Below are 105990 nucleotides of genomic sequence, written 5' to 3' on the forward strand. Positions count from 1 at the left end.
CCTTTAGGCTCTCAGGCCCCACAAGTGAGCGTGGGAGCCCCCAGCCCAGAGCTGCTGAGGTGTTCTAAAGGGCTCTCAGGGCACACAGGAGTGGGGCGAGGAATTGGGGAGCACCTGGGGCTGGTCCTGGAGCAGGTGTCAGGCTCTGAATGCTGGGGATGGGCCACTAGGCTGCTGTGCCCAGCATGGCCGCAGCAGGGTAGGAGTGGGCTGGGAGATCTGAGGCCATTCAAAGGCTGAGCCAGAGCAAGAAACGGGGACCTTGTCCTTGTCCTCTTCACCTGGGAGTGGCCTGGGAGCATCCCAGACTTGCCACAGCCCTCTGCGTGCCCTCGTGTTCCCTTGAGAATCCATTTGCGCGCTTGATCTCCGCAGCAGAGGCAGCCTCCCACCACGTGGCAATGCACAGCTTGGGAACAGCTTCCTGTAGTTTTAAACCAGGTCCATCCCTGCAGTGTTCCTTGAAGCTCTGCTCTAGGAAGTGAAAATATTCCTTCCTTTTTTCCCCTCTTACTGACCCCTCTCCAGCTCCCTTCCTCGTGGCCCTGCCAGGCTGCAGTGTGCACGGAGTCTGTCCCCATGCGGACTGCTCTGTCTCCCTGCTCTGCTGCTCCTTTGCCAGCCGCCCTGCCCGTGCTTGTGCATCCCTGTGCTCCCAGTGATGCGTCCTAGAGCCCTTTTCCCTTGGTTAGCGATGCAGACGGGCAGGCGAAGCACCCGCAAGCACTCCAGCATCCCTTTCCTGAGGGATAGAGCTCGTTTCGAGCTGCATACACACAGGGTTACTTTTACATCGCCTTGAATTTAATTATATTGAATTGCGTTTGATGCCTGGCTGCTCAGACGCTTGACATCGTGCAATCAACCCCTTCCCAGCTTTTCACAGTCACCTTTGGATTTGACCATTGAAACACACTACAGCATCAGCAAGATCTCCTTGCTTTTATGTGTGCGTTGACTAGCACAGGTCTGGCACGAATCCTGGCCGTTTATTCCGACCCCTCTCTCCTAACTTTTAAGCAGTTAGTTTACAAGCAAAACCTCACCTATAATCCACCTTCGCATCCTCAAGAGCTTTTGTGGAGAGATTTTTGTTAAAGTTTTGCAAAAAACGTCATTTGTATATCATCTAATTCACCGTTATTTACATCTTCCATGTAATTCTAGCAAGGCTTCCCTCCTCAAACCCACACTGGACATTGCCTCAGCATTGCGTGTTTATCCACACACTTTCTAATGCCATTTTTCTTTCCATCTTTCAGCAAATTTGCCTGGTACCCAAGCCAGCATTAAGATCCCAGAGTTTCCTGTGGATCCCGTGTGGAGCCCTTCCTAAAAATTAGCCTGGCGTTTGCCACCTCCCTCTCTGGTGCTGGGGATGTTGGGAACATGCTGCCTCCCTCCCACTGCGGGTGCGGGCTCTGCCCTGGGCATGCACCAGCCCAGTGGGTTTCCAGCAGAATTCCAGTTTCTGATGGGTTTGACAAAATACACTGGTCTTAATTTTTGCATGGTATGCAAATTACGTTCAGAATGTATTTTCACCTGTGTGAACGTGGTTTTTAACCTGATGGGGGTCTTACTGTTTTCCCTGTTTGAAAAAAGAAAATGCCAGTTTTGGAAGAATTTTTGGTTTATTTCACTTTATTCGTTTTAATTCTACTATTTGTTTGTATTTTGGCTAGCTTGTGTTGCTGTTAAAGCATCCTCCTGCAGGTTCAGCGTGGTATTGCATTAGGATCTCCCTTGCTAGGAGCCACACATCCATGCTGGCTACGCCGTATCTCCCTGTTGTTTGCAAACATTTTCCTCTGTATTTGATTTTCACTTTGTCCAACTAGTTTCTTTATTTTGTGTCGTCCCTTCTGGCAAGGATCAGTAAGCCTGCAGGGGTTTTTCACCCTTGACTACACCAGTTTACAGCTCAGGGGATGCCTCTTCTCGTGGTTCTCCAACTGGGGGCTCCAGATGCAGCCATTTCGGGTGCTTTGCTGTGGCACTTCCCAGCTTCAGCTCTCCCCAGGTGGCGGTTTCTTGCTCTCACAGCCTCGTAGCCCCCCTTAGCATTTGGGGGTATTGTCCCCATCCTCTCCGGGTGGTTTATAGGCAAGCCGCAGTGCCCTCCTCTGTTCATCCTCCATGTTTCGTGGTCCACTCCCTGCGGATTCATGCGGATTCACTTGCACGTAACCCGTTTCACTGGCTGGAGCCGATGCCCCCCCTCGCCCTGATCACACACCAGCCCTCCACCACCTTCTTCTGACCCTGGGCTGTCCCCATCCCTGCGCTGTGGGGTTCCCCATGCCTTATCCTCATCTAACCCATGCTGCACTCCCCTCCCTGCCGGCACCGCAGCCATCGCAGAGCACTTCATCTTGTCCTGGCAGCCTGCTTTTTTAATGTCCCTTTTTTTCTGACGTTTCTCAGTCAGGAACTCAGGGACAGAGTTGAGAATTTACCCCTGGATGATTCCCCACCCCGCTGCCCACTCATCGCACTGTCTGTCCTCCATTTAAAACCCCGCCTATGATGGTTTTCATTTTAAGGGCTGGCACCCCGGCTCAGTTTTAGTTTAGCCAGAGCTTATCTTTCCTGGACATTCTTCCTCAATCACATAAATTTCTTTAATTGTTTTCTAAGCCAAAATCCAAGGCACATATCCAGCTACCTGCCCACCCTCGCTGAGCTGGCAGCACTGCCTGCCCTGGATCCAGCATCCTCTAAAGCGGTGTTTTATAGGAATTTTTAATTGTCCCTTGGTCTTGGAAGAGGGAAATGTCTACGCTTTTGGGACAAGACCCGTCTCCCTCTGGTCTTTGTGTGTTGAGGATGGTCTGTGCTGCTGTGCAGGCAGCTGGGGTGGCAGCAGAAAGATCCCTGTCTCCTCCCTTCAGGCATCTCCTTGGTGTCTGCTCAGTTATGTCTGCCTTATCTCACCCCTGGCTTCCCAGCACGGCTGCCAGCAGCCCAAGCGCGTGACTTATCGGATTTACGTGCTGGCAGAGATCTACAAGCTTTGACAGAGCGCCCAAAGCTGCCAGTTCTTCAATCGCTCTTAATGAAATGAAGCTATTCCTTTGTGTTTACACACCTCGGATCCTGAAGTGAAGTGATGCCGCTTGCGCGGTGCTGCCACGGTCCCGGGAGAGGCCTTGGGAGCCTTTTGGCTCCAAACTGCTCATTCCAATCCAGCAGCCGTAAGAGGTGCTGGCGCAGGAGGGTGTGGGAAGTGGCCCTGGGGACACCGGCCAGCCTCTCTGGGGTGAGGGGACAACTAGCTTGCCCTTGGGCTGAGCCTGCCCACGCCTGTCCCGGGCTGTGCTGACTGCCCAGCTCCACTCGCCACCTCTCCGAGCACAGCGGAATGCTTAACCAGACACGGAGGAGCAGCAGCTGTTTCCAGCCATGTCTCCCCCATGCCAGTGGTGCACCGGGGTCTATCAAGGGCACTGAGCTCTGTAACCCCCAGCGGGGATGCAGGGGCAGAGCAAGAACACCCCAGGGACACTTTGCAGGAGGTTGATGTGGCCAGAGATTGCACCAGCTCCCAGCAGAGCACTGCCAGGGAAATCACACTTCCAGGAGGGCAGGTGCGGGGAAGAGCAGCAGGGGATCCTGAAAAGCTTCCTCCCGTGCCAATCTGCCCAGCCCACGGAAATCTTCCTGTGGCTGAGCATTGCAAGGGGAGCGCATCCATCTTCCCCGCACATCTCCCCAGTGCTTCCAGAGCGGAGGGACGCACTGGGAGACCCCAACCTGAGAGCCAAGGCTGGGGGGCTGCAAGCTGGCATGCCTTGGGGGGCAAGGGAAGTGTGAGAGGACCCCGGGTTAATCTGGTCCTTGCCCAAAGAAGCACCTGCGCCTGGGTAAAGCAGCATGGTCACTTCATTCCCCCTGGGATGTGGGGGGAAATCTCTCCTCCCCAGGCCCCTGTGGTGGTCTCGCAGCAGGCTGAGAAGTCGAACCTCTTCACCACCACACCGGCGCTGCAGGTGCCTGGGAGGATGAGCTGCAGCAGCCCTCAGAGTCTTGCTTGGGAAGTGATAAGCACATCTTTCCATAGAATACAACCAGAAGGGAATCCTCCATCCCTTCTGCTTTTATGCAGCCGGTGTTCCCAGGAGAAATGGTTGTTCCCAATCCACCCGGCTGTGCGGAGCAGATCCCGGTGTCCATGGCCAGAGAGGATTCGAGCATTTATGTGCACACACACACACACACGCACACTCCCCTTCTACAGCAGCAGACCCTTGATGATGGGGCGGGAGGTGGTGTGGCTGTGCATGCTCCTGGCACTGGGAGACAGGCAGGAGTGGGGCTCGTCTTCTGCAAGTCTGGGGGGGCAGAAGGTGCTGGATCTGGACCCCACTTTCCTGGGAACCATCATTCCTGCGTTTCCCTCCTGGGCGGTGGTGCTTGAGGGTGAAAAATGCCAGTCCTGGGATTGCACCATCCAGCACTGCAGCAGAGTTAAGGAGCGGTAAGAAACTAGGACAAGATGGGAAAAGCTCTCAGCAGAAATCAGTGTGTTTGTCCCCGGCCCAGCAGCTCACAGGATGCGGTGTCCAGGGAAGCCCTCACTGCGTGTCCCCGAGCCACCAGCTGTCCTGGAGGAAGGTGCCACTGGGCATTACGGAGTGTCTACCCCGCTCACGCTCCCTCCTGCCCTCGCAGGGAGCAGCAGGAGCAGGAGACTGAGAGGGAGGGAAAGAAGCAACACAGAGGTGGTGGCACAAAGACAGCAGTGGTGAACATCCGCCAAAGTCCTTGCCCGGGTACTGCCCTGGGGTGGCAGGGTGGTGGGGAAAGCAGAGGAACCAAAAGGGAAATCGTTTAGCAATGTTCCTCTTCCCAACATCTGCGTTTCCCTGCTGGCTGCAGGAGGGCAGATGAGGAGCCATCGCGCCCTGTGCCGGGTGCGGGCCATGTGTCTAAGCTGGCATGGCTGCGCTGGGGACATCCTGGCACGTCCCCGCCATGGCCCCTCTGCCAACCCATCCTGCATTTCAGATCTTGTTCAGGTGGCGAAGGGGAGGCATTGCCTCCATGGGCAGATGAGGTCGTTTCCTGGTACCAGCCAGCACCTTTCAAACAGGTTTAACCCTGAAATTGGGAATAGGGTGGGCAGGGTCAGGGTTTCTGAACCAGGTGGATGGTCTGAAACAGGGTGATGGGTGTCCCTGCTGCTGGTGATGGGGTGGCCCCAGTGGCTGCCTGCTGGGAAGATGGGGGGTGACAACAGCCAGCATGGGAAGGTGGTGGAGAACAGCTTGAGCCAGCGGCCTCGGGGACACGCAGGCAGCAGGAGCAGGGTTGGCAGGCTTGGCCTGCAGCACAGGGGCTGATTCCTCCTTTCAGACGCTGATGGGAGTGATGGGAGGTCTCCCCCATCACTACCCCAAGCAAGCGCTCCCTCGCTGCCTGATACAGCCCTGCCCTTTCCTGACAGCACCCTGTGGGCTTCTCCTGTGTCCCTGCTCCATCTGGCAGCGTGCCTCCAGCACGCTCATGTGCTGGGGCGCGAGCTGCGTCACCTCGATGCTACTGTGCCTCATTTGAACACCTCCTGCCTCCTGTTCTAGGAGCCATGATGAGCCTGTAAATACTTTCTTTGGCAAGACTTTTGTTTTGATCTAATCACTCAGCTTCCTTCAAAGGCTGGCACGGAGAGGAACTGCGTGAGGCAACAGGGCAGGTCACGGGTAGAGCCAAGGTGGCTGCAATTGGGGAGGATCAAACCCAGGCTCCAGCAGGGGTGTGGACGGGCTTGGCCCGGGCTGAGATGAGGCTCTGGCGTGTCACCCCAGGCACCAACTGTCCCAGATCCTCCCCAGGACCATAGTCGCCTGTGATTCTACCGCTGGCTGCAGGCACCATCCGATGGGTCCCTACGCTGCGGTGAGCGCTGGGCGCAGACCCAGGGCGAGACCTTCCTCCTGCTGTTCCCCCTGGGACTGCAGCAGGATGCTGTGCAGCAGGGTGACAAGTGACGGGGGAAGGCAAACGGAGAGACGACGGGCCCTGAGCGGGACCACGCTCGGTGGGAAGGCACACGCCATCCCCACGCCCAGCCAACCTGCATTATTCACATTTCAAAGGGCACGTGCAGCTCTGCTGAGGGATGGCAACTCGCTGAGCCGGCCCCTGAGCCCTGTAATGAGCTTTGCTGGATGCTGCTAAGTAGACGAGTGCGAGCTGGAGAGCTTTGCTGTGGTCTGGTGGCTGCTCGGTTGTCCCCAGCAGATGGGCTTCTGCTCCGCTGGTGTCTGTTGACACAGAACACAGGGACATGGCTCCTGGCTGTGGCTCTGCAGACAGGTGATGGCTCTGTGCATCGCCCAGCGCAGCGGAGTGGGAGATGGGACCCAAGCACAGGCCAGACAGTGGGGACACTTCTTCTGCGGCCATCCCAGACAGCGCAGCACAGCACCCTCTGAGGAGAGCATGGCCAGCAGGGAGAGACCCGGCAGAGACTCCATTATAGGGCCAGACCTGCAGGTTGTAACTCGCCCCAGGTGCCCCAGAAAGCCAAACCTTGTCTTTTGCCAGCCATGAGAGGCTGCCAAAGCTGCTGAGGTGGTGTGCAGGGTCTCCCCTTCCAGCTTGATGTGTCCCGGCAGAGCAATCACGGGGTGTCACTCTGCATTCGTACACAGCTATCTTTAAAGCTGATATTGCTGCTTCCCTCTCTCCCTTACTGAGACAGCTTCACCCTTGCCCCCGTTCTTAGTTTATTTTTGCCTTTCCCAGGGGCCAGTAGGGCCTGGTGGATGGCTACCAAACCCCAAGATTAAAAGATGGCAGGAGAACACCATCTCCAAAGCAGTCGTGCTCGAAGTGCTCACTGCAGCGTTCATCTAAACAGAGACCCCAGAAAAATTGCTTCTCTCCGTCACATGGGGAAAGGCAGCAGCTGGAGGCTTCCCCGCTCCCCTGCCTGCCATGGCCCGGAGGGGACGAGGGTCACCATGACACCCCAAATGCCCCCAGGCGCTTCAGAGCACCAGCTGCCCCAGGGGGACCCCACGCCCTTTGCTCATGCTGCGTCAAGCCGTGGCTGTCCCTGTCCCCATCGCCTCTCCCTCCCGTCCTCTTCCTCCTCCCTCTCCCGTAACATGCCCATGACAAACTTTCCCCCCCTTCGGTGTTCCCGGCATCAGCAGCCACATTTGCTCCTCCAGCCCCTTCTCCTGCCAACTTGGCAGCCCGCAGCGGGAGTGGGCAGGGCTGGCAGGGGACAGGCCGGGCTGCCGGCCGCTGGCCCCCGCAGGCCCCCTCCTCTGCCGGTACCTTCATCCTTATCTGGAAGGTGCCACTTGGCAGCTGGAGTGGCCCTGGAGCGCTGCTTTCCCACGAAGCCTGCCCAGCTGGAGAGGGCTGGAGCTGGCGCGTGCTTCCAAAAACTGGGGCGGGGCAGGGCACGGCGCGGAGTGCTGCCATCTAGGATCGGGATGGACAGACGGACACCTGGGCACGGACCCTGCACCAGGATGCAAGTTCAGCCCAAATGGCCTGTGCAGCCCAGCCACACACGGCCGCTGCTCACACCGGGTAGAGCGTGTGAGCCCTGTGTGATGTACACACACAGCCCCGCGCACACACACAGGGCCCTGCACACGCATAGGCCCCTCCCGCACACACACTCCGGTGTTCCCTGCAGATGGCAATGTCCCTGCGGGCACACCGGCAGCTCCACAATGGGACGCGCACTCATGTGCAGCGCCCCGAACACGTGTGTGCGCACGCAAACACACGTGCTCCAGCATGTCTGTGCACGCATACAGTGCCCAGTGCACACTCACACCTGTGCGCGTGTGCGACGCCCAGTGCACACACACCCACACCTGTGCACATCTGCGATGCCCAGTGCACCCCCCTGTCTGTGCAGATCTACACACATCTGCCACGCCCCGTGAACACACACACCGCTGTGTGGTGCTCTGCACGCATGCCCGGATGCAGAATGCCCCCTGCGCACGCACACTCACACTCACTCTCACATTCATTCACACTCACACTCACTCACCCTCACTCATTCTCACCCTCACTCTCACTCACACAAACACACTCACACTCACTCTCACACAAACACACTCTCACACTCACACTCTCACACTCACCCTCACACTCACTCACATTCACTCACTCTCGCACTCACTCATTCACTCACACAAACACACACTCTCACAGTCACTCTCACACTCCCACACTCCCACCCGCGATGACGCACCCCCCGCCCTCCCGCGCGCCCTGGCCCCTCCCGCCGGTGCGGCGCGTGCGCGGGGCGGGGCCGGTCCCGCTGTCGGGGCGGGCGGGGCCGCGGGACGGAGCTGCAGCCGCAGCCGGAGCCGCCCGGCTCGGTGAGTGCCCGGTGGGGGGTGGGGGGGTGAGGAGGTGCCGGCGGGCCGGGGGTCGCCGGCGCGGGGGCAGCGGCCTTTCGGCGGGGCCGGCCCCGCCTGGGGGCTGCGGCAGCCGCCGGGGACCTTCGCCCGGCTCCGCCCGCCGGGGCAGCGCCGCGGGCGCCTCCACGCTCCGGCGCGGGCCCGCTGGATGCCCCCCGCGGGGTGCCGGGGCCAGCTCGGCCCGGCGCGGGCGGCCCCGGGCGCGGCCGGGGCGGATCGCGTCCCCCCGCCTCCCCGGGAGCGGCGGGGCCGGGGGAGGCGGCGGTGTGCCCCGCTGTCCCGCAGGCGCGGCCGGGGATGCGCGGCCGGGCCCGCGCCGCCCCGGCAGCCGGGGGAAGGGAAGGGCCGTGGCTGTGCTGGTGACCTGCCGTCCCCGCCGGCCGGGGGATCCCGTCACCCCGCGGCAGGCGCACTGGCGCGGGGGGGCTCCAGCGGCCCAGCCGGCTGCACCCCGGGGCTGCCGAGCGGCGCCGCCGGCACGGGGGGGGTTCGGCAGAGGATGAGCGAGCCGCAGCCCGGGTCTCTGGCTCCAGGCGTGGGAAACCACCATTCCTGCATCTGCTTGCCCGCGGCAAGCAGGGCCCGAGCGCAGGTAGCCCCCGAGGGAAGGGAGCCCACCCGGGTGCTGTGTGCCCTGGGCTCACTGCGTGTCCTGCCCGTCCCTGGCTGAGGCAGGGGGTGAACCCCCGCATCGGGCTCCAGGCCGTGTTCCTCTGACGAATCCACATGGACACTGATTTTGCCGAGGGTTTGGCTCTTTACGGGCAATTGCAAACTCTCTGGACAAGCCAGTGATGGTATTTTTTCAAGCAAAAGGTACGACCAGCTCTAATGCAGCAGCTTCTTCCCTCCTCTTGCGGCTGCTCGAGCCTGGGGGCTTGTTGGGGACACGATTCAGTCACCCAGTAGCCTGCCAGGCTCCCCGGGCCACCAGCCCCCCTCCTTGCTTCGCTCTTGGCCAGTGGCCAGGCACCAAACCGACCCCCTGGTTCTGCAGATGGGACCCAGCCCTGGCGCTGTTCGTGTTTACTTCCATGTTTTGAGGGCTGAAGTTCCTGTCTGGGGAAAAAAAATACAGATCGGTGGAGCGCTGTCCCCTGTGTGCTCGGAGCACCCCGCCAGGCTTGCAGCCTCCTGGAAAGTTTTATTGCTCTGTTTGCACAACCTCTCCCACTGCAGTAGGCGAGGGTTTTATGGTCTGGCCATGTTGTGACTCTTGGCATTTCCGTGAACAGCGGGAGGGGGAAGAAGAAGAAGCAGTGGCAAGGGCTGCACACCTCCAGTCACCCCGGCTGGTCTGGTGGCTGCCGGCCCCATTTGTTTTTTGCTGGCCCTGGCTGCAGGAGACGGGACTTCCCGGATGTGCGGGCGTCGGAAATTGCTCGTCTTTCCTGAAAACGCTGGCTGAAAAAAAAAAAAAAATCCTTCCCCCTGCCACGGCTTCTTGTGCTTTTAATTTGCAGCACGGGCACTGCAAGGAGCAGGGAGGCGTTTCCTGCTCTGGCAGCAGAGTGTGAAGCACCCGGGTACCCACAGCCCTCACCAGGTATATGGTGCCACCACCCCAGGCATCGCATGGTCCCTGGCACGCCATGGAGATGGAGGTGCTTGGCAGGGTTTGCAGCTCATCTTTTAGGGATAATGCGGTGCCTCTGCAAGTCGGTGGGGAGAAACGCTGATTTTATTAAAAAAAAAAAAAAAGGCAACGTCTGCCATTTCCAGGCCTCGTTTCTATGGGAACGGGACATCAGAAGAGCAGAAATGCAGTGAGTGCTCTAAAATAACTGCCAGCTCCTTTGCTTGCCTCACCCAGCCCCTTCTGCTGAGACGGTGTCCGGGGATGGCCGGCTCCTGGACACGAGGCAGTGTGGGAACGGGTCAGGAGGTAGGATGCTGTGGCCTTCATCCCTGCCAATCTTCAGCCTGTCTTCACCTAAATCCACTGGCAGGAGAGCTCTGGTCCACATCGGTGGCTGGTGTGGCCACCACGTTACCTGGCACGGCTCCATGCCACGCTTAGCAGCGTGGTGCCGGCCAGGTGGTGAGGACCTGTCTGGCTTCCATCCATCTGGGTGGTGGGTTGTGGGAAGGTCTCCTTCCTCGCTGACCTCCCCGGGGATGGCCCAGGCGAATCCACGCTCATGTATTTAGGAGACTCTTCCTCCCGCCGCGGTCAGGTGCGGAGAGCAGGGTATTTCCAGCGAGGGGGAGAGGAACTAGGTTGTTCTCCCAGAAGCCGGTGGTGGTCGTCTCCTCACTTCCCCCACATCTTTGTCTGTGCCTCTTGCTGGGAAGGTCAGTTTTCTCTCGTAGCGCGTGGTGCCGAGGCCGGGCAGGAGAGCATCTCCCGAGGGGACAACCTGACCTGCCACCACACCAGTAGGTGAGTGTGTCACAGGGTGTCCCCATGCAAGGTACGTGCCGTGCCTCCTAGGTCGGCTTGGGCCAGTTGTGCTCAGCCCTCCCTTCCTGCTAAAGATGGTCCCAGACCAGGACAGGGTCCCTGCCTAAGCTGCCTGTAGTCATGGACACCTCGGGGCTGGGCCAGGCAGCACCTTCCAAAAGATGTTTTCACTTTTGGGTTCAGACAAAATAATTACTGTGGTTGCCCTGAGCCTGGGAAAGCATTTTTGCTTTTAAATCTGGTAAGAGCAGCCCTGTTGTGACTGAGCTTCTTCCTTCTCTCCTCCAGTCAGTGAAAGGTCCAGTACGGGTTTTCTCGGGACCCTAAAAAGCTTGGAAAAAAAAATTTATTGGCAATAATGAAGTTTTCCGCTTTTGTGTAGTGTTTGTGTTACCCAAGAGCTGCTTGACATTTTCGAAGCGGCGTACCGGCCCCAACGGCAGCCCTCAGACCTGCGTGGGCGGTCGGCGGGGGCCAGCTCGCCTTTGAGGGTGCGGTGGGGCGAGCGGCCAGGAGAGACGTTGGAGCAGGAGGTGGCATCTCCACGAGGGCAGCAGCCTTCTTCAGCCCAACCCGACGTGTTTGTCTCCTCTAAAACCACCCCAAAAGTTTGATTCCCTTGAATTGCTCTGGATTCCCTACAAGCCAGCACAGGAGGGAGGTTTCTGCTCTTGGGGGGCTTGTTTGGAGGCCTGTCGCTGTGCGGTACGTGCACGCGTGGGGCTGGGGGACCTACTGTAGGGGTCCTATAGCAGACGGGTGGCATTTCTGCCGGGGCACGTGTGGACAGGAAGTTGGCTGGAGACGTGGCGCTTTGTGAGAGCTTGAAGGTATTTGAGCTGGAATCCGGCAGCGGCTGCCTTTGCAAAGTCCCCTTTGCTGTCCCTTCCCTGCTTGCTGCCTGGGGGGTGTCTGAGGGGCTTTTCAGGGCTGCAGGAGTGGACCTCTCCTGCTATTTTTCAGCTCAGAGAGGGATTCTTGAGCACACGTCTCTTGCTGTTGTGAGAATCTGACTTCTGTGCATGGAGTGGCGAAAAGGTGGGGTTTTTTTTGCTCTGAGAACGTGGCTGGGTTTGGGGTCGGGGATGGGGAGGTGTGTGTCAGGCCAGGAGGGTGCTCGCGGGTGGCTCAGGGAGGTGGTTGCGGAGGGCAGGCTGGGTGGCTGGATGCTTGGTGTTTTGTCCGCAAACCTATGTGGGTTTTACCATGCTCTTGCTGCAGCCCGGTTGCTCCCAGCTGTTGCAGCTCTCTTGCGATGTGCTTTCACCAGCCACCGGCCCGGGAGTGAGGGTTGGGCAGGTTGGGTCGCCAGCTTCCCCCCTCCCCTCGCTGCGGCACCCTGGAGCTCCCTGCCAAACCTGGTGGGTGCTGCGTGGCTCCGAGGAGATGACGCTGTCCTCATTGGGGCTGGAAAACACGCTCTTGAGCATCTCCCGGGGTGTTGCTGGTGGGTAATGTGTCCATTCTTGCCTGCACAGCGGCTTTCGGTGCTGCCAGGGTCTGGAGCACTGTTTCCAGGGGATGAACCCGGATGCTGTGACCCAGGTTGGCCCCGGCGCTGCGGGAAGAGGGGGTTTGCCGTGCCCGGAGGCTGGGGGGGATACTCCCGGGCTGGGGGCTGCCCTGCCTCCGGCGGCGTGGGCAGGTGGCTCTTCCTGTGCCAGGGCCGCCCCGTCTCGGTGACTCGCTGCGAGCGCGTCCCTGGTGGGACAGCAATGCTTCGTCAGGAAATGCCGCTGCAAACAGGGACAAAAACAACTCGGAGGGATGGCAGATGCTCCCTAAAAGAGGGGGAGGACGCGAGTGTATCGTCCTCGAGTGTGTCGTCCTTAAGTGCTGACCTTCCCTTCTGCTTCCCTGCCCTTTTCTCATCCTCGCCTCTCCAAGGAGAATTTCTGCTGGGAAAGCACCATTAGCGTAGCAAAACCAACCCTTCGTGTTGCAGGGGACGGAGGCACAGCTTGAAATCTTCACCAGTCCCAAAACAATGGGCTGCAAGGAGTTTGGCGGCCCTCTTTGGGCCGGTGTTGGCAGTTCTGTTGCCCAGTGCTCCCACTGCTGAAGGAGACCTGTCCCTGCCTGCTGCTGGTGCAGGACCCCTGATGCTTGCAGGCTGGGTGTCTTCCCTCTCTTCCAGCTCGGATTGTGCCGGTGAACAGGTCACTCCAGAAACCACGAGCTCTGGCTCTTACGGGTCAATGATGACCCTCGGAGAGGGAGCAGGACAGTTATTTTACCCCATTTGGGGCCGAGCCGGCTGTTGTGACGTCAGGCTGGAAACAGGGAGCTGCCCTGGAGTGGCTGAAGGGTGGGATGGGGTTGCCACCCTCCTGCCACCCAGGTCTGTGAGTGCCCGGTGTTCACAGCTCTCTCCTCTCTTCCAGGGTCCTGCGGAGCAGCGGTGGCAGCGGTGGTCCCCTTCTGATGGGAGGATGGTTGTTCTCAGGCAGTTTGGGCTGCTGCTCTGGAAGAACTACATCCTGCAGGTAGGCTGGCACCGCGCTCGCGGGGGCTGCTAAATGCAGGCACGTCGGAGCTTGCCCGGGGTCTTGATCCTCCAGCAAACCTTTGTGGGCTCAGGGCATCTCCTGGAGGAAAACTGGTTTATTTGTGTGCGTGGTGTCGTCCTGCTTTTGTGCTGGGGAGACACAGGCAAGGCTGTGTGCTCGGTTGCCTCTGTCCCCTCAAGTGCGCGCTGTGCCGTTCCCCTCCAGCAATCCAGCTGTGAGTTCGGCTCCCCCTTCTTGCCGGGGCAGGATAAACCCACGCACCCACCCTCCTGCGCGATGGTGGGTTTCTTGGCCTGTCCTGTGCAAACCCTTTACCAGCCTCCTCTGGAGGTGCCAATGGCTGCACACCATCTCTAAACCCACCAGGGCCCAGATATTTTTTTTTTTTTCCTCCATTACTTTCTACAGCCCTCAGAAGCAGCTTTTGGGGGTCTAAAAAGAATTAAACCGCCATTGTCCTGGCATCCGCTCCCAGTCCGACTCTCTGCGTGGCAGCTGGCTAATGGCGGGGGATTTTGGGGCCTCCTGGCCCCGCTGAGGGCACCGTCTCGCCGGCTGCTTCTCAGCAGCGTGCGGATGCTGCGGCTCTGCTGGGACCTGGGGCCGGCCCTGGCAGAGGAATTGCGGAAGAGGAGGGAGCAGAGATCGCCGCAGCCTGGCTTTACACTTGTGGTTACCCTTCTGGAGATCAGCACGACGTCGCTTTAAAAATAAACAAAAGGAAAAGGGAAGGGCTGGCTGGGCTGCCTGCGAGCGGTGGGGAGCCGGGACCAGTGGGGAGCCGGGACAGACAGCTGACAGCTGGACTGATTTGCAGCCAGGAGGGTGCTCCGTGGGTGTGTGTGATGGCCAGCACTGTGAGCCCCCCTGTACGCCCCAACCACCTGCAGGACAGTCCCCCATCCCCTCTGCAGGGGAAAAGCATCTCCTTCTGGGTGTCCTCTGGGGCAAGGAGACCTCTCACCGTGGTTTTCTGAGGCCACAGGCTGACTCAGAATACAACATGGAGTGTTTCCTTCCCTCCTCTAAGTCTCCGCCAAAACCCATGCTCCTGATGAAGGCGCAGAGCTCCCAAGCTGCCGTGACCCTGGTGTGAAGATGGATGCTGGGACACGTGGCTTGCCCAAAGCTGGGGCAGCCCTGGCCAGGCGGAGGTGGTGATTATGGCTGAGTGTCCCCATCACCTCTGGAATACAGCAGCTTAAATGACTCCTGCCGCACTCCTGGTGAATGTGTATTAGCCTGTGAGCTCAGGGAGCCAGGCAACCATTCTGGAGACAGCCCACGAGACTGAGAGGGGGTTAATACAATAGTAAATCAGCAGGAGGCAGCTGGTCCGCCAGAGCTGCATTATAAAACTATCAGACATCTGCAGCGTTCGCTTTTATGAGCACGGCCTTTGCGAGGGCTCCTTTTTTCCCTGCCGGCGCTGGCTGCAGCTGGGGCTCGTCCCTGCGGTGGTTAGAGTGGGCAGCTCCTCCCAGGGGGAGCCCGGAGAGGGGTTTGCAGCTTTGGCAGCAGGTGCTGAGAGCTGGGGTGATGGGAGGGGGGGCTGCTGCATGGCCATATCCGCCTGTGCCCCAAAACCCCCCTGTCCATACAGATGGTCTGAGAACCAATTCACCCCAGGTCAGGTGTCCCCCTTCCCAGGAGGGCTGGGCTGTGCTCGGGGCTCCTGCCCCGCTGTGGACTCTGCCCACCTTAGTGTGCCTCACTTACTGCTATTTTTTTCCCCCCTGTTTAAGAAATAAAGCCATTTTCCGCTTTGCAGAGGGACGGGAGGTATAACTGCGTGGTCAGCACAGCTCAATGCTTGGTGTTTGGGGAGCCAAAGGAGGTTTTGGGGCGGCTGGGACCTGCCTGTGGCGCGTGGTGGGTGCAGGCAGGAGAGGAGCCCTGCCGTGGGCTGAGCCGTGCCCTGCCTGCGGTGTCCTCACCCCGTACGGCTGCCCGGCCTCTGCAGGCCTGTTTGTTACAGCACCGCAGCCCATCGCGGTGATCCAGGCTGCGGCATCGCTGTGCTGGCGGCCATGGGGCCGGGCGGGGACGGTTTAACATCCCCAAGTGCGCAGGGCTGTCGCGGATGGGCTGCATCGTCGGGTGAAAACAGATTGCTGAGACAGCAGAGTTGTGAGAATAAACCTCTTGGTGCTCCCCGTGGGCATTGAGTTGTTCTTCCTTCCAGCCTGGCAGGGGGAAGGGTGGCAAAACACCCCCATCATAGGCAGAGCCCGAGGAAGAGGTTAATGTGGCTGCTTCTGCTCCGGGCATCTGCTCTGAGTGAGCAGAGGTGCATCCCTGTGCCCAGAGCTGCACCCTGCCGCTGGGGACATCTCGTTAGCTGTCCCTGCAGTGATGGAGGTTTGGCTTGCAGCTGGGCTGGGCTTGGGCGAAGGTGTTTGGGTTTGCAGGAGGAAATAAGGCAGCTGGGTCCAGATTTCACCTCTCCTGCCTCGACCTGCCTGGGTGCTGCCACTAAGCCGTGCCCTCTTGCCCGCCGTGGGCCCTGGGGTGCCCGGCCGAGCTGCGGCTGCTGCCTCCCTCTCCATCGGGGTGATGCGGCTGCAGCGGGAGCAGCCCAGCACTCGCTGCTCCCCTCCTTGGAAGCAAGCACCACCCTTGCAGGGATTTTTATGAGCATAAACCCATCAGTCAGCAGCACATCCCGGCTCCTGCCATAAACCAGTGTGGGGGTGTTGCGCTGCAGGGACGTGGGCGCTGATCGGGACCACCGCTCCCCCTGCCCCTCTGGTCAGAGGTGACCCCAGTTCCCTTGGGACGAGCAGAGTTTAAATGCCAATTAACTGGAGTTGGATGCTAATTAATTGGGGTTGGTGGCGGGTGTTAGTAGCTAGTGGGGATCTGGCAGGAGAGAGGGATTTGGCAGCCCTGGGGAAAGCCACTGGAGGGTCGTGCTCCAGCTTGGCTGCCCAAGTGCGTTTGCTGGACTCGAGTTCGTTGTTTGGTTGCTTGAACCTCAATTAAAAATAATTGAGCCACCAAGACAGGCCTTGGGTTGGAGGCTGAGCTTGTGGCTATGTTCTCCGTGCTGTACGAGGCCACCGATGCCTGTAGCCAGGGACTTGCCTGGTCCCATCCCAGCACCTGCGTCCCCCTGCCTGCAGACACTGAGATCCAGGAGAAAAAACTTTGCTGGCTGCAAGAGCTTTGCTGTGCTTTACCTCCCCGTGCTCGCTCATCCCAGCCTTTCATGTTGTTACAGTATTTTTAGCTCCCAGCCCCATGAAGCGTTGGGCAAGGCTGCTCTGCTTGGGCGAGAGCCGTTTCCTTCACTGTCCCAGGAGCTGTGTGGCTGCGGGTGCTGGCAGGAGCGGCCTGGGCAAGCACTGGCCATACATTGGCTCCCCAATGCTGGGGGAAAGGTCAAACGCTCAGCTCGGCTCCTTCAAACCCAGCAGCGTGGTGGGGAAGCTCCACGGGAGGGTGGTTGGAGACAGAGCAGCGTTCAGGGAAGGGGACACCTTGGCTGGAAAGCCCTCATGGATGCAGGAGCCGGCATGGCATTGTTCCTGGGCTCCGGAAAATCCCGGGTTGTGCCCTTGGGAAACGCAAGAACACTTCTGCTACATGGCTTTTGCATGCACTGAGCCCCGTTACTCTCTTTGATCTGCCTTCTCTGTTTACGTCGTCTTTTTTGTATAGAATCATAGAATCGCCTGGGTTGGAAGGGACCTTTCAGATCATCTAGTCCAACCATCAGCCTAATGCTGACAAAAACCATCATTAAACCATATCTTTTATTTTTCCTGCAGAAACGGCAGATCTTGGTGACAGTCATCGAAATCTGCCTGCCGCTGCTCTTCGCTGCCATCCTCATAGCCTTGCGGCACCGTGTCCACTCCATCAGCCACCCCAATGCCACCGTCTACCCGCCCGAGTCCGTGGATGACCTGCCCGGCTTCTTCTACCGCCGGCACCCCGGCAACCCCTGGGAGCTGGCTTATGTTCCCTCCAACAGCAGCGCCATCCGCAGCATTGCCGAGGCGGTGGAGAGAGCTTTGCCCATCAACATCAGAGGTGAGCTGCATCTTCCACCCCAAAAATTGCTGCAGATGTTCACTCTGATGAATCCCGATGCCCTTTTCCTGGGATGCGTAATTTTTTTTAGAACTTCACGGCAATGGTTTTATTTTTGTTTCACTAAAACGACAGGATTTCGTGCTGATTTTTGGTCGCATTTTTGTGCAGTTTCCATCTAGAAAAACACTGCCCAAAAATAGTTAAAGAAAGCGGCTGTCACTTCCCCAAGAAAAAGTATTTTTGGAGATCTTGTTGCCCAGAAAAATGTAGCGCTTCATGTTCCAAACTGAAGAGAACGTTAGGATTTTCTCTGAAAGAGGAGCTGGCTCCGGCTCTTGAGGAGGAGGAGGAATCGTCTGCGTGCCCCGGGCTGGGTGCAGCAGCCTCCTAGATAGAATTGTAGAATGGCCTCGATTGGGAGGGACCTTTCAGATCATCGAGTCCAACCGTTGACCCAACACTGACAAAAACTATCACTAAATCCCCGTGGTGTTTCCTGGCTCTGGCTGGAGCCTGTCCCTCATCTCCTGGACTGAGGTGGTGTTCTGGGCGGTGGCCGAGTGCTGCCGCGTTGCCGTGCTCCATGCCTGATCCCCGTCTCTCCCCTGCCGCAGCCCAGGGCTTTGCCTCGGAGCGGGACTTCGAGGAGTACATCAAGTCAGACAACCGCTCAGGCAGCGTGCTGGCCGCTGTCGTCTTCAACCACCACTTCCCGCACAGCACGGCCCCGCTGCCCCTGCAGGTGAGGGGGGAGACGGATGGGGAGGTGGGGGGTGCCGGGGTCCCCTTCCCCGCTGCCACCCACCATGGCGCCATCTCGATGTGCTCCTTCCAGGTGGACTATGAGCTGCGCTTCAAGTACAGCCCGAGGAACGCACCGCGGAGCGAGCAGATGGGTCTGAACCCCAACCTGGACCGGGACTGGCACACCAGCTACCTCTTCCCCCTCTTCCAGCTGCCCGGGCCCCGGGAGGCCAAGTTTGCCGATGGGGGGACACCGGGTGAGGGCCACCTCTCCTCCGCCACGTGCTATTGCACAGCCAAAGAGACGGTGTGATTTTCTGGACAGCAGCTCGTCTCATTACAGAGGTTCACTGAGGCTCTGAGCTTTCAAATAGTTTAATTTAACAAAAAAAAATAATTAATTTTTAAAATGAATTAATTTTATTTAAATATTTTAAGTATTTATTATATTTATTATCTATAATATTTATTCAAATTTTATCCTGTGGCTCCTTGGGCACAGCTGGCCTTGAGTAGCTCTACTGAGCAGGGTTGGAAAAGAATAAATTTCACTTACTTGAATTTTTTTTTTTAGAAGTTAAATTAAATTTTTTTTCCCCCTTTTGTATTTTTAATGGAACATTGATTTCAGGGCCCAAACAGCTCGGTGTTTATCATGCTGCTTAAATACTTTAAATAGAGCTATTCTGTGGGTTTTAAAGCAAGCCAAACCCCTGACCAAGCAGGAGGCAGCGGGGACGTCGCTGGAGCTGGCACTGCCTGGGGACTTGGCGTTTTGGGAGCTTCTTCTGCGGCTGCAGAAGGGCTGGTTCCCTCACTTGGTTTTCTCCTTCCATCCTCCAATAGCCGTGTCAAGGAGAAGATTGAGGCCAGGAAAGTGGGTGAACAGGTTTTGCTCAGGCAGCGTAAATAAACCCGAGCCCGGCAGGACGATATCTCCTGGTTCCAATGTCCCGCAGGACGGGGTGACCAGGGGCCTGGGTCAGCTCCCTGCCTACAGTGTTTGCTTAGTAAATTAGTTAATGTAAAACATTGTTGATGATCTCATATTCTTACCTTTTCCTTTTCTGCCTAGGTCATTTTAAACAACTTAACTTTCAAAATGCTCATCTGGGGCTTTGGGAGCAGAATTCGAGTTTCCGTTCAAGGAACACGTGGCAGAAATCCCACGTGAAAATAAACCAGTTGAAAATTAAAAATATTTCACTGTTTTCGAATGCACAAAAATTTAAGCCCATAGTGAATAACAGGATATATTCTCCCTCACCAAAACCTGCATAGTAGCCTGCATTCTCTTGGTTTACAGGAAAAAAAAAAAGGGACAAAATAACAGCTCAGTGATGGTGGTGGTGGTTGAGGATGGTGGAGAATCCCCACCCTCACAAAGACATCCGTGCCCGCAGGAAGGCGACTGCAGTTTAAATTGAGTTTTCCTGCCAGCTGCTTTTGAATGATGATCATGAGAGATTTAAATTGCTGTGACAGAAATCCTTCCCAAGCCCCTCTGTGTCTGCAGGAGTGTGGTTATTTGGTGATGTTTATTTTGCTTTTCATATGAGGTCTTTTTTTCCGCCCCTGTTCTTCCCAAGCTGTCCCTCACGCAAAGGCTGTTTCCCTCCTTCTGCCAACGCTTCCTTCCAAAATGCGGACCTGTCTCTATTCCCCCCATATCGTTTTTACCGTGCAGGCTACATCCGAGAAGGTTTCCTGGCGGTGCAGCATGCGGTGGACAGAGCCATCATGCAGTACCACGCCAATGCCAGCTCCACCAGCCTGCTGGAGAACATCACGGTGGTGGTGCAGCGCTTCCCCTACCCGGCCTACGTCAATGACCTCTTCCTCATCGCCATCCAGAACCAGCTGCCCCTGCTGCTCATGCTCAGCTTCACCTACACCTCACTCAACATCGTCCGCGCCGTCGTCCACGAGAAGGAGAAGAAGCTGAAGGTGACATTGAGCGGTGGGACATCTGGGTGCTCCCCTCCCTTTGCAGTGTTTCCCAACTGATGCTGCCTTTAAATGAGGAACAAAATCCCCGTCAGGTTTAGAGCCAACGAGCAGGAGGTGGGGATGGCAGCGGATTAGCAAGCCCTAGGGAGGAATGTCGCTAATCCAGCCGCCGGGACATGGCGCAGCTCTCCTTGCCATGCGGCCAGGGTTGCTGGACTGAAGGGATGATACTTCTTTTGGGCTTGGAAGGTGGCTTGGGGAGAGGGCAACACTTGGTGGACTCCAGAGTTCCACAGATTCAGGAGCTCAGTGCATGGGAAGCAAGATCTTTGTCTTTTGAATGTAGAAACCCGTGTGTCTGTGTTGTGTTGTGTGGGCGGTTGGAGCTCAGCTGATGCGGTGGTTGCGACAGCGGGGCTGAGTGTGCAGGGCTTGGCTTCTCCTGGGCCTTGGGTTGTCCTGCCCTCTGCCCCACCGCCAGCTGACCCTGGTGGCCCTGCTGGCCTCAGCTGCTGTGGTTTTGGGTTCAGCTCAGCTTTTTGGGGAGGTGTTCTCCTGCAGCGGTGGCAGCCCCTGTGCAGGGAACTGGGGGATGCCATGCGATGCTGAAGGCTGCGCAGGACCACTTTGGTGGTGCCTGGGGCTGCCACCTCCCTGGCTAGTGCTGCAGGACAAAGCCACCACCACCCCCCTGACCAGGGCCTCCACCTCGCCCTGGGAAGTGTGCAGCCCTGGGTGACAGCATGACCTCCCCACAGGAATACATGCACATGATGGGCCTCAGCAACTGGTTGCACTGGAGTGCCTGGTTCCTCATGTTCTTCCTCTTCCTCCTGGTGTCCGTGTTTTTCGTCACTGTGCTCTTCTGCGTCCAGGTGAGTGTCTTTCCCCAGGCCACCCTTCTGCAGGCCAGAAGCTCTGTGCACAGGGATGACAAGGCTCCTCTGCAGTGGGTTGGAGTGTCCTGGTGTCTCAGGACTCCTCCACCTGTGTAACAGAGGCTAGAGTTGGCCTTTTCCAGAGCTGGGTGGGCAGCACTGCCCCACACAGCTGCCTTTCGTGGCAGGGGTGACGTCCCCAGGAGGGAGCTGGGGGGTGGGAGGGACACGAGCTCACCTCTCTGCTTGTATCCACACCATGAGAAGCAGGAGGTGGCTGCCTGGATGCTGAGCAAGGTGTCCCCTGCCTCTTAAACCCCATGTCACACAAGAACCACCTGTATTTCCTTCTGGAGTGGTCTAGGGGGGTCTGGGCCTTCTCACGCATCTCTCAGTTTGTCTTTAACCCATGAAGAACATCAGGGCTCAGCTGCCCACACATGCCTGCAGCCATGGCCAGCTTCAGCAGTCCTGGGCGTAACCAGATTTTCTTGGTAGGTGAGTGAGCAGGGAGCGGTGCTCACCAACAGCGACCCCACGCTGGTGTTCACCTTCCTCGCCATCTTCGTCATCTCCTCTATCTCCTTCAACTTCATGGTGAGCACCTTCTTCTCAAGAGGTGAGTCCCTCCCCAGCTGCATCCTTGCGTTGCTGACCTACAGGGCTGGGAGGGGCAAATCTGTAAAATCTTTGGTTAATTTTGGCTGGGAGGCAGCTCTGGAGGTCATCGGTCCATCCTGCTCAAAGCAGGGCCAGCTCCAGAGTTACATGGGGTTCCACAGGACTCTGTGTTGGAGAACTTGCTTCGACATGCAGGAGTCGGGGGGCTTGCTTTACTTTTTTTGGCTGGATTTTCCCCACGCTGCGTGGGAAGGGATGTGCGTACTGTCCCATCCCAAACCAGACAAGCTCATGTGCTAGAACATCATCTGGCCATCTTGGCCCCAGGGTGCTCTGGTCTGGGACGGACAGGGTGCTTCTGCAGCTGCCCACCGCTGGGTCAGGGTCTGGCGCTGCTCCTGCCTTGCCATGGGACATGGGCACGTCCTCATCCTGTCCCCCCGTAACCACACTTGGTGCAAAAGGCTTGGATCTTCCCGGATGGAAAGCTGGTGAAAAATGTTCAGTGGCATCATCATATTATTGTCATTTTCTCTCCTGTTTTTCTCTGTGCTGGCAGCAAATGTCGCGGCTGCCGCTGGCGGCTTCCTCTACTTTTTCTCCTACATCCCTTACTTCTTCATCTCGCCCCGCTACGACCTGATGTCCCACAGCCAGAAGCTGGCATCCTGCCTCATCTCCAACGTGGCCATGGCCATGGGAGCACAGCTTATAGGCATGTTCGAAGGAAAAGGTGAGCAAGCGCCTCCTTTCTTTGTGGGGGGTTGGGACTAGCTTGTGCGCGGGGTGAAGAGTGGAAAGAAGTCAGGGAGAAGCGCTTTTCTGCTCCTAACGAGAGCAGGAGGGCCGATTGCTGGTTGCTCCCGCAGGTCTTATCAGCACGAGGGCTCTGCTCCTCTGAACCTGTGCCCCTGGCAGCCTGGGCTGTGCGAAATACCATCATCGCTTTAATTACAAAGCAAATCCTGTTCTAAGGGATGGGAATCCATTGCATTTCCTTCTTCCCAATATACCTTTCATTTCTATGCAAAGAAGAATTTGCTGTTGGTTGCAGCAGAGGCCATGCTTTTGCAAAGTGATGGCACTTAAAAAGGCTGTGGTGACCAAGGGGCAATAGCTGGAGAAGAGATTGCTTCTTCCCTGGGCAGCTGCAGAGAACGGGATGGGAGAAGCGTGACGGGGTGGGGAGCCTCCAGCTCTCAGTGCACTCTGCTGCGTCTTTTCCCTCCATCTCTAGAAGGGATTGTAGAGCACGTGCTCCTCGTTACCGAGCAGTGAATTAGGACAGGGAATGCTGTCTGACAGTCTTGGAGAGCACTTTGTCCTTCTGGGGATGCAGAGGTAGGCACTGTGCGTTGCAGGGACCGGCATTCAGTGGAGGGACCTCATGAAGCCCGTCAGCGTGGATGACAACTTTACCTTAGCCCAAGTGCTGGGGATGCTGCTGCTGGACTCGGCGCTCTATGGTGTGGTAGCCTGGTACGTGGAGGCCGTCTTTCCAGGGGAGTACGGCGTGCCGCAGCCCTGGTACTTCTTCTTGACGGTGAGCACTGCTTACGAACCCCTTCCAGCGAACTCCATCGCTCGGGGATGGTCCGTGCTTCTGTGCTGTGCTGTGATCTAGACTAACATACAAGGGCAGCACCATCTGCCCTGTGAAGTCAAGGGGTCTGCAGCATGTCCTCAGTAAAGGCTGATGCAGCTGTATTTTTTTTACTAAATACGAAGGCAGTCTTTGCTTTAAATTGTTGTCCCGACACTTCTTGGCGTGCAGGGTATTGTTAAATGTCACTGTGCCCAAGTGAAGGCGTTGGAGAGGAGCCCCAGGTGCGAGCAACCAGATCCAGTAATTTGAAACTCCCCGAGCGCTGTGATCCAGGCGGACCGGGATGGCCTGCAGACCAGGATGGCCTGCGTCCTGCTGCCAGCTCCCACATGCCGATGCCAGGGAACGGGTGACGACTGTCACCCCGTCAGCTGAGCTGCCCTCGCTCTGCCAAGTCAAATGCTTGGCATCGTCCTCAGCGGCTGTGGCTGCAGCAGTTACTGCAGCTCAGCTGGCTGCTGGGCTTTCTTCAAGCCACAGCGACGCAATCAGTTTGGATCCTGTGGCTGTATCCCTTATTATTTGACAGGGAGGTTTTTCCTCCTCCCCTCTAAATTCCTTATCCCAGCGAGGTTTCACCCCAGCATCCCAATCCCCCTTGCAGCTTGACCCAGGAGATCCAGCTGTCTGCCAAAAGCCACAGTGGGATGCTGGTTTTGGGTCCAGGAGTTGTTGAATTGCTATTTCCACAGGGATTTAAGGTCCTCAACACTTACTTTCATTCCTAGAGAGCCAGGTCCAAAAACACAAAAAGGCTGTAATTGCAACAGCCGGACCCCAGGCTTTTTGTATTTGGTGTAATTCAAGGTTCTAGAGGGGGTGATCATCCATGGGCTCTTCTGGGCAGGGTGCTTCTGCCTGAGCAGTTTTGCTTCTCATGGAAGTACTGACCTTTCCCATGGGAACAAAGACAGGGAAAAGCTGCCAGTGTAATCCTGGGCAATCCTGCTGTCGGGGAGAAGCAGGGGGAAGGCAGCAGGGCAGGAGAAGCAGTTTCATCCTCTGACCCTCCAGCTGAAGATGTGCTGGTTGGCAGTTCCCAGGCCGGGAAGAGTGGTCTTGGAGATCCCCGTGAGGCATCTGCGTGGGAGGAGGAGGGTGGATGTGGCTGGGGAGAAGGGATTGTCTCTGTCTGTGCCTGAGTTTCTCTCTGCCACCTTCCATCAGCCCTCGTACTGGTGTGGGTGCCCCAGGACTGTTGTGGGAAAAGAGAAGGAGGAGGAGGAGGACCCCGAGAAAGCCCTGAAGAGCCAGTACATTGAGGAGGAACCCGCCGACCTCGTGTCAGGAATCAAAATAAAGCACCTTTCCAAGGTACCGACTGCCCGGCGCAGCACAAACACATCATAATGTTGTTTTTGTAAAAAATGCCGCCTGCGGGCAACTTCCTTATCATTTCTCTGCCCTCCTCACCCAGGGCTGTGTTGCTCTGGCAGCCCCAGAGCCGGCTGCGTTTTATTGTGGGTTGAAGCGTTAGGTACTTGCAGGTGCAGTGACATCTGTATTTAAGCTGAGTTAGACCTGTTGTCTCATGCCAACACCACGTGAGCATCATGGGCTTTGAGCAGAGAAGGCAGACCTGAGAGCACTAGCCTCAAGTGCAGCACCTACTCACTCATGTGATCTCCGCAGGTCTTCAAAGTGGGAAACAAGATGAAAGAGGCAGTCAAGGACTTAACAGTGAACATGTATGAAGGGCAGATCACCGTCCTGTTGGGACACAATGGTGCTGGGAAGACCACCACCCTGTCTATGCTCACAGGTAGGAGCCGTGTCCTGCTGTGGGGCTGGCATGGGGCAGGGCTGCTGGTTTGACTTGCAAAGGGGAGTTGAACTCCATCTCTGAGGTTGGGGAGGGGTTTTTGACCTTCCCCAAGGCACCTTCGGTTCTCTGAGCTGTTGGTCAGGGGTGCTGGGCTACTGAGGGGTACGTCGCTGCCTGGGGAGGTGGAGGCAAGGTGGAGGTCCCTGCTCAGCCCTCCATGAGAGTGGGATCAGCTGGTGGGGAAGATGACAGCCAGTGTTAGTGTTGGAGAGCCCTGAGAAGAGACAGGACCCGCTGTAGGATGGGTCTCTGCAGGCTTTGTCATGATAAAGCAGGGAGGGCCTGGGCCAAGAACTGGTTGTCTTCATTCCCGAGCTGCCGAGCTCCAGGCAGTCTATTTTGGCGTGGTGAACACGGTGACTTTCAATGGTCCTTTCTTCCCTGATCCCTGTCGCTCTGTGCTGCTCCTGCCAGCCCAGGGCTTTCAGGACCTTCCCTGGAGGTCTGCCCTGGCCCGGCCCTCTGCCAGGCTTGCCTGCCCACTCCGCTCCTTGCCTGCCTGCTCTGGGGCACTGCCAGCTCCGCCATCCGGCATCCCGCCTGTGGATGCTGTGCAGCCCACCCCGCGGGCGGGAGGAGAAAGCTGCCATGCCCCAGCTTCGTCAAGAGACCAGCTTGCTCCGACTTCTGGCAGAAAGCTGGGGTGGGGGGGATGCTGGGCAGGACCTTTCTGCTGGCTCTTTGCTGCCCCGGGGTTGTCCTCAGCCCTGAGCTGAGGTCGCCACGTCTCACTCCTCCCAGGTCTGCACTCCCCGACGAGCGGGCAGGCCTACATCAACGGCTACGAGATCTCCCAGGACATGGTCCTGATCCGCCGCAGCCTGGGCCTGTGTCCCCAGCACGATGTCCTCTTCGACAACATGACGGTGGAGGAGCACCTCCACTTCTATGCAGGGGTGAGCACTGCGCTTTGGGGGGAGCACTGCTGGGCCCCCAGCAGCCAGCCCGGGGGGAGGCACCCTGCAGCATCATGTGGCTTCCTGAGGCTGGCAAAGTGTGGTGAAATCCACCAAGCGGGTCCAGAGGAGGCCACAAAAATGATCAGAGGGTGGAACCCCTCTACTATGAGAGGCAGAGAGAGTTAGGGTTGTTCAGCCTGGAGACAAGAAGGCTCCGGGGGAGACCTTATTGTGGCCTTTCAATACTTAAGCGGGGCTTATAAGAAAGATGGCTCTACTCTTTAGTAGGACCCGTAGTGATAGAACAAGTGGTAATGGCTTTAAACTAAAAGGTGGGAGATTCAGACTAGATATAAGGAAGAAATTGTTTATACTGGGGGTGGTGAGACACTGGCCCAGGTTGCCCAGAGAGGTGGCAGATGCCCCATCCCTGGAAACATTCCAGGTCAGGTTGGACGTGGCTCTGAGCAACCTGATCTGGTTGAAGATGTCCCTGCTCATGGCACGGGGTTGGACTAGATGGCTTTTGAAGGTCCCTTCCAACCCAAACCGTTCTATGATAAGCAGAACAGCTCTTGCCTCCTCTTTCCACCTTATCCGCAGGCAGGAGCTCCTTGCTTGGCTGGTGGAGGAGTGGAGGGTGGCAGGCAGCGTGGCTCTGTGGAGACCCCCACGTTGGCTGTGCCAGCTCCTTCAGGGTCAGACAGGAGTCCATCTTTGTGCCTCCCCATTTTCCTGCCTGGGTGTGGAGGAGGCAGCGTGGTGGGGTTTAGTGGCCAGTGGCTGATGAGGTGGGAAGGGTCATTGCCAGAGACACCTACACCTGCAGCCAGGCTTAACCCTCCCTTCACCCTGTCTGGCAGCTGAAGGGGTACTCATCCTCCAAGTGCCCTGAGGAGATCAACCACATCCTGAGGATCCTCAACCTGGAGGACAAGTGCCACTCTCTGACCAAGGCGCTCTCCGGTGGCATGAAGCGCAAGCTCTCCATTGGCATTGCCCTCATTGGGGACTCCAAGGCAAGTGTCTGCGGTGGGGCTCACCTTGAACCTTTCTCCTTGGGGCCAACGTAGGTCCTTCTGGTGGCTCTGAGGCTGTCCCTCACTTGTGGTGAGCCAGTGGGAGATGCACAGACACTGAGGAGGGGACAGGAGCACCCCCACAAAGGGGGACAACTCTGAGGACAAGGCCCTGAGGCTGCAGTGCAGCTCTGCTGCCTGGTAGCTGCTCCCCCAGGCAAGATCATCGCACGCATGTTGGCAGGTCAAGGATCTTTCTGGGCCCAGGGGTTGCCCACTCCTGTGCTGCTGTGCCTCTCCCAGCCCCTTTTTGACCCACACCCATCTCCTGCATGCAGGTGGTGATGCTGGATGAGCCGACGTCGGGAATGGACCCAGCCTCACGCAGGGCCACATGGGACCTCCTGCAGCAGCAGAGGAGCAACCGCACCATCCTGCTGACCACACACTTCATGGATGAGGCTGACCTGCTGGGGGACCGCATAGCTATCATGGCCAAAGGCGAGCTGCAGTGCTGCGGCTCCTCGCTCTTCCTCAAGCGTAAATATGGTAAGGCAGGTGCAGGCAGGCTGTGCTCAATGTCGTCTTCTCAGCAGGGAGGAGCAGGAGGGGGATATAGGGCAGGGAGGGAGCACTGCTCCTTGTCTGGTGGCTTCTTGCTCCCTGTCCTACTCTTCTGCCTCTTCTGAGGGCCATCCCCACACTTGCTCCTGCATCCTGTCCACAGCCCAGGCAAAGCCATCAATGCTCTGCGGTGCCTTACCATCCCTCTGTGGTCCGGCACCCCAGGGTCAGGCTGGGCTGCGATTTACCCTCCTCTCCCCTCCTATCCCAGGGGCAGGATATCACATGGTGATGGTGAAGGAGCCCTACTGTAACCTGGGGGAGATCTCCCGCCTCATCTGTCAGTACGTGCCCAACGCCACCATGGAGAGCAATGCTGGGGCAGAGCTGTCCTTCATCCTGCCCAAGGAAAGCACGCACAGGTAACGGCATCCTCCCCTGCTTTCCCTCCCTGGGTGGGTGCCCCCTTCTGCAGACACTGTTGTCACCGGTTTGCTGGAAGGGGTCTCTGCATCTTCTGGGAAGGTGCAGGACGCACAAGCCCTTAGCTGCATTGCCGGTCTTGGAAAATTGGGTTCAGTTCCTCCTTTCACCACCATCCTCCCCTTTGTCTGCTGGCACATTGCTGTCGTGTCCCCGTGCCCACCATGTCACTGCCCATGCAGCAGCTGCATGGGACAGCACTGGTTGCTGAGCTGGTGACGGCTGCGGTGTGGAGAGTGGCACAAACGGGGCAGGTTGGTTTGGCGTTGAAATGAAACGTATGCATAGCTGAGGCAAGAGAGCTGGCCTGTGGCAGGAAAGAGCAGAAGATGGAGCCCAAGGGCTGCTCTCTAGGGAAGAGAAGGGTGCTGTGGACAGCCCTGGAGCTGGCTGCAGGACTCAAACCAGCTGCAGGACTGAGGGGGGACACTTATAAATACTGAAAGGGTGGGTGTCAGGAGGATGGGGCCAGGCTCTTTTCAGTGGTGCCCAGCAACAGGACAAGGGGTAATGGGCACAAACTTGAGCATAGGAAGTTCCACCTAACCATGAGGAGGAACTTCTTTGCTGTGAGGGTGGCAGAGCCCTGGTACAGGCTGCCCAGAGAGGTGGTGGAGTCTCCGTCTCTGGAGACATTCCAAACCCACCTGGACGCGTTCCTGTGCCACCTGCTCTGGGTGACCCTGCTCTGGCAGGGGGTTGGACTGGGTGATCTCCAGAGGTCCCTTCCAACCCTATGGTTCTATGATTCTATGACTGATGCCCAGAGGGTCTCTCACGAGCAACAGTGTCAAATGTTGCCTCGCTCCTCCATTCAGGTTTGAGGCCCTGTTCACGGAGCTGGAGCAGAGGCGGGAAGAGCTGGGCATCGCCAGCTACGGCGCCTCGGTCACCACCATGGAGGAAGTCTTCCTGAGGTAGGCAGGAGGGAGGCTGGCCCTGCTGGGGTGTCATCTGCTGATGACCAGTCCCCATGGGCTTGAATGACAGAGGTGTCCTACACAGCTCTCCGGGGCACATGTTGTGTTTTGTCACCTGCGTTTGGCTTCCCTGGCTTGGAACAGCTTGATCCTGCCTGGGTCTGCATTTCACCACCTGCTTTCGCTCCTGGCGCAGGGTTGGGAAGCTAGTGGACTCCAGCATGGATATCCAGGCCATCCAGCTGCCTGCTCTCCAGTACCAGCACGAGAGACGCTCCAATGACTGGGCCATGGATGACTCCAGCAGCCTGAGTGGCGTGACAGATATGACGGATGACAGCGGAGCGCTCATTACGGAAGACTGCTCCAGCATCAAGCTCAACACTGGGGTGAGTGCTGGAGCTGTCAGTGCAGTGGGAATGGGGAGAGGACATGTGAAGGGAGTTTTTGGAGCAAGGTTTATGAGGTGGAGCCTCCCCCACAGCTGGTCTTATTTCATGCGGTTTGGAAGATCAGCATCTTTAGGGCAAATTATTTTTAGGGTTGTTGGAGTTGGTCACTGCCATCCTCTTCATGTTACTCTTAAGGTCTACAGAGATGCTCTTGAAGGTGTCCTGGGTGATCTAAAGTGGTTTTCACCTGCTGTTGCTACATCACTTGAGATTTACAAAAGGGAGATGAGAAAAAACATCTTCCTTCCCTCGCTAGGCTTGTGTTTCTGATCCCTGGCAGCCCTTTGTGGCTGCTGTCTCTGCACCTGTGATAAATTTCCCTGCGCTTCTCAAGGGCATGTCTCAAAGGCGGAAGGGGAGAAAGATGTTCATGGGTTTAAAAAGCAAAGATGATGGTTACAGGGGCCAGGCTGGGAGCTCCCAGGTCTCAGCCTGGTCGCTTTGGCAGGCGGCCGTGTTGCAGTAATCCTGTTTGTGAACGTCAAATGCGGAGAGGTGGAGGAAGGTAAAGGTCGTGGCTGAAGCTGCTTTTAACACCTTAGATCCCAAAGTGACTGCGTCCTATCAGGAAGCCATGGAGTTTGATGGGCTGACCTGCTGTGCTGGAGTCAAGCAGCTGCCCTGCTAATCCCTTTACAGGCTTGTCTGGAGAACAGGCTCCGCTGTCGGCTTGTAGGCAGGACGGGGAGGTGGTTTTGGGGTCGTTCTCCCCATCAGCTGCGTGGGGCAACGTGGCTGGTGGGGCTGTCCACAGCTGGCACTGACCCGTCTTCTCCCCTCCCAGTTCTACCTGTGCTGCCAGCAGTTCTATGCCATGTTCATGAAGCGAGCCATGTACAGCTGGCGCAACTGGAAGATGGTGGCAGCGCAGTTCCTCGTGCCTCTGATCTTCACTGCCTTTGCCCTCATCGTGGCCAAGACCTTCCCAGGACCCAGGGACTCCTCCCTGCTGAGGCTGACGCTGGAGCCCTACGGCCAGACCATTGTGCCTTTCTCTGTCTCAGCCGCCTCGGGTCTGTCGCAGAGGCTGGCAGAGCAGTATGTGGAGCTGCTGGATGTCCAGCGCCAGTCACCGCTGGAGGTGCTGGGTGAGGGTTCATGGAGCACTGGTGGAGCAGGCGATGCCTGGCGGGGTGTGCAGGAGCCACGGGCTTCTCCTGCCAGGGCCCTTGGTGTGGGTGGCTCAGGTCCCAGCTGCAGCGTATCTGACATATCCCCTTGTGTCCTCTCCTGCACGGGAGAGTCCCGCAGTTGTCAGGACCCCTCCTCACCCGAGCAGAGCTGTGTTCTCCATAACCCTGGATTTGTGGTCATCATCGGGGCCAGGGTGGGCCACCAGGGCTGGGGCTGCTTGGGTTCTTTTCCAGTTGGCCCCAGTTCACTCTCATGTGATGGAGCCTGCTCCTAACAGCTGTGGTGTTTGGCAGGTGGCCTGGAGGAGTACCTCATCTCAAGAGCCTCTGAGGAGGGGGGGGCCTTCAACGAGCACTACATCACAGCCGCCTCCTTCGAAGGAGCCGGGAACCGCATGGTTGTCACCGCGCTCTTTAACAACCAGGCGTATCACTCCCCCGCCACAGCCCTCATGCTGGCCGACAACGCCGTCTTCAGGGTACTGGTGGGCCCCAACGCCTCCATCACCGTCACCAACTACCCTCAGCCCCGCAACATCACCGAGAAGGCCAAAGACCAGCTCATGGAGTATGTCTAATGGCGCGGCGCTTGCTTTCCTGCTAGGGCTTGTGACTTCTGTAGGTGCAGATTGGCTTGGTTGTACCAGCATCAGTGGAGGAGTCAGGCTGGAGCTTCTGAGGCCCAAATGTAGCTGTGATTGTACTCAGGAGGTCAGGAGAGCAAAGCTGTGTAGACCATTTACCTGCCTGAGCCTAGCAGCCACATCGCCTCATGTGGATATCTCAGTGGTTGGGTGTCCCCCTCTAGATACTGGTTGGGGTTGGTTTTCCCTGGGAGCTCAGAGCAGAGTGTGTATGACTGTACACTTCACAAAATCCTGCATCCAGGGTCTCTGAACCTCACCTGTACCGGAGAGGACACCTGTGGGACCTCGCAAAGGCAGGGTGGAGTTTTGTGGTGGGCTAGGAGGGCTGTGTGTGGGAGATGCTCATCTTACTGAGATGTGCTTTTATTGTGGGGTGTTCCCTCTGTGTGCCGGCTTGCTGCGTGAGCGTAGCCTCCACAAGAAGCACCGTGTGGGGATGCTGTCCCCACATAGCCTCAGTGCTCTTCTGTTGAGTTGCGCCTGTCCTAACCTGCCCCGCTGCTCTCCCCGCAGAGGCCAGACTGGGTTCGCCATTGCCATCAACTTGCTGTATGGCATGGCCTCGCTCGCCAGCACCTTCGCTCTCCTGCTGGTCAGCGAGCGGGCCATCAAAGCCAAGCACGTCCAGTTCGTCAGTGGCGTCTACGTGGTCAACTTCTGGCTTTCTGCCCTGCTCTGGGACATCATCAACTTTCTCATCCCTTGTGCACTGATGCTGGTGAGTCACCCCTGACACCCTCCTGTCCTCCTCCCCTTGGGTGGGAGCTCTGGGTGCTGCACCTCTGGGAGAGCTAAGATGTGTTGGGGTGCAGGGAAAAGGATGAGGCCACTTGGCTCTGGCACTGTCTCAGTTAATAGAAAGAACCATCAGGAAAGCTGTCCCTTGGTCCTGGGAGCTGGGCCATGGCAAACCAGCTGGGTCAGTTGGTTGCAGCCTCTGGCACCTGAATACTTGGGTGTGGGCACTAAAAAAATCTCAAATACATGGGAGCATGGAGAGGAATTCCCCAAATCTGCCCTTCTGCATCCCAGTCTGCAGAAAGAGAGCTTCCCTTGGGGACAGGCAGGGGCTGCTGGTAGGACCCATCAGTGAGGGGTTATCTTGGTCCGTGCACTGCTGCTATTACCTTGCTGCCTGGGCAGTTGAGGCAAGGTGGCATCACTTGCGATCAAGACAAATGTGCATTCTTCTCAACAAACGTGCATTTTTCTGGCATTGCTGTGCCCCAGGTGATATTCCAAGCCTTTGATGTGCAAGCCTTCACCCAAGACAGCCACCTCGTTGATGTGATGCTGATCTTCCTCCTTTATGGCTGGGCCATTATTCCCCTCATGTACCTCCTCAGCTTCTTCTTCTCGGTGGCCGCCACAGCCTACACCCGTCTCACCATCTTCAACATCCTCTCGGGCACAGCCACCTTCCTTGCGGTCACCATCATGAGCATTCCAGGTGGGTCGCTGCTCTCTGTGCCTGCCCAGCGCTGCAGCCTGCTGTCACCAAGAAGATCCAGCCCCCACGGGGATTGTTTCACCCCAGGGCTGTCCCCACGCTAGCAAAAAAACCCAATGACAGTCCATTCTTGCCCATTAAACATGTCAACTTTTGTTGGTTTTCCTTCCAAAACCTTGTGGGTCTTTCTCTAAAACCAGCTAACTCCACCCTGTTGATCTTCCTGTGCTCCTCTTTCAGAGCTGGGCTTGGTGGACCTCTCCAAAACCCTGGATAAAGTCTTTCTCGTCTTACCCAATTACTGCTTGGGCCAATGCATCAGTGACTTCTACCAGAACTACGAGTTCATTCAGTTTTGTACCTCCTCTGTCGAAGCCATTTTCATCTGCAAGGCGTTCAGTGAGTCTCTCTGTTGGTCCTCACCTGCCCATCCAGGCCATCCCACCATAGCCGCACTGGCAGGGGGGGTCCCTGTGGGATGGATGCTGGAGCTGGGCAGTATCATAGGGCCTCTAACCCAGCCTGGGCAGTAGCTCCAGGTACTGTTTCAAAGCAAAAACTGGGCAGCATTTGACACTCATAGGTTGATCCAGTTAAGGAATCTTTTCCTTACTAATGATTTGGAGGAAAACGTGGGCTAGGGAAAGTTTCATAGACAAGTAAAGAAATCCCAGTCCCAAGAGTGACTTGATCTCCGCTGTGTGCCTCCACTGGGCATCTTCTGCCAGATCCCCTTTGGACCTGAATCCTCTTGTGGAAGCGTTGGATAGAGCTGTGGGCAGGGAGCCCAGCATGGGCTGGGGTGGAGATGAGCCTGGCAAAGCTTTGGGCTCGCAGTTTTCTCTGTAGCTTATCTTCTCCTCTCCAGAGCGTGGATTGATCCAAGTCTGACTTTGTTCCATCCTTGCTTAGATATCAGTTATCAGATGAACTACTTTTCCTGGGAGACGCCTGGGATCGGACGATACCTGACCTCCTTGAGCATCCAGGGTTTCTCCTTCCTCTTCCTCCTTTTCCTCATTGAGACAAACCTTCTCTGGAGACTGAGAACTTTGGTCTGTGGCATCTGCAGGCGGCGGAAATGGGTAAGCCAAAGTGTGTGGGAGGGAAAAGTAAGGTGCCCTCCAGACTAAGCCCCGGAGTCCCTGCGAGCTGGAGACAGGTCCTCTTCATCTAAACCATCTTCCCAGGGAGCACCCCTGGAGCAGGTTGCTCAGAGGGGCAGATCCTGTTGAGTGTGGGTTGGCAAAGGGAGTGAGGTATCCACAGAGGTGGCTGATTGAAGGGATGGATCCTGGCCAGATTGGGGGTGCCGGAGGAACCCATTTGTCCCACAGCAGCCAGGTGGCAAAGGGTGGTTTTTTTCTGCCCTGTGTTTAGGTGGCACTGCTGAACAGGGTGTCTGCGCTGCCAGAGGACCGGGACGTGGCAGATGAAAGGAAGAAGGTTTTGGAGTCGCCACCAGAACTGCTGTCGTCTCTCAGCAGCCCTCTGGTCATCAAGGAGCTCACCAAGGTGAGGAGAGCATGGTCCCCACGGGGCTGGTAAAGCCACGACTTGCCTTGCTGTGCCCTCAGGCGCTTGGCACATGTGGTGACTGGCATGGCCTCTACGTTGGTCCCCACCAGGTCTACGACAGCCGGGAATCCCTGCTGGCGGTGGACAGGATCTCCTTGGCAGTCAGCAAAGGGGAATGCTTTGGCCTTCTTGGCTTCAATGGAGCAGGCAAAACCACGACCTTTAAGATGCTGACTGGTGATGAGAGCATCACGTCGGGGGACGCCTTTGTGGATGGTCACAGCATTCTGGCCAACATCAAGAAGGTACCGAGGGCTGCAGGGGTGGAGGGCGGTGTTACAAACAGTCCTGTGTCTGGCTAGGCTGGCCCACCTTGCAAGTGCCTCTGAGGAGGACATGGTTGCAGTTGCCAGTGGTGGAGGTAATACCCAGGGATGTGTGTCCTTTTCCGGCCCAGCTCTCCATTATCTGGCCACCTGGAAGCAGTTCCCTTTCCACTGGGACAACAGAGATAAAACAAATGGAAGCCATACCTTGTGAGGGTGGCAAACCCTTCATTAAAGGGCTTAGCTCCATAGTTGGAAACGTGAGAAATGTGAGTTAGTGATCACAGTCTGATGACGATCTAAAACAAGTGGGTCAGACCTTTCCAGACCCCTGCTAGAAATCTCCGTGCTGGAAATTGCCCGCTCCCTTTGGAAAAGCAAGAGATGAGCAGGGGTCGGGCTTTTGGTTCAAGCCCTGGGTACTTCTACCAGTGTGTCAACACCCAACAATGTCAGGCAAGGAGAACGTGAGGAGGGTCTGCCCTGAAACTGTGGTCCTGCTTGCTTCTTCCCATGGGACTCTGGCTTCTGTTGGGCTCTTGCCCCCAGAGGAGGCCAGGATATGGAGAGGGTCCAGACCCTCCAGTGCTTTCCTTCTCCTGAGAGCCTGGGCCACCTGAAATGGCCCTTCACAATGAGGAACCAGCTTGAGAAATGCAACATGAGACCACACAGTTGCCATCCCAAGGAGCGCTGTCTGTGTCCATCCCCAACAGACCGGTGGCTCCAGCGATGGGGGAATTTCCCTCCTGTTTCACCTGCGGTTTCGGAGCTGCAGCTCAGTCCCCATCACTTTGAGCAAAAACCTTGCAGAGGTGCAGCAAAGCACCTCCTGGCTTGGACACTTCCTTGCAGAGACCTGCCTGTGAGCTAATCCCTGCTGGGTTCCTCTTGCCCCAAGGTCCAGCAGCGGATCGGGTACTGCCCGCAGTTCGATGCCCTCCTGGACCACATGACAGGCCGTGAGACCCTGAGCATGTACGCCCGGCTGCGGGGCATCCCCGAGCGCTACATTGGCAGCTGCGTGGAGAACATGCTGAGAGGGCTTCTCCTGGAGCCCCATGCTGACAAGCTCGTGAGGACCTACAGGTGAGAGGAGACGTGGAGACGCCCCTCTGCCCCTCATCTTGTGGAGCTCTTCCTGTGCTCATGTCGGGTCTCTGTCCCCATTCCCATCGCCTTCCGCAGTGGCGGTAACAAGCGGAAGCTGAGCGCTGGCATTGCCCTTATTGGTGGTCCCCCTGTGATCTTCCTGGATGAGCCCTCCACTGGCATGGACCCTGTGGCCCGGCGTTTGCTCTGGGATGCAGTGACACGGACACGGGAGTGCGGCAAATCCATCATCTTCACATCCCACAGGTGACACTTCTCTGGGCAGGGATTGGGATTGGGGAGCAGCCAGAAGGGTGGTGGGTCCCAAGGGATGGGGACCCATCCTCCAGAGCCCGGTGGGTGAGCACTGCCTACAGCTTTCCCCTCCTCCAAAAACCCAGGGAGGAGGGAATTCACCTCCATCCCCTTCACAGAAGCTTCTGCCGCTCTGTCTCAGTGCTCCTGCCCTGCTGAACAAGTCTTCTGTCCTGCAGCATGGAGGAGTGCGAGGCCCTGTGCACGCGGCTGGCCATCATGGTGAACGGGCAGTTCAAATGCCTGGGCAGCCCCCAGCACCTGAAAAGCAAGTTTGGCAGCGGCTACACCTTGCTGGCCAAAACGCGGAGTGAGGAGGAGGGCGAGCTGCAGGCCTTCAAGGCCTTCGTGGAGAAGACTTTCCCAGGTACAGTGAGCTGCTGGAGAGGTTGGCCCCTCCAGGGGGGAGGGCAGGGCGCTGGTCGTGGGCTTCAGGGAGTTGCCTAACTCAGAGCCTCTCCTTGCTCGTCTCTCCCAGGCAGCGTCCTGAAACACGAGCACCAGGGCATGGTACATTATCACTTGACCAACAAGAACCTCAGCTGGGCACAGGTAAGGGGGTGCTGGAGCACGTCCCATCCCTTCGCAGGAGGGGGCTGGAGGGGCAGCCCTATTCCTGCCCCGTCGTGTGCTCTTGATGCTTTGCTTTCGCGCTCGGCTCATCTTGCTTTTCTTCCAGAGACTCTCTCTGTCCAAAATCCAGGTGATTTATAAAAAACAAGCTAATTAAAAAGTGGTTTTCTCCCTGGCCCAAGCAGGTCACCCGCATGTATGGCCAGTGCATGCTGAACCAGGACCCCTCCATCCCACCGGGGCCACGGGCATTGGTGTTACTGACCCATGGGACCTATTGGATCCCAGCCCAGGGAGAGATATATTAAAAAACCCTAAATATATATGTATATATTTATAGTTTTTAATATATATAGTTTTTTATATATGGTATATAACCATCTGTATATAGTGTACGTATATTTTTATATATTGTATACAACTATATATAGTTTTGATATATATCTGTATACTATATACTCTCTATATAGCATATCTAGTTTTTTATATATCTGTATATTATACTATATACTGTGTATATAGTGCATACTATATATAGTTTTATATATATGTGTGTGTTCTGTATACTCTATATAGAGTATATATAGTAGAGTATATAGAGTATACAGTATATAGTATAGTGTATATATATCATATATGCTGTATAGAGAGTACAGAGCATACAGCTATATATAAAAACTATATATAGTTACATCCTATGTATAAAAAGCTATCTGTATACTATATGCAGATAGTATATATATAGTATGTATACTATATCCTGTGTATGTATATACTGTGTACTATATACTGTGTATATAGTGTATACTATATATAGCTTTATAGGTATATGTGTGTTCTGTATACCCTATATAGAGTATACAGTATATGGTGTATATATGTACTCTATATGTTATATAGAGAGTACGTAGTATACAGATATATATAAAAACTGTATATAGTTACTATATATAAAAAAACTATTTGTATACTATATACAGATAGTTTTATATACAGTATGTATACTATATAGGTTTTTAATATATATATTGCATATATAACGTATAATACATTGAGCAGAAACCTTGGGCCCAGGGCTATACAAAAAAAAAAAAAAAAATATATATGTATCATATATACTTTAAAAAAGATATATATAAAACATACATTTCTAAATGGGGTCAGGTACTTTTGCTAAATAATCCAGCTCCTGGCATCCCCCCGCCCTCCTGCCAGGGAAGGCGTCGCTGCCCCGGGGTCTCCCTAGCGGGAGACTGTCCCTCTGGTCTCCGCGTGGCAGCCGAGGTCCCCGCAGTCACGGCCGCGCCCTCCCTTGTAGGTCTTCGGGGCCTTGGAGAAAGCCAAAGAGAAGTTACGCCTGGAGGACTACTCGGTGAGCCAGATCTCCCTGGAGCAGGTCTTCATGAGCTTCACTCGCTTCCAGCACTACACAGAGGAGAGAGGGAAGTGAGCAGAAGCCCCCAGGGGTGCCCTTTCTCACGGACTGGCCCTGCTGCCTATACATAGTATATATAGAGACAGTAATTTATATATCGGCGTGTCTTAAATAATGTATAAATGTAAGAAACTTTTCACTGGGAAGGGAGCGGGGGCAATGGCGGCGTACCTCCTGCCGCTGGGATCACAAATGGTGCGTGTGTGTTGCCTGCCACCGTGCCGTGTGCGCGCGTGCGTGTGTGTGTGGGCATGTCACGCTGCCACTCGCCAGCCTTCATTCCCAGCCACACAGCAAAAAAACCCCACAAGCCCAAAAAAGCAGGGGAAGCCTGGATGGGTGGGGATTGGGATCCCCAAACCGCACCGTGTGTCCCTCTTCCCTGCCCGATGCTTGCACCCATGGGGACGCTGCTCCGTGGGCTTTGCCCGCGTGTTGCCGCATATTGTGAGGTGGTTTGCTCGTCGTTTAACAGGAGGCTGTAACGTAGCTTAGATCCAGACCCTTCTGGCTGGTGGGGACAAGGCCAGCATCCTGTCCCAAGGCTCCATCACTTTTAACCTCTTGGGACAAGGCCGTCCCCTCCTCCCCGTGGGTGGAGGCATGGCTGTCCCGAGGAACTGGCACGGAGGATGTGTTCCTGGAGAAATGCCCGCAGCCCAGGCACGTGGTGGGTCCGGTGGCAGAGCCAGCGCTGGGGCTGACAGCAGCGGGGCTGAGCGTCGACACAGGCTGCCTGGGGACGCTGCTGGTCTCACTACCGCCTGTCACAGGGTTTAACTGGCTGCGCGACCAGGTCTGAAGGCCAGCGATGCTGTCGCTGCGCCCATGTCCTGCTGTGCTCTCCCTCACACCCCTCTGTCCCGCGTCCCCCTCTTCTTCCCTGTCCCCGCCCACCCTCGCCTGGGGACACCGCTGGGCATGGTGCAATAGGCACCAGCACTGCCCAGCCCTGCCTGCGCCGAGCCGGAGGCAGCAACCGGGATTTCTTTTTTGGCGTTTCCCTGTAGTCAGGTTGCTTTTTTTCTTTTTGTTTGTTTGTTTGTTTTAAATCCGTGTTGATTCTTGTCTGTCCTTAACTAGTCCCTGTGTCACCCGGCAGCAGTCCCCTTTGGGCCGGCTGCTCCGTGATCAATGCAGAGCTATTTGCACTATAGTAAGACACACAATTGCACATAACTAAATGAATTAATATTTATGGCGAGGGGTGCTGATTCCCTTCTTGTGATTGCATTGTCAGGGGTTGGGTTATATTTTTGGGTTGGGTTTTTGTTTCATTCCTGTGACTGACTCATTCTTTCCTGTTCCATTTTTTTTCCCTTTGCCTAATGTTGTTGTTCAAAACGATGGTGCATCATGTTACTAAGAATTTCCCTGGATCTTACCCAACGTGTGTTTTTTATTAGTAAGTAGCCAGCAGGTGAATGGCATTCCTGGGACACGTGGGAGGCACTGGCATAGAGGGCTTGCTCCCTGGGAGCATCCCTGGCGGCGGCAGAGCCAGGTGCTGCCGGGGGCACCGGGCGGTGGGAAAACCCCAGCACCAGCCCCATTCCTCCCAGCGGTGCCTGTGCATGGAAAGCGGGGGGGATGCTTTTGGTTGGGAGGGTGCCTGGGGCCACCCAGAAATTGCTGGGACTCCCAGTAACTGGGTTGTTTTGGTTTTTTTTGGAAGGGGCGATACGGCAGGATGCAGCAGCACCTCTGGGGCTTCACCCGGGGTGGGCAGCAGAGGGAAAGGGGGAAATTGCATGAGGGTGAGATGTCAAAATGCGATGGGCTGGCAGCACCCTGAGCGCAGCAGCACACCTGGGAAACACCACCCCCCCCCCTTCCAGCACACATCCCAGTGGGATACTGGTGACACCCCCGGCAAGGCTTGGGACGGGCGGCACAGAGGCAGCGTGGCCCCTGCCATGACAGAGGAGTCAAGGGCAAGGATGGCATCTCCTGGTGCCAGCCCCCCCCACTGCTGGGGTCATCTTGGCCTAAATGAAGAAAGTCTTAACAAAGCAGCATTTCGCAGTCACACGATGCTGTAACAACCCTCTGGCCACAGCAGGAGCTGCCAGCTGTGCACAGTGCTGCTCACTGGGGGTCACAGCTGCAGCCCCAGGGCATGAGCAGGGCTGCTCATGGGACAGACACTGCAGCTCAGGGACAGCCCAGCTCAGTGCTGGCCCTGCTCTGCCCCCACTTCCCCCAGGTCATGGTGGCCATGTGTGGTGGGAGAAGCATCCCAGGCCCCAGGTGGCCGCTGCTCCCCTCTGGCTGCAGTGGGGCTGTTATTCCCATCATAGGAATAATAAAGATTTTATTTTTTTTTCCCCAGTGGGTGTTTTCTGGCCTCCTTTGGAGTCTGAGAGCAGCTCCAGCCCCTCCAGCACACTTGGGCTGTGCCGGGCTCCTGCTCCCTGCCTTGTGGGCAGGACACAGCAGGAAAAGAGGGGGTGTCCTCCAAAACCTGACCTGGAAGGGCTCAGTCCAGCCTGGAAAAGCCCCTGGGCTGAAGGATTTTTGAGCATCGGCTGCCTTTGGGAGCAGAACTGGGGATGTCCCCACCCTTCCACCACAGGAAGCCACAACCCCCTTTCTCTTAGCCCCACTGCACCCTAACAGCCACAGGCAAGGGAGGAGACCTTAAGCTTGGGGCTTAAAAGGCTTTTGTCACCACAATGTCAAGGGCCTCCATGGCAGGGAGGGCTGGCCCTGGCACCTTCATTCCTGCAGCTTTACCCACCAACGTATTACAGCTTTGCTCTGAGCCACAGCCAGGGTGCTCAGCCCCCTGCGCCCATCACCTGCAGATGCCCACATGTGTCCCCCCACCAATCCCAAACGTAACCCCCCCCCCCACCCCCACCCAAGGCAGCAGCCACCGCCCCTGGCTGAGCCCAGGGAGATGAGGCAGCACTGGGGCAGGGATGCAGCTCCAAGGAAGACAGGGAGATGCTCCAAGCCCTCTGCCCCCAGAGCAGCAGGGTACCCACTGGGGCAAGACTCAGCCACAAACAACTTCCCCCTCTGCTCCACGCCAGCCCAGGGCACAATGCTGCATCCCAGCTGCTTCACCATCTCCTGCCAACACATCCTCCCCATCCCACAACCGCCGCTCCACTGGCAGTTTCAGTGCTTTATTGCCTGGCGGTCCTGCTACAGCACCCCACTCTCCTCCCTGTGGGGCTGGATCCGCTCCCTCGGCCCCAGCATGGCACTGCAGTGTCCCTGGGAGCTGGTGGCTGCAGGAGCTGCAGCGGTCCGAGAACTGGCACTTAAGGAATCCTGGCTGGGGCCGCAGGCTGCTCCTCCACGCCGGGCGCAGGGAGGGGGCATGCGGCTGGGCATGGCTGTGGTCCGGTCCCACTGGGCTGGCAGCATGGGTCACTTGGGTTCGGCCATCTTTTAAAAATGTGGTTCTAAAACACCACCAATTCTGGGTTCTGACCAGCTGCTCTCAGCTTTGTTTCATTTTTTAAAAAAAAAAAAAAAAACACAAAAAAAAACCCAAAAAAACCCACCCCAAACCTTTCTTCCCTTTTATGAGCAGTTTTCGATTTTGGCCAGAAATTGCTGTGCCCACCACTCCTCCAGGTCGATGGGAACAAAGTCTGCAAGAGAGGGGAGAGCGTAGCAGAGCAGCTGGAGCAGGGCTCCGTGTGCTTTCCCTGAGCCACACCATTTGCCACTGGGGGGGGGGGGGGAAAGGGGAAAAAAAAAGACACCCCAAAATTTCCCCCACCCCTGTGCCGTGCCCCCAGAAGGCCAGGCTGAGTTTACAGGGACCTTCTCTTCTTGGGGCAGGAGCCCCCACGCTGTGCTCACAGCCCTTTCTCCAGCTGCCATCAGAGAAGCTCATCATCCCTGTCTCCGCTGCACTCTGACTTGGTCCTGCATGGCCCCAGGAGAGGCAGATCCCCATGGCAGGACCTAGGGGGCTCCTCTCCCAACCCACCCTGGTGGCTGAAGAAGGCATGATTTCCAGAAGTCACCAACCAGGTGTCCTGCTTGCTTGGGCTCCTCTGATGGGGCATGGTGGGACACCCCCACCACAGTGCTGGGAGCCAGCTGCCCCCCCAGCACCCCCCAAGTGGCCTCAGCCCCAGCAGGACAGTCCCAACCCAGCCCCTCTGTCACACCCAGCACTGGGATCATCCTCCTCCTCCCATCACAGCCGTGCTCAGGGGCCCGGCTGAGCCCACACCAGCTCATTGCACCCATGAGCCCAACGCACCCCTGAGTGCCCCGACTGCTTCCCACTTACTTTTCAGTCCGGGGTTGGGGGTCTTCTCTACATACTGCACGGGGCCGCAGACGCTCTCCCCGCTCCGGCTGCTGTCCAGCTGCTGCTCTACCTGCTGCCAGGCTGAGGGGGGACGGCAGGAGGGGACACGACAGGCAGTTTTGGGATGGGGATTGCCCAGCCCAGGAGAGGAGCAGCAGGTGGTGCAAGGGAGGGCAGGTACCCAGGCTGGGGACCCCAGCCCTGCCACCAAGACCCCCAGCACCATGCAGCTGCCTCAGGAGGGATCCCACATGCTCCAGCCCACACACCCCCCACCCCCAGGATGGGACAGTGAGGGGGTGCCTGTCCCCAGGGACCCTCCACCCTCACCTTCATAGACAAAGCGGACGTTCTCCTCGTGGGCCAGCGTGTAGCACTCCTCGGGGGCCGAGACCTGCTGTGGCAGCACCTGCGGCCTCTTCCCGTTCACTCTGTTGAAGACCAGTTTCTGGGCTGGGCTGTGGGGGGAAGCCAGGGGGAGGTGAAGTGGGGGTGGGTAGCTCTTCCCCCCACGGTTTGGAGCAAGGAGAGGTGCTGCCCTGGATTGTCCCACAGCATCCACACTCAGACACAGCATGCAACCCTGTCCCCAAGGGAGGGGACCCAAAGGGACCCAGCCCCCTGGGAGGGGGGTTCCTGCACAAAGAGGGGTGCAAGCGAGGGAAGCTCCCCAGGGAAAAGCAGGCACTGTCCGTCTCCCACCCATCCTCCAGTCCCAGCACCAAGCGCAGTCCCTAAAATAAAAATTTCTCTCAGCAAAATTGCTGAAATATCAGGAAAATGGAAGTGAAATCCAGTTAGGTGCCATTGTGCCGTTCTCCACAAACCAAACACGCTGGTTCGCTGCAGCAGCCCCAGCGCGTCCCCAAGGTGCCCCAGGACTGGGACCAAACCCTCTGCCAGCTGGGAGCAGGTCAGGCTTCCTCGGAGCTGGGATCCCCTCCCGAGAGCAGGACCCTGAAACCAGCCCGAGCCTGGAACCACCAACACCCGGCAGATCAAAAAAGAAAGGTTTGGGATGCGACTTGTGGGCACATCCAGTGCAAAACTTCAATATTTTGGCTTTTCTGCCCAGTTTGGGGCAGGACGCGGTTGCAACGGCCACGTTTCTCACCGGACAAAGTCTAAGGGGCCTTGGGAGCACAGACGGGTTATGGTGTACAGGGCAGGCGGGAGGGAGAACAGGCAGCCCCTGCCATGACGTCCCTGCCGGGAGGGCAGAGTGATGTCCCCCAGCCCCCCAGGACCCGGGGGCGGGGGGGGGGGAGCACCCCTGCAGGCAGGGCAGCTGGCAGGAGCCCCACCAGCCTGCCTGAAGGAGGGTCAGTGCGGTAGAAGCCCCAGTAGTTAATTAGTGAAAGGTGCCAGGAAGGAGGGGAGGGCTTTTTCTCATCCGTTCCTTGAGGCTGGAGGAATCGGGCAGAGCGGGGGGGGGGGGGGGGGCGGAGGGCACAGCTTGTCGCCAGCTCTCCAGCTGACAGCACCTGCGGAGCAGCAGCCATGACCCCTCCAGCTGCTTAAATCCCCCCCCAACAGTTATTTCTGCTAGAAGTTGAGAGTTTTTCACCCCAAAGCTATGCCCCCCCCCCCTCCCTTTAGGGACACGGGACATCCTCCAACCCCCCCCGCCGTGAGCCACCACGGTCTGCAGGAACCCCGGTCTGCAGACGGGATCTGCGCCCCGCCGGGGACCAGCCGGTTCCACACCGGTCCGGCGCGGAGCAGCCAGCGGGGTTTGTGCAACCGATGCCTCCCCCCGGGGCTGACGGGGGGGGGGGGGCGTTGCACAACCCCAGCCCAGCCCGGCCCCGGCTCTGCACCGCTCCGGCACCCCCGCACCGGCAGCATCTGCGGGCAGCAGCCCCCGGGCACCGGGACACCCCCCCTTGTCCGTCTCCCCGGGCCGGCAGCGCACCGGGACACCCCCCTGCCCGACCCCCCACACCCCGGGACATTCCCCCCTCCACCGCCCGCCCCCCCGGGGCCCGCAGCCCGCCACTGCTTGCACTTTGCCCGCTCCACCGGCCGCAACTCCCGTTCCCCCGAGCTCTTCGGAAGCAGCCTCATCCCGAACATCCCCGGGGGCGGGGGGACACGCACACACGACCAACTCCGGTGTCATCGTCCCGTGTCCCCCGTGTCGTCCCCGCCCCCCCGCGAGGGGCGGCCCACGCCGCTCGGTGCAGGCTCGGTGAGATGCGGGCGGGGACCGGCAGCGCTGCAACCCCCCGCACGCCCGGCCATGCGGGCACCGAGCGGTGTACCCCCCCGCCTCCCCCTCCGGTGCCACCCTCCCGCGGCCCCTCCCTCCCGGTCGGCGCGGCCCGGCCGCCCCGGTAACCTTTCCCCAAGGTCACGGCGGCGGCGCGGGGCTCACCTGGCGGGGGGCCAGGCGCCGGGCTGCAGCCGGCCCCGCAGCTCGCCCAGTTTGCTGCTCTCCACCGCCTGCTGCGTGGGACCTGCGGGCGGCGGCGGGAGACAGGGTGGAGGGGTGGGTCAGAACCGGGCGGGACGGGGGCCCACGCACACCCCTTGCCCCGGCCCCCCCCCCCTCCTCCCCAACCCCGGTACCTGTGCGGCGCTGCGTGGCCAGCTTGCTGGGGCCGCGCGTCAGCGTGTACATCCTGCGGCACCGGCCCCGCCGCCCCCGCCCCAGTGCAGCACGCGCCCCGCGCCGGGCCTTTAACGGGCCGGGCCGGGCCGGGCACAGCGACACGCCCCCCCCGCACTTAAAGGGACCGCACGGGGCAGCGAGGGGGGGACCAGGGGAAGGGTGGGAAGGGGGACACGCTCAGGGTGCATCGGGGCAGACGTGGGAGGTGGGGGAGGGGGACACATGCGGGGTACGTAAGGGACGCACGTGGGATGTGGGGACACACAGGGGACACGCACGGGAGACATAGTGGGAACACGTGGGTCATGGGGACACACATGGGACACAGGCGGGACACATTGGTGGCACAGAGGACACGCACGGGACAGATAGAGGGGACACGCACGGGAGACATAGTGGGAACACGTGGGTCATGGGGACACACATGGGACACATGCGGGACACATTGGTGGCACAGAGGACACGCACGGGACAGATAGAGGGGACACGTGGGACATGGGGGCACACATGGGACACGCACAGGAGGCACACGTGGGAGGTGGGGACACACAGGGGACACGTGGGGCACATAGGTGGCACATATGGAAGGTGTGTGGGGGACACGTGGGACACGCAGTGGACACACAGGGGGAACACATGGGGACACACAGGGGGCACATGTGGGAGGTGGGGGGGCACACATGGGACACACGCAGGACATATAAGGGGCATACATAGGACGTGGGGACGCACAGGGGACACGTGGGGTACGTAAGGGGCACACATGGGATGTGGGGACACGCGCAGGACAGAGGGGCACATGTAGGAGGCAGGGGGGACACAGGAAACGCACATGGGACACAGGAGGGCACACTTGGGACATAGGGACGCACAGGGGACATGCATGGGATACATAGAGGGTAGAAGTAGGACATGTGGGAGACGGGACATGCACGGGACACAGGGTGCACACAAGGGACATGGGGACACACAGGGGTCAAGTAGGAGAGAGGGCACAGGGGACATGGGACACAAGATGGCACAGGCACGCAGGGGACACAGAAATCACAGAGGGGATGTTCAGGAGACATGTGACACTGGAGCCATGGAACACACAGGGGACGCACAGGAGTCATTCCTGGGACAGGTAGGACCCATGCAGGGGACAGCAAGGGGGTCCAGAGGCAGGGCCTAAGGTGCCACTACCATGGGGACAGCGGTGTGACAAGTCCAGTGAGCCCTGAGCCATGCACCCCGTAACTGCCTGGGAGCTGTGGGCCACCGAGTGGCGCATCCCGGCCATCGCGGTGACCTTTGGAGCAGGGAAGGTGCACTGAGGTGTCCCCATGTGCAGCGCCGGGACAGGACCCAGAGCCAGTCCTGGCCACCTGTGGCTGGGTGGCACCTAGGGCTTTGAGGACAGGCTGTGTGATAAACCCACCGGGAGTTTCAGGGCTGCTCCAGCCTTGCTCTTGGGGCACCAAAGCCACCCCATGTGGGTGACCTTGGCCTTTACGCCCCAACAGTGGCGTGGCCATGGTACGGGAGGGTTCCCAGCCCCCCAGGAGAGCATCCCGCAGAGCAGGGCCTGATCCTGCGGGGTGCCAGGCACCCGTGGGTGGCTTGTGGGGGGCTTCCAGCTGCTGTCAGCCGTCATCTGACTTCCCCCAATCCTACAGGGCCCTCGTCACCACGCTTAAATACAACTGTGACACGGGGGGATGCCACCACTGACTCGTCACCTGCCCTGTCACCTGGGGGGGAGTGTTGTGCCTCAGTTTCCCCACTGGAGAGTGCCATGCGCCCCCGTTTTCCTGGGGTGTCCCCGCGGGGCATTAACCTGGTGCTGCCGGGGGCGGTGGGGATGGGGTAGGGAAGGCCCATGGGTAGGGCGCGCGGCAGCACCCACTGCCCCACGCCACCCTGGCTGCCGTCACCTGTGGAGACATTGAATATCAGTGGGGCAACAAACTTCAGCGAGGCGCCGCTGGTGTAGTGGTATCATGCAAGATTCCCATTCTTGCGACCCGGGTTCGATTCCCGGGCGGCGCAAAAATCTTTTACTGTGTGTTTTTTTTTTTTCCTTTTCCCCGTGACCCCCGTGGGAGGTGCCACCTGCGGCGCGTGGGGGCGGGTCCCCGTGGGGACGGCTGGGACTTGTAGTCCCGCCGCCCGTTCCCCCGCCATGCAGGCACCGGCGGCGGCGGAGCGCAACAAGGGCCCCATCCTGGCGGTGCTGCGGGAGTACGCGGGGCCCGGTGCGGTGCGGGTGCTGGAGGTGGGGGCGGGCGCGGGGCTGCACGCCGCTCACTTCGCCCGGGCGCTGCCCCAGACCCGCTGGCAGCCCTCCGACATCGACCCCCAGGCGCTGCGCAGGTGAGCGGGGAGCGCGGTGGGGGGGGTGTCCTTGGGGGGGCACAGCCTGCAGCCCCCACGGACCCACGGCACGGGCTCCCACCCCGGTTCTTATTCTTAACCAGGAAAGACCCAATATTCAACAGATGGCCGAGGCGCCCTAGCTGGATTCTTTTTTTTTTTTTTTTGCAGGAAAACCCCAATATCGATCTCTCAGGCAGCCCAGGCTCCCCAGCCGGTGCTGTGTTTTATTCCAGGGAAAAATCCAATATCGAACTCTCAGGCAGCCCGGGCTCCCAACCTCCATGCTTATTTTTAACCAGGGAATACCCACTATCCAACTCTCAGATGGCCCCAGCACCCCAGCTGGATTCTTTGTTTTTTTTTTCCAGGAAAACCCCAATATCAATCTCTCGGATGGCCCAGGCTCCACACCTCGGTGCTTTTATTTTTATTCTAGAAAAGACTCAATATTCAACTCTCAGATGACCCCAGGCTCCCCAAGTCGATGCTTTATTTTTTTTTTTTTTCCCCCAGGAAAGCCCCAGTATCCAACTCCCAAACAGCCCTGGCTCCCCAGCTCACAACTTTATTTTTTTCCCAGAAAAGCCCCAATATTCATCTCTCCACCAGCCCACCCCGCTACGGAGCGATTCCTGCCCGCAAAGCGCCCAACCATGCCCGGTGATCGCCCTCCCCTTATCCACCGCGATGCTCCGCGGTGATGCCGGGCCTGACACCACCCACCCCACTGGGACACCCCGGTGGCTCCCCCACACGCGGTGGCTGGCTGGCACCCTGCTCCTGCCGTCACGCCGTGTTTATTTGCCCTGCGCCAGCGTGCGTGCGTCCGGCCGCAGCCAAAAGCCCATCCAGGCATTGCAGCACCGGGCTGAGAGGGCTCGGTTTCCATTCAGGAAACAAAAATAAACCCTGGCTCTGCAGCATGGGGAGGAAGTCCCCCCCCCCGCCCGAAAAAAAAAAAAAAGCCAGTGGGGAGGAGCCGAAATGGGCGTCTGTCAAGGGTGTGGGGGGGTGCAGCTGGTGTTCTTCCCACCCGTCACCTCTCCAGCAGCAGCACCCGGCCCTGGTTAAAAATAATCCTCAGGCTGGGAAACTGCAGTTCCCTGCTCCGATGTGTCCAGAACTGAGCCCTGGCTGGCGAATGTGCCGGAAAGGGTATAAAGTGCCACAAAATCACAGGGGAGCGGTGCAGCGGTACCGGCAGTGTGCAGGCAGCCCGGGGGCGTGGGTGCAGGCAGCACGCAGGCAGCATACAGGCAGCCTGGGCACATGGGTGCAGGCAGAGCTGCAGGCAGCCCGGGGGTAAGTGCAGGCAGGGTGCAGGCAGCGCGCAGGCAGCCTGAGCACGTGGGTGCAGGCAGCTGGGAGGGCAGTGTGCTCTGGCGGCTCTGCTGAGAGGCAACGGGGAATTGGGTTTTTTGAGGCACTGGGGTCTCTCAATCCAGCTGCAGGGGGTTGCCCGGCTGCCCCCAGCACCCCCGTCACCCTGTTGCAAAGCTCGGCGATACCAGACCCCTTGCCCTGTGCTGAGCCCCCCCTACCGGCTGTGTGTTGCAAGCACAACCTTATATTAGACATCAGAGACTCCACCTGGGATTTGCTGCTGGCAGCCAGGATGGGCAGGTTTCAGGTCTGCCTGCAGCGAGTGCTGGGGGGGAAAACAATGCCCCAGCTGGGGACGACGTGGGGTTTGGTGCCCACAGCATTGCTGCCTATGCGGAGGCCATGCAGGTACCCAACATGCTGCCCCCGGTCCTGCTGGACGTCTCGCAGGGCTGGGAGACGTGGGGGGACACCCAGCCTGCCACCCTCGACCTCCTCGTCAGCATCAACATGATGCACATCGCGGAGCTGCGGTGCACCGAGGTGAGTGGGGACAGGGCTGGAGCCACGCCAGCCCCCTGCCACGTCCCTGCTCCCTGGCCTGGGGGTCCCAGGGCTGCGGAGGGGGCTGCCGGGGGGGAGTCGGTGTCCCCAGCCCTCTGACCTGCCCCCCACCTCTCTTTTTCCCCAGGGGCTGTTCAAGGGTGCTGGGGTGCTGCTGAAGCCCGGAGGAGTGCTCTTCACCTACGGGGTGGGTGCTGCTTGGCATCCTGCCAGGTCGGGGGTGTCCCTGGGTATGCTGGGGGGGGCAGAGGGGAGGGCAGCTCCAGGCACGGCTTGGCGGGGGGGGGGATTGGAAAAGGTGGGGGGGCTCAGGTTTGGGGATCTCAGCGTTTCAGGGAACACACTGAGACCTCATGGGGTGGCTTTGGCTGTTCACTCCCAAGACGGGAGGGGCCTGCGGTGGGTGACAGGACCGGTGGTCCCTCTCAGGGCCTTGCCCCTTCTCGCTCGGCTTCTGTGCTTGGTGGGGGCAGCAGCCTGTGGGCTGGGAAGGGGGTGGGGTGGGTGTGTGTGTTTGGGGGACACACACGATGGCTGGTGCCCGCAGCTCCATCTTCCTGTCCCCGCAGCCCTATGCCGTGGATGGCCAGATCAGCCCCCAGAGCAACGTGGACTTTGACCACAGCCTGAGGCAGAGGTAGGAGGGGGAGGCCGGGGGCCCAGGGCTGCTGGTGGCCTGGTGCCACAGCCACCGGGAGCTCCCTCCCAGCATCATCCTTCAAGACGAGACCTAAAGTGGCTCCTGGGAGGAGCCTCCCCCCGACCTGGGGGCACCCCCAGGAGGTGGGGACACTTCGGGGAGCAGGAGGGCAAGATGTCTGTCCCTCTGACCTTCGCCTTCCTCCCCACAGAAATCCTGCCTGGGGCCTTCGGGACACAGCGCTGCTGCGGCAGCTGGCCGAGGCCAACGGGCTGCACCTGGAGAGGATGGTGGGTGCTGGGAGTCTGGCAGGGAGGACGACGACGACAGTCCCCACACCGGTGGGGACCCCCCTTGACCCCTCTCTCTGTGCTTCCAGGTGGACATGCCAGCCAACAACAAGAGTCTCATCTTCCGCAAGCAGTAACCTGCCCCGACGGCACCTCCCGGCATGGCCACCCCCCACCCCTTGAGGGGGGCTGGGCTTGGCGAGGGGGGGGGGGGCGTCTCCCCCAGCCCCTTCGGGGCTCCCTTTGCGATGGGGTGCCCCAGCCTGGCCCAGAGGAGCCACCACAGCTACCACAGGCTGGGGGGATGGGGCACAGCACCCCTGGGCATGGGGGACATTCCTTGCTTAGTCCCTGTTTCCCCGGAGGATGCTGTGCCAAAGGTGGGGGGGACCCATTCCCCTTTTTCACCCCCAGGACTGTGCTGCTGCCCCCAATAAACTCCGGGGCCTTCCCCCCCGCCCAAGCAGCTCCCTGATGCTTTCAGCACTGACACTGGGGGGGGAGGGGGGGGGCGGGGTATTCCCTTTTGACCCCTGCAGCATCAGTGGGGAGTCAGATTGCGCACCAGGAGCACCCAGGGGTGGGAAGGTTTTTAGGGGGGGGGGGGGGGGAGGGTGTGTCCTGGCAGAGCTCCCACCCCTCTGCAACCCAACCCAGTCCTTTATTGCTGCTGACCAGGCTGGGGGCTCGTTCTCGGGGGGGGGGGGGGGGGCGGGGCATGTGGCAGATAAATTACAGGGGAGGTGGGAGCTGGGCTGGGGCTCGGTGTGGGGCTGGGGGGGGAACTACCTGACGGTGGTAACCGCTAGATACAAGCACTGGTGCGGGGGCTGCCCATCGTGGGTTTGTGCCCCCCCGCCCCATCGGCACGTCCCGGCTCTTCCCCTAGTCCTGGAAGCGGTTCAGGAGGTCACAGGTTTTCTTCTCCATCAGCTCGTAGATCTTCTTCACCCGCTTGTCGTTGGCTGCCCGCACATAGCTGCTGGGGTCCAGCGTGGCCATGCCATCGTGCACCTCGCCCATGATGATGAGCGGCCCGTCCTCCGCCGTCATGTTGGGGCAGGGGCAGCTCCAGTCCATGTCGGTCAAGGTCACCTCCAGGTACTTGATGTTGAAGAACTTGAGGCCCATCTTCTCGTCCTTGAGGACATCCTCGAGGGCGAAGCGGGCAATGCCGGAGTCCTGGTCCTCCACGATCTCCATCAGCCGGCCCACGATGGCGAAGTCGCTGCGGCAGAGGCTCAGCACCATCTTGCTCTTCAAGCGGCAAGCCTTGCACTGCAGGCTCTTGGGGAAGGGGCAGACGTCCTCGCAGGTCTCCTTGCTCTCAAAGTTGTTGGTGTTGCCCTCGCAGCCGCCGTAGACGAAGGAGTGGCACTGCTTCAGGAGGTGGTTGTAGGCCCAGCGGGGCTCCCAGTTCTGGCAGGGACCCTGCACCATGGGCAGCAGGCAGGTGGGGCGGGAGCTGCCCAGGCAGGCAGCCCGGCACTCCTCGTAGGTCTCGAAATGGTTCCTGTTGGCCCCGCAGCCCCCGTAGTGGAACGTGAGGCAGGAGCCCTGCTTGGCGTCGAAGTGCCAGCGCACCTCCAGCGCCTCGCACCGCCGCCGGTCTGGCTCTTTCAGGCACTCGGTGCTGGGGAAGGGCTGGGGGCTGCCAGCCCGCGGGGTCCCCCCAGGCTCCTGCCTCACCACCGACAGCGGGAAGTCGGCACGGAGCAGCCCGGCGGCGTTCCTGGCCGTACAGGTGTAGATGCCGGCGTCCTCGTGGCGGGCATTGTAGATGACCAGCTGGCCGATGTTGGTGACAACCACGTTGCCGTACATCTGGTCTGGCCGCATGATGAAGTTCTCCTCCCGCTCGCTCTGCTTCTCCCAGGTGATGTCCGGCCGCGGGCGCCCGCTGACGTCGCAGCGGAAGCTGACGGTGCCGCCAGCGCGCACAGACTGGTGGAAGGGGTTGCTGTAGAGCGCGGGGGGCACTGGCACCTCGGGGCCGGCCCCTGGCGTGGGGTGTGCCGTTGTCTCCTGTGGCATGGGGCTGGTGTCGGGCCAGGTGAAGATGTGCTTGCAGGGGACGGTGGTGAGGCGGGTGCCACGCAGGCAGGCCTCGGCGTCCATGTAGCACTTGTTGTAGTAGGTGAGGCCGTCAGAGGCGCAAGTGAAGTTGGGCTCCTTCTCGCAGCGGTCCTTGCACTTGCAGACTGGCTGCCCGTCCCAGATGTCGCAGTCGGAGCCCTGCTGCGCGCACACGAAGCTCTCGCAGGAGGCGGCCGGCGCCAGCGCCAGGAGACTGCCATCGGCGAAGCGGGCGGCCACGCAGCTCCGCAGCCCGCACACGTTGGTGCAGCACTTCTCGAAGCCTTCACAGTCCTGGCCATGGTGGGGAGTGGGGAGAGGGAATTGCGGGGGGGATGACGTGGGGATCAGCGCCGTGCCGTGGGTGCTGTTCCCACCCCGCCCTGTGATTTCGGGTGGGCAGGTACACCCCCAGCATCGCTGGGCTCCAGGTAAGAGCCAGACCACCCCAGAACGGCCCCAGCCCCGCCTCAACACCCCCAGCAGCGTTAGGGGCGCGCTGCAGTGATGATGGCCCCTTCTAGCCTGGCAGACGGCTTCTCACCCTCTCAGCTTTTGCTGGCTGAGGGGTGGCAGAACTCATTACACAGATGAACTGCAAAGGAGTCAGTCCCCCTGGGCCCGAGCAGCCCTAACCAGGTAGAGGTGGCCGTGCCCCTCCTCACTGCTGCAGAGCCCGGAGCTGGGGCTCTCGGGGATGTGCAGCCTGGTCCGTGGGTGGGCTCCTGCCCCCAGGGAAACGGAGGGGGCAGGGGAGGCCGTCCACTGCCCGATGGGGGTCCCTGACCCAGGACACCCACTCCCCTTGTCCCAGCCCCTCAGCTGTGTGGGAGCATCCTAGGGCATGGCCCAAGGGGGAGGACATGGGGGGCAACAAGCAGTTTCTTTGCCCACTGGAGGGGGCCAGGGAGCAGGGGGCGAAGTTGCAGCTGGGCTGAGCCTCCCATCAACTGAACCAGCTGCACCGGGTGTGGGACCCGCACCCCAAAGCATCTCCCTCAGGGACCTGGATGTTCCCCCCCCCGCCGTCCCCCACCGCAGCCCCCGCTCACCTGGTCAGCCTGGCACTCCCGCTCACAGGTGCTCTGCGCGTCCACCCACAGGTTGGGGTTCAGCTGGTTGGGGCAGACCCCCAGGTGCCGCACCCTGCCCGGCTGCAGGCTCAGCCCGGCCGCTGCTGCTGCCAGCAAAGGCAGGAGGAGCGGGATGCCCGGGGGGGCATGCTGCCCCCCGCCCACTCGCCGGCCCCGGCCTGGCCGGCTGAAATTCCCACGAAGAGGCATCTGGCCAGCCCACGCCACTGGCCTGGCTCGCTGGCGAGGGCTGGGGATAAATCACATTCAGGATGGAGGGGATGAGGGAGAAGGCGGGCAGGCAGGGGGGACAAAGAGGAGGAGGAGGGGAAGAGGACCAAAGCTCTGCCCTTCAGAACGCCCAGTGCCTGCCGGCCTGCCTGAGATGCTGCCCATCACTGCCATCCATCGCTGCTGCTCGTCTCTTGGGGTGCCGGGGACACGGTGGCAGAGGTGTCCTGGGCGAAAGGGGCTCAGTCCATCGCCAGCTGCGGTGAGCGGGGCGAGTGGGGTGGAAGGGGAGGACGGGAAGGTTGTAATCTGAATCCCCTCCCTTCCCACTGATGTTTCTGGGTGTTTGGAATGGGAAAGGCGCTGACCTCAGCCTCTAACCCCTGCAAGCCCAGCGATCGGCTGGGCAAACACGGGGCCGGGGCGGGGGGGGGGGGGGAGATCAAAGGCAGAATGCGGAAAGTCTCCAAAGAGGGAGAGTGAAAGGAGGAGGGGGGGGACGACGACACAAAAAAAACCCGCCCGGCCCATGGAGCCGAATTCCTGCAGGATGAGAAAATAGCCAGAGCCTGTTGTCCACTCAGAGAGGGCCACCGGCGGGGAGACATGCTGAGCCCACGCTGGGGGCTGCCCTGGGAGCCCCTCACCCCGCACCTCGCTGCCTGCCACCCACCGGGCAAAGGCAGCCCGGGACCAGGGTGCCAGCACTGGCCCACATCCACCCTGCTCGTCCCTGCGTCATCCCACGGGTGCTACCTGGTGACACCCAGCATGGGACCCTGGCCCGCCTGGCACAGTGGGTGCCCACCCAGCCCGCCGGACAGGTCACAACCAGCCTGGCGGCAGCGCCCAGCCCTCCTTCCCCGCTGATTTATGGCCAGAATGTATTTTTCTGAGCTGGACAGCAGTGCCTGGCCGTGCCAGCCCCTGGCGGGACTGCTCCGGCACGCTGTGCCTGGGCTTCAATCCTGCTGCTGCCTCCCTGAGCATGTCCTGCAGCTGGCCCTGAGCTGGCAGGAGCCGGCCCTGGCTCCCGGGCCAGATTTCCCTAATCCCCGCTGGAGACTGACCTGCAACAGGAACATTTCATGGCATTTCGGGAGCATTAACTCTTCTAGCACCGGCGAGCGCTGTGACCCACCCACCTCAGTGCTGAGGGGGGAGCAGCAAACCCACCCCAGGGGGCTCAGCACCGCCAGGCTACCCTATGCAGGGCTGCAAACTGGGGCGGGGGCAGGCGGTGGAGGGGTCAAAAAAAAAATTAGGGCGCCTTTTCTTGATTTTTTTTGGGGAAAAAAAACTAACCCACCCGCACTGCAGAGGTGTTTTTCCCATGTGATGGTCCTATGCTCCCCCTGCCTGTGGCTCCCGGAGCAAGCCCCATTGCACTGGACCAGGCACTTTTGGGGGGGGCCCTTGACACCCGCCATGCTGGCAGACGCAGGACACAGAGGCAGTGTCCCAGCACGCTGACCTCCCGCCGGTGCCGCTGACACGGCGCTGCGACCTGCAACTGCCGCCACTTTGCTGCCTGAGTGGCCGCTGAGGCCAGCAAACATCCGTGCCGCCAGTGGCTCTGTGCTGGGGCTCCCCGGGGGGCTGAACCCCCAAAGGCCAGCCAGGCCTGACATCAGCTTGCCACGACCAGGGACATGGCTGTGCCCAGGGACGCTAGCTTCATGGCCAAGCAGCCACCTGAAGGTCTGGCCGGCCCTGGACACAGAGGGGAGGTTACGCTGCCCTGCGACACTCGCGGGGAGGCTGGTGAGATGTTTTGCAAACAGGGAATTGTGTCAGGATGGCCCAGAAGCTGCTGGGGGCCATACCCTGCCTGTCTGTCCTGCTCCCCCCTCCCCCCGCCCTGCCCCAGACACTGGGTGCTGAGCACCCCGCTGCCTGCAGCAGCATTACACATGGAGATCCCCAACCCCCAAACCCACCTTGGGAGGCAGGGGGGCAGGCTGCCATGGCGCCTTGATTGCCAAGGATGCAGCCTGAGGGCACGGAGCCATTTTCAGGTGCTCCAGGGTCCCTCTGAGGGCGCTGGGGCAGCAGGAAGGGAAGGGGGGGGAAGAGAAAACCAGGAGCCCAGCTTTGGACTGCACGGCCCATCCCCACATTAGGGGCCATGCAGTCACAGCAACATGGGCTGGGAAGATGCTGGTGCTGGGGTTTAGGTCAAGTCCTGCCCCAATGGCCCTTCTCCAGAGCTGGAGGAGGAGCCCCCGAGGGGTGGCCCATATTTCTTTCACACCAGAGCCCGAGATGCCCCATCCCTGTGTCACTGAGACCAAAAGTGGCGAGGCCAGGACGAGCATCTGCCAGGATCCTTTGCCTCGGCAGCATGAGGCCAGGCGGAGGGATGCTGGATGCCGTGTGGTTGGAAATGCAGCTCCCAACAAGTTGGGACCCTCACCCTGGCCTACGGACCCCTACCTGGCCTATCTTCTAGCCTTTTCATCAGAAGATGAAAGAAAAAGTGATTCCCCCCACTCTGGACCAAGCCCACGACAGACTCGCACCATCTAAAGGCTTAAAGCAGCTGTAACTTCAGTCTCTCCCAAACTGCTTGCCTCCACCCACCAAGCACCCACCGCACCCCAAAATGGGGATCTTTTGGGGTCGTTTTCGAAGATCCCAGACACTGATAGGAGTTTAATGGCTCATTTTCTCCCCTCAAGGCAAGGGAGCACAGGAAGCAGCTTGGCACCTCGTCATGGAGGGATGGGGATGGTGCCATGTCCCTGCTCTGGTAACAGCCTGCACCCAGGGCGGGGGGCTCCTGCCCCACCAGTGCACCCAGGGGTGGGCACATCATCGCTTTCAAGCATCTCGTGTGCAGTCAGACGAAGGTCACCATTTCCTCACAGCCTCCACAATGCAACCGCGCAGGGAACGGTGGGACCAACCCAAGATCCCCTCGAATCTGGAAGGTGGGTTGGGAGAAACGCACCCGACTGGGAAAAATCCGAACCAGCCCAGAACAACCTGCACCCTCCTCTTTCTCCAGGGAAGAGGGACCCGTAAAGCTCTGTCCAGCCTTTCCCCCACCACTTAGGCTCTGCTGTGTGTTTTCTTGCCCTGCTGGTCCCGAGACAGCTGCAGCCAAGGCAGCTCCTGCTGCTCCAGCGTAATGGGCTCTGGCCCCACCTGAAACCACACACAGCCTTTGTTTTGGCGCTGCTGGCAAGAGGGAACAGACACTTCCAGAACCCCCCTGAAACAGGAAAAAAAAAAAAAAGCCTCCGTGACTCTTCCCTGACCAGGCTTTCACCTTAGCTCCAGGGTTTTCCAGGCTGCAGACACTATCTCATTTCCCCCCTGCCCCCTCCCAGCCCCGGCAATTACAACTTAAGCTGTTAAAACAAGCGTGGCCAGTCTGGTACGAAGTGGAAAATCTGATCCGAGGGAAGCGAGCAGTCAGGGGAAAAGGGAGGTCAAGGGGAGGCAGGCTGGGAGCCAGAGAGAAAAGGATGGGGTGAGAAGCTTCCCCCCATCCCAGCAGCAAACCCCCTTCCCAGGGGGTCCTGGCTCCCAACGCCAGCCCCAGCGATACCCCGATGGTGACACCAGTGCTCTGAGTCCCCTACGGCACCTTCTCCATTTCAGACATTTATCCCAGCTTGTTTCAGTCTGGGTAGGATGGGGGAAATAGCACCACAGCACTCGTTCCTTGCTCCCCCAGGATCGCCCGGACCCAAAGAAGCGATTTAAGGCTTCGACTGTACTTGTGAAACCTGTCCCCACGCAGCAGGGACTGTGCACAGCCCCACGCCAGCCCCTGGGGAGCCCGGCTTCCAACAGCCACCGACACCACGAACCATGTGTTACAGACTACTCTGCACTTTCTTAGAGATCCACTACCCCAAAATCAGCAGAATCAAGCCTTTAATAAGAACAGATTTTGCTTCTGCATCTATAGAGAAGGGCAAGAAAACCACCTGAGTCAGGAATCATGACTTTTAGGATTCCCCATAAAATGTAATATGAGTTATTTTTATGGATGATCTGGAAGGGGCAACGCATACCTGCACCACAAGCAGCCCCAACGCCCCAGGTTTGGGCAAAACTACCACCTTTTCCCTTCAACCTCTTCCCAGCTCCCCCAAAAACTGACATAACTTCTCCACCTTTCAATTGGTAGTTCAAAACAAACAAAAAAAGATACTTTAATTTATACAAAACAAAATCATATGTAATCAGTTGAACAACATAAACTGTACAAAGGCATACAAAATAAAAGAATAGTCCAAAAAAAACCAAACCAAAACCACAACTCAGGAATGGTACAAGTGTTGGAGAGCAGCTAGAGACTAGTGTTGACATCAGATGCAAGAATCTTTTCCTTTTAAATTAACCAAAAAAAAAAAAAAAAAGTTTTTTGCTGCGCATACGCTCCAGGTAAATCTTTCATCCTCACTCGGGACAGGATTTTTGTTGAGACTTTATAAGGTGAATAAAAAAAAAAAAAAAAATCAACCACAGGGAAAAAGGCATGGGGTGGTGTCGCACGTGGCAAACCCAAACCAAGCAGAGGTACATTACATTTTTCTAGCCATGCAGCAGCTTTGTGATTTCAGGAAGGAAACCTCCATCCCTCTTCTCTGCCCCACGCACTGGTGGCCGGGAGCAGCCAGTGAGGGGCCTCATGGTGCCGGAATGGTGTTTTCCAGGAGAAGTGGCCTTCGGGGTGCTGGGGCGCATCACCTGTTGGCCGTATATCCCCAGCCTGCTGAGCCAGCGATTGTCTTCTGCTGCGTGTTAAGTGATGGGAAACAGGTGCCAGCCATTCCAGACAGGTTCTCCAAATCCCCCGGCCCCTGTGCCACCGCGCCGAGCTTGGCTGCAGCTTTGCTCTCGAGCCAAACCACCACTACAAAGGATTCTTCTCCCCCCCTCCATCTGCCCGGGGTTTAATTCATTTGAGCCGGGCAATAAAGCACGCTAGGGACGAGCCAAGAGACCTACCCCCAGCTTGGATTTTCTTCCATGGAGCGGGAAGGGGGAAGGCTGCTTCACTTCCCAGGTCAGCTCCGAAGCACGGGGAAGGCGATGTCCCCTGGGGAGGGAACGTATCCCTGCCTGCTGCCTCAACAAAGCGGGTCCGTCAGCTGCGTGGGAGCTGCCGCGGCTTCATTCTGCCCACGCAATGCAGCAAGCTGCTCTGGGGCCGGGGGGGAAAAGAGCAAGCCCTTGGGGAGCTGCTAACACCAGGAGGAAGATGGCAGCACTGTACTGGCCGGGCTCCTCACTGAGGAGGAAAGACCAGCCCAGCATAAGGAAAAGCAGTTCACTTTCTACCACGCTACTCACAATCTACACGTCCCGGCCACCTACGAGAACCTCTTGACATAGCTTAGTCCCACTGCCAAGCAACGCTTAGCTTCTGCAATAAGGGCTAGGCATTATTTCTAAGTTTCCAGGTGAATTTCCAGCACGGATCAGCCACGGGATGAAGGCGGGGAACCACAGGCCCTTGCTTGACACAAGATCTTCGCCCATGGCACGTTCACATCTCAGGCTCTTGCTGAGCACACGTGTCCCTCTCAAACCCAGGAGTGGTCCTACGGAGCAAAGCACTTTGCTTTCCCGATTTTCCTGGTGCTGCCACAAGAGCTGAGCGCCTTCGCTACGATGGGACCTGGGGATCGATCGCTGTCTTCCCACACAAACCTCTTCCACCTTCCCAGTCCCTGCTCCTTCGTGCTCCAGTGGGAAAAGCTGCTGCTTCTGTCCTTTCCCCACTTTCATCCAGGAGGAGCTGCAGAAAGGCCAGTTCAGGCAAAACGTCTTTGGAAAAGCAAAGCAAGAAGCAGCCAGGATTCAGGGACTGTCACACGGGGTGGTGTCGTGGATGGAGGGACCCGGAAGCTACAGCCAAGGTTTTGCAGTAAAATTCAGTGTTTTTCCTCTGCTTTAGGCGGGACGCTTCCACTCTCTGCTCCTCAGCCCCCGATCGGAAGGTGCAAAGCCAGCAAGGCATCGGTCTGGCCTTAGAGCTGCCTCTTCATCCCCCTGCCAAAAACAAACCCCGCGCCTCCGACCTCTCCGCTCTGCGCCCGACCTGCTCATGTCCAACCCCGCCTTCCGCACTCACAAGTTTTAGGGAATGATCAGAATAAAGCAGCTCAGGGTACGTTACACACAAATTGTTCTTTCTGTCTGCATATGTAGTATTTAAAAAATACCCAGCGCAAGCCCAGGTGGTGATCGAAAGTCTCTTAAAGCATTTGTATATTTTCATCGGAAAACCCTTCACTTCTCCCCCTTTGCTGGCACTGGGAAAGTTAATCCAGTGCTTGTATTTACATGGCTGCATAAAATTTTCCCTGACTGCTTCTTAAAAAAAACCTTAAAAAACAGGTGATATACATATATGTATAATATTTACATAAATAAACGAAGAAGGCAAGCAGACTGCTTCCTTCCTCTTCCCAATTGGCCAACGCTTGCCTGGTTTTCTTTGTTTTTGGCAACAGCAGGTTAACATCCCGGTGAAACCTGTCATTAGCCCCCTGTCCCCATTTCTTGTTTTTTCTACATCCAACGATCACTATTGCACCAGCAATCTGTTCAGGAGTCTAAGAGTTAAAGTTGCAGCACAGACTCTCCTTGCCTACTCCCTTAAGCCTCTCAATCTTCCATTAAATCCATTTCTCCATTCAGACTGGATGAGCTTTTTTTCCCCTTCCCCCCTCCCCAACCCGGCAGCTGCTGAATTCTCCACCCCAGGCCGAGAGGCAAAGCCCAAAGCATTCTTGGAGGGTCACTTGGCAGAGTCCCCTCCCTGCCAGCACTGCGAGATTCAGCCAGCACCACGCGTCGTATGCCAAGCCAAAATGTGAGCACATTCCCAACGCTTGCGCGCACCATCGGAAAAAAAATAAAAGCGACCGCGGCCCATCCGAAAGGATCCAGTCAAAAAGGGTTAAGTGTGCAAAAAGCTGTACATCGGTGGGTGTGTGTGTATACGTTAGAAGCCCACGGCGTGTCCATCCTGCTAAGAGATCTTGCAGTTGTTGCGTGAGCAGTTCTGTGGGGGGCTCTGGGGAGGTCGAATTGATTTGGATCTCTTCAAGCTGTTACCTTTGCTGCTGCTCCCACCCCCGCTGCTGGCCAAGGAGTACGACCGGCCGTGCATCATCACCGCGTTCATCCCGTTGGCCATTGAGAAGGATTTCAGGTGACTCTTGATGGTGACAGGCAGCGGCAGCTTGTCGATGAGGTGGACGGGGGTGCAGGAAACGATGGCTCGGCAGCACAGGTCCTGTAAGCTGAACACTGTGGGGAGAAAAAACCAGACCAGTCAAGGGCCAAGAGATTTCAAGGGCTGCCTTCTCCCTACAACTCTTCCTTATGCTGTGCAGTTCCTGCTCCTCTGGGGAGAGAAGCTAGGAACGATGGCATGGGTACCTTGAATAGGGAGCAGACTAGTTGGGAGAAAAGCTTGGGAAACTCCAGGTAAGCTCTGCCTTAGAGGTTAGTGCTTTGCCAGACACCAGCTTTGGTGTCAACACGGGGCTTCGACACTGCCACCTTCCCTCTCCGCACAGTGCCCGGGGCTGGCAGCGCCTTGCTCACGTTCCTGCCAGACACTTGGCTTCTCAGGCCAGCATTTGGCAACCAGGACATGTCCAGGGAAGGAGGCAACAGGATCAGCAAGCCCCAGAGCAGGACAGTCTCACTTGGACCTGCTCGGGGAGCAGCAGCCACGGGGCCAGCTCTCTGCAGAGTGGCTGCAGCAACGGAGATCCCACCAAGCCTGAAGAAGACTCGGCCCTTTTAGGCTTCCCAGCATCCTCCCAGCTCAGTGTACATCCTGTGAGCAGGCTTTGGGAAGTCTCCTTGGAAGGGACTTCCCAGCAAGCAGCCACACGAGGGCATGCTTTCACCTCTGGCCTGCCGTGAAAGCCACGCTGTTGTTCCCAAGCAGGCAGCCAGCAGTTACAAGTCCTGCCTCTGGAAGAGGCCCAGGAGAGCTCTGTGAACACAGCCCAGTTCCTGCTCGCCATCCCTCCCTCTGCACCTGGGGACAGTGGCATGGCAGCCAGGTTGGGGGCAGGATCCCAGGCAGACAATTTGGCGAGTGTGGATGGTAAACAGGATCTTCCCTCCCTCGTGAGCAGAGGCTGAGGATCCACATGAAGGCAGGTCACCCCAGGAATGCAACTGTCCCACTGCTCAGACTGCCAGTGGGGCACACTGCTACCTCCAGCCAGCAATGTGGGACCTAAGACTGTTTTGCTTCAAACACAACAGGCTGAGACACAACGTAGAGCCTGCTCATGGTTTGCCACACTGCAGCACGCATGCATGGATATATGGAATACCCCAGCCTTGCTGCATGCCGACAGCAGCGATGTGATTTAGTCCCTTGTAGCTCCCTGAGCTTACACTGCTTCCACGTCCCTCCAGAACAGGAGACACAGGCTCAGGCAAGGGTAAGGACAGAAGTGCTCAGGTTTGGATTCATCCCAGACAGCCATTTGATTGAAGTACTTTCAAGTAGTGAGCTTAATTGCCCTTAGCCTCATCCAGAATAAGTGGAGAGGTGTAGGATTCCCTGGAGCGATTCAGATCCCAGACATGCTGAACTGCCCTCTGGAGCTGCCCATCCCTGCCTGGTTCCTGTGCTTGTACAGGCAGCTCGTTGTGGCTCAGCTTCAACTTGTCCAACCCGAGGTATTTCTCCATGTCAGGTGCTTTCAGATCCCACAGTTACTAATAAGCACACCTCCCACCTAGGCAGACAGTCCTACCCCTCCGTTCCAGCCCAGACAGCTCTCGTGCCTTCCCCACACAGAGCATCTTCCTCAATACTGACCTCTGTTGGGTCTCCAGATCTTCTCCATGCCGTGCCGCATAAGGACGATACGGGACAACTCCGTGAAGGACTCTATGACGTTGAAGTTGCACAGGGGGCTGACCTCAAAAAACGTCATGCAGTTCTTCTCTGCGTACGCCCGGGCCTGCTCTGTGGGCACCTGCCGCTTGAAGGCGAGGTGAAGCCTGTTTCCCACCAGGATCCGAGGGACACCTGGGGCATGCTTAAGAAAGGAAAGAGGTGGAGAAATCATGGCTTGTCGTCAGAAAAGGCAGCCTACACCCAGGATTCTGCTTAGCTGCAAGAGCAGTGAAGGCCAAAGAAACAGAAACTGCTCTGACTGAGGGACTACTACTACAGGATGAGGAAGACTAATTTATCCCCTCCACAGTCCACTTTGGAGGGAACCTTCCTATCTTTCTTGGCCTTTCCTACTACTCTGGATTTATACAGAGGTGGAGGGCACACTCTTATCCCCTTGCTTTGCTTATTAGCGGACTGCCATCGTTTCCTCTCCACAGCAGAGTCATTCTTGTCCCCATAGCAGAGGTGGCACCTCAGCTGGTACCTCCCAGATTTTTGCTATAGACCAATGCACCTGCTCTTCCATTCAACTTACCTCATCTATTTCCTTTATCCATCGGTCTATCCCATCGAAGGACCAGCGATTAGTGATGTCGTACACCAAGAGGATTCCCTGGTGGAAGAAAATCAGGAGCAATGAGGAAATTTCACAGTAAGCAAAGGAGAGGGAGACACACCTGAAAGACCACTCCACCAAAAGGCTAAGAGACAGAACGTTGCTCCAGCCACATTATTTGTGTGCTTGCTAGGGCTAACATTGAAACAAAAGGTCTGTACTAACTCAGTCCCGGACTACTAGGGGAAGTTTTCACTCCCGTTTTGGCTTGAAAATCCCTCAAATCATTTCCAAAGCAGCAGCCTTTACAAAGGAGGAGGAACTGCCTCGGTGACTGCATATCTGGAGGAACAAGGCTGTGCAAAACACACTCTCCTCCTGTCACAAACCTGATACAAACTCACCTAGGCAGAAACAGTCTTTTCTCCTTACACAGAACTGCTGCATCCCGTGGCAGGATGGTAGCAGAACATGCCAAAGTTAATAAAGAACACCCATGTTCAGCATGGCAGGGGGTTGGAACTAGATGATCTTTAAGGTCCCTTCCAACCCAAACCATTCTAGGATTTTATGATTTCCCTCTCCAGGACCTGTCTCATTCTGTTGCCCCTTTGCTGGCAAGGAAGGAGTTGAGTGATGCCAACAAGCAACACAGCATCTCTGCAGGACTGAGATCTCATGACCGGGACCCATGCTGGGCTCTGCTGAAGGCAGCTAATTGTCACTGCTGCAGTGGCAGGGAACGAACGTTAGTACAGCGATGCTGGCAAACCCCAGAGGGTCACACCAAAGGTCTTGCCGTAGGACCTTCCCCCTCTCTTCCCTTTCTTCTGGAAAGAGAGGTACCTACTGCATCCTCAGGCCCACATCCATCTTCCTGTGCACCACCCACATCCACAACTCACTTCCCTGTCACCTCTCAAGGTGCAGCGTAATGATGCTGGCAACCAGGAGAGGCACAACTCGCGGCAGGGAAGTTTGTGCCTGCAGCCGTGATGACATGGACCAGCACCTTGGGGGGGTCTCCACCCTTGCCCCAAGCAGGACAACGACCAGACTGCTAGCCACCACTCAGGTCCATGGCAAACCTTAACAAGTGAGCTTTTCTTCAATCGAAGTATTTCTGAGGACAGACACAGGGAAAGTAGGCTACACATGGCCCTGCAGGCAGCCAAGTCAACACATCAGGAGCTGCCTCTCAGTACCGGTCAGGCACATACAGCATTTAGAGAATTGTCTTTAGCAGCAGCCTCTCTGCCACTCTCCCGTTGTTTTTCTGACTTCTTGTCACTTCTTTGCTATCGAGGACATTTCAAGTGACAACAGCCACTTGAAGATGCCCTGAAATGCGAACTGTGGAGGAACCGATGATTTTGCCTTGCAAGAGGACACAGCCCAACTGGGAACGCAGCACCGGAGGAAAGGCAACAAGACTAAGCTAAGGGCAAAACAAACCAGCCTGAGCCAGACTCCAGGATCACAAATGATTTAGCAGCAAGCTCGGCAGAACCAGTCTCCTCTGGATCAGGGGTACCCTCTAGGAAGAACAGTTCCTACAGCAAGCCCCCAGTGCAAGCAAAAGAGATCTCAAGTTGGCAAAGGAAAGTCTCAGCTGGCAGCCTAGTCCTCCCTAGGAGATGCCTTAAGTCCATCATGGTGAAGGAGGAGGCTGACAAACTGCCTAGCATCTGTCCTGGTACCAGTCAGAGACTGTATATCAAGCACCCTTGCGTACCAGTGGAGTTGCTCCTTTATTCATTGAAATGGAAAATCCACTACGCAGATGGGAAACACAAGCTACCCAGTCCTCCTGAAACAGAGCTTTACAGTACTTGCTGCTGCCAAAGCCTGTGATGGACTGGGGGATCCTGTACAGAAACCGTTCACAAAGATGTGATGTACCTCAGGTTTATTAAAAAAAATATTAACCTGCAGCATGAGATCTGGAGCACACGGGAACGATAAAATACTAGGGCATCTGAGCCACAAAGACACTTGAATCCTCATAATAAAGTTACGCCTTGAGCTGGCACTTGAAGTGCTCCCCCACGGGGAAAAGCAGCCTTTCCCCAAGTACACTGGGGGTGCCTTGACACTGTTTGCCTTTCTCTCAAAGGTCTCTCAGAATAAGCTCCTCTCACAAAGCCTGCCCGATTTTATCCTTTTTAAAAGCCTTGGTCAGTACAATTCTGATCCTTGAGCTTTATTCCAATTCCCTCACACAGTTCTTCCACCCTGGGCAGTCGCTCTCTGGGCAAAGCTTGCTTTTTCTGTCCCTGTTGGCCCTCCAGCATCTACGCATCTGCATTTGTACCATTTGCAGAAAGGCTCAACCGTACAAAACTAGAAGGGGAGAGGGTACAAAAGGCAAGTCATGCGTGGTGGGCTGGTTTTCATGTCTGACAACCTAACTTGAAGAGTGAGCCCTTCAAAGTTTGGATTTGAGGTTGTTCTGAGGGACCTGATGATGAATTTTCACAATTGCAGAAGTATTTGTGGGAGCAGACGACGCATCTTCAGTTTTCTCCAAGGAACGTCTAGAGCTCATGCCTGCAGTCCATATTTTGCAGGGTCATTTCTAGAACAGTAAAAAAATTTCATACTCAAAAGAATTGGGGGCCGTTTTTGTTTTGGAGGAGAAGAGAATCAGCTTCTCTGAGGTTTAGATAAGAAAAAAATAAGAATGTAGTGATTTTCCATAATAAAAAAATTCCACAAAACTGAAGATGCTGCTTTTCAAGAACCCAATCAAGAAATACCTACTACCAGGGTATATCACATTTTAAGCACTCTGAGCTTTCTTTTCACTTTTGTTATGTTTGTTTTGACTTCTGGCTTCCAAGGCTGCACGTGTGAATGAACGAGAGTCTGGAAATAACAAAGCAAAAACTTTGATGACCCCCTTCCAAGATAAACTGCCGGCAAGTTAAATAAAGTCTACTTATTTTATTTCTGGATTGACAAGTTCCTTTAGCCAAGAGAAACAGACCCAAGACCTAGTTTGTCAAGACCGCTTCTGCTAGAAACATGCTCTAGGAGGACAGAGTTTTTAAGCTTGCTGGCAACTGCAGCCTGGATCTTCTTTAAATAGGAATACGGATAAAACATCAGAAAAAATGAAGCTCCAAGTTCTCAGGAGCAGGGTGGAAGGCCAAGACCATGATTTCTAAATGCAAGAGACAACACAGTGTCTGCCAGCTTACCCTCCAAGTCACAACACAGCTCCAGGCATGCACATTTAGAGAAGATTGTCAAGGAAAGCTTCCCAAAGGTCAGAAGACACCAAGGCCAAGCTGTCTCATGCCTTGCTTCTGTCCTCATCCTCCCCAGCACGGGTAGTATGACCAGCTTTACTTTTTACTCAGCAGAAGATGGAGGAAACAGTCTTAAAAACCTCTGGCCAGCTCGTGGTGCTGCCAAATCACCTCATACTTCTTCCAAATAGCGCTGGCATGCTCCAGACACTGCGTTTCTAGAGCACAAATCCCAGATACACTTTGTCATTACCATTTTCTCCCCTAGAGAACAGTACACAGACATGCACGCAGACAAGGAGCTGGCTCCATCTCTGCAGACAGTTCCAAGTAAGAGCTGTTGGTTTTTTCAGTTTTTTTTTTTTTTAAACGTCTCCTTCAGAATAAGGTGTACAGAATATTAATTTCCCCAACTAGACAAATGAACAGCTTCTCATTTGCAGCCTAAATTGTTCTCCAAGTGCCTAGATGGCTGTTGACACCATAATATCTCCATACCTCTCAATTTTTAGTTTCCCGGAGCACCTGTGTAAGCATTACGTACCCCAGGTTCCTACAGCATGAAGTAAAAAGCTGCACACTCAGGTTCTCAGATCAAAGGTATTATAGAATCATAGAATGCATTGGGTTGGAAGGGACCTTTAAAGGCCATCTAGTCCAACCCCCCTGCAGTGAGCAGGGACATCTTCAACTAGATCAGGTTGCTCAGAGCATCATCCAGCCTGGCCTTGAATGTCTCCAGGGATGGGGCCTCCACCACCTCTCTGGGCAACCTGGGCCAGTGTCTCACCACCCTCAGTGTAAAGAACTTCTTCCTAATGTCTAACCTAAACCTGCCCTGCTCTAGTTTAAAACCATTGCCCCATGTCCTATCCTGGCCCCCTCACCAACCAACCATCAGCCTTTCTTCTTTTTCTCTTCAACCTGGCTACAGACTTCTGTGTGAGGTGGAAGACGACTGGACTCATCCCCAAATATGCCCCAGGTCTTTTCACAATTGATTTTCAAAGTTCATTTCCACCCTGTTTTTGCTCCACGCTATTGGGACTGGCACGACCCTAAGCACATCAGAGACAGAAATTCCCACGCGAGTACGTCGTGTAGGGAACAAGGAACAAGGAGAGATCATCTGTTATTGTATCCAGCCGCACACGTGGAGTGGACTCTAATTCTGCCAAAACTCAAACTTGTTTTCAGCAGGAGCTTACACAAGTATCCCTCCACATAACCAAGGGGAAAAAACAATAAAAAGTATCATCCCTTCCTGCCTGCTGCAGGTTTAGACCAGGCTTACAAGCAATAAGCTTCTGAAGGCGAGAGAAGCAGCATGTTCACCCATCAGCGCAAAGTAGACTCCTCCAAAAAGGCTTCTCAGATGCTTTATGAGCTGGATCTCCAGCCTCTTGCACACACACACAAGAACACGGCCGTGGGGAAGCAAGCGCTCGCACAGCTACCAGACTTCAGCTCTGTGCAGGCAGATGATGGGGTGGCCAGGAAAGTGTCACTTGCTGGTATTCTCCACCAATGGAAAAAAGCTGTTGCTGACAAGCCTGGAAGACCCCCCCCCGCCCCGAGACTGGATTTCTTTGGCCCACAGGACAAAGTAAACCATAAACAAAAGATCCAGTGCTGATGGCAACCAGAACACTTTGTCTCTCCTGCCTGCTCTTTCAGAGCGACGTTTGGTCCCAGCTTTCCAGCTGGTGCCTTGGACCTTGGCTCATGGGCAATTACATCCCCCTGCCAAACCATTTCCCAGATGCGTAACACACGGCGGGGGGGTTTGTTTATCAACTGAGCTTTTGATAAACATTTTGGCAGGCAGGGCAGGCTCTTCCAGCAGCTGGACAAGCCCATCAGAATGATCCGAGGCAGGGAAGGTACCTGCAGCAACAAAACAAGCTGTAAGGTAGAGCAGAGCCTACATCCCAGAGTCTGCTGAGCTGCCAAAAAAGCCACCACCTTTCTGCATACTAAGAAGCCCTGAAAAGGATAAACAGCAGCCACTCAAATCACCTGCCTAAGCAGAACTCAACAATATTCATTATTCTGTTAGGGCTACAGTTTTGCTGTAAGATGGGAGCGTTTTTGAATGCTGATTGTGGCTTCCTGTAGATGGTCTGAAATTATTCATGAAGGACCTTCTGTATCACACTCTCTGGGAAGAGCTGGCAAGTCACATTTCCAGAAATCACTGGCATACGAGGACATCAGGAGCGATACTGTCACCGCTTCTTTCTTGCTAGATCAGAAAGCACCACCACAACCCTCTTTCTCCCCTCCATGATGGCTCTTGGAATTGCTTGCATTTGCTCACAGCAGCTAAAAGAGCCACAGCTGCACGCAACAGTTGAGATGAGCGTGCCAGCTCTGCTGTCGGTATGACTGACACCTTCTAACCAAGCAGAAAAAGCCAAAGAGCAGAAGGTTCAAGAGCAAAATGAAAGACTTCTGAAGCACCTTTAGGCACCACTAAATGCCTTTCACCACACACTACGTGGTGTCAATTAATATAAAAAACCTTCTGCAACACAGCAAGCTCCAGACTCCCTGAGTTTGTTCTGCAGATCACAACACTACTGGGTTTCCATCTCCACCCTCCCCTGGCCCTGCAGTTGCCAGGAGGTGGCCTGCATGCTCTCCCTACCCCACCAGTGCCTAGAGACCAGTGCTCTGCCATCCTGGACAAAATTGCTCCTCTTTTGCCCTAAAGTGAGATGCTGAAGTGATGAGGTCAGGACCTGCTGACCCAGCAGACCCTAAGAGGGAAGGGATGATGAAAGCAGCTGTGATAAAGTAGAAACTCAAACCCCAGGGAAGTAAGAAGAGAAAAGAAGGGGGGTCCCAGGCACATCAGTATGCCACAAGCCTCCACCTTGAGCCAAAGAGTTCATTGCCCCCCTAACGAGATCAGATCAGCCAGGGAGGGGAAGCAAGACAGATCTGTGATCCTCGCAGGAAATCCCGAGGCAAATGCGGTTGGTCCACCTTGGCTGAAAGAAGGGACCAGTCCTCACTTGAAACCAGCTCATCAAGGGCAGCAAAACTATTTTACTTCAGATGTTTTGAAGAGGAACACGTTCCTCCTGAAGATGAAAGCCACGCGGCTCGTACCCAGGCAAGTGGCGTGGAGTCTAAATCGGGGAAGGGACAGAGGTGCTCAAAAAGAGTCCTCTCGCTGGCAAGGGACGAGCCTGCAGTCCAGACTGAGCAGAGCAGCAGACTATGCTCTCGGGGAAAGGAAAACTCGCCAGAAGGCCTGCTCCCTATTTGGAGACTTCTCCACTCTGCAACCTCTCCAAGATTTACTTCAGAAGATTCAATTCTTATCACTACACTTGAGCAACAATAAGGTGTGTGTGGGAAAGTCAGGTGTGCGTCCCTTACCTGAAGGCACTTTTCATACCAAGTATTCTCCTAAGCACTGGCTATTCACACAAACTCGCCCTGTTCTCAGTCACCCCTGGAAGGGCTACCAGGCTGCTGGGGCCAGCCTCCTGCTCTCACAGCAAACCTGTCAAAGTCCTCTTTGGAAACTCATTCAAGCTCCCCTCGTGCCCCTTATGCGAAGCTCAGTTCAGACTCTCAGTCCTCTACTCAGTGAGATCCTTTTGTTAATTTTCAGTGCGAAGGTGCTTGTGGCCAGTTTATACCAAGCCGTTCTTGTACAAATATCACACTGCACTTCAAACAGAGCTTTTCTCACTCTGGCCTCTCTCTTCTCTGCTGTATTTATTCTTCATGAGCTTTTGGCTTGTTAGGTTAAGAAAGCTGTTTCCCTTGCCCCCAGCTGGATTTGAATCAGTCTTCCCGCAGAAGTCTAAGTCTGATGATACCAAGACAGCAGAGAGGAAAGCAGACAGCTGAAGCAAAGTTGTCAGTACAACACACAGCATTAAATACATCTTAAAGAAATAAGAGAACTTGGGAGTAATTTATCTCTATTCTCCTGAGACTGTGCTGGGTTAAGCTGTCTTTATGCTAATGCTGTGCCAGAAGAAGTTAGCTTCTGCATACTGAAAATAACTGGAGGTGTTCAAGTCCCTTCTTGCAGTCTTTGTTATTCCAAACAGATTGTCCTCTTGCTTTGGTTAAATTAAGACACTTTCCTACTTTCCTCTTCCACTGAAAGATGTGGTGAGTTATTTAAGAGAGACAACATCTGTATTGCTGCTAACACAGGACTATCACTGTATCGCCATATGGGAGCCAACCACCTGATGCTGAAACCAATCAAAGTTTTACTCCAAGCCACCTGGAGAAGACTGTACAAGGACTCCGGTCATTAGTCTTCAAGAGGCACCCACTGTCCACCGTGCTCATCTTATGAGCACTTCAGAGGGCAGCGGAGACACTTCACCTGGGAACCACTCCTGCTCCTACTGGGCAGACTTGCTGTTTAGGGCTGGTTTGTTGTTTTGAAGGATTGACTATTTTGGCAGATCAGGATTAAGGCACCACAGCAGTACTTTGGAAAAGGTGTTTGTTGCGCAAGCAGAGGAAAAGGCACAAGCCAGACCTTGCTGTGTAAGCTCACTCCATACCCCAGCATTCAGCAATAAAGCAGTCACATTAATGGTCCCTCTGCTTGACTCTCAGCCAGACTCCTTGGGAGCGGTGAGCAGATAAGGTGGACAAGGCAAGCCTTGCAGATGTTCAGGCGAGAGTTCCTAAAGCAATACTGCTAAGTACAGCAGAAGGGCAAGACCTTGCCTACAAAACAAAAAAAGTCAAGAACTTCATTTTGGGAAAGGGAAGATGAAAGCAATCTTCAATTTCAAACTTAAGGTCAGCCAGACACACGACACCTCATGGCATCCAGTGTCAAACATAACATCTAGGGAGAACGGCTACAGGAACCCAAAGGATGCACTGTGCCAGTGCCTGCCAGCTCCGCTGCAGTTTCTGGACGGATGTGTACCTGCGCCTCCAAGCCAATTCAACTATTCTCATCGCTACTTATGTTTGTATGTATGGTGGCAGCGGCTACGAGTTCTGGCATGTGGGTGCAGGCTCTGCTGGGTGCAGCCTTGCGGAGACCCAGCACTTGCTCCGAGGAGCTCACAGTCTACGCGAAGGGGAAAAAGTCTTTTGTACAGCAGGTCATTCTGCAGACAAGTGTAAAAGCTCTCAAATGATATATCTGAAATGTAGTAAGGGCAGAGGGAAGCTTAAAGACAAACTCAGACATGGGACCGAGCACCTAAACGCGTACTGCAGAAGCTACACTCCAACGCTCCTTGCCTTGCACTTCTGCAAGCACCAGGAAATTGGCCTCCACTTCAAAGGAGCTGCCTCAAAGCACCCACAACCCCAGAGATGTGCACAAACAAGTATAAACGAGACACCGGAGGAGATACGAACAGTACATCCCAGGTGAAGTGCTCTCCTGTCTACAGCACAAGTGAATTCAAAGGAAGTCTTAGGGAAAGAGAGCACGACGGATTCTGCCAACTAGCAAAGCAAAAGTCTGCAGCTACAAGGAGCAAAAAGCCAAGAGCAACAGTGCGAGAGCTTGAATAAAAGTGGCAAAGTTTCCCAAAGATTGGGAAGCTGTCAGGATACTAGCCCGGCCAGGAGGTTGATATATAGTTTCCGACTCTTGGTGTCTAAGAGAGGAGGAATTTTCTCCAAAGTTTTCTGATTTGGAAAGAAAAGGAAAAATACAGTATTTCACTTAGCTTAAGGAGACTTTATCCTGGAGGAACCCTGTCATGTTACTAAAAGGATGACAATAAAACTGTAAGAAAGCTCTATTAACTAACAGCAGTTTTTCAGAGGACCACAAGATTTTTCTGCTGTTCAGAATCTAGATGCTCTTCCGGAGAAGAGCCCAAAGGAGAAACTCCAAATGTAACGCTCCGTCTCATGTTGTAGGGAACGTACTTTACAATCCACTTGAGCTGCTCTAGTTTCAAGTCTGCAACAAACATGCAAGTAGGAGCCACCCTATTTTTGGAACTGACTTGAAGGCAATACAGACTGTAAGAACTCCATTGGGAAAGTCAACGTCATATTTAAACAAATTTGACAAACCTCAGAAAGTACAAGCTCCCACATTAAAGCTAAGGCAGATCGAGAGCCAGAATTGCCTTGTCCTCTATAAACCCACCTTCGCAGCCCTTCTCTAGGAACGAATACTGAATATTGCCTGTAACAGACCTTTTTTTGTAGGAGTCTAGGGAAGCCTGTCATTCACTCCCCTCTCTCCCACCATAAAGCCAGAATACCAGGCGGCAAGACGACATGCAGTGCCTCTTGGCCTTTATACAGATCCCATCCTTCCGATGCTTGATGTGTTCCTCTTCAGAGCTCTTTACTGTGGCATGAAAGATCTTTTACAGCCGAAAGGAAAAGCAAGCGTGCCCCACCAAAGCACTGCAAGCAGCACTTACCTGGGCTCCTCTAGAGTAGGATCTGAAAATGGTGCAAAATCTTCCTTGCCCTGATGTGTCCCTGCAACAAAGGAAAGTTACAGCTGTGAAATTTGGAGAATGGAATCCCATACTGTACATCTCCTGTTTGGCTTAAAAAACCCAACAAATCAGTGTTGATCTTGTCAGATCTTTAGAACATGCATGGTACACAAACTGCTCTGCACGCTGTTTTTGGGAAGAACCGGTGGGTCCATTACCACCTTTGGTTACAGTCAGACACACTCCAGAGTTCCTTGCTGTTGTGCTTCCCATGGAGAAGCTACGAACCAAAACCACTCGGCTTCAGCTCTACCTTATGATGTACAAAGATGCAAGTTGTTTTACTGCCTTGGGCAAAGGATTTTCTCTCTAGTTCCCTACAGTCCACAGGAGTTTGAAGTCAGAGCGAGACTGCAGACCTCTCCTAGCCACGGAGAAGAGCTGACCTATCACAAAATGAACAGAACCACTCAAGATAGGAGAAATTGTCTTGCACTGTCTAGTTTCACTTATTTTTCCAAACACGTTTTAACCAAAAATGAAAGGAAGTGTCTTTATACCCAGATCTCTGACAGACCTGGTTGATCGCACCCTACAGGATATGATCAACCTGTTCCTGCAGGAACAGGACTAGGGAAGAGCGTTTCTAGCCCACGGTGACAATAAGGGGCCATTCAGTCACTGTCATTTGTCTTGGCTGCAACTCTTGACGTGGTGTAGGTAAGTCTGACTACATTACCAGCACACCTCTCAGTGCCTGCAGGAACATCTGGGACAGTAAGCCCAGCACGCTGATTTAACCAGTATATATGCTATGATGTTCGTTGTGTCTATTCACTGGGCTGGGATAAGAGACACATTAATGACCACTGAGAAGCCTGATGAAACCCTCAGCCACAGATTTGCACCAGCTACAGTCACCTCAAGTTTCGGACAGTCATTCTTTCAGATCTAAAGCTTTCAAGGATCATATTATTGGTCCCGGACATCAATCTAACAGCCTGCGCTTAAGTCTCCTTTTCCCCCCAACAATCAAATATTGGGTTGCATGAGGAAAGTAATGGTAAAAGATGACAATAAGGCATCATAAATGGATGCTACCAGCTTTCCAGATTCTGTGTTGGTTCTCCAGCTCAAGAATTACAGTATAAAAAGAGGAGGGTTTCAAGAAAGAAGCACTTAGTAACTACACGCTCGGGGTTGAAATGTTAAAAAAGACATCTCACAAAAGAGACAAAAGAATATAATCAGCACATATAAACATAAAAGCTGGAAGAGATAAATTATCTGCTTCTGTTCTTTTGTAAGAAAGATGAGGACATTCAGCTTCAGAGAGCAGGGGTACAATTAAACCACGAAACTATACACTGCTGAAGTCAGTCAGCGAGGCTGAGAACATGGCGCTCATTCCTATTTAACAATTCACACAGAATACTAATGTTCTGGTTACTTGATAGAGGCGTTTGTAAAGGGGCTATTTAACTTCATGTTTCAGGGCCCGTGTCATTCCCTACTAGATGCAGGTGAAACCCAGAATAGGGGCAGGCTACCTGTCCTTCCTCTTTCATCTACAGGATTGTTGTGTCAGCTCCTCAGCAAGTTAAACCTCAGACAAAACTAGGCCAGAGGACTCCAGGTCTCCCTCCGGTGCTGACAGATAAGGCTGGGGTCACCCCTCCCATGCAGCGCTCTCCCATCTCCATCCCAGCATCAGGTCACTCCAGTAAGTCCTGCTCTCCAGGGGTTTACCATACTCTGACACTAACTATGAGGTCTGTTCACTGCTCTTGTTTTAATTTGCTACTCAAGATATTGAGAAATACCCAGGCTTCTGGAAGGACTAAGGGCTTCACCCATTTTTTTTTCTCCTCCTTTCATAGGACCACAGGGTTGGAAGGGACCTCTGGAGATCATCTAGTCCAACCTCTCTGCCAGAGCAGGGTCACACAGAGCAGGTGGCACAGGAACGCGTCCAGGTGGGTTTGGAATGTCTCCAGAGACAGAGACTCCGCCACCTCTCTGGGCAGCCTGTGCCAGGGCTCTGCCATCCTCATAGGAAAGAAGTTCCTCCTCATAGAATCATAGAATCGCTGAGGTTGGAAGGGACCTTTAAGATCATCAAGTCCAACCATTAACCTACCCTGACAAAAACCACTTCTAAACCATGTCCCTAAGTACCACGTCTACCCTTTTTTTAAACACCTCCAGGGACGGTGAATCCACCACCTCCCTGGGGAGCCTATTCCAATGTTTAATAACCCTTTCAGTGAAAAAATGTTTCCTAATATCCAATCCAAACCTCCCCTGACATAACTTGAACCCGTTTCCTCTTGTCCTATCATTTGTCACCAGGGAGAAGGGGTCAGCCCCCATCTCTCTACAACCTCCTTTCAGGTAGTTGTAGAGGGTGATAAGGTGTCCCCTCAGCCTCCTCTTCTCCAGGTTAAACAACCCCCAGCTCCCTCAGTCGTTCCTCATAAGGTTTGTCCTCCAGACCCTCATGTTTAGGTGAAACTTCCTATGCTCAAGTTTGTGCCCATTACCTCTTGTCCTGTCGCTGGGCAACACTGAAAAGAGCCTGGCCCCATCCTCCTGACACCCACCCTTTCAGTATTTATAAGTGTTGATAAGGTCCCCCCTCAGTCGTCTTTTTTCCAGACTGAAGAGACCCAAATCCCTCAGCCTTTCTTCATAAGAGAGGTGATCCAGTCCCCTCAGCATCTTGGTAGCCCTTTGCTGTCCCCTCTCCAGCAGTTCCCTGTCCCTCTTGAACCAGGGAGCCCAGAACTGGACCCAGCACTCCAGGTGCGGCCTCCCCAGGGCAGAGTAGAGGGGGAGGATGACCTCCCTCCACCTGCTGGCCACACTCTTCTTGATGCCCCCCAGGATGCCATTGGCCTTCTTGGACACCAGGGCCCATCACTGGCTCACAGTCATCCTGTTGTCCCCCAGGACTCCCAGGTCTCTTTCCACAGAGCTGCTCTACAGCAGGTCACCCCCAACCTGTCCTGGTGCAGGGGGTTATTCCTCCCCAGGTGCAGCACCCTACACTTGCCCTTCTTGAATTTCATAAGGTTCCTCTCTGACCAAATCTCCAACCTGTCCAGGTCTCTCTGGATGGCGGCATAGCCTTCTGGTGTGTCAGCCACCCCTCCCAGCTTTGTGTCATTGGCAAACTTTCCTATTCTCTTGTCTATATTTCTCATCCTAGGATTTCAGGAAAATCCAGTATTACTTCCAAAGTAGTATTGTTCCTTCAGTGATTGAGAGTTGTATGGAAACACGGTCAGATATGATGGAGAAAGACTGAAATGGGACTTTTCCTGTGCAGAACAGCATGTTCTTTGTGCTACTTGATTAACAGAAAGGGCTCTGGTTTGCTAGAATGACTGAGTGGTAAGGAGAGACAGCAAGCCTCGCCACATGCCTGGGGATGCTCTGCATTCCCCGCAGCTCGGTACAGCATCCCACCAGCAGCACCACAGCCCCCGCTCACCGGTCCCGCGCTCGCAGCCAAAGTGGCTCAGAAACACTCACCAGAGTTCCAGCTTGACCCTTCTGCCATCCAACAAGATAGTAGTGGTCTTGTAGTCAATTCCTGAAAGGAAACCAATAAAAAGCTGAGCAAACACTGAAGCAGGTCTTCAGAGACGGACAAGAAACATGCTCTGCCCATCCAGATCCATCATTTCATGTTTACAGAAAGTGATGTTTTCTCCCCCTTGCTGCATTGAGTGTTTGTGGAGGGCTACAGAGATTGATAGAAATAGACCTCTGCTTCAAGGCAAAGCTAACCCTTGCGGAGCTCTATCCTTCCTCCCTACAAATATAGTCAGCTCCTATATTGCTTCTTCTGCATTATTGGATAAAACCTGTTAGGTCTTGAGCTATAGGAGATTCAGTGGTTTGTAGGATTATCGCAAGCGATAGCTTTAAATTACAGACTTTTGGGGGGTGAGCCAGAGATGAACAATTGAGAAGCGTCTCTGCTAACTCAGCCTGCAGACCCACCACCTCTCAACAAACAGCATCGCCTGAAACAGCCAAAGGACATTTTGGGAGGCGGGTGATGCTGAAAGCCTGTCCAGAGAATGCTCTGAGGTGCGTGTCATCCAGGGTTGGATAAAGCAGAAAGCACTCCCCCTTTACCAACAGCTCAGGGCACGGCACAGACAACTGCTTTTCATAGAGCCATAGCACCAGAGCAGCAGAAGACCCTCAAAACCACAAGACCGGGCTGGGCTGACAACCAACTCATTCGCACGAAGGGTGCTCAGCACCTTTGGATACACAAGGAGTTTGTTCAAAACTGGCACCCTGTCTCGCATCTAAACAGAGAAGTTGTTTAAAAAAAGGGGCAACTCCACTTGCAAGCAACACGTCCAAACGGAGCCAAACACACAGCCGCTCCCCATGGCCCCGGGCACAGGAGGGAAGAGGCAGGACTGAACCTCCCACCTCCTGCCCCAAAGCCTGGGCTCCCAATGGCCAAGGGGCACCAGGTGCCCAGGAAAAGCAGCTTCTCCGCAAGCCCCAGCTAATAAGCTTCAAGTATATGTAAGTTGCTTAAAGAAAGCGCCGTGCACCATTACTGCATGCCCACTAAACGCCCACTAAAGCATGAACTAATTTACAGTCGCCTTTAATAAAGCGGAGTCGCTTCGCTCCAATTAGATCAACTTTATTCTTTTCCCCTCGCCAACAGATACCAAACTTTGAATCTATATTAAAAACCCACCGTTGTGTTACGATCTGTATTTCCTTTTTCCTGCAAGGAGAATACTTCCCCGATAACCAAACAGACAAGTTTGTCAATAAAGCAAATGGATTTTTCTGAGTCATCAGCAGGAACTCCCTGTTAGTGACAAACAAATTAGATTTCAGCCTTCACAGGGTGCTATAAAAAGCAATAAAGATAATTATCTTAAATTCCAACTATTTCCAGTGCTTTATCACAGAAAATAGATGGTTTACATTTTATCTTCCTCCAGAGGCAAGTGAATGATCTGTATTTATTTTCAGGCGGATATAAATCTCCCTCGTCCCCAGGGAAGGCAAGCAGTAGTGGGAGCAAGCCAGGAGGGAGCATCCAGACATCTCCCCCTCCAGCTCCTGAGCCAAGATCATTCCTGGCACAGGCTGATGGGCCGTTAGGGAAGAGGCTAATTAAGCCCACTGCTCTGTTTCAGATGTAAAATCCCCAGAGACTCCGCTCCATGCAGAACTGCCCCATTTCTCGTTAGGCACAAGACCTCCCCGCAAGCACTACGTCCTCAACACCCTCTGTGCCCAGGCCAATGGATGGAGCAGTTGCATGAAAGCACCAAGGAGGGGGAATAAAGACTCTTTTCAGGGCACAGAGGCCATGTGCTTCCAAAAATGCCACCGTTGAGGTGAAACGAATCACTTGACTACCAGTTTTTAAGTCAGAAAGGTTCAGCTTGGCAGAAAACTCATTGATGGGAACGCCAAACACACAAACCCACAAATGCCTTTGTTAGGCTCAACACTCACGAACTGCCCAGCCCATATCCCCAGCAGGGGGAACACAAGTTGCCCGTCACAAACATACATGACTTGGTCACCAGAGCAATGTTTTAAATACCCATTCCCTCCATGCCCATCTGAAACGACACCACAGACTTTAAATCAGAGCAATGCCGGTCTTTGGGCAGAACAATACAGCCATGACCAAAGCGGGCAACTTGGCAGAAAGCAGCACTGGAAAACTGCCCAAGCTCCTGCTGCAACTGCTCCTCACTCCAAAGATGCTCAGGGAACATAAGGAGGCAAGGCAGATGTCCTTCACATCCTCCACAGTGATGTCTACAGTTGGAAGAGAAGGTACGCAAGGTGGAGAGAGGGAAGCAGAAGGTGCACGGTTGTCCTCGCCCCTGCAGATGTCCCTTCCCAGGGGACAGGCAGCCCATCACTTCTGCGGGAAATTCAGAGAGCTCACCAGGATGCTCCATCCTGGGTTCTGGGAGACCAGGCACCTCCTGCCCACCACACTTGACATCAAATGCCGAACGCAAAAGCACAGAGAAAGGAAAGTGCCAAATCTATCTCTTCATGTTTTCAGACAACTGCCGGTCAACTGGATTTGCTGCCTGGCCTCTGGGCAGTCCGGAACTTCGTGCAGAACTTCTCTCCTTTGCATCAGAGAGCTGGAGGCGAAGGGTAAAGGCCTTTCTGAGCATTACACCCCTGCGGTACTCCCACGAAACTGCCCTGAGGAATTCATATACACTCGAGTTAAAAGCAGACCTGTTTCGACTTTTTAATCTAGGCTACAGTCAGCATTCAGGCAGTATCTGGAAATACGGGTTGGAGCAAAGGGTTGCACTTTTTAACTTGCACACGCCCAAATTAGGACTAGGGGCTAAATTTACAAAAGGTATTTGAGCAAGAACTCCACCTACAAGCTCACTGACAAGGACAAAAACTGCACAATTGCAACATTTTGGAAAAAATTCCAGCTTCCCGTCTTCTATAAACACTTGGCCCATCAGGACAGCTCAAGAGGACTCCCTTTAAAGCTTGCACACAACATCATACGGCCATGGTTCACTGCTGCTAGAAAACTTACATTGACCACAGATGCCCTTAAAATGGGGGGACTTGCCACAGTGGCTAACACCAGTACTGGCCACCTCACAGCTGGTACCTTACTATTTCAGTCCCGCTTAACACCCCGCAGTTTCTCAAGCTGTACCAAATACACACTCCCCCTTCACAGCTGACAAAGAAGCCGAGCTGCCCAGCTGGCTTTCCATGGCCCAGCCTACAGCTCTGGCTCAGCCCTGGATTCCCCCTTGTCCCAGGGGCCTGGGGACAGAGGGCCACAGCAGCCACTAGATGCCACCATTGCACAGAGGCTGCTGGCAGTGCGACAGCCAGTGGCAGAGCCTGCCGTGGCCGTGCCACCCCAGGGCTGCTCCTCTGCCTCGTCACTTCAGGCAGCTCGGACACCAATAGGGCAAGGGAAGTTTTTAAAATTTAATTTCTGTAGTTGCCAGGGTTTCCCCCACCTGAGCATCAACTCTGCTCACAGCCAAGTACAGCTCATTTTGAGACTTGACATTTATTCTGCTCCAGAACGTGCTTTGATGCCCTGGAAGGGATGTGATCCGATGAACCCCACGTTGGGCTTGGGTGACAGGGTGCGACAAACCCCACGCCGGGCTCCTGCAGCACCAGCAAACCAGCCGACACGGACACATCTGCCACGGACACATCTGCCTCTGCAACCCTGCCTGGCCCTCAGGGTCCTCGGCACTGGGGGAAGAGAGAACAGCCTTGTTTAAAGCTTATTTTATATCAACAGATCTCTTTCTTGACCAATCTCTAGCATGATGCAACAAAATGAATGAGGCTGGGAAAACAAGTCTGGGCTGCTCTCTTAATTTAGCATTCAGGGCGACTCCTCTGCTATTTTTCCAGTCCTGCTTTAGACTCACGCTTACGCTGACGCCATCCCAACCCCACTTCTCCAGCCGACCTGGCACCAGGTGCTCTGCAGAGTGATCTGCTGTCACCAAGCCTGGTGTCAGACACCCGACTCCCTGCTGCAGAGCCAGGTTTCATGCTCCTGGGCAAGGCTCCAGGGAATTCCAAACCTTTATTTCATCTGCCAATTGGTAATAAGGAAAACCTAAGAAAGCAAGCCATTTTCCCATGGGAATAGTCAGGATGTGTTATAGGAAACTCTGATCTCTTCCAAATTACTCATGCAGAGCCCAGCACGTTTTTGCATCAATATGACCTGAAAAACCCTACATCCAACCTTAATTAAAACTTTCACCCAAAAGATTACACCTGATGTGACAAGGAAAAGTAAAACCCCTCCAAGAGAAATGACAATTTTCTTCCAGTGCTTGGTTCTACTTTGTATGAGGCTGTCAGTCCCCCTTCCCCTTGTGAATTGAGGGCTCTGAGAAAGGCAACCCCCAGCTCCGCAAGACATCGAAAACACAGTGGAGGAGGCAGCAGGTAGCTGGAACTGGAAGTCACACTGGGAAAGCTAGAAAGACAACGGAGATACGTATTTCATGCTACTCTTGGGCTCTCCCTTTAAACAGATTAATATCTCAGGAAAATTGCTTTAAATAGCTCAAGTGCACAAAGCTCTATAAATATTTACTCCTGTAAGCCCAGCAGCCTCTTGGCTTTGTGTAGGTCTTTGTTTTAGAGAAAAGGAGACGATTTTGCAGTTGCAGACTCTCAAGCTGACTCTGCCCTAACGCCTGGGCAGGGGACCAGAAGGGCTGGTCCCCTTAAAAAAAGGCAGATTGAGCAAAACCTCACAGCAGCAAGAGCAGCATGTGCTTTTTTCCTCCTCCAGCTTTCCAAGGTGATCCTCACTTGGTGCTGGAGCGAGTGGTTCCAGCTCTCAGCGTGATGCTGGGGCCAATGCAGCATTTTAGGTCATTGGTCCAAATCAAGCGTCCTCCTGCAGAGATGCTTCAATGATCCAACCCCCAACCAACAGCTTCACCGCACACATACAAATATCAAAAAGGTACAACCAGGAATCGCTCTGTGACAGCGGGATGAAGGGACTCGCCCCGTGTTAAAGCAAGCCATCAGCAGGTTTTCTTGCGACTTTCCTTGAAGGCTGGGCCTTTGAGGAGATGTAAACATCTCCAGTTTGCATCTGCAGTGTCTCTAAGAAGAACATAATTCATCCACAAATCTGGGGCAGAAGACATTCCAGGTGATGCTCAAAAATCTCTTACCCAAGGGAAAATAAAAATAATAATAAAAAAAATCAACGCACTCAAGTTAAACATTGACACAATTTTAAGACAAGCTTGCTTTCCTTCCAAGAGACACCCTACTTATCACTCAAAGTCATTTACAGTTTGCATGAATCAGACTGGCTAAATATGCTTTTGCCACCTCATTTCTTAAATGGATTGTTTTCTGCTTGTGGGAGCTCGGAATCCACCACCTCACTTTCTGTTAGTCCACCCACAACAAAAACCAGAGCACACTATTTGGACCTCATTAAAAATAGAATCAGCTCCCCCAGCTTACAGATGTGCACTATATAATGCCACCTCCGCTTTTTTTTTTTTTTTACATTAAATTCAACTGAGTTTCATTTATTTATAATTCAAAAGAAGTCAATCAACCCATTTGCAAAGTGATACATAAGGTCAATAGGCAAAACCTGAGGTGTACAATGATGATGAGCCAAGGTCATTCCTTCACTCAATGCATTATATAAATAGGAAAATAAGATAAATTGAGGAGACTTTTATTACTTATCTGACTAACGCTGCTTTTTGTCAGACTGTTATTTCATCTGTAGACATAATTAAGCCAAAGTGGCTCCATTCTGCAGCTCTTCCAATAACGATGGCATCTGAGTCCCAAGAGAAGGGCTGATAAGCGAGATGTGCCAGCAGCCCTAGAGAAACGCTCTGCTTTACTAGGAAATTTTAATGCTGGCTCACAAGCCACCAGAAACACCCATCGCACCACTGCAGCATATCACCCAGCAAGCCTGGTGACAGACTTTCATTTGTGACTGTCATTAGTACAGCCAAAGCCACCACGCCACAATTGTCTAACTGAAAATGCTGGATTTTCCCCCAGACCACCCCCAGACTCTTCTGTTTTCCTACAGGTCATCATCTCTGCCGAGTCCAGAAAAAAGTCTAGGACTTCTTAAAAGATCTTCTTAAAGGCTTGCAGATTTAATGCCACATGGACCAGCAACTGCTGGGAAGGAGAGGAGAGCACAGGGCTGGAATAAGAAAATAGAGAATACACGTCAAATATTTAACTTGCTGAGATTTTGCCGTGAAGTTGAGTAACCAGCTCTGAAAGGCTGGCCGCACTGCATGGCATTCAAGAGGATCCTGGGGAGAAGGCGATGCAGGTCTCCGCCAGCAGCTGGCAAATCCATAACTGATAAATGTAAAGGCATGCTGTGACTATAAAACAGGCAAACACCGTCAGGAGGATGAAGCAAACTCTGTTTCTCTTCGGGCAGCCCTGAGAATACCTCCCCACCAGCGTGACCGACTTCACTGACAAATTGCGAAGAATATGTAATCCAAGTGTTGTGGTAATCATTAGACACATTAGAATGGGTCAATGCATTGCAAATAATTTTTTTCTTCCCTTTTGCAACAGGAAAACATTAAGAATGAATTTCCAGTGAAGCCTCTCAGCAGCAAGGACTCCGAGACTCATGGCTAAGCAGAGGTGGGTAAATTTAGTTTTAAACCTTTATCACCAGTTCAGACAACGCTGTGGATGCCAGCAAGAACACCACAGTCAACTGTGAATTGAGAGAACTTAAACTACGCACGAGAGCTCAGTCCCCTCCCTGGTGGTCCCTTACTGGCCAGGGCGTCCCCTCCTCTGAGACCCTCTTGTGGGGCTGGCAGAGCCTGGCTGGGTATCACTCAGGCTCCCCAGCCTGTCACGGTCCCTTGGCGCATCTTTGGGGATGTGCAGGGAAGGTTTTTAATCACGTAAGCGAGCAGTCAGTTTACTTGTGTGCGCACAAGACGCAAGCTGCTGAAAGGTCCCTGCCTCTCCCTCCAAAGGCCTTGTGCAAACCTTCCAGCTGGACTAAAAGAGGAAAACCCAATCAATTAATCTGTGCAAAACCCAGTACAGTGACTGCACCTCTGCCTGTACAACAGACCTCAGAACTGGAGCCCTTCTGTGCTCTAGTTCAGCCGCAAGCCCTTAGCGCAGAAATTAATTTATCCCAAATGCCAGCAACAACCGAGCAGTACCCAAAGATGACTGTTTATTCTACCAAGTCCCTGGGCGCCACAGATGCCCTAGACCTCCCTAGGCCTCTAGACCTTCCTAAGCCATGACTGGCACGGCTGGGTTTTAAACTGGAAAGCCTTGCCCTGGGTACGCAGGCACCACGCAAGGCTGCCCAGCTCCTTGGCAAAGCCAGAGTGGCTGTGACGGGCCACACACGTGGGGAGAGCGGCCAGCAGCGGCACCGGCCGACAAACTGACCCTAGGCAATGTTCTCAGAGGGGCAAGTTAACGACGAAAAGGAAGAATTGTTTCCTACGGGGCAGCAGCACCACCCCACATCTAACAGCTGAGAGCCTAAGGGGCTGGAGTGCCACAGTTTCCCCAAGAACAAAAGAGTGGGGAGGCCCCATCCCTGCTGAGCGCGGAGAAAAGGCAGAAGCAGCAACATCCAGCCAAGTCCCGTCCTCACCAACAAGCCAAAGAAAAGAAATGAGGGAAGAGAAGTGCAGGGAGGTGACAAAATTGAGGCCAAAAAGTGGGTGCAGTAGCTCCAGGTCTGCGCTGGGACACGACAGCAGACCAGCTCCAGCAGAGGAGCATCATTCCCATTTCCAGGCCTCAGCATGCAAAAAACTCCCACCCCAAACCCAAGGCAAAACCCCACAGCCCACCCCCATAACCAAACCACACTCACCTGTGGGGCCGACAGCAGGAATTTGGACAGCAGGGACACCAGCGCAGCACCTCGCAATGCCGCCCGAACCAAGACCCGCCCGTATCAGGGTATGTCAGGGTGAAATACCACCCCCATCCACACAGTGTTACCCACAGCCATGTTCCCAGCAGCAGCCCTCTCCAGTGCCCGGCCTTGGTGGGGTACTGGGAGCTATATACAGGGCCAAGGGGGACAGAGCTACTCCCGCAGAGCTCCACAGCACGTTCCTGCAACACAGCCAGCGCCAAACAAACTCACCGGCAACTCCACAGACTCAGACCAAAGTGGGCACTGCCCTCCTGGGACTCATTTTCTGGCTGAACCGTACTCCACAAGAAGAGAACAGTTATTACCCCCCATCGCCGTGTTCACATGCTCCCTCTCATTGCATCCCATATCCCACACCTTTTAGTTTAAGAATGGTGTTACGGTTCGAAAAACCCATAACAATTTATTGTTGTTTAGACAATACCTACCACCTGATGACCCCTCCCCACCTGGGAAGGGGAATCAGGGAAAACAAGGAAACACGAGGGTTGAAATATAAATAGATTTTATAGGATAAGACTAAATAATTAACAATACTAAAGAACCAGTATTGATCCTGATACTAATATAAGATATACAAGAATTATACTCAGCCCATTCCATCAGCAGAAGCCGTGCACTCCCAGCCAGGGACAGCCAATGTGGGACCCTACAAGCACTGTGGATTCAGGAGGAAGGGAAGGGCTCAGGGTTTCGGCACCGGGGCAAGGAGTCCTCAGAATCACAGCCACCAAGGGAGAGAGAGAGAGAACCCCTCAGCAAACTTTCTAATTTATATTGAATGTGACATTCATGGTATGAAATAATCCTGTTGGCCAGCCTGGGTCAAGTGCCTGGGTCTCGCTCCTCCTCATCCCTGCACCTGATAAGGCTTGAAAACACTGAGACCTTGAATCCCACAGATCAGAGCTGGCTATAAAGGAAATATTTTCACAAATTCAGACACTAGAGTCTTCTAAAAGTGCAGTTTTCCCAAGCATTAGGAGAGAAGTTAACCCTGTGTTGCTCAAACCAAGCCAAACAGTTTCCGGTGAGATGGTGATCAAATGTCAACCTACAGCTCCCGAGTCCAGCAGCCAAGGTGCTCCACGAAGTGGAATACGAAGCCAGGACGCATTATGAGTGCAGTTCAAAATGCCTGATTTTGGGGGTTTTTTTTATGCCTTCACCAGCCTGTGAGTAAAAGGGCAGCCAGGCCTGAAGACTCATATCAGAATTGTTCACTTGTGGGCAACAGTTGACAGAGAAAGAGTTGTCATTTCATTTCCAGTCAAACGAGGCAGATGGGGATGGAATTTACAGCCGGCCAGGAGCCGCCAGCTGTTGAATGCATGTTCAAAGCAAACAGGTTTTGCACCGAAAAATGTACTAGTGCAACACCCAAAGCCGTTCCTCGGCAGGAGGCAGCTGCTGGGGTCAGCACCCAACCAACGCAGGCACCAAAGACGCAGGTATCAAGATCCTCCCATTCACGTAATTTAAAGAATAGGCAGAAGCATCTGTACATAGAAGACGCTATTAATGCGTTACCTTCCACTGCAGCTCCTATTAGAGGAATAGTTATTTTCTCCATCATCTGTAAGTGATACTAAATCGCTCATAAAAAACGCGGTAGGAGCACATAAACACTAGCTGATGAAAAAAGTGAATTCAAGCTATTCAAATAACAACTGGTGAAGTCACCCGACCTTAAAAAGTGTGTACAACAGCACATTAACGGCAGCAATTTAGCGAGTCAGCTCAGAGCTGTAAGCCACGGAAAAAATCCCTTACAAACAACACATGAGCTCATCAGTTTGAGTCATGCATTCAATTACCTACTCTTCAGATAGACAAACAACAAATTATCTCCATCAACTACAGGGGTCAACAAAACAGATGCTTTAAATCAAAGGTGGATTCACCGCAGGTCCATGTCTTTTGGTGTTAGCATTTACCTCGGTGGTGTAACTTCTTTGTTTTGAGGGTGATAAAAGTTCCTGAACAGCATCGCCACAAAACACCCCCGGCTCCTGCCTGCAGAGCTGGAGCCGAGGATGAGAAATCACATGCTTTTCCCTCCGTGCTGTAGCTGAGCCTTAGGAACAGGGACAAGAGGCCTCGGTTCTTGCTGGGCATGCAGGAGACCAGTGCTGCTGCCGCACGGTGCTGGCCCGGGGACAGGCGTAGACGTCAGCCATGTGCTCCAGCCTTCATCATCTCCTGCTCATCAAACACAAAATCCACTCGTGCTGCACAACTTGATGGGAGGTACCGAGGAGCTTCAGATTATTATCGGATGAGTCTGAGCTGCCTTGAGCCGAGGGGTTCAGCCCCACGTGCGGGGCCAGGAGCCCACCTCCCCAAGCGAAGCTCAGCACGTCCCACCAGCTCCTGCCAACTCCAGCTCTGCGTGATACCTCCAACAGCCTGCCAAGCACCTCGTGAAGACACAGGCAGAAACAGAGGGAAAACAAATGCCTTTTGGTTATTTGAAGGTACCCAAATATGTAGATTTTTCTCCCAAAAAAACCATACTCCATCTTCCACTGACGTCTGCCTCATGTCAGCTGAGAGTGCTTTCTGGAAGCCTTTCACAAAAAGGCTGCTTGCATCAGGTTGTTCCCAGGCATCTTCACCCACAGCTGAGGGCTCGTAGGTGGGGATCTTGGACAAATAATTGCTTGTTTGGTTTTGTAACCAGCCGAAAGCAAAACACTAATTTGGAGACCTCTAGGAAGCCCAGATTTGCAGAAGACTTCACTTGCCCACTGCCTGCTCCGCACCCCAGCAGCATTTCAGCAGCTACGTGGTCCTCACACAGAGGAATTCTGTTCTGGGCTCAGTTAAGGATGACGACAGCATCTGAAAACAGCACTTGGAGCCAGAAGCAAATCTGTTCCTAAAGCTCGAACAATTTCACTGGACACCCGGGAAGCCACAGAAACAGTCAGAAGTCAGTCCAGAATTGGGGATGTTAAGTGGATTTGTGCTTTAGAAGAAAATCAAGAATGATTTTATGCACAGAAGCAACACCAAACAAAAGAGTTTCTTCATGCTTTGCAGTTCAGTTCTCCATAAAAACTATACAGCTGCATGCAGAAACAAAGACAGCCTATGAGGAAAATCACAGGGCACCATAACAAACTCCATTGTTGCTGGATTACCATATAAAAACCAAGACACACTTGGAGACAGAGAAAAAAAAAACCCAACCCTCAAAAAAATCCAATTATTTGTCCAAAATCCCTTCAATATCTTGGCCTTGCCGAGGTGAACCATCCATATTTATGCTTCTGAACAAGATGCAGGTTAATATGTAGGAATTCACAGAATCACAGAATGGTTTGGGTTGGAAGGGATCCTAAAGCCCACCCAGTGCCACCCCCTGCCCTGGGCAGGGACACCTCCCGCCAGACCAGGTTACTCCAAGCCCCCTCCAACCTGTCCTTGAACACCTCCAGGGATGGGGCAGCTACAGCTTCTCTGCGCAATCTGGGCCAGGGGCTCACCACCCTCACAGCCAAGAATTTCTTCTTGATATCCGATTTAAATCTCCCCTCTTCCAGTTTAAAACCATTCCCCCTCGTCCCGTGGCTGCCCTCCCTGATCCAGAGTCCCTCCCCAGCTTTCCTGGAGCCCCTTTAGGGACTGGAAGGGGCTCCAAGGTCTCCCCGGAGCCTTCTCTTCTCCAGGCTGATTCCCCCCAGCTCTCTCAGCCTGTCCTCACCAGCAGAGGGGCTACAGCCCTCCCAGCATCTCCGGGGCCTCCTCTGGCCCCGCTCCAACAGCTCCGTGTCCTTCTGCTGTTGGTGCCCCAGAGCTGGAGGCAGCACTGCAGGGGGGGTCTCACAGAGCGGAGCAGAGGGGCAGAATCCCCCCCCCTTGCCCTGCTGCCCACACTGCTGGGGATGCAGCCCAGGCTGTGGGGGGGTTCTGGGCTGCCAGCGCATGTTGCCAGTGAATGTTGAGCTTCTCATCAATTGTCAGCATCAGACCTTGGTGGCATCACCACCGGGCTGAGGCACACACCACTGTGTGTGGGAAGCCTAGTCCTGGTGCACACCAGGCCCTTGCGTACGGCTGCAGTCCTACTTGGGGATCCTGCAGAGCCTCCGGATGCACACAGCAGCAGTCTCTGATCGGTGGGACGCCCACCCGCAGCCCCACTGCCATCCACACCCCACGGCTCAACGCCAGTTGGCATCTCCAGGTTTTGCCATTTCAAGGGTCACACTGCAACACAGAGGCAGCCAGTAACAATGGATCTGTCTCCAGACTGACGCTGTACACCCAAAAAGAAGGGTACAGCATTTCAGCTGGGCATAGAGGGGCAAAGCACCACGTGCCTGCCAAGCACGGGACTTACAAAGCTCCCGCAGCAGTGACAGAGAGACCACTCACCATGAATTTCATTGCCACCTGAATCTGGTCTTGCTGCATCACGTGCCCCACGCCGGAAGCATCAGGATGGCCACTAACACTGCTTTCACCTTTCAGTGTGCCGTTTCCAGCGATAACAAAAAAATCTCCAGGGACCCGATCTACAACTCATTGTTGTGTGCGCTCAGCCCGGGCACTCCTGGCCCATGAAGGACCAGCTGGCCCTGCCAGCAGAGCAGGCACCCCTCTACCCGCCCATACGAAGCCTGTCGCCTCGCAGCGGCTCCACAGCAGCTCTCAACAGCCCAAAATCGTGTTTTCAAACTTTCCGTTCTCAGCCCAAGTTGGAGCCTCTGAAGTCCTCTCCTCCTCCTCACCTACAGCTGTTGCAGGACAAAGATCTCGCCCCAGCTACTCCGGCAGCAACTCCGAAGCACAACTTTTGCTGCTACCAGGAGAAAGCCAGCATTTTGCCTTTTTAAAATAGAAAAAAAAAAGCCTTGAATTTTAACCTTGCAATACAGATGACACCTACAAGGACATGAGCACGTCTCAACCTAAGGAGGCATTTCACAGCACCATGTCCCGTATAGGTTTTACCATCAAGTTACTTAAGCAGTTTGGCAACATAAGAAAAATAGCAGCTCTTGGGACAAGAGATGATTTCAGGTTAAGTAAACAGGACAGGCAAATAGTGGACTTTTTTGGTTTTGTTTGTTTGGTTTTTTTTTTAAATCTAGTTAGGTCTCCTGTCCACTTGGCCCCCAGCCTGCTGCTGCTAAAACTGGCACAGAAGGAAACAGAAGACAGGGTGATTTCTGGGTACATGACCGGGAGGGTGTCCAGAGAGCAATCATTTGCAAAGACAGGAAAGTGGTACGACAGAACCCCCAAACAGGCCTGGGAACTCAGAAGCTGGGCTGAAAAATAAGGTAAAATGGCACCTCTAAAAAGAAATTTTTTAAAAATCTGCATTTTCTTTAGGAGATTATTCCAGAGATGCATAGCACTTTCTATTAAACTGCCAGTTAGGTACAGCCTTTCAGTGTCCCCTTCTGCCTGTCTCCTCCTTAACCACTGACTGTTTAATTAGCAAATATTTTGAATTGGATGAGGATTTTTGTCCCAATTCGATGCCTGATATTGAAATGGCTGCAGCACTGCACAGCACATACAGGCCACTAATCACTTCAGGGTTACATTTATAGGAGAGCAGGTGTCAAAGTTTTAAAATGATATAATATTGGCTAGTTTCCCAATCGGGTGATGGAAATGAGATACAGAGGAGGTAGAAAAGAGGAAGAAAATCTAAAAAGCTATGGCTATGTAAAAAAAGCTCTCAGCAAACAGAAGCCCTATAGGAACAAACAATCTCTGAGCTGATGTTGCAACCGTACTATTACTACAACTTTTGCAGAAACAACCAGAGAGCTCTCTGATGGGGGGCCCTGAGCCACGATTGTCTCCGCCCCAGGGAAATTTCCCTTTCAGATGAGTCCCAACTCACAGCAAAGTGTTTAGCAAAATAGAGACGAAGGTTTTCACATTGGAGCTCCCTTCCTCCTCCTCTGCCTGCAATCAAATAGAAACCGGTGTGACATAATGCTGCTGTATCACCGCTCCTTTCGGCTGAGCCTGGGCTGACGGAGGAAGGCGAGGGGTAAAGGGGAAGAAAATGTGATTTTAGAAAGCAAGGTTATAAAACCTCAGCTCCGAAAGCTAAGCTCGCAGCGTAGCTATTTTCAAGTGCAAGGGAAAGATGCTCTGCTCTTCTGAGAGCGGGAGGCCACCGGAGGAAAACATGCCAGGGAACAGCTGGAAACAAAAGCTGAAGGAGACGGAGTGGAGGAGGAGGAGACATTTTCCATGGGCTTTCCTATGCGGCTTATATACCAAAACAACCAAACAAAAAAACCCCGCACACCAACAGAAGCGGACAATGCCATCACGGGATCTGGAGAGAGCAAAAAATACAGAGAAACTTTTAGTCCCGGTTATTAGACGAACATTCCACCCCTTTCAGATTTACACTGCTCTGTTCGCATCACCTTTGTGCGCTTAAGGGTCAGAAATGTATTCACAGCCATGTAAAAGCAAAGCTTTTATCTAGGGGGATTACAGGTGGCGGGAACTGCTCAGTGCAATCGAGAACTTTGCAGAATAACTCCCCAGCTTTAGAAAAACACAACAAAACCAAAACCCCCCTGAAACAACCCTCCTGCAGTGCTATGCATCCTTAATCCTGACTTGAAAGACAGCTGAAGATATCAAAACCTGCCAGGCACTCAGTTTGGGGTTTGGTTTTTGTTTTCAAGGGTTTTTTTTTTGTTGTTTGTTTGCTATGTTTTGGGGTTGGTTTCATTTTAAGTTTAAGCCACAGCTCATTAGCCCCACATCAAGGGGAGAGGGAGGTTCAACACTGTATGTTTGGAAATATTTTTTGCACAAAAGATAAGTAGCAAAGGCTGGAGAAATACGAGATACCGGAGTTGTTCCTCAGCCAAAGCCTGGTCCAATTGAGATCAGTTTTGCGTCCCCAATGACAGGGAAGTGAACGTCCCTGAAGGACACTGATGCAAGTGCTGGCAGACAGGGGGAATTGCTGCAACAACCACTCTCCACTCCGCAAGCCACTGAAAGAGATTTCTAGCAGAATGCCCGGTAGGGTCCAGCTGAAGCATTCCCCACAGAACAATTCTGCGGCCACTACAGGACACGATGGCAAGGCTGCGCTTAGAAGGTTCTGCCTCAATCCCCCTCACATCAGAGCGCTAAAACCTCAAAATAAAAACATTATTCCAATTAATACAGTCATGCCAGCAAACAAACAGCAGTTTCCAGTGGCATGCAGCATCCAGAACAGCAGGCCACCCCCACCGGACGGCTCCGGTCTACCACTGACAGGGACAACGCTGCTCTGGAAGGCAGCAGGAAACCGGCCAGGTGAGGAAGAGGAGGAGCAGGAGGCAGAAGCAGGGAAGCAGCACCAGGATCAAGGCTTCCCTCCCGCTGATGCCAAAGAGAGCCCTGACACACTGCAGCAAGACCGGGATGAGCACTCAGCTGCAATCTCAAGCCCCTGCTCAACATCTGTAGCTCTCGTGGCTATGCCCAGAAGGTGCCACCACATTGGTGCTGTGTCCGCCTGAGGTTTTACTGCACGCAGGTACACCCAGCAACTGGTTCTTGTGTGCTCAAGAAGGGAAGGTTAGATGCTGTCAGGCACTGACAGAGGTCCTGTCCTTGCAGAAGCTGCAGAAGTTTCAAGCAGAACTGCTCGGCTGCAGGCTTTGTTTAGGCAAAAAGCAAATAAGCGATGGCAAACTTTGCAGCTGTGTGGCAGGACCTCCAGCCAAACATGGCAGCAAAAACACAGGCTGCGGATGAGACGCAAGAGACCATCTCCCCAGTCAGTCCTGGAAAAGTGACAGGCAAGGAGCAGATGCATCGAGGAGCATCCCCTCACATGCCCTCCATGTCGCATGGAAGATGAGGAAATCCACCCCTGCGTACACTGGTTGTGGTACAGGTCATCTCCTGGTTGGCAAGTAACTAACTTGAAGGCTGCCATGCAGCAAAGCAGAGCAGTTTTACAGGGGATGTTTCTAGATTCATGCTGGTGACTAAGGGGAGTAATTGCTGTAGAGAAAGCCTTGAAAGGGACAGCTTAGGGACTTCCAAATTTAGACAGCTGCACAAAAACAACCAGAGGGAAAAGACATCTAAAGATGCAGGTCACTCAAATAAACAGCCTGGTAATTAATCAGCAGTGGTGAGGTCCCCGGGCAAACAACACTGCCTGGGGGGGTCCTGACCAGTGGTCACTCTTCCCCCCCGGCCAGGGAAAGGGCACAGAGCTACATTGCCCCAGACCTTGCTCCCTGCACAGACACCAAGCCGCGGAGGGCTAACCTCCCTGCCCAAAAGCTGAGTTCCTTGGACTTCTGCTACGGGGGAAGAGCTCTCAGGAAAGATCCAGTTTTCATCTGAACCATAAAACCTATCGGTAGCTATTGCAGCTGAGCACTTAAGTTGCCTTTTTCCTAAAATTTCCTTGGGTCTTTGGATAGCAATGGGGTAACAGAGCACCTAAGCAAGACACTCAAATAAAGGCTCTAAGCCTCAGCTAAGGGATGGGGTAGAAACAAGGCACTGGGACTCACTGCATTAGGGCTTATCCCAGCACCATCCCTGCAGCAGGGCAACGCTTTCAGTTCAGCTTTCACCTGCTCTTTGAAAAGAGATCAGAGTGCGGACATGAGGCTTCCTCATCATCACTTGCTTAATACAAGCTGAGGACAGGGGGAAAAAAAAAAATTAAAAAAAAAAATCCATCTCCCTTCCAATCAAAGCCATCTGCTCAGAAACACGCTCTACTCTTTCCCTAACACGCGTTTTTCCTTTCCTATGGGAACAGCAGCAGGTGAGGGGGAATGCCCTGCCGCAGAAAAAGCCCTCCATCACGCGAGAATGGAGCACACCACGTTCACGTCTGCATGGTGAGACCTGCCCCAGCCCTATTTCTGGCGCACACGGGGCACCATCTCACCTGGCAGTGATGGCACCCATGCAAGGAGCCCTCCCCTGACTCACCTGCTGTTGATACAGCCCTGGCTTCTGCAGCAAGCCAACAAACCAGCTAGGTGAGATCATTTCAGCACAAGCACATGAATAACTAGATATTAGAGAGTGATGTATGACACAGTAGTGACAAAGCCCCTGGCTCCTTCAGGTAAGGAACAGCCTTGTTTTCCTTTCACAGGTCACATGCAACGCCCTTACGTTCACACGCAGCTCCACCACATCTTGTCCAAAACCACCCTGCGACCAGACACGTTTCTCTCCCACTTCAATATTTGGGGAAGGATAAGGATAGACCCCAAGTGGGCAATTTAAGCACTGAACGGATGAGTGATCTGTGTAGTTGAGTTGTATCCATGAGTAAGGCACACAGTTTTGTTCTGAGTCAGCCCTACCACCACGGCTCACAGCACCAGGGCCAGAGCAGCCCTCCCTTGTAGCTCGGGAGAAGGAACGAGTGATAGAGGAGAGGGCATTCCAGGGAAAGACAGGATTTTCGGTTCCTGGGTGAGGTCCTCCAGGTGTTAGGAGTAGCAATGGGGCTCTGAGAATGGCACTCTGCCTCCACCAGTGCAGATCTGGGGAGTGGGGTGGGTGAAAGCTGGGAAGGAGGACAACACGGAAAGCCCAGAAGAACAAACCATAATGTTCTCCCAAAAGCCCAGATTTTCACCAAGATACTAGTAAGATGGCTTAATTTAGGACCTTTTGCAGCTGGCCAAGAGAAAGCAAAATCTAAGTCCAACTCAGTTACAAACCCTCCTGGGGTGGGAGATGACAATATCCAGCCACAGGACATAAACAAACCCGTTCTTTGCACAGGGAGTGCTTCACCTGATGCTCCTGGAGACTGGAGACTGATACACTCCGTAACTTCAGCATGAACCTACTAAGAAACACACAGGTGACAACTGGATCTCGTATCACCCCTCAAAATGCCATTTTTATGTCACCAGAAGTTCTGTATCCAGTGCTTTTGCAGCTCGGGTGCAGCAACGGTCAGGGGCATCAGTCACGCCTCTTACCGCAAAGGCCAACAGCATCTAGGGAGTAATGACCACCAGATTAATTTCTAACAGCAATTTAAATAAAGGATGTTGCTAAACACACAATAGGAACCACGGTGTCTAATTTTAAGACGTGCCTGATGCAGTATGAGGTGCCAAGTTATAAGGCTGTGTCGAGAAGCGATGCTTCTGCTCAGGGACCCTGAACAAGGATGGGAAGAAACAACTACGATGCTTTAAGACAGACACAGCTCATGCTGCATCCAGGGCTGACAGACACTGGACGCAAGCAAACAGAGGCCGCCTGCGGCTTACAGCTCACAATAGCGATGCTGATAGAAAGAGGGCTTGCTCGTCTCTTGGTTGCCCGCTATACCAACACCCAGGTGCCCACAGAGAAGAGAGGGATCCCTCAAACCCTTTTCTAGAGGTCAGGTGTACGGCAGAAGAGCAGCAGCAAAGATACAGAGCTTCGCTTTTAAAGGTACGCCGTCTCAGAGCTGAAAAGACAATCCATTTCACAGCGCGTTTCAAAAAACCTGTGTCAGAACAGTTGTAATTGGCCAACACAATAAAAGCAGCAGACCCCAATGAGACAGGGCACAACTGCTTCCCTCCCCACCAGAGGTTAGGGATCTGAGCTGGAGACGGGACGTCCCAGTCACAAGATCAACCTAAAGCATACTGGGTTTCACACTGGTAACAGCAAGTTCTGTTTTCTGGGCAGATCAAACAAGCAGTAGATGATACAATACTTGTTTCAAATTGGGATGTGGGGTCTGGGAGGGGAGGAGGAGGAGGAGAAGGACAACGCACTTAGAAATAAAAGATTTACAAAAAGGGCCTCTAGATAACACTCCACCCTTGCAGTTTTGGGACAGCGTCAGGCACATGTCCCAGAGGAGGCCAGGCAGTAGCTGTTCACAAAATCTACGTGTCTTCATGGCAGGGACGGTCTCCGTCAGGGCAGAGCGAAAGCCCGCTGGTGAAGAAGCGAGCCCTGTCAGTACACACATCCCACCCGCGCCGGAGACGGAGGGAGTTTGATTGCCAAGGCCGTCAGGAATATCAGCAGTATCAACTTCACTCACATTTCAAAGCTATTCCAGCTAATTATCCAAAAGGCGCATAGCTTCACAGAAGCAACAGAAGCAAAGACTATCAGAGCATATATTACTGTGAAAAAGCAGTGTGTGACCTAATTCTCTAATTAGGAATGAGTTCAATTACCCACAGAAGATGAGGAAAGGTTCTGAAAATATTAGTTCACTGAGATTTCTTTTTCCAGAAAAAAAATGTTGGTTTTTTTTTGGTTATAAAATAGTGGGTACAGAGACAAAGCTTTTACAGCGACAGCCAAAGTCACCATTCTTTGGCTTTTATGTATGTGTCAAAGAACCCATCGCACACTCACTTTGCCAGCATACTTATTACTTCAATACAGCAGTCAAAACCATTTCTATCAGAACACAATTCCAACTTCAACGCCTCACTTAAAACAACCACCCCATTACACTCCTCATCCCTTTCTGCTCAGTAAACACTAACCCCAAGGAGCAGCTCTGCAGCTCCCAGGTGAGGCAGGTTCTTTGGAGACACAAACTCTCTTCAGGGAAGCTTAAAAGCGCCAAGCATCTCCTCGAAGGCAAACCGCACCAGCTCAGCCAGACACCCAGGGAGATGAATGACACCACAACCTTCTAGTTCCAGAATTTGCTGCTCTCACTTCACAAGCAGCCTGACTTCTGAGTCACCACCTCCCTGTAAATCTCTGTGGAGCAGGTGCCCGCTTGCATCAGCCCCTACCAAACTGGTAGTAGTTCCGAGGACCAAGGACGTAGTCAGGAGCTGAGCCATGCCGCTCCTTTACACTCTAAATTCAGCTAGCATCAACACGGAGCATTGAGAAGCACCCGATTCCCTCAGACTCCTGCTTACAGGCAAAACCGAGCACCATCTGCTCCCGGCCCTGGCTACAGCAATGATGCAGGGGCTGAACTGGCTTGCTTCTGCTGAGCCCTTGGGGACGTTATTTTGCATGGAGGCTGGGGGTAAAAGAATGACATATTGAAAACCACCCCAGAACCTGCACCCCGCCAGGCCGTGTTAGGCTTTAACTGCAGCGAGGGGATGCAGGAAATAGCATAGTGCCGCTCCTTGGCTCTTAATTATGGTCTTGTGACACTGTAGTTAATGGTCTGTCATGGGCTCCATTAGAAACCTTGATGTTTGCAGGAGGCAGACCAACCACAGTAGCCAGTTACTGAGCGAGAGCAGCTCAGGCCTGGAAACCGGGCTCCTGTTCTTTTGTTAGAGCCCCCGCTTCCTCCGGGCCACGGGAAGCCAGCTCAGCTCCAGGAGCAGGGTGCCAGGGCAGCGCTCCGCTCGGGAAGGTCCAGCTGGGCTGGGGGACACAGGGCATCCAGTGACGGTGAAAGCAGGCACGGACCCCAAACCCTCCGTCAGACCCCGGCGGTTTTAGGGAACAACCACGGCCTTTCTGCTGCCAGCAGAGAAACTCACTCCTCTTCCACTTAATGAAAATAATAAAAAAAAAAGGGCAGAACAAGCCCTGCCCGCCCAAGGCTGGCCCCCACGGGCAGTGACCTCCCGCACAGGCACCGGGAAGCCTTGCCCCCCCGCCCCGAGTCCCCCTTACCGTTGCTGTAGGCGTAGGGGGACTCAGAGGCCCCGTCCTGCAGGCTCTCCAGGATCTCCCCCTTGCCCACGTCGCTGTCCCCCACCAGCAGGAACTTCAGGAGGTAATCGTAGCTCTTCACCGGGCTGCCCTGGGTGCCCATCCTCCCTCTCATCAGCGGTGGGGCCCGACCCGCATCCTCCGCCGGCCTGAGGGGGAGGGGGGCGCTGCGGCCCCGCCGCGGGGACACCCACCGCCGGGCTCACAGCCGGCCAGCCGCCTCGCCTCCCATCTTCCGCCGAGGGACGCGCCGAAGACCTGTGGCGGGAGGAGGATGAGGGAGAGGGGGGAGGGGGGAGGGGGGAGGGAGAGCGGCCCGGCCCCACCGGCTCCTCAGCGCCCCCCGCCGCTGACAAAGCCCCGGCGCCCGCCCGCACAATGCGCCGCAGCCCCGCCAGGCCCCGACCCGACCAGACCCGCCCCGCCCCGCCCCGCCCCGCCGGGCCTCCGCCCCGCCCCAGACCGGGCTCACCCACCTCGCGGCCGGAGCTGAGCTGGGCCGGGCCGGGCCGGGCTGCGCCGCGCCGCGCCGCCGCCGCCGCCGCCGGGGCCGAGCCTCCGCCTGGCGCCGCCGCGAAGCGCCCGACCGGGCCGGGGGAGAGGCGGCGCCGGGGCCCACTCCACCGCCGGGCACCGCCGCTCCCATAGGCTCAGCGGCGCGTCCGTCAAAGCTGGCCCCGCTCCGGCGCGCCCGGCTGCGGGGCGGGGCGGCGGTGGACTACAGGTCCCAGCGTGCCTTGCGCGGGGCGGCCGCGGCGGCGCGGGACGAGCCGGAGCGGAGCATGATGGGACAGCGAGTCTGGGGCAGGCGCGGAGGGGCCCGGCGTGGGGCTGGCTGGCGGGTGGGGGGCGTAGAGGCCGGGGGGCGGCCGGGAAGGGGGGGCATTTAGGATGGGGGGGCAATCCATGTGTGTGTGTGACATCCAGGGTTGGGGAGCACACAGAATTGGGAAGCATACAGGTGGGGGACCATCCATTTATGAGGGTGATCCAAGGTTGGGGGGCATCCAGGTGTGGGAGGCACCCAGGCAGGGGGGGCACCCAGCTGTGGGGTGGGCATCCAGCTGCGGGGGGCATCTAGGTGTGGGGGGCATCCAGGAAGGAGGGGCATATAGGATTGGGGGGCATCCAGGTATGGGGTGTACATCCAGGTATGGGGTGTACATCCAGGATCGGGGGCCATCCAGAACTGGGGGGCATCCATGTGCGTGGGCATCCAGGAAGGGGGGGTACCCAGCTATGGGGTGGGCATCCAGTTGTGGGGGACATCTAGGATTGGGGAGGACCCAGATGTGGGGGGGACACCCAGGATTGGGGGGTACCCAGAACTGGGGGGCATATAGGTAGGGGGGCAACCATTTATGGGGTGACCCAGTGGTGGGGGGCATCCAGGGGTAGGGTAGGGGGGGATAACCATGTATTGGGGAGTGCCCTGGTGTGGGTGATGGGGTTGGGGGGCACACACACCCTGCTGTCCGTGAGGCAGGCCTGCGTAGGGCTGAGGCCTAGGGGGTGATGTCCAGCCTGTCCCCAGGGGGTGGTGACACCGCGGGGCCATGGGTGCCAGCCTGAGCCTTCACCCACCAAGGGCGGTGGCACCCAAAACCGTCCCTGCTGCTCTGGTGGCACCGTACCAGGACCCACCAGCTGCCCCCCAAAACTCACGGCACCGGGCTGGTGGTGGCCCCCGGGAGGTCCTGCTTCCAGCCCCGATCCCGTGGGATTCCCATGGGAAGGGGTGGGTGCCCGCCTGGGGGAGGGCCCCTCCCCTCCCTGCTGGCATCGGTGACAAATCCCTGCACCGCACAAAGCATCCTGGCTGATCTTTTTGAAGGCCAGTAATTGGGTTCCCAGCCTGGCTGCCTCCAATTAGTCCCATTCAAAACACGAGAGGTGTGTGTCCCCCAGAAAATCCAGGAGCAGAGGATGGATGGAGGGGGAGAAGTGGGAGAGCGGATGGATGGGTGGATGGATGGGTGGGTGGATGGAGGGGAGAGAGCAGAGGGATAGAGGGCAGTGGGTGAGCATCGCGGGGCACTGCTGGGTACGAGCCCCTGCTCTGCCAGGAGCTGCTTTGTGCCATAGTGCAAACCGGTGGCACCACAGGTCCCAGGGCAAGGACACATCTGGGATGTGCAGGGACCTCATAGATGTCGGCAAGTTGTTCAGCTCTGCCCTTGAGCAACGGGCAGGGATGACGGTGGCCACGGGCGTGTGGATAAACCTTATTACCGACTCCTCTGCCAAAGATCCCCAACAGTGGGGCTGGCAAAGGGGAGTCTGTAAAATGGGCTGATGTGGGGTGGACAGGGGCAGGGGGGACAGGCACATGGCAGCTGGCAAAGCCCAGGTGGCTCCATGTCACTGGCCACGCAGCCAGGGGGACTGGCCACCCTCGCAGGTGGTGGACTGGCAACGTGCAGCGCTGTGAACTGGGCAGTGATGAATGCATCAGTCCTCAGCTGGCTGAGAGACAAGGTTTGGGCACCGAGATGTCTCGTCTGAGCACCCCATGGGGTGGCAGGACCTTGCCGCCCCGTGGCTCTGGTGACAAGGGACCCTCCTGTGCTCTGGCGAGTAGCATCTCTGCCCCTTGAGTGCTGCATGCAGGAGGGCGATGCTCTGACCCTGCCCAGCTGGGGGAATGCAGATGGTGGAGCCCTTCCTTCTGTGCTCCTAGGGTGAGGAGCTACATGCTGCAAACTCTTTGGGGGGCTTTGTATCCCTAGCCGGGGGAATACAAAACACAGCCCCCGCCATCACCCTTCCTCCGGAACAGCCCTGCTCATCCAGCCTCTGAAACAGCAAAATGAAATAGCAGCTAAAACTAAAATGAAATAGCAGCTAACAGCAAAATGAAATAGCAGATGTCCTGCTGGCTCCATCTGGAGCTGCTGCCCCCAACTGCTTCCGACAGCATTCCCTGGGGAGCGGGGGCTCAGAGGGTAAAGCCTGCAGAGAAACTCTCGCCCCGGGAGAGAGCCCGGGATGGTGGAGCATGGGAAGTGGAGAGGGGAGAAAAGTCCAGGAGGAGAGAAAAGCCATTCCTCTCAGTTTTGTCCACCAGTCCATGGGATCCAAAGTGGGGGGAGCAGTCAGGAGGAGGAGGATGGGCAGGAATATCCTTGATTTTGTTTCTCTTTTCTTAGCCTCTGCTTCGCAGTCCTGCCGCTCGTCCAGGGCCAGACCCAGATCCCTGGTTTATGGATCATTCAAGTGATTTCTCACCTCCTCGGTGGGATGGAGGAAACTGAACGAAAGTTCAGAGCGCTGTGAGTCATCATGGGAGAGGAGCCACGCAGGGAAGGCGGTGGGGTTGTTCCAGGGACTGAGGGCAGCAGCCTCTGTGTGGGGCAGAGGGTGATCCCGATGCAGAGGGGTGATCCCAGCAGAGGCTTGCTGTGGCGTGGGGACATTGTCACGGCCCTGCATCCAGCTGGACACCCAGCCGTCCGGGAGCAACAGCTGCTTCACCATCCCACAGCAGGGCACAAGCAGCCATGAGGGACCCTGGGTCAGAGCCTGAGCATCCTGAGAAGCTGCTCCTTCTCCGTCCTCCAAGGACCAGCCCCCTGGGATTCTGCCGGTGCCAGTGCTGCGGTCATGGTCACACGCTGGCTCTGCGTGGCCTCAGGCAACCACCAGCAACCAGTGGTGTCCAGGGCTGGCTTGGGCGATGGGTGGCACACTCAGAGGGCAGAGGCCGGGGTGCTGCTGGCTGGGCAGGAGGCTGCTGGTGTGAACTGCTGAGGGAGGGGAAGAGGGAGAAAAAGGAGAAGGAGGAGGAGGAAAAAGGAGAAAGAAAAAAAGGGCAAAGGGTAAGAAAAAGAAAAAGAAAAGAAAAAAGAAAAGAAAAGAAAAGAAAAGAAAAGAAAAGAAAAGAAAAGAAAAGAAAAGAAAAAAAGAAAAGAAAAGAAAAAAGAAAAGGAAAAGGAAAAGAAAAGAGAAAAGGAAAAGAAAAGAGAAAAGGAAAAGAAAAGAGAAAAGGAAAAGAGAAAAGGAGAAGAGAAGAGAAGAGAAGAGAAGGGGAAGGAGGAAAAGGAAGAAAAAGGAAAAGGAAAAGTGTGAAAGGGAAAAGGCAAGGGAAAAAGGGAAGTGGAAAAGGGAAAGGGAGAGGGAAAGGAGGAAAAAGAAGGAAAAAGAAGAAAAAGGGAAAGGGAGACGGAAAGGAGGAAAAAGAAGGAAAGAAAAGGGAAAGGGAAGGGAGAAAGGAAAGGGAAAGGAGAAGGAAAAAGGAAAAGGAAAAGGAAAAGGAAAAGGAAAAGGAAAAGGAAAAGGAAAAGGAAAAGGAAAAGGAAAAGGAAAAGGAAAATTCAAGGGTGTGATGCTCTGCCATGGGAAGGCGAGGAGTGGCCACAAGGCACCGTCATTCCCAGGCACGGCTCCGGCTCCTGCTCTGGCTACCCTGTGCAAGGGCTGCAGAGGTTTGTCCCCTCTGTCCTGTCCCTGGCACCCGACAGCCACGTGTCGCCTCGGCCGGCTCACAGGGAGCGGAGCAGCCCCTCACCGAGTCACAGGGGAAAACCAAGCTGGAGGAGCATCACCTCAACCCTCTCCCTGCCCCGAGGTGAGACCCGCCGGATCAGTGCTCCTCCTCACAGGACCTTTGGGATTTGGCCCTGGCAGATCCCTCTCGGCTGGACGCGTGGCCCAGCACCTTCCGTGTGTGGGAGCAAAGACCAAGGAACTGCCCGGCTGGGCCTCAAGATGAGCCAGGGCTCCAGCAGCCTCCTGCCCTTACCCCGCTGTGGTGGCAGGTGCTGCTGCAGGTGCTGATCAAAAGGTTTAATTAATGAAAAATTCCACACCTGTCAGCAGAATAAAGATCTCCATCCCTAAACTCTCAGACACAAGCATGCGCAAGATGCAGAGCCTCTCTGGTCCCAGCTGTGCTTGGACCTGCCGACACAGGCCCTGCCGCCATTGCCATTGCTGTCGGGCGCTTCTGGATGCAGGAACGGTGCCAGGAGGAGCACGGAGCAACACGGGGTACGGAGCTGGGGTAAGAGCCTGTCTGTGCTGCAGTAGGAAGGGAGTCACCTTCGAGTGGTGTCAATGGTGACATTTTAAAACAAACAGTGTGTGGCTGCTACGGGAGCACTTTGCTCCCGCTTAACACTTGGTGGCTTACGTCAACGCAAAGAGAAAATGTATCAGTGCTTTTCAATCAGCACGACAAACTTCCTCATCAAACTCCGCACACAAACACACACGCACACTTCTAATTAAACGGGAAATGTTTCATCACTTTCCTTAAATGCTTTATTTAAAAACTGAAAACATCATAAGTAGGAGGACTGACTACAATATTTGTGAAGTTCTGATGAATTACTGCAGTGCCAGATGCTTAAATAACACTACGGAGGGGAGACCCTCTGCAGCCCCCCTGCGCCCCCAGTGAGAGCAGAGTGGGGCTCTTCACCAGCATTTCCACCTGCTCCTGAGCCTCATCACCCCTCTGGAAATGAGGGGGTTACATTCTGTCGCCTGCAGCATCCATAATCCCATGTGCCCTCCTCACATTCAGCATTCTGAGACAATAAATGGGGAATGTGACTGGAGGTGAGCTGGGAGGCGAAGGGGACAGACTCTTCCAAGCAGATGTTCCTCTCCCAGTGCAAACTGGTAAGCCAGACACAAAGGTGATGGGCACGCTCTTCTCACCTGGGAATGCAGATCAGCTGCCCACACGGGGTTTGGATTGCTCTGAACATGTTTATTCCCCCACAGCGGAATACGACCCCAAAGCTCCTGAACCGGCTGGTAGGTGCTGTGGCCTCACGTGGTGTGGATGGACCAGCTGAGATCCATCCGGGCACATCCCAGCTGTATTCCCAGGGTACTGCAGAGCTCAAGAGCACCGCACAAAGGCGGCTCCCCGATCCAAGCAGACTTGGATGCTGCCAGCTGAGGGGTTTCTGCTCCACATTTCCCAGCGTTTCCACCCTATGCTTAAGGGAGGCAGGGAGTTTGGCTGGAGAGCAAGCACTCTCTCTGCTACCGGGTCCGGAAAAGCTGTCAAGGAGCAGGTCAGGTAACTGAGTCAATGAGCAGGTGACCCTCTCTACCCGCAGAGGGCTTCGATATCCCCCAAAAGGCTGCTGAAGAGTCCCTGAATACAACCACCCAGGAACAGAGACAACACGGGGCCGCAAAGCTTCAAATTCACTGAAGAGATTTGAGTTTTGGTGTCTCCCAGCTCAGCACAAGACAACAACAGGACAAGAGTCAACAGGCATGAACTGAAACACATCAAATTCTGTCTGAAGATCAGGAAATGCTTTTTTACTGTGAGGATGACTGAGCACTGGCACAGGTTGTCCAGGGAGGTGGTGGAGTCTCCATCCTTGGAGACATTCAAAAGGCATCCGAACATGGTGCTGGGCAATGAGGTTTGGGTGGCCCTGCTTGAGCAGGAGGGTTGGACCAGATGATCCTGAGAGGCCCCTTCCAACCTCCACCAGCTTGTGATTCTGTGAGGGTGTAATCAGCAGGTCTAAGCACAAAGAGTAAATCGCCAAAGGCTTGAGTGAAGCAAGAAGACGGTGTTGGGGCAGCAGGATCAGGCAACACAAGGCAGAAGGAAAGCAGCTCATTACCCACATGATGACAAAGCAGGAGCTTTTCCTCCTGAGAGTGTAAGTCAACATATGGATTATACATACGTGCAATGCTCTTTCTGTGGGCCTGATGGTACATTCAGCAGAACAAGGCACAGTCCAGCTGCAGGATCAGGGAAAACTCCCAAAACCATAACCAGAGCCTTTGCTGCAGTGTAATTGCTGAGATTTCCTTTCAGCATCATCACATGCTATTCTGGTTAGGAAAGGAAAGTATTTCTCAAAGGCAGAATTTCTGTCTAGGATGGAGTTTTGCATGCAGTGAATCACATTTTCCTTCACAAGAACCCATGCCTATGTAAAGAAGCGGATCGTGTGGTGTGCCAGCACCGGGAACCATACAGTGGAAGAAATAATAATAAGGAAATGCAGTATTAAGAAAAGTCCGTAATATTCCACTCTTTGAATGGTGGTTGGCAAAGACTGCTTGTTGCCTGCTGTGAGAGGTGTGTCGTAGGAATCAGAGAAGATCTGAAATCTTTAACTACTTCTCATCCAAGGACTGATACGGATAATATGGATCTGAGGATAAACTAAAACCATAACCTTACCAGCAGTCTCTTCCCTGAGGAAACACCAGCGCCAGGCCAGTCTGTGCTGCTGTGGAAGATGATGTTGATCCCAACTTCTAATTAGGGAGATGGCATAAGGTCAAATGTTCCTGAGCAGGATGTCTGCTAAGTTGTTGTAATGTGTCTGCACAGAATCGGAAAAGGGTGGGGGAAGACTATTTCACAGCAGTGACTGGGAAGGAAGAGGAGAGACATGGCAAATATCCAGCAGAAGGATCTCATCAGCTCAGATACTGTCACGGGCAAGGAGAACACCGAGCATGAGAAAGAGTAAGACATCTCAGGCACCAGTTCTACCCCACACAGGAGAACTGCACCCACAGGGGGCTGTGATTTCCCAGCTGGGCTACTCAAGGGCCTCTGTGTCACAGAAGATTCAGGGTTTGAGGAGGAGCTTTTTCTCAGTTTGGTGTTTCACCATCCCCGGAGTCAGTATCAGCCTTTAATAAACAGACCCGACACTGGAACATCTAATATGGTTGGCAGGTTCCCAATAGGAAGGTCACAGTTGCTGGTTTTCATGGCTCTGTGCTGTCTCTGGGGCTTCCAAGTCACTTGATCCCAAAGGACAGCCACGATTAGGACAATTGTGAGCTGTTTGGTCTCACAGAAAGATTTAAAAAGCCAGGATATTAGGAGTGTTATTTTCACAAGACCAAAAATAATAAAGTTTCTTGCAGCAGTTAGTAACCCAAGCTATGCAGGCGTGGGAGGAAGCAGGGGGAATATCATTTAGTAGCTCCAGTGGAAAGATGAGAGGGAGGTAAAGTGTAAATCTGCCCCGCTGAGTGCCAGGTAAGGATAGGTCTCCATGGCCCTGACTTAACCTGAAGTGTGAAACATTATTCAGACAATTCATTCACGAAATGGATCGCAACCTGGAGCTATTCACACCTGGAGTGGAGAGAAACACTTGGGCGTCGGTATTCCAAGAGAAGAAGATACAGTATTTGTACATGAGTTTTAAGCACTGATCATTAAAGAAGAGCAAAGATCTCTCCAGTTTCCACAACCAGTGATGTCCCACCCGGAGCCTGCGATGGCAGACAGTGGGGCTATCTTCCTTCAGTGATGTGCCCTTCTGCCCTGGATCAAGGTACAGGACATCCTTTGTGGGTAGCAGTGCCCCAGTAATTCTGCCTCCCTTCATGATGTCCTCAAGAAAACTGTAAGACCTTGGAAGCTCCTGTGTTTGCCTGCTAAGGAAAGTCTGGACCAAGCACCTGCCTACAGACCTTCATGTTCTCCTGATCAGGCTATGACTGAAGAGACAGCGGCTGCACCACAAGAGGCTTTAGCAGCTACAGACAACCCAAATATATCTGGCCAGGGATGTCTTAAAGCAGCGTACATTCCTGGGGCATAACCCCTTCTCTTCTGTGATAGCTGGATGTCACAGAATATACATAGATGAGACATGGGACTGGTGTAGGAAACTCTTCTCCTGCCAGTGGAGGTGCTGACTGAAGGCTACTAAAGCCCAGGGTGCTTTGCCATGGCTCCTTGCCTTGCCCTGTCTCCACTAGAGTATGCAGGCAGCCCTCCAGAGAAGGGCTGAGCAAAACAACACATCCTTGTCTTCCTCCTCTTCCTCCTCCATCCTCGGTGCCTTGAACAGACAGAGGAAAAGGAGGCAGGATCTAGCACGTCTCTCACCTCCCAGTCAATGCCATCACTTTGGGTGTGCAAAGCAGCAGCAGGGTACAGTGGTATGACATCCTTGTTTCAGCTGGGGCATGAGGTGCAAGCAGACCTGGAGGAAGCGTACTTTTGGGTAAAGACTGTATGTAAATACCTACATAACAACAAAGTACCCAGAGGGAGGTCACAGAGGCACTCTCCCCGAGATGGGGAATAGAAGACTCACATCAAAATGAGCACACAATCAGACCAGGACACCGAGGAAAACTCCCCTAAAAGAAACATGTCTACAGCTTCAGGGAAAGAAGTGACTTTAAATACCTCATATCTGAGATCACTTTAAAAGCTCCTTGATTATCAGAAAATACAAAGACTGAGGCAGCGCACGACAAGGCTCTCCCTGGGGCCCTGAGGAAGAGGGGCATGTTCTAAGCCTGTGAGGGAGCACAGCACTCACTGTCCTGAGCTGGAGGGGCTGCCTAAGAAGTGGGGCTGCCGCAGCCCTCTGGCAGGCATAGCAGCAAAGCCGTGTTTGCCTTAACGCTGTGACTGAGCAAAGCAGCCCTGAGCCTTGGCAGAGCCTGGAGCTCTGGGCTACCATGGCTCTCTGC

At 55.0% G+C, this 105990-nt stretch overlaps 5 protein-coding genes and 1 non-coding gene across 6 annotated transcripts; 3 read left to right on the forward strand and 3 right to left on the reverse strand.

Moving 5' to 3' along the window:
• The first annotated feature begins 8265 nt into the window (after positions 1-8265).
• On the forward strand, positions 8266-39191 carry ABCA3 (ATP binding cassette subfamily A member 3). The gene is made up of 31 exons (XM_074596846.1): positions 8266-8360; positions 13191-13292; positions 17090-17354; positions 17972-18099; positions 18193-18358; positions 19789-20048; positions 20810-20926; positions 21428-21548; positions 22110-22283; positions 22912-23093; positions 24324-24470; positions 24789-24918; positions 25723-25877; positions 26744-26899; positions 27238-27448; positions 27735-27885; positions 28765-28863; positions 29063-29255; positions 30103-30406; positions 30746-31019; positions 31612-31816; positions 32329-32548; positions 32789-32947; positions 33461-33633; positions 33929-34063; positions 34177-34371; positions 35294-35481; positions 35581-35751; positions 35979-36166; positions 36278-36351; positions 37691-39191. Exons 2-31 carry the CDS (start codon positions 13239-13241, stop codon positions 37820-37822), a joined length of 5127 nt encoding a protein of 1708 aa, XP_074452947.1. The 5' UTR covers positions 8266-8360; positions 13191-13238; the 3' UTR covers positions 37823-39191.
• Positions 39192-40925: 1734 nt separating this feature from the next.
• MCRIP2 (MAPK regulated corepressor interacting protein 2) lies at positions 40926-44903 on the reverse strand. Its single transcript, XM_074596848.1, has 5 exons — positions 44661-44903; positions 44467-44548; positions 42420-42547; positions 42069-42170; positions 40926-41415 (listed from the first exon to the last, which is right to left on the reverse strand). Exons 1-5 carry the CDS (start codon positions 44710-44712, stop codon positions 41345-41347), a joined length of 435 nt encoding a protein of 144 aa, XP_074452949.1. The 5' UTR covers positions 44713-44903; the 3' UTR covers positions 40926-41344.
• Positions 44904-46663: 1760 nt separating this feature from the next.
• On the forward strand, positions 46664-46734 carry TRNAG-CCC (transfer RNA glycine (anticodon CCC)). Its single transcript has one exon. It is a non-coding gene; the product is annotated as a tRNA-Gly (tRNA).
• Positions 46735-46740: 6 nt separating this feature from the next.
• Positions 46741-50344, forward strand: METTL26 (methyltransferase like 26). Its single transcript, XM_074598455.1, has 6 exons — positions 46741-47058; positions 48765-48927; positions 49076-49135; positions 49518-49585; positions 49800-49878; positions 49968-50344. The coding sequence occupies exons 1-6, from the start codon at positions 46868-46870 to the stop codon at positions 50013-50015; spliced, it is 609 nt and encodes a 202-aa protein (XP_074454556.1). The 5' UTR covers positions 46741-46867; the 3' UTR covers positions 50016-50344.
• A 419-nt stretch (positions 50345-50763) lies between these two features.
• On the reverse strand, positions 50764-53432 carry WFIKKN1 (WAP, follistatin/kazal, immunoglobulin, kunitz and netrin domain containing 1). Its single transcript, XM_074598718.1, has 3 exons — positions 53373-53432; positions 53007-53279; positions 50764-52248 (listed from the first exon to the last, which is right to left on the reverse strand). Exons 1-3 carry the CDS (start codon positions 53430-53432, stop codon positions 50764-50766), a joined length of 1818 nt encoding a protein of 605 aa, XP_074454819.1.
• A 3960-nt stretch (positions 53433-57392) lies between these two features.
• RAB40C (RAB40C, member RAS oncogene family) lies at positions 57393-97151 on the reverse strand. The gene is made up of 7 exons (XM_074598145.1): positions 97023-97151; positions 96508-96804; positions 75933-75993; positions 72375-72435; positions 62702-62779; positions 62083-62305; positions 57393-60539 (listed from the first exon to the last, which is right to left on the reverse strand). Exons 2-7 carry the CDS (start codon positions 96659-96661, stop codon positions 60259-60261), a joined length of 858 nt encoding a protein of 285 aa, XP_074454246.1. The 5' UTR covers positions 96662-96804; positions 97023-97151; the 3' UTR covers positions 57393-60258.
• Between the last annotated feature and the right edge of the window lie 8839 nt (positions 97152-105990).

This window comes from Larus michahellis, chromosome 8 (assembly GCF_964199755.1).
Source record: "Larus michahellis chromosome 8, bLarMic1.1, whole genome shotgun sequence".
NCBI lineage: Eukaryota > Metazoa > Chordata > Aves > Charadriiformes > Laridae > Larus > Larus michahellis.

Coding starts and splice junctions, on each gene's coding strand:
- ABCA3 (XM_074596846.1), top strand. CDS start 13,239: ATGGTTGTTCTCAGGCAGTTTGGGCTGCTGCTCTGGAAGAACTACATC. Junction 32,549..32,788: donor CACCATCATGAGCATTCCAG/GTGGGTCGCTGC, acceptor CTCCTCTTTCAG/AGCTGGGCTTGGTGGACCTC. Junction 32,948..33,460: donor TTTCATCTGCAAGGCGTTCA/GTGAGTCTCTCT, acceptor ATCCTTGCTTAG/ATATCAGTTATCAGATGAAC.
- WFIKKN1 (XM_074598718.1), bottom strand. CDS start 53,432: ATGGCAGTGATGGGCAGCATCTCAGGCAGGCCGGCAGGCACTGGGCGT. Junction 53,280..53,372: donor CTGGGCGTTCTGAAGGGCAG/AGCTTTGGTCCT, acceptor TGATTTATCCCC/AGCCCTCGCCAGCGAGCCAG. Junction 52,249..53,006: donor GGGAGTGCCAGGCTGACCAG/GTGAGCGGGGGC, acceptor CACCATGGCCAG/GACTGTGAAGGCTTCGAGAA.
- MCRIP2 (XM_074596848.1), bottom strand. CDS start 44,712: ATGTACACGCTGACGCGCGGCCCCAGCAAGCTGGCCACGCAGCGCCGC. Junction 44,549..44,660: donor GGCCACGCAGCGCCGCACAG/GTACCGGGGTTG, acceptor CGCCGCCCGCAG/GTCCCACGCAGCAGGCGGTG. Junction 42,171..42,419: donor CGTCCGCTTTGTCTATGAAG/GTGAGGGTGGAG, acceptor GTCCCCCCTCAG/CCTGGCAGCAGGTAGAGCAG.
- RAB40C (XM_074598145.1), bottom strand. CDS start 96,661: ATGAGAGGGAGGATGGGCACCCAGGGCAGCCCGGTGAAGAGCTACGAT. Junction 62,306..62,701: donor GGATAAAGGAAATAGATGAG/GTAAGTTGAATG, acceptor TCCTTTCTTAAG/CATGCCCCAGGTGTCCCTCG. Junction 60,540..62,082: donor GATCTGGAGACCCAACAGAG/GTCAGTATTGAG, acceptor TTCTCCCCACAG/TGTTCAGCTTACAGGACCTG.
- METTL26 (XM_074598455.1), top strand. CDS start 46,868: ATGCAGGCACCGGCGGCGGCGGAGCGCAACAAGGGCCCCATCCTGGCG. Junction 47,059..48,764: donor GACCCCCAGGCGCTGCGCAG/GTGAGCGGGGAG, acceptor TGGTGCCCACAG/CATTGCTGCCTATGCGGAGG. Junction 49,136..49,517: donor GAGTGCTCTTCACCTACGGG/GTGGGTGCTGCT, acceptor CTGTCCCCGCAG/CCCTATGCCGTGGATGGCCA.